The sequence below is a fragment of the Falco cherrug genome, chromosome 2 (genome assembly GCF_023634085.1).
Source record: "Falco cherrug isolate bFalChe1 chromosome 2, bFalChe1.pri, whole genome shotgun sequence".
Lineage (NCBI taxonomy): Eukaryota > Metazoa > Chordata > Aves > Falconiformes > Falconidae > Falco > Falco cherrug.
Window position 1 is genome coordinate 2,888,176 of NC_073698.1, and position 116,025 is coordinate 3,004,200.

The following is a 116,025-nucleotide window of genomic DNA, read 5'->3' on the forward strand; positions in this document are numbered from 1 at the left end:
ACCTCCCCTACTGCCCCTGGGACTCAGGTGCCCTTACAGCCCCTGCAAAGACGTGTGTCCCCTGTCCCACCCACACTTCCCTGGGCAGTCTCTGCAGCAGGACACACGCTGGAGGGATGCTGTGGTGCACAAGCATCCTTATTTTGAGTCCTAACTCCAGCTTCTCTCACTCCCACAGGAGTCAGCCCTAGCAGGAGGGATCCCCCTCTGCTCTGTGCTGACATGACGTGGGGCATCTTTTCCCAGTAGCTAACCCGCTGTTTAGAGATGCCCGCTCGACATCCCATGCACAGGCAGGTTTAGCCAGCTGGCCCCAGCCTCCAGAGTGGGTGCTTTCCTGACCCAGTGTCCAGCCTCAGCCCTGGGCTGCAGAGGGTGCAGAGCTAGAGATACCACCCATGTTGGCTCCCTGGTCCCCTCCACAGCAGTTTCTGGGGGTGCTGATGCTGCACCCCGTATTCCCCAGGGTGACAGAAAAAACCTCCCAAACACCAAAGCTGTTGTGGCTGTGGTGGCTGCAGAGCCACCTGCCTGCCCGGGGAGCCACATGTGCGGGGACCAGTGGGCTGTTTGGGGCAGAAAACGCTCACTGGGCAGCCCAGTGGTGGATGCCTGCCCCAGTACCACTGGGAGGCCAGATGTGTGGTGAGCACTAGGAACACCAGCCAGCCGCAAGCATGCACCTCAGTGGGAACAGTCAGGGCAGTGGGGGGCTGCTGCCAGCAGGACATGAAGCTATAGGCTGCTGCTTGTTTCCATCTGTCCATCCTGGCAGCACTGCAGCATTCCTGCGAGATGGGGCAGGTTGCTTGTCTTCATCCTGCAGAGCAGGGACCAGCAAGACACTGAGGGAGAGGGGAGGGTGGGGGCTGAGGAGGGACATCACCCTCAAACCACAAAGTGCCTTTGTGGGGAACATTGGGACCCTGCCCTGTGTGCAATGGCCACTACACTGCACCAGGGACCACATCCCTGTGCGAGGGGTGATGGCATCAGTCCCTGTGCTGCAAGGGATGGGGGTGTAGAAGGATCCCGACAGTGCAGGACACGCAGTGCAGGTCTGCCAGCAGCGAAGGAGCAGGACCCCTGCCTGGAACGGCTCCATGCTCCCACTGATTGCAGGCTCCAGAGGGGTGCCAATCTGGGACCTCTCCCCAAGACCGAACTGTCCCCTGCATCAGCACTTCTGACCACAGTGACACCTCTGTCACTGAGCAGCATGGTCCAGGTGATTTTCCCATCTCATCCAGTGGATTTGCATCCAGCTTTCCAGCGCCCAAGGAAGCCAGGCAGGCAGGAGGCACATCAAAATCCTGCCAAACTCAGTTGGGGCAAGCTGGAACTTGCAAATGAAGGCTTAAAGGGCCAAAAAGGTAATGAACACCCATCAACACCACTCCCTAGAGCACTCCGATGGTTTGGGTCACCGGTAGGTGCAATGTGGATGCAACCTGTGGTGCAGGGGGTGGTGAGGCCCTGTGCAGTATCCACCAGGACATTACATCAGATACCACCGATACAGCGTATTTCCATTTAAAGACCAGTAGAAGCAGTGGATCCCACGGAAACAGCCGCTGGTGATGAGAAGCCCACTCCAACACAGGGGAGCTGGCACTGCAGCTGAATGCTGGGGACCTGGCCATGCAGGGGGTTGTCAGCGTCCAGGCCAGTCCCCCCCTGCCCCACCAGAAGCACAGGCAGCGGCAGGCGACGCCCTCGACCAGACCCTTTATTACAGAAGGGCTTTTACACAGCACAGACACACGCAGCCCTCCTCATGCACTGCCCCAGCCCCGCTGCACCCTGTCCCCCACAGCCCCACACCCCCAGTAGCACAAGTGTGCCAGCGAGGGCGGCAGGCGTTGCATAAAGAGGGGTCGGGGGGGGGGGGGGGAGGGGGGGGTGACAGCTGACAGCGGCGCTGTTGAGCCCGCTCTGCACCAGAGCGGGGCCCTGCAGCACGTGCAGCCCCTGGGTGAGTGGTGGGAGGCAAAGGGGGGCAGAGCCAGCCCGCCCCGAGCCCCCACTGCCATGCCAGGGGCCACCCAGGGTCCTGCCCTGCCACCCCCCTGAGGGCAGCGGGCCACCGGTCACTCCTGTACATATTGCAGCAAGGTCTCAGCCAAACATTCGTCCCCAATAAATTAAAAAGGTCCGTGTCCTGGGGGTGGTTAAAAAGGCGCCGGCCGGGTTAGGGGGTCACTCCTCAGGGGGCTCAGTCAGGAAGGGGGAGGTGACAGCGTGGGCCTGGGTGATGGCAGCCAGCTCCTTGAGGAACTCACTGAAGATGACGGCGCAGTAGACAGCATTCTTGACGCGCAGCGCTTCACTCTGTCTCTCGGCCGAGCCACGGAAGAGGGATGCCCCAGCCAAGGCCTGCAGCACCTGCCCATCCCGCACGTGCTGGAAGGCGAGCTGTGCTGCCTGGCGTGCCCGTGTCGGGCTGTTGGTGTGCCGCAGGATCAGCTCCCCGATGGATGGCTTCCGGCTCTTCACTGTGGGGATGGGGTCAGTCCTGCACCCACGGCCCAGGGCCCCAGCACCCTGGAGAGGGGCCCCCAGCCCTCTGCAGAGCCCCCAGCCCTCTGTACCATGCAACACACAGACCCCAGCGCCCGCGTAATGCAGGGGACAGCCCCCAGCCCACTGCACAGCCCAACATGCAGCCCCTGGCCCTCCCTGCAACGCAACATGCAACCCCCAAACCTCCGTGCAGCCCCCAGCCCTCTGCACGACACAACATTCAGCTCCCAGCCCTCCATGTAGCCCACAGCCCTCTGTACGATGCAACACACAGCCCCCAGCCCCTGTGAAATGCAACACACAGCCCCCAGCCCCACACACAGCCCACATCCCTGTGTACAAAGCAACGTGCAGCCCCCAGCCCTCCATGCAAGGCAATGCGCAGCCCCCAGCCCTCCCTGCAACACGACATGCAGCCCCCAGCCCTCTATGCAATGCAGTGTACCAGGGTTTGGGGGCTGCAAAATTCAACATGCAGCTGCCCAGCCCGTGCCGTGCCTCGCCGTGGCAATCACTGCCTGCCCTCACCCAGGGTCTCAGCACGGCGCAGGGAGGGCACTGCGCTCGGCGTGTCTGACCAGTCCAGCTTCCCCCGGGCGATCAAGTACTTCTTGGCTTTGAAGAGCAGAGCCGGAAAGTCTTCCTGGCTAGCAGCAAAGCTTTCGATCTTGTTCTTCACCGAGCCAAGAACCTGTGGGGCAAGGGAACATCATGATGGCCTACCCTGGGCGCATGGAGGTCCAGAGGGAGCTCTGCCTGCCTGGCCCAGGACATACCTGCAGCAGGGACTTAACGCTAGGCTGGAAGACCATGTTGGTGTTGAGGAGGAAGGAGCGCAGCAGGGGCTGGGGGTAGCAGGCCAGCTGGGCCACCAGCCCTGTCAGCAGAAAGTTGACGTAGAGCGAGTTGTGCAACATGTTCTCCAGCTTCCCAAACAGCACCGAGACGAAGGGGCCTGTGGGCAAGGGAAAGGGACATGTCAGACAGGGCCACAGGCAGCGGGGACCCCCCACCAGCACCGGCCCCACCTGTGAAGGGCTGGCTGGGGGGCGGCCCCACCGCCCGCGGTGGGCTAGCCACCAGCTGGGCCAGGGGGTCCTGCAGCCGCAGCAGTGCCCGCCCCGTGGTATCCCCCTCGGGCAGGGCGGCGAAGCTGGCAAAGGCCTCCTCCTCCTCACGGGACAGGGGCACCTCGGGGGGGTCCTGAGCAGCGGGCAGGGTCCCGCCACCACTGCCATTCTTCATCTCAGCCTCAATCTCCTGTAGCTCCTCGGTGAAGGCCTCGATGGTGACACCAGCTCCATTGGGCTCAGCCGGCACCCGGGCCAGCAGCTCCTCGATCAGCGAGTCCACCGAGGGCAGCGGCTCCCAGCCCGGGGGCTGCGGCCGGGGAGTCGGAGGGACCGTGGCCCCGTTCTGCGCTGGGACTGGCCGGTGCTCCCGCTCAGGGGGGGCCCCCACGTCATCACCCTCCCCCTGGGGGCTCCGGCGCACCTTCTTCACCACCACGTCCCCCTCGGGCCGGATCGGCTCTGCTGGCCCATGTGCTCCGTTCACGAGGGTCCCCGAGTCCCGGGCCTCAGGGCCAGGCCCCCCCATGCTGGGCTCACCACTGCTGCCAAGGGCACCCCCCTGCCCTTCCCTCGCCCCCTCCTCCGGCAAGCCCCGCTTTTTAGTCCGTGGGGTGGGGGGTCCCAGGGGGCGTGGGGCACCGAGGCAGTCAGGGCCAAGTGGGGGGCCACTGTCGAGCTGGGGGACAGAGCCACCAGCACTGGGCTCCTCGCCATCATAGGGGGCCGACCAGACACGGCAGGCCCAAGCACAGCGGTCAATGCTGCGGCGCGCATCCCGCAGGTACTCCAGGTAGTTCCTGTCCAGCTCAGACACCTCCTCCCACCTGCCAGCCCGGTGGCAGGGGCTGCCGGACGGGGTGCTGGGGGAGCGGGGTGCCGGGCCGGCAGCCTCAGGGGCTGTGCCCTGCTGCCGCATGAAGAAGGAGAGCCGGGAGGGAGTGGAGGGCTTCGGCACCGTCACCACCGAGGAGGTGTCCACGTTGGGGCTGCCATGGCCTGCAGGCAATGGTGCAGAGGAGGCTCAGCACAGAGCCGGGATGGGGATGGGGCAGCAGCCACAGTACAGGTCCAAGGGGACCCCGGTACCGTACCCTTGGACCAGGCAGCATGCTCTTCCTCCCGGTCAGGCAGCAGCAGGCTCTCGGGACGGCAGCACCGCGGGATGAGGGAGAGGAACTTGGCAGCTGTCTTCCCATAGATGTCCAAGTCCCTGACCGCCCGCTTCTGGCTCAGCATGACATGGCTGCAGGGCAGCAGGTACCTGGGGGAGCACGGGTTTGCACGCAGGGGCCGCAGGCAGGGGGAACACACACAGGGGAGCGGGACACAGCCAGGGATGGGGGACCGCGCTGGACCCCAGTGCCTCCAGCTGTGGGGCAGAAGTTGCAGCTGCCCCAAACCCACAGGCACAGCAGGGAGCGATGCCCAAGGCCATGTCCCAGACGTGGCGGCCCCCAGGTGCCGGGCAGCAGCAGGTCAGCCCCTGGCATCAGCGACACAGGGAAGTTACCTGAGCACCAGCTGGAGCATGACGTCCTCGCAGTTGAGGCTGAGCAGCGTCCTGAAGAGGCTCAAGGACACCATGCAGAGCTGGGGACAAGTTGGAGGTGAGGGAGCTGCAGTGGGGCAGGACAACAGCGCCCTGGGTGGGCAGCAGTTCAGGGAGCTGTGGGGGTCCGTGGGGGAAGCCCAGCACCTCTCACCCGGGAGTTGCTGTTGATGCGGCCCACAAGGGTGTCGAGGATGGTGCTGTTATCGTGGCGGTGCAGCAGAACAAAGCGCAGGAAGGTTTTCAGCAGGGCCGTCTCGCTGACGCTGCGCAGGAACAGGTCCAGGTAGGCTGTGCTGGCAATCATCTCCTCGATGGAGGTCTGCAGGTGGCAGAAGCTCAGCACAGGGCTGGGCCACACGTGCACCCCTGGGCCCCCCTCCCGGACACGTACAGGCAGGAAACCCCCTGCCCAGGCTGGCAGGCAGCCCGCTGTGGGGAGGTCCCTCACCTTGTGCAGCGCCGGCCCCATGACAGGGACGAGGAACCCGTTGTGGACATAGTCCACCAGCTGCTTCTGCACGAGGGGGTGGGCGACCTGTGGAGCACGGGATGTCAGGGCCATGGCCAGTCCTACTCAGGGCTGGCAGCCTCCCAGCCTTACCTGGATGACAGCGTTGCAGAACTCCAGCGAGTTCATGAAGAGAACAAGGGAGGAGACGCCAATCCAGTCCTCACGGCGCAGGAAGTGCCAGTCATCCCCGCGCACCTCAATCTTGCGGGGCAGGGAGGAGTACAGGGCACTCAGGCCCGTGGCCAGGACCTGGGAACACAGGCAGTCAGCTCCCCCCAAGCCACCAGCCCCACTGCCAGGAAGCTGTGGCACCAGGCAGCGTGCACAAGGACAGCCACCACAGTGCCCCACTCACGCTGAGCCCACCAGGAAGGTCCCACCCCCACAGCCCAGCACGGCTGCACGTATGGATCCACTTCCAGCCCTCAGCACAGCCAGCACACAGCCAGGACTGGAGCCACAGTTTGCCAGAGCCAGAAGGAGAGAAGCAGCAGGGCAGGCAGGGCAGGCAGCAGGAGGAAGGTGGGTGCAGGTGACTGCAACACTGCCCTGGCATATGCCACGGAGCCCTGCCTGCTCTGCTCCTGCCAGATGCTGGAGGCTCTGGGTCTCCAGCCATCAGACCCAACCACTCTCCTCCAAACACCAATCCCACAGGGAAGCCTGCCCTCCTCCATCCTGGTTCTAAGCAGGGGAGCTTTGCTGGGTCCTACATCTCCTGCTGTCCCCAGGGAACCCTTGTCTCCAGCCCGCTGCCAAGCCCTCCACCTCCAAGCCTTCCCTGCTCAGCAATCCCAGCTCCCCAGCCAGGGCAGGACTTCCCTCCAGGGGTGGCTGTGGTTCCTGCCCCAACAGCCAAATCCAACCCTGCATCAGCAGCGGAGCAATTCGACCTCCCAGCACCACTTTGGGGTAGGGGGGCATCACATCAGGTCCCCAGGGCAGAAGTAGGAGTTGTCATGATGGACTGTGCTGTACCGGGCAGAAGTAGGAGTTGTCGGTGATGGACTTGGCCACAGCATGGTTGCTGGCAGACATCGCCATGATGAGCAGCAGCGCATCCCTGGCCTGCTGCCCTAGGACACCCTCATGGTGGATGAAGGGGATGAGAAGGGAGAATATGATGAGGTTGGCGGGGCCCTGGTCCGTGTGGCTGTGGAAGAAGAGCTCCAGGATGGAGGGCTCCTTGGCCACGGAGACGCAGAGCTGATTGAGCAGCAGGACGAGGCTGTTCTCCAGCAGGGCAGAGCTGGGCTCAGCACAGAGGCTGAGTAGCCGCAGCAATGGTGTGAGCACCGGCTTATGCCGCAGCAGGGGCTGCCGGGCCTGGCTGATGAGCATCTCATAGAGCTTCAGCTGCTCCACCTTGCGCTCCTCGGTGAAGTCACCTTGCAGGTGCCAGCACAGAAGCCGCTCCAGCAGATTCTCTGAGGCCACAAACTCCAGGATGGGCCCCCGCGCCGCCTCTCCCCGTGGCCGGTCCTCTGCCAGCAGGTTCAGCATTTGGTAGGTGTTGTTGCGCACGGCACTGAGGTCATCAGGGGCCGGCTTGCAGCCGCGCCGCTCCAGGATGCGCAGGACCTGGGTGAGGCGAGGGGAAACACAGTGCCAGCACTGAGTGCTGGGTGGAGGGTCAGGGGGTCCCCATTACCAGCCCGGCGCCCCAGCCCCCCATCCCGGCTCACCTGGGACCAGTGGTTCTTGAAAACCATGAGGCAGGTCTCTGGGTCAGCGGTGACAGGGCTCTGCAGGCTGGCGCTGCGGGGGGCACGCTGCCCGGCTGCCCGCGGGTTCAGCTTGCTCAGCCAGCTCATCCTCTCCATCAGCAGTGTGGGGGACGGTCACAGGCAGCGGCAGGGCACCTCGTGGGCCGGACCAAATTGAACTGCTGCCTCGAGGTGCCGTAGGGGCATGAGGGAGCAGGCGGGCCACCAGGTCCCTCTCTCCATGCTGCTGCCACCCCGGGCTGGGCTGCGGGGAGAGTGGTGGCTCAGAGCAGACACAGTCACGGCAGGCACCTGGCACTGCTGGGGTGCTCAACGCCATGACCAAGGAGGAGGGGGCAGGCAGATGGGCCAGGCCTGGCAGCACAACCCATCAAGCAGTTGAGATGCACGGGATCGCCCTGGCTCCTCCTTGACACCCCGCCCCAGCCCAGGGCCCCCCCAAGCTGCCTCTTCCCTCCGCACCAATACGGCTGGCGAATGCAACAGCCCTGTCCAGCCTGCCCCGCAGCTCCCCACCCTGCCTTGTCCGAAGGCAGCTGCCCATTTCCCTGCATCACCTTCCACCACCAAACCTCACCTTGCAAGGGGAACCCAGCACCCAGAGGCTGCTTCTGCCCCGGGGCAGGGCCATGGCAGGCAGCAGTGCTGCCCACAACCCTGTGTTTGTCTTGGCTTGTCCAGCACAGCCACAGTGCTGCCAGCACGGCAGCAGGGGGCACGGATCCTGGCCAAGGGCACTCGGGAGAAGCATCGTCCTGGGGTACCTGGGCAGCTGGAGGTGCAGCCACGCTGTCCCGAGGCCAAAGCTGCCACGCCAACCACAGGATGGGCAGGTAGAGCACAGCGTGGGGGGAGCAGTGTGGGGGCAACTCCTCACAGTGATGGGCAGCAACCACCCTGCCAGGCACCACCAGCTCAGCCGCAGCCACTGGCGCGGCAAGGCAGGTCACCACAGGAGCAACAAGCCAGTGGGGAGGCACCAGGGAAGCCCTTGAGAACCAAGCAGCATCAGGACGGCACGCAGCCAAGTGATGCCGGCCCCAGGCCCCGGAGCCGAGGTTGGTACAGCCACACAGCTGTGGCTGGCACCATCAAGCAGGACAGGCAGCACGGTGGCGAGCCAGGCAGCCAGGCCAGAGGAGGCACAGAAGCACACAGAAGCAAAGTTGGTGCCAATACCGTCCCGCAACCCTGTGCCAGGCACAGCTCCCTGGGCAAGCAGCCATGGGACAGGTCAGGCAGAGCAGCCACATCACCTACCTTGGTGAGCAAGGCCACAGGGCCACAGCTCCCCAGCACTGCACAGGAGCCAGCAGCAACACCGCACCTGGTGGCTTTGCCCCACGAGTCACTGCCAGCCCTGTGTCAGCCCCAAAAGGATGCACGCTGTGGAAGTGGGGTGCTGCTCCACAGCTGACCCCAGGCCTGGCAGAGGAAGGAGTGCTGGAGCACCAGGAGGCGGGCTGGGGAAAAGGAAAGGCAAGTGTGCCAGGGCGGCACAGGCCGGGAGAGCTCTGGCTGCCAGCCCTGCCTCCACGCCCAGCCCTGTACTTTGAACCCAGGAGCCGGCACAGCCCAGGGGTGTGGGAAGCACCCAGCAGCCAGCCGGGACAGCCACCCACCCCCACATCCTGCACCCAGCAGGACCAATGGCCCAGGAGCCACCAGCTTGGGGGGCAACGAACCCCCTGACAACTGCAGCCAGAGCCTGGCCTGACAGCAGCCACCAGCTGCACCACTGCCATGCAAGCAGGCAAGGAGGGGAATGAGGTGCCCCCAGAGCCGCTGCCATGGGAAGCAGAATGCCCACAGGCCCCTTCCATGGCACTGGGCACAGGTCCTGCTCAGCACCTTCCCCTCGACCACGGTGTCTCAGCCCAACCACCAGCCTTGCCACCACAGCAATGGTGACAGGGAGCAGTGGATACCCCTGCTGCCCGCGACTGGTGGTCCCCATCCCTCAGAGATGGGATCCCCTGTTCCCACCCACAGCCACCAACAGTCCTGTGGTGGGACATGGCTTCGTGCACGAGCACCAACACAGGCACCTATCCTGACCCCTCAGCCCAGCCCAGGGTCTGCTCTCCCAGCACCCCAGCTCCACCCCACACCAGTCTCAGCACATGCTCCCTGCCCTGCAAGGGAGCTGGGGAAGGCAGTGAGGCTGGGGCAGCTGGCTGCCATCACAACCAGAGCCCATGGTGGGACATGCAAGCAGGCTGGGGCTGACCCAAGGCAGCGCGCAGGACGGGGCTCCCACCGGCCCCCACCACTGTCACCTCAGGGACGGAGGCACTGGCAGCATCGGCCCTCAGAAAGGTGGGGAAAGCCCAGCCTGGCGGCTGCAGCAGCACCAACGGCGCACCCACAGACGGTGCGGCACGATGCTGCTGCCAGGGAACCAGCAGGGATGGATATTTATAGGGCCCTGCGCCCTGGCACCCCGCCGCTGCTTGGGCCCACCACCGCACAGTGGCCCAGAGCACCGCAATGCCCAGGGAGGCAGCTGCCTGCACCCACCACTGCTGCTGGGGCCCCTGGGGAGCGCGGGGCGGGAGCTGGCCCCAGAGAAGCCACTGTAGCACCACAGCGCCTGTCCCAGAGACCCTGCGCCCATGCAGGGCCCCACCAACCCCCTCAGTGGAGCATGGAAAGAGTGACAGCACAGAGAGCTGGCGTCGGCAGCCCCTGCGCCAGCTGCCCCCCCACCCCGGCAGCTGCCCAGACCTGCCAGAAATAACCTCCCAGGGTGGCCGGGCAGCACACACTGCAGGGACAGCCAGATTAGGGCCAGGTGCCACACGTGCCGAGCACAGCAGGCATGCCAGAGCGTGCCAGGGTAGGGAGGGCAGGCACTGAGTGCTCTCTGAGGATGGCAGCCCAGTGCAGATGTGGCCAGGAGCAGCCAGCACACACAGCCCCTGTACCAGGACACGGCTCTGGGCCTCCACCTCCTGCCACTGGGCCAGGAGCAGCGCCATGGCCTGGCAAGTCACCGCCAGCAGCACACGCACACCAGGGCTCGGCAAGGAGCACCTTGCAGGGAGGCGGGTGGCCCAGGAAGCCTGGAGGGCTGAGCCTGAAGCTGCCCCCTGAGGACACAGCCCCATGGCAGAGGGGACAGAGCAGCAGCACGGGCAGGAGGAAATGAAAACGGCCATTAAAGAGAACCCAAACCACAAGAGGCAGAAAGAGGGAAGCTGATGGTGGCAGGGCTGGAGCAAGAACAGCCAAAAGCCAACACAGGCAGGGCAGGGCCCAGCACCTTCTCAAAACACATTAACGAGCAGGTCAACGGCCCCGGGGAGCTGAGCACAGCAGCGCCAGCAGCGGGAGGCAGGCACACACACCCTGTGGTTCAGGCACAGGCCAGGCATATTTATACCACGGCAGGACCAGCGTCCTGTTCCAGCGCGGGTGAGGTCTGATGCAGTTGCTAAAGTTAGACCTTGCAGAATGCCAGCGTGCTGGGGTGAGCTCTGAAGCAGACCGGTCAGGGGTAGGGGCACCGGCACCACAGCTCACACCCACACCGGGCTGCGGCCAGACTGCCGGGCACGGTGTCACCACATGAGCCCCTCACGGGAGCTGGTGAAGTGGGGTGGGCGACAAGCCAAAGCAAAGTGTTCACTGAAGCAGGGACATGATGGCAAAGAGCAGCAAAACCCAAGGTGCAGCGCACACCATGGGACATCCCCCGCCATGCAGTAGGCACAAAGGCGTGCAGCCCCATGGCCAAGCTGGCATGGGACCCATCCGCCACGTGGCCAGACTCGTGCCAGCGGGATGCTGGCTGCCACCACGCAACAGCCCCAAGAGCTAGGACTCACCAGCTCCATCCCAGCACCGGCTCCCTCCTCACCGCAGCCACAACCTCCTAACCCCAGCAGCTCCCACCACACATGGAGGGGACCCAGCCGCCAGTCAAGAGCCAAAAGGGACAGTATGGTGCTGTCAAGCCTGCCCACACACCGGGAGCATGTGTTTCACCCATCATCACCAGCATCCTGGGTCGGTCTGCAGCAAGGCATCCCAGCTGCCAGGGAGCACCCTCTTGCCAGGAGGCGGCCAGTCTTTCCTGCAGGCAGCAGCTATCCAGTGGCCGATGACACAGGGAGGCAGCCAGGGTGCCACCGCAGCCAGGGCTGGGATGCTGGGGGCACGGCTGCCCGCCCTGACCCTGATCCACACACCAGACACTGAGCGGAGCGCCCTGCCCTTGCCAAGGGCTGCACACTGGGGAGCTGCCCAGCAAAGAGCCCGGTGGCAGTGCCCAGCAGCCCCAGCCCCCACAGGGACAGGGACCAAGCCCCACACAGGCGGAGAGGGATGAGGGGCTGCAGGGGCAGGTGGGCAGCCCCAGGCAGAGGGGTGGCAGCACCTCCCAAGGGGAGGCATTCAGGTCCATCTCTGTACTCGGTGGGTACCAGACCCCCCCCACCTCTGCACCCCAGCGGGCGAGAGCACAGCGCAGGGCTGGCCCTGCTGACTACGGGGCAGCTGCGGGGTTGCCATGGCACCTGGTGAGGCCAAAGGCCACCCTGCAGCAAGCTGCCTGTGCCCACCACCAGCCTGGAGGCGCCAGGCCGCAGCTCAGCCCCATCTCGCTGCCAGCCGGGCCCTTGTGCCGAGGCAGGGGCTGTCAATGGCAGCCACCAGGAGCCGGGGGGCTGAGGTCACGGGCAGGGTGCTGGGTCCCTCCAGCTGCAGCAGGGCCCCCGACACAGAGACGCTCACCGTATCGCCATGTCCCCACTGCTGGGCGGGCATCACACCCTGGCTGCCCGGGGCTGCTGCCAACCGTCCTCCCACCAGGTCCGGGGTCCCCCCGCGCCGTCCGAGGTGCTGCCCACCCAGGGCACCCCCCACCCGGGGAATCACACACACACACACACCCCGGCGCAGGGCAGGGCTGCCTACCTGTGGGGTCAAGGTCGCGGTGGGTCCGGTCCCATCAGCGCCGCACCTGGGCAGGGGGAGAAGAGGCGTCCGACGCGGCGCCTGGACCCCCGCCCCAGCGCCGGCCAGGGCCCCCCCGGGCCGTTGACCCCTCCACACCCGCGGCGGCCCCGTCCGGCCCGGCCCAGGGCCCGGCCCAGCTCACGGCACCCGCGCACCTCCAGGCTCCGCGGCCCGGCCCGCACACGCCGCACCCCGGGGCCGGGCGGCACGGCACGGCCAAGGGCAGGCGGCCACCCGGGCCGCCCCCGTGGCAACCGGCAGAAGGGTTCTCCGCCCAGCCGGGTACAGCCCCGCCGGGCCCCGGGACGGGCAACATTTCCCCCGGCCCCACCGCCCCGCGCTCACCAGCCGCCCCCGCTGCGGGCCCCAAGCGCCCGCCGCCATCTTCCCGCCGCCGCCCGACGCACCAGCCGCGCAGGCCCCGCCCACCCCGCCCCGCCCCGCCCCGCCCTGCCCGCCGCGGGAGGTGGCACCGGCCCGGCGGGGCTCGGGCACCTCACTGGCTGCGCCGCGCAGGGGCGGGGCCCAGGGGCGGGGCCAGGAGTACCGGGCGGCCGGCGGGAGGGGTCGGCGGCGCGGGGTTCGGGTACCGCCGCGCCGGACACCCCCGCACCGGGGGCTCCTGCACCACCCCACAGCGCGTCCCCGCTCCGGTCCGCCACAGCCTTTGGCAGAACCGGGCAACGGCCCCGGCACACCGGCGCGGCTGAGGCGGCGGCTGCCTGCAGCCCCGGCGGGCCGGCGAGCGCCGGGGGAGCCCCGCGTTGCCAGGATGCGCCCAGCGCTGGAGGAGCCACGCGGCTGCGTCCCGCTGAGGGACCGTGCTCGGTGCCGCAGCAGCGCTGCGCACCCACTGGGCGCAGGACCCTCCCCGGCACCCGCGCCCGCCGTGCAGGATGCACAGCCTCGGCTCCCTGCTGTCCCGCCGCTGGGTTTGGCCCCGGCGGCGCAGCAGCACCGAGCTCGCCGCCACGACCGACCCTGGCACCGACACCGGACGCGCCTCGGGGTGAGCAGGGCGCGGCTGCCCGCCATGGGGCCCGGGGCGGGAGCGCGCAGCAGGGACCCCCCTCGGTCCCGTGGGAGCTGCGGGCGCGGAGCACCCTGTGCCAGGGCGAGGGGCCGGCGGAGCCGGGGAGCCACCGGCAGCAGCGGCTGGGTGCCGGCCGAGGGGCACCCGGGCGGGAGCCTGCAGCCAGCTGGGGATGGGGAGGCTCTGAGGTCCCTCTGCCTCCCCCGCACAGTGCTACCCGCTCCCGGACCTGGATCCTAGACCCCTCTGGAGACTGGTACTACTGGTGGATCAGCATCATGGCGCTGCCTGTCCTCTACAACTGGATCTTCCTCATCTGCAGGTACCCAAGCAGGCACTGCTACCGAAGGCCCCTGGTGCCCACAGCGAGGGTGGGGGCCGGCATGAGGGCACGGGGCTTGCTGGCGCCTGTTGGCACCATCTCAGCCCTGGTGACACCGCTCATACTGCCAGGTCCTGCTTCCCTGACCTGCAGGAGCAGCATGCAGTGCTGTGGCTGAGCCTGGACTACCTCTGCGACGCACTCTATCTGCTGGACATTGCTGTGCACTTCCACACCGGTTGGTGCCCGTGCCCCAGCATGCCCCTGCCATGCCCTGGTCCCACACCTGTGCCATGCCTGCCCCAATTGCACACCCAAATGCACGCTCACCTGTGTGCACAGACATGTTGATGCCCACACATGCACACCAGCACATATGTGCACTCCCAACTACATGTGGCAAGCAGCCATGCATCATGCACTCGCATGGGCATGCCTACGTGTACATGCACACACACATACGTGTGTGCATCCATGCACACGTGCTCCCAGCAGGCAGGCATGGCTGTCACCCATCAGCCAGCCCAGCACAGGGTGGGCACTCTGGGGTTCCACCACCCACCACTGAGCCCCTCAGCCCTACAGACAGCACAGAGGACCCCCAGCCCACAGCAGCATTCCACAGGACCCCCTGGGTCCTTTCCAGGAGAACCAGGCCCAGGGACCCCCCTGTGCTGGGCACCCACCTGGTCCTCCATCAGTAGCCTCCTCCTGCACAGGGAAACCCTGGGCACCCTGAGCTTGTCAGACCTCACTTCTCCGCCCCCCTCGCTAGGACACCCCCCAGTGCCAACGTGCCCCCCACCCAGGAACCCTGGCAGCGACTGGGGTCCTGACCCACTGCTCCCAGGCTTCCTGGAGGATGGTATCCTGGTGCAGGACCATGGCCGGATCCAGTGGCGCTACCTGCGCTCCCTATCCTTCCCCCGGGATGTGGCTGCAGTGCTGCCCACCGACCTGCTCTACCTGCGCCTGGGGCTGGGCGTGCCGGTAGTGCGTGCCAACCGCTGCCTGCAGGCACCGCGGCTCTTCGAGGCCTTTGATCGCCAGGAGACACGCACAGCCCACCCCAACGCCTTTCGTGTTGCCAAGCTGATGCTCTATGTCTTCATCACCATACACTGGCATGGCTGCCTCTACTTTGCCCTCTCAGCCTGGCTGGGCCTGGGCACGGATGGCTGGGTCTGCCCCAACGCCAGCCGCCCTGGCTTTGCCCGCCCACTGCGGCAGTATCTCCACAGCTTCTACTTCTCCACCCTCATCCTCACCACTGTGGGTGACACGCCAGAGCCCCAGCGCGAGGAGGAGTTCCTCTTCGTCACCACTGGCTTCCTCCTGGCTGTGCTGGGCTTTGCCACCATCACAGGCAGCATCAGCTCCGTCATCTCCAACATGAATGCGGCCGATGCTGCCTTCTACCCCGACCCTGAGCCGGTGCGGCACTACCTGCAGGCACAGGGTGCAAGCAGGCGGCTGGCACGGCGGGTGGCCCGCTGGCACCAACACCTGCGGGCACAGCAGAAGCTGCCGGCAGAACGGGCGGTGCTCCAGTACCTGCCGTGGGGGCTGCGGGCCGAGGTAGCAGCCAGCGTCCACCTCCCAGCACTGCGCCGTGTCGGACTCTTCCAGAGCTGGGAGCGCAGCGTGCTGCAGCAGCTGGTGCTGCGGCTGCAGCCCCAGGTCTTTGGACCCGGCGAGTTCGTCTGCCGCAGGGGTGATGTGGGGCGTGAGATGTACTTCATCCGCGAGGGGCGGCTGGCTGTGGTGGCAGAGGATGGCATCACACAGCTTGCTGTCTTGGGTGAGGGGCTCTACTTCGGGGAGATCAGCCTCATCAACATCAAAGGTAAGCCCACCCCGCTGCACACTGCCACAGCTCCCCTGCCCCTCCACTCCCAGCCTCACCGCAGCCCCCACCCCCCAGGGAACATCTCAGGGAACAGGCGCACAGCCAACATCATGAGCATTGGCTACTCGGACCTCTTCTGCCTCTCCAAGGAGGACCTGGCAGAGGTGCTGGTTGAGTTCCCCAGTGCCCGGGCCATGATGGAGGCCAAGGGCCGCGAGCTCCTGCTGCGCATGGGCAAGCTGGATGTGCACGCTGAGGCAGTGGCGGCAGCAGCAGAGGAGGAGGCTGAGCGCCAGGTGCAGGCCCTGGAGGTGGCCCTGGAGGGGCTGCAGACCCAGGCAGCCCGGCTGCTGGCCCAGCTGGAGTCCAGTGCCTTCAAGCTGGCACTGCGCGTTGAGCGCCTCGAGTGCCAGCTCCAGCGGTCTGCCGGGGAAGCAGGTCCTGCAGAAAAACCAGCTCCTGCTGCACCGCAGCAGCCTACTGGGGCACAGCGTCCTGCTGGGGGACTGCCCTCCCCCAGGGCACAGGGTCCCCCCAGAGCTCAGGGTCCACCCAGGGTACAGGGTCCCCCCAGGGTGCAGGGTCCCAGTGGGGTCCAGGGTCCCCCCAGGGTGCAGGGTCCTAGTGGGGTGCAGGGTCTCCTCAGAGCTGAGAGTCCCACCAGGGTGCAGGGTCACAGTGGGGCACAGGGGCCCCCCAGGGCACAGGGTCCCCCCAGACTGCAGGGTCACAGTGTGGTGCAGGGTCACAGTGGGGCGCAGGGCCCCTCCAGAGTGCGGGGTCCCCCCAGTGTGCAGGGTCCCAGTGGGGTGCAGGGCCCCCCCAGAGTTCAGGATCTCCCCAGAATGCAGGGTCCCAGTGGGGTGCAGGGTCCCAGGGGTGTGCAGGGTCCCAGCAGGGGCCGGGGTCCCACGCGGGGGACAGGCCCCCGGCGCTGAGGGTTGCCTGAGGTTGGGACAGCAGCGACTACAGCTGCTGGATGACGGTGACAACCGTTGCTAGGTAACACTGACAGCTGTTGCTAAGTAACAATGAGTTGTTCATGATCCAGGACGGCGCTGCGACGGCGGTGGGACAGCTACCGGGATCGGGATTGGGATGGGGACAAGGACCACGACCGGGACTGGGAGGTGGACAGGGATGGGACAGAGACCGCGACCGGAACTGGGATGGGGCAGGGACCGGGATCGGGATTGGGATGGGTATAGGGATGGTGCAGGGACCGGGACCGGGGTGGGGACAGGGATGTGGCAGGGACAGGGACAGGGGTCGGGGCAGGAGCCGGCCAGGGAGAAGGGCCCGAGCAGGGCGAGGGTGGGCAGAGGCGAGACCCGGGCCCGGGGAGGGGGCGAGCCGGGGCCGGGGCCAGCCGGGGTCCCCCAGCCCTGCCGTACCGCCCCAGGGGCACCCGCAGGAAGCAGCCGCGGCCGACGGCACCGCCGCCTGGTGACAGCCAGCACAGTGACAGCCACCACGGTGACGGCCGCCTGGTACTCCGCGAGCGTTCCGTGCAGGAGCCCCCGGCGAGCACCATGCGAGTCCCGCGACCCCCCCGGGGCCCTGGCAGCCCCGTCCCCTGCCTCCCCCCGCTCCCTGCCACCGCCCCCCGGCCCGCCCCGCGCCGGGCACCGCCCCCGCTCACTCCCCCAGCGGCTCTGAGAGGAGCGGAGCGGAGCGGAGCGGAGCCTGCTCCCGGTGCCGCTGCGATGGGCGCGGGGCGGCTCTGACGGCGGCTCCGCCGGCGCCATGGACCCCCGGCGCCTCAATGAGTCGCTGCAGGAGCTGCTCTGCCGCCCCGGGAACGGCTCCGGCTCTGCCACCGGGACCGGCACCGGCTCCGCCGGGAACGGCTCCGCCTGCGACCTCCTCCGCAGGGGCCTCCGCGGGCCCCCGGCGCCCAAAGGTGAGACCGGGAGGGGACGGGAGGGAACCCTCGCTGTCCCTCCGTGCGCCCCCGTGCACCCAACCTGCCCCGGTTCAGACTATCGTGCCTCCCGGTGCACCTCGCCGTGCCTCCCGGTGCAGCCGCCCACCCAATGCACCCCGGTGCTCTCGTCCGCCCGCCCAGTCCCACCCCGGCGCACCCCATCCGGCTGCCCGACGCACCCCGGTTTACCCTGCCATGCGCCCCGGCGCTCCCCGTTTGCATCCCCGGTGCAGCCTGCAGCACCCGTCGTGCCCCCCGTGCGACACCGTCCCGCTGCAGCGGGCCCGACATGCCTAGCCAACCGCTGTCCCCAGTCTCGGTCCCCGGTCCCCATAGGGATGTGCCCCGCGCTGGGGGCTCGGCGGCACGGGCACTGCCCAGCGGTCCCGGTGTCGGCTCCCGGGGCTGCTCGGGGAGGGGACACAGGGAAGGCAGAAGGGGACCCTGGCAGGGACCCCACGGAGTGCAGCCACTGTCTGCTCCACTGCCGGGGTTCGGGACCCCCACCTCACGCCACCGCGCCAGCCGGGGCTCCGCGGGCAGTGAGATGCAGCACCAGCACCAGCTGCCGTTCGGTTCCTGGGGATAAACAGCCCTGGTCACGTCCCAGCGCGGCCGAAGGGAGTGGGGACTTGGGCAGCGGGCTCAGCCCTGGGGACAGCCAGCACCGTGGCTCCAGCCGCGGCACCCACCAGGCTCGGAGTGTCCCAGCACTGGAGCCCAGCCCAGCCAGCGGCACCCCCCTGGAGCCAAGTGAGTGGGGCAGGTGGAGCATCCTGGTCCCATGTCTGCTGCGGCAGCAGCCACACGGAGGGAACCCAGGTGCCTGGCTGCCAGCTCCCCACCAAGTCTACTGGACACAGCTGGAGCCAGCTGGAGCCCAGGTGCCTGGACCATGCTTGGCCACGCTGCCCACCCATGTTGGGGTGCCACCGGGGTGCCCACGTGGCAACCCATGACCCTGCTGCCCACAGACCTGGACCTAACGGTGCGCATCCTGCTGTACACGCTGATCTTTGTGCTGAGTGTCTGCGGGAATGCCTTGGTCGTGGCTGTGCTGCTCCTGAACCGCGGCCTGCGCACCGTCACCAACTCCTTCCTGCTCTCCCTGGCACTCAGCGACCTGATGCTGGCAGTCTGCTGCATGCCCTTCACACTTGTTCCCAACCTCATGGGCACCTTCATCTTCGGAGAGGCCATTTGCAAGCTCATGGCCTACCTCATGGGTAAGAGGGGGTGGGCAGGCAGGGGCCGGGGGAGGGCTGAGCCACGCCATACCATGGGTGCTGACCCTCGCTACCCACAGGCGTCTCCGTCTCGGTCTCCACCTTCAGTCTGGTGGCCATTGCCATCGAACGGTACAGTGCCATCTGCAACCCACTGCAGTCCCGTGTCTGGCAGACACGCTCACATGCCTGCCGGGTCATCGCCAGCACCTGGCTCTTCTCAGCACTGCTCATGCTGCCCTACGCCGTCTACAGCACCACGCATGCCATGCCCACCCGTGGCACGCGCCTGCCCATCAGCCAGTGCACCCACAACTGGCCCAGTGAGCATGTTCGACAGGCTTGGTGAGTCAGCACTAGGACTCCCACCCACCCCCAGGACCCTCGCATGACGAGGGACATGGTCTGCTTGCCAGCCCTGCTGCTGCAACTGGGCTGGCAGGGAGCCACTGAGCAATGGGTACCATGTCTTTCAGGTACGTCCTGCTGCTCCTTATCCTCTTCTTCATCCCAGGTGTGGTGATGATCGTGGCTTATGGGCTTATTTCCCGTGAGCTCTACCGAGGCATCCGCTTCGAGCTGGACATCAAAGGGGAGGCTGCAGGTGAGGGGCTGGGCTGGTGTGGGGTAGGGCTGAGGGCAGCACTTGGCCCTGCCTTTGCCTCCTGCAGCACGGCCCCCATGTGGGCAGAGCTCCCTGCCCTGGGACAAGGGGGAAGTCTGAGCCCCCACCCCAGCTCCCTGCAGCTGGGAGGTTCCCTGGGGACCCCTTCCCTGCGCAGGGGCCTGTGCTGCATGCCATCCTGACACCCTGCTGCATGCCAGCAGAGGATGTGCTCAGGGTAATGTGGGTCCCCATGGTGCCACGGCTGTGACCACATCCCTTTGCCCCACAGCTCAGCGCAATGGCAGTGGGGAGCCAGTGCCCACCTGCGACGAGGGGGACGGCTGCTACCTGCAGCTCTCCCGGCCGGGTGGCGCGCTGGAGCTGCGGGCACTGGGTGCAGCAGGTGCGCAGCAAGACCGAGCGCGCATCAACAGCTCAGAGGCAAAGCTGGTGGCCAAGAGGCGTGTGATCCGCATGCTAGTGGTCATCGTGGCCATGTTCTTCCTCTGCTGGCTGCCCATCTTCACCGCCAACACGTGGCGTGCCTTCGCCCCGCGGGCGGCCCAGCGAGCACTCTCGGGGACACCCATCTCATTCATTCACCTCCTCTCCTACACCTCCGCCTGCGCCAACCCCCTCATCTACTGCTTCATGAACCGCCGCTTCCGCAAAGCCTTCCTAGCCACCTGTGCTGGCTGTCGCCATGCCTGCCCACACCGCCCACTTGAGGAGGAGGTTGCCAATGCCAACGCCTCACTCTCCAAATTCAGTTACACCACTGTCAGCAGCCTTGGACCCCCCTGATCTGGCCCCCCCGGCCCCCCCTGCTCTCCCCCAGGCTCTGTCTGCATCCCCCTGTGCCCCCACCTACCCTGGCGTCCTCCCCATGGGCCCCCCTCCATGCCTGGCACAGCTCAGTGCACCACCAGCCTCTATGCTCCCGCCGAGTACCGCCTCACTCAACTGCCACTGGGCCACGCCAGTCTGTCCCACGAGCCCCTGGACCCCCAGTGCCCCCAGCTCCACACACCGCTGTGCCCGGGTTGGGCTGGGGGCAAGGAGCCAGGGCAGGGGTTCCCGGGCCTGGCAGCTGGGGGCAGGGGGGAGAGTGAGATGCCCCCAGCCAAGCCCAGCGACTCCCTATGCTTCTCCCTGGCTCCGGACGCAATAAACTTGCCCTGTGCCCGCCTGCACCCGCCTGCGCCACTGCTTCCCACTGCTCTCAGCCTGACCCAGCACTGGGAGTCCACAGGCCAGAGACGGGTGGGATGGGGGCTCCACAGCACTCGGGAGGGCCAGGGGCCAGGCCCCTCCACTGTGGGAATCCTGGGGCAGTGGCTGGCGCAACCAACAGCACTGGTGCACCCCATGCCAAAGGGCTGGGGATGGCCTGGTCTGAGGCAGCGTCACCAGGCTCTGTACCAGCACCGGGATGGCACAGCATGGCACTGGCATGACACTGCATGGTACCACACTGGCCCCAGCGTGGCTGGGTGGTTCCTGGGCAGTGGGCCCTGCCAGACCTCCCAACCCACCCTGAGGGATTACTACCCCACGGTGCCCACCGTGACCAGGACTAGACTGGCACACACGCACACACCTGCACACTCACACGTGCACGCACAGACCTGCCCATGCACGAACACATGCGCACACACAGCTGCACATAACCCCAGCCCACACACAGGTGTGCACATGCTCACACACACACAGACGCCTGTACTTACAGGCATGTCCTCACCTGCAGTGGCTGCAGGGACCCACTCATCGGTGTGGGGACCCCAAAGCGACAGGGAAAGGACCCCCAAGAGATACCATCTCCCACTATGCCCAAGTGACTCCATCTCCCACCGTGCCCGAGAGACTCCATCTCCCACCGGACTCCATCTCCCACCGTGCCCCTGGGGCCCGCTCCCAGCGTCCGTCCGTCCCCCACGTGTTCCCGCCCCTTCCTCGGAGCCCCGCCCCGCCGCCCGCCCCGGCCCCGCCCTCCCGCGGCGCAGCGTTGGTTCGGCCATGGCGGCGCGGGGTGAGGGCCCGGGCCCGGCTCCGCCGCTCCCGCTGCCGCTCGCCCTGGCCCTGGCCCTGGCGCTGTCGCTATCGCTGTCGTTGTCGCTGCCGGCGGGGTCGGCCCCGGGCGCGGGGGGGGCGCTCCTCGAAGCGGCGCCGCGCTGGGGCTGGCGAAACGTGTCGTGCCCCGTGTGTCACCTGCTCTTTGGGGTGCTGGACCTGGCGCTGCAGGTGCGGGGAGTGGACGGGACAGGGGGGACGGGGACAGGGACCGGATGGGACAGGGAGGGGATGGGGGGGAACGGGGGAGACAAGGGCGGGGGAGGGTGGGGACAGGACAAGATGGGAGGACGGAGACGGGGAGAACAGGGACAGAGATGGGGTCAGGGGCGGGACGAGGGAGGACGGGGACAGGATGGCACAGGGTGGGGACCGGTAGGAACAGGGACAGGGACGGGGTCAGTAACAGGGTGACGACAGAGGTGTACTGGGACAGGGACGAGAGGGGATGGGAACAGGCAGAGCAGGGCCAGTGGGTCCGGGACAGGAACGGAGTGAAGGGAGGACAGGGAAGGGGTGGGGGTGGGGGGGAACGGGCTAGCAATGGGGACAGGGAAGGGGTCAGGACAGGGCGGGAGACAGGAGCTCGGACAGGGATGGGACGGGACCTCGTGACAGGGCTGGGGACAGGCCAGCGGCTCTGCTCTGAGCGACAGGGACAGGCCGAGGCCCCCCTTCCTTCCTCCAAAGGGGAACTGGACTGGGGCTGGGGTGACGGCAATGGAGGGGACCGAGCCAAGCTGAGCGGGTTGGGGTGGCTGGCAGGCGGTGGGGCCGTCCTGGGGACCCCGCGGCAGCCCAAATGGTCCCTGCCCCACAGCTGGAGCCCAACGTGGCACGCGTGGGGCACTTGGCGGCCCGGCTGTGCCAGGACCTGCGGCTGGCGCGCCCCGAGATCTGCCAGCAGGCCGTGCAGCTCTTCCAGCAGGACATGGTGTCAGCCTGGGCACGCTCGGTGCTGCGGCCTGGTGAGGCCTGCGGGCTGCTGCTGGGCCAGCACTGCGGCCACTGGGACATCTTCGGTGCCTGGAACATCACCCTACCTGCCACCCCCAAGCCGCCAGTGCAACCACCGGTGCCCCCCCCACCCGGCGCTCCCACCGCCCGCCTCCTCTTCCTCACCGACCTGCACTGGGACCGCCACTATGTGCCAGGCAGCGAGGCTGCCTGCCCTGACCCACTCTGCTGCCGCGGAGCTGCCCACCCTGGCCCTGGCGGTGCCGGCTTCTGGGGCGAGTACGGCAAGTGCGACCTGCCACTGCACACCATCGAGGCCCTGCTGGCCCAGCTGCCCAGCGCGGCCACCTTCGCTGCTGCGTACTGGACGGGTGACATCCCAGCGCACGACGTCTGGCAACAGAGCCGGCAGGACCAGCTGCTGGCCCTGCGCACTGTCAGCAGGCTGCTGCAGAAGTATCTGGGTGACCTGCCCGTCTACCCAGCCGTGGGCAACCATGAGGCTACCCCCGTCAACGCCTTCCCCCCACCATATGTGCAGGGCAACCAGTCCTCTGCCTGGCTGTACGATGCCATGGCCCAGGCCTGGCAGGACTGGCTGCCCCCCTCAGCACTGCGGACCCTCCGGTGAGGGCAGCTGCCAACAGGGGCCGGGTGGGCAAGGGAGTCTCCAGGCTAGCAGGGGCTTGGGGTGGGGGGCCTGGGCTAGCAGGATCAGGGGTCTGAGGGATGAGCACAGGGCAGTCTCCATACTGGTTGGGTGAGGGGCCCTGGGCTAGCAGGGGCTCAAGGCTGGGAGGGAAAGGGGGGCCTTTGGCCTTGCAGGACTCAGGCCTGGGGGACTTTGGGCTAGCAGGGATTGGGGGGGCTCCAGGCTGAGGGGCTTCGTGCTAGCAGAGGCTCACGGCTGGGGGTGCACAGAGTGGTTTCCAGACTGGAGGGGGCAAGGGGGATCCCAGGCTGGCAGGGTGCAGGTGTGTCGGGTTAGGAGGGGTCAGGGCAGGTGTCTCCATCCTGGGAGGAGCAGCAGCGTGGGCTCATGGCTGGCAGGGGTGCAGGGCGCTTTGGGTGGGCAGGGGCAAGGGGGGCTCCAGGTGGGGGGTGTGGTATGCTGTGGGCAGACGGGAGGGGGTGCAGGGGCAGGCAGGCAGCCAGCTGGGCCTAGGGCATGTCGCGGGGCTGTGGTGAGGGGTTGCAGTGAGGGGTGGGGGCCAGCAGTGCTCACTCCCTGCCCCAAATCCCTGCAGTGCTGCCGGTTTCTACACAGCACAGGTCTGGCCTGGGCTGCGCCTTGTCTCCCTCAACATGAACTTCTGCTCCCAGGCCAACTTCTGGCTCCTCATCAACTCCACTGACCCTGCGGGGCAGCTGCAGTGGCTGGTGGGGGTCCTGGCTGCTGCCGAACAGGCCGGGGAGAAGGTGAGGGTGGTGGCAGGGGGACTGGCCCTGCATGCAGGGGCGTCCCAGGCACACCCCAGCCCTGTCCTCCCCTGCCTCCTAGGTGCACATCATCGGGCACATCCCTCCGGCCCACTGCCTGCGCAGCTGGAGCTGGAACTACTACCGCATTGTCAGCAGGTCAGCCCTGCGGCCCAGCACCCCCCCTGCATTGCCCAGCCTGCGGTGGCACAGGCGCAGGAGGGGATGGGGCGACGGTGCCGCGCCAGAGTGTCCAGAGTCAGAATCCCAAAGCTGCCTGTGCCAGGCAGGGCCATACCAGAGCCGATGGGCATGGCCTGGACATGGGGTGTCAGTTGAGCCTGGCGCGATGCGGGGGCTGTGGGTCATGGGATCAGCTGCACCACACCAGCTGCCGAGTGGTGCAGCGGGGATGGGATGGGGGTGTGGGCATTGGCAGCACTCACGCCCTGGCCCCGCGCAGGTTTGAGGGCACCATTGCAGCTCAGTTCTTTGGGCACACACATGTGGATGAGTTTGAGATGTTCTACGATGAGGAGACACTGACACGCCCCGTCTCTGTCGCCTTCGTGGCCCCCAGTGTCACCACCTACATCAACCTCAACCCAGGTACGCCTGGACCCCCAGCCCCCTACAGCCCACCACTCTGGTGGTGGTGCCAGTGCTCACCCCTGACCCTGCCTGCCCTGCCCACAGGCTACCGTGTGTACGAGGTGGACGGCGCCTACCCCGGGAGCTCCCACGCCGTGCTGGATCATGAGACCTTCATCCTCAACCTCACGGAGGCGAACGTGCCGGGGGCAGAGCCACGCTGGCAGCGCCTGTACCGCGCCCGTGAGGCCTATGGGCTGCCCAGCGCCTTCCCCGCTGACTGGGACCAGCTCATCCGCCGCTTCCAGGATGATGAGCGCCTTTTCCAGCTCTTCTGGTTCCTCTTTCACAAGGGCCACCCGCCCCGCGAGCCCTGCCTGGCCGCCTGCAAGGCAGCGCTGCTCTGCGCCCTGCGCACCGGCCGCTCAGCCGACCCCAGCCTCTGCCAGGCCCTGCGCCCAGCACTGCCCTTCCCACGCATCCAGGCGCTCTGGCGGCAGCGGCGGCTCTGCTGAGGGCAGATCGGGCACCGGGACACCGGCGGTGCCTGGGCTCGGCAGGGGCTGAGGCAGGGCCCTGCCTGTCCCCAGGCTCCTGCTGGCTGCCACCCCCACCGCGGCACAATAAAGGCGTGATGGACCCAGCGGCTCCTGCCCGAGGCCCCGCGGGACGCGCCAGAGGGTGCCTGCTGCTCCTCCTCATCCTCCCAGAGAGTGCTGCAGGAAGGGGGCAAGGCCGGGCTGGTGGAATGGGTTTATTAATTATTTAGTACGACACAGATCTTCATTACAGCAGGAGTGGCAGCTCCGGAGCCGGTGGCCCCGGGGAGCCCCACGCTGCAGGTTAGACCGCATGCATCGGGGCAGGGTGGGCCCTGCACCCCCGCCGCGCCAGCCCCATCGTCCCCGCGGGGCAGCGGGGGGCTCATCCCGGCGTGTAGAGCAGGACACCCCCCCCAGCCCACCGCCCTGGGGCACGGCCGCGGGGGGCAGAGCCACAGCACGGCACCATGCTCGGCGCGCACCCCCTGTGCAGGTACGTGCCCCACAGCCCCTCGCACATGGCTCGGCGCATGGGGACACTTGCACACACACACGCACACCGCTCGGCACGGGCTCATCCCCCCGCTGGTGCCCCGCACTTCCGAGGCGCTGCCGCCCCCTCCGTCCCATCCCCCTGTCCCATGCCGGGGGTGGCAGATGGGGAAGGGGTCTTGGTTGCTCCCCCCATCCTGGCTCATGGCGTCTGGGCCCCGAGGCGCTTGGGCTTCAGGCTGCCCAGGAGGGTCTGCATGCCCCGGCGGACGGAGGAGCCCACCCGGCGTGCCACCGAGTCAGCCGGCGGCGCGGGCAGGCAGGAGCTGGAGGCCTGGGGCCGGGCATCCAGGCACTTCTGGTAGCGCAGCTGGGGAGAGCGGGGTCAGCAGTGGGGCCAGGACCGTGGGGCCGGGGAAGGGGCTGAGCAGGTGGACACTCACCATGCAGGCGGCCTGCAGTGCCTCACTCAGCCCAGCGGCGTTGGGCTCACACCAGACCATGTGGCAGCGGAAGGCACCCGGGGCGCTGGCCATGATGAAGGCGAAGGAGCGCACATCCCGGCCCACCCCCATGAAGGACAGGAACCGCACGCGGCACTCGCACAGCACCGCCTCCGTCTGCAGGCATGTGGCCAGGGGTCACCACCATCCCCACCATGCCAACAGGATGGGGACGGAGCACCGCAGGGCCAGACCCACCTGCTCGTGGATGATGGTGAGCGTGGCAGGTGCCACATTGACCACAATGGGGGTCCAGTGCTCCTTGCTGCTGGTGGCTAGTGCTGCCTCTAGTGCTGCATTGATGACGTCCATGCCTGGGGATGGGCAGGGGGCTCGGGGACGGCCAATGGGGCCAGGGCACCTACCCCATGGCAGCCCCACAAGGTGCGAGTGCCCCCCCCACTCACCCACAGGCTTGGCAACGGGCACGCAGCCCAGGTAGCACACCGGGAACTTCTGCACCACCTCGCTCTTGGGCGCCGGGAACTCCACTGTAGCACAGGGAAGGGTCAGCCCCCACCAACATCACTGTACCCCAATGCCTGGCCCCCCCAGCTGGCCCCCAACAGCCTGCACTGCCCCCCACCCCAGCACATGTGGCAGTGGGACATACGAGCTCCCTCCCCCAGTCCAACCCCCCATCCCCTCCCAGTGTCCCACATGCCCCCCATCACGTCCCAGTGCCCCCTCTACACACACACCCATCCCCTTCCTGCGTATCCCCCCCGTGCCAACACCCCCTATCCCTTCCCAGTGCCATACACCCACACCCATCCCCTCCCAGTGCCCTCCATCCCCTCCCCGCCCTGCCCCACCATACCCTGGAAGGGGATCTCCACCAGCCTGGAGGGGTCCATGGAGAGGCCATTAGCCAGGGCCCGGGCACTTCGCCGCTCCACCATGATCTGGGGAGAGCATGAGGGGCACCGCCCCCGCCCCCCGCAGGTTGTCATGCCACAGCCCCCAGCCCCTGTCCCCCACAAGGGGCCATGGCACCCCATGGTGAGCCACCAGCCGGCTGTTCCCTGGGGACATGGTGAGGAGGGGCTCACCTGGGAACAGACCTCAGAGCTGGTTGGGGGGTCCATGAGGGGCTTACCTGGGGCTGGGGGGGCTCACCTGGGAGCAGACCTCATGCAGGCTGGTGGCGATGTTCTTGGCAGGGCTCTCACAGCGAAAGACATGGCACTTCAGCATCTGTGTCAGCTGGTCCCGGGCCACGTAGGCGAAGTCCCTGTGGCAAGGGGTTGCACTCAGGACCCCCCCCCAGCTACCCAGCTGCCTGAGCTCCCCGCCCCGGGTGTCTCCACCACCAGCCCAGTGAGGGACAGGACTGGGAGGACTGGTGCAGGGCTGGGCTGCCATACCTCTCCCTGCATCCCCGGCCAGCGCAGCAGAAGAGAGCCAGAGAGCAAAGTTAGTGGGCCCGGGGCACACGCATACCCCTGGTCCCCCCCACGTGGGACCCCCATGCCCACCAGGGTCATGCCCAACCCATGGCACCACAAGACACACACACACACCCAGGATCACTAGGGGGCTTAGCCTTGGGATCCCGCATGCCCGCACACCGTGCAGGATCCCAGGGCCCCACACCCTGTGTGCACCCACATCCCCCCACACCCCATGCACATGGGACCCCACAGCCCCACATGCACGGGACCCCTGCAGCCCCATGCACCCCATGCACCTGGATCCCTGCACCCCACACGCACAGGACCCCCATGGCACTGAGCCCCACGTGCACCCAGATCCCTGCACTCCACATGCACAGGACCCCTACATCCCATGTGCACCCGGATCCCTGTACTCCACACACGGGACCCCCACAGCCCCATGCCCCACATGTACCCAGATCCTCGCACACCCCTGCACCCCAGATGCATGGGAGACCCCAGCCCCACACCCCATGCACACCTCTATCACTGCACTACATGTGCACTGGACCCCCATCAGCCCTGGACCCCATGTGCACCGGGACCCCTGCATGCTCCCGCAGGCACCAGACACCCTCTGCCCCCAGGACCTGCACCCCCCCAGCCCATCGTGCCCCCCGCACCTGCCACTGTCACGCCCCACACCCCAGACGCGGATGCTGGCCACGGGCTGCGCGTGCAGCAGGGATTGATCCTGCGGGTCCACCAGCTTCAGCGTCTGGCTCTCCAGCAGCAGCAGCATCGCCCGGCCCTGGGGGTAGCCGCGTCAGGGTGTGCGGGGGCTGTACCGGGGGCTGCCAGCAGCAGGCGGGGCGGGGGGCACTCACCTCCCCCCAGGAGCCAGGGGGGCCGCGCTGGTGCAGGGAGAGCTGGCGGATGCAGTTGTTGACAGCGATGCTGCTCCGGCCCGGTGCCAGCTCGTCCTCGCTCATCTCCACCCAGCCCAGTGAGCGCACAGCAAAGCGCTGCGGGGGACGGCATGGGGCAGGCATGGCCCCAGCGTGGGGACCCCAGCCACCTACCTGCCCCCCACCCCCCGAGGCAGGGCAAACCCCGCAGTGGAGGCACCGCATGCCCCAGACTCTGCTGAGCCCCCTCCCATGGCGGTGACAGCATCATGGCACCACCGGGCTGCAACCCCAGGGTGGGGGTCCCAAGCCGGTGGGGGGCCTGGGGCACAGGGAGGGGCCGGGCTGGGCCCCCAGCCTACCTTGGAGCCCAGCTTGTCCTCCTCGGCCAGCGCCGCGCTGCAAGAGCGAAGGGGGTATCACTGGCTGATGCCTCCTGGAGACCCTGGTCCCCTGCACAGGGCGCAGCTCTGGCCCCACACCAAACTGGCAGCCCCCCTCCCAAGGGTCCCACTGCCCTGCAGGGCCCAGGCGCAGCCCCACACCCCCCAGGTCCCCCGTGCCTCACACACCCAGTGCCCGGCGAGGCCAGGCCCGGCGACGGCGGCTCCGTGTCCTGCACTCCAGGCTCATCATCTGCCTCGTCCGCCGCAGGGTCCTGGGGAGGGAGCAGGGGGGGCTGGCAGCAGCTGGGCACCGCAGCGTGCTGCCCCCCCGGCTGCCCACTGCCCCCCCCCCCCCCCTCACCTTCCAGAAATCCCCCTCTCCGAAGCGCTCAGCCGGGGCGAAGCCCGTCCAGGCGAGCTGTGGGAAGAGCGGGGCCAGCTCAAGGCAAGTGCTGTGGGGCAGCCCCATGGCGCCCCACGGCTGGCCGGGACTCACCGGTGGCTCCTCGGAGGGGGTGATGCCCGGGGAGCCAGGGGCCGAGCCACGGGCCAGCCCCGAGGGGGGCTCCCACTGCGTGGTGCCGGTGGGGATGTGCCAGTAATAGGTGCCCGAGGTGTCCTGCACCCGCATCCATCCCGCAGGCAGGTCCGAGTCCGTTTCGAAGGAGTTGCGGGTCCAGAAGGAGTCTGGGGGGGCGGGGTGAGGGGCGCGGTCGGGGCCGGGTGCCACGGGGGTGGGCCCCTCCAGGCAGCCCCAGCAGGACACGGCCCCCACACCCAGCCCCAGGGAGCCCCCCCGGATGGGGCACCCACCCAGCAAGGTGGGGACGCCTCAGGACGGGCTCCAGGCTCCCCCATCGCCATGAGGACGGGGCCGTGGACAGGCAGGGCTGAGGACCACTCCCGGTGGCGTAAGATGAGGGTACCCCACACCGCTATGAGGACGGGGGCCCCCAGCCGGGCCCCACGGGAGGACCTAGAGGCGCAGCAGGGCAGCAGCCCCCTCCCCCGCCCCGGGCTGGGCCGAGCCGCAGCCCCCGCGTCCCACTCCCCCCCCGGCCCTACCTGGGCGCGGGTCCAGCAGGACGATGGCCACGAAGAAATCCGCGCTGCACATCGTGCCCCCGCCCCATGCCGGGGGTCGGGCCGGCTGCCGGCCACAGCGCAGCCCGCAGCCCCCGCGGGCCCACCCGTGGGGCCTGCCCTGCCGCAGCCCCCCGCACACACACTGCCCCACCCGCAGCCCCGGCCCCACGCAGCTGTGGGGCAGCCGGGTGGCGGCGGGGGTGCCCGCCCCACGCTCACCTGCGCCGGGGCTGGACCAGGCGTTTCCCCGGCAACCGCTGACGACAGCGCCGGGGCCGGCGGGATGCAGGATGCGCCAGAGGGATCGGGATGCGCGGGGGGGCGGGGACATGGAGGGCGGGGGGGGGGACAGAAGGATGGGGGAGAGGCTGGAGTGCAGGGATGGGGGGGACAGCACGGTACAGTGCAGGCTGTGGGGCACATGAAAGTGACACTGCCTACCGTGGGGACACAGGGGGGGCATTTACTGGCCGGAGGAGGGGGGAAGGGGACAGGCACACAGAGGTAGCGGGGGACACAGCAGGGCCAGAGCCGCAGAGAGGGGTGGTAGGCAACGGCACACCAGAGCCTGCACCATGGGGCACAGAGCTGCCAGCAACAGCACAGGGTCATGGAGGGGGTTGGGGGGACATCAGTGGGGCACACAGTGGAGTGCCACGGAGCTGACAGGGGCTGGGGGGCCAAGAACAGCACCCAGCGGGGATCAGGAACACAGGCAGCAACGGGTAGGCTGGAGGGCAGCGGTGGGCACACAGCCAGGAATAGGCGGAGGAAAATGTAGAGCTGACAGGACCAGGCTGGGCATGACAGGTTGGGGGCAGGCAGGGGCTGCCATGGGGCAGTGGTGGGGGAAATGGAGCAGCCATGGGGCAAGCAGAGGCAGCTATGGGTCAGACAGGGCCCACTGTGGGGCTCGCAGAGACAGATGGGGGGCAGGCAGGGCCGCCATTGTGGGGCAGGCGGGGGCCACCACTGAGCAGATGGGGGCCGCCGTGGGGCAGTCAGGACAAGCCATAGGGAATGAGGGGCAGGCACAGGACAGGCAGGCATAGCTGTGGGGCAGGTGGGGTCCACAGCGGGACAGGCAGAGCCGGCAGGGACAGCCACAGGGGAGCCAGGACCAGCCGTGGGACAGACACAGGCGGCTACTGTGGGGCAGCCGTGGGGCCACCTGGTGCCCGCGGGTGCCCACCTGCATCGTCGGGGGAGCTGCCGGTGGGGCTGCCCTGGCTGAGCGTGGCCCAGCTGGAGTCCTCATCGCTGGCAGTGCCGCTGCGCACCCCGAAGAGCAGGCTGGCGCTGCGGCCATGCTCGCGGGGCGCCCGCTCCCCACTCTGCTCCGACTCGGCCGTCATGGGGTCACTCTGCACCGGCGTGGAGTCCCCGTCGCCTTCCTCCTCCTCTTCGTCCTCCTCCTCCTCCTCCTCGGCACCTCGCAGGTCGATGAGCAGGGGCAGGGCCCCCCCACCGGCGTTGTTGCCGGCGTTGCGGGCGTTGCGGGCCGAGACTTCCAGCTCCTCGGGGGGGGGGGGCCAGCTCGTTGCGGTTCTGGTCCCGCTCAGCTGCCCGGCGCAGCTGGTTCTGCCCGTCCTTCACCCACTTGGCGTTGGCCGGCTCCTCGCCGGCCGGGCCTGGCGGCCCCCCCCCCGCCCTGCAGCTCGGTGCTGCCATACAGGCGGGGGCCCTGGGGGGAGCCGGGGGGGGCCTTGGGGCGCAGGGGCTCGGGGGCGCCTGGCAGCCCCAGGCTCAGCCCCAGGCAGCTGTTGTCGTTGGCCAGGTCGCTTCGCTTGCTCAAGGCCCCCGACATCGTCGGGGCCTGGGGGGGGGGGGGGGGGGGGGGCACGGACGGGGACAGGTGGCACCGCCGGCACCGGGGGACACGGCGGGTGCCCCCCCGGACCAGCCCCCGCCCGACCCTCACCTGCGGCTGGCGGGAGGCTCCTACAGCCCCCGGGGCGCCGGCACCTCCGCGTCCATGGGGCCTGCGGGCAGCGGGCGGTGGGCAGCTGCGGCACCGGGCCCCCCGCGCCCGGCCCCCCGGCCCCGCGGGCCCCGCCACAGCCCCGGGACCCCCCGCCGCGCCCCGGCACCCCCACCCCGGGCCTGCGGGATCCCCGCAGGCTCCGATCCCCCCCCCGGCCCGAACCCCGGCCCGGCCGGTACCTGCGGCGGCTCCGCTAGGGGGGCGGGGGTCCGCTTCCGCTTCCGCTTCCGCGGGCGGCGCAGCCCCTCCCCTCCCGACTGGCACCGGCGCCGGCACGGGGCTGGCACACAGCGGCACGGCACTGGTGCCGGCGCTGTCCCCGTACTGACAGTGCCACCGGCAGGGCACAGTACCGCTCCTCTGCCACCGGCACCGGCTGGCACAGCGCGGCGCGGCATGATCGTGCCACTGGTACTGTCACCGGCACGGACCGGCACCGGCACCGGCACCGGCACCGGCACCGGCACCGGCACCGGCAGGGGTGGGTCCGCAGGGCGCAGCACAGGGTGGCCTGGGCAGGGCCGGGGCAGAGCGGCACGGCACGGCACGGCACGGCTCGGCACGGCACGGCTCGGCACGGCACGGCTCGGCACGGCGGGAGCGCGGTGGAGCGGCCCGGCCCGGCCCGGCCCAGCACGGCGCTGCACGGGACACAAGGCCTGGAGCAGCAGCGGCGAGGGGCGCAGCCGGGACCGGCAGAGCACGGCACGAGGGCACACGGGGTGCTGGCACGGCACGGCAGGCGCAGGGTGGGCTGGCAGGGACCAGCGGCATCGGCCACAGCGCGGTGATGCTGGCAGCGTGCCAGGGCTCCTCTGGTCCAGCCCCTCTCCCCCGGCGACGCGTCCAGCCCCCGGGCACAGCGACTGCAGCACCGCCCTGGGCAGCCTGGCCCGTGTCACCGCCTCGGTGACGAGGCTTTGGGGCTGCTCGGCGGGGCCCCCGTGCCATGACTCTGGCACTGCCGGGGAGAGCCCGGCTCCCCCTGCCCCCCGCGGGTGCTGATGCCCACGGATGGGACCCCCCGGCTGGCACCTCTCCAGCCCCGCAGCGCAGGGCAGGATGGCACGGCATGGCACGGCATGGCACAGGGCTGTGGTGTGGCACAGCACAGCAAGGCATGCACAGTACGGCACAGTGTGGTACGGTACAGTATGGTATGGTACAGTACAGTATGACATGGTATGATGCGGTATGACATAGTGCCATGGGGCATGGCACAGCACGGTGCGCTGTGGCACATTACAGGGCAACACATTTCAGTCGGCACAGTATGGTGTGGCTCAGCATCAAACGATGCTTTGTGGTATGGCACAGTGTGGTAAAGCCCAGCACAGCCGTGGACACCCCCCCCGCCCCTGTACCACATCCCCCAGGAGTCATCTACCAGGCTCCTGGTCCTGATCTACCATCACAAGGCTCCTGCACCCAGCAGGTCCTGCCCCACTGCCCCTGCCACACCCAGCCCAGTGGCACAGGGACAGTGCTACGCCACCCCACAGCTGCCACAACACAGATGCACCATCCCCTCCACCCCCCGGCACCCCTAGACAAAGCGGGGAGGGTCTCAGGGTCTCCCTGGCTTTTATTGTGTCCCAGGCACAGGCTGGCTGGGGCCCGCAAAGTCCCGGTGCCAGCAGTGCTGCAGGGGCCTGGGCGGTGGCACCGGCCCCAGTCACTGTGGGCAGCGGAAGAAGTCGGTGGTGATGCTCCGGAGGGGGGCAGGCTGTTGTGCCCCTAGCAGCTGGGCCACGCTGGGGTACCAGTAGTAGCCAGTGCCATCGAAGAGGAAGACACCATCGTTGGTGCACATGGCACCATCCACGTGGTCGTGGGGCAGTGGTGTCGGTTCGCCCACGTGCCGTGGTGTCTGCGTCAGGTCCACCAGCCGAATGTGGTCCCCTGCCAACACAGCACCCATCAGCCCCGCACCCCGGCAGAGACCCCAGCAGCCGGGGGTCCTGGTGTGCCTGCTGCCCACCTGTGATGAGGTAGAGGTGCGCAGAGCCGGGGCAGGTGAAGGCAGCGTCGGCACTGGGGACCCCCAGCTCCTCCTGCAGCGCCCGTGGGTACCCCAGCACCCGCCGGTGGCCCTGCTCCGAAAGGAAGATGGAGACCTGGGAGCCCTGGGGAGAGCAGGCAGTGTGGGCCGTGGGCAGTAGTGGGGACACAGCGTCAGAGAGTCCCCAGGCTGCCCCTGGGGCAGGGACACACACACACAACATCCCCGAGGTCCCCTGGTCACGGGAGGGATGTCTCCCAGCAGTCCCTGAGCTGCCCCACCTCAAGCACCGGCCCAGGAGTGTTGGCAGTGGGGCAGCAAGCTGGGACGGGGGGCAGGACCCACAGGGCAGAGGATGGGGAGGGGGCAGCCAGCAGGGTCAGACCTGTATCAGGTAGGTGCGTCCGTCCCAGGCGAAGGCAGCATCCACCTCCCCCTCCAGCCCTGGCCACGTCTGTCCCAGGGGCCAGGCATGGTGCCCATCCTGCCACGAGTCCAGGCGGAATGACAGACCCCCTGCGGACTGTGTCAGTCATACTGCCCCACAGACCTGCCCCATGATCATGCCCCACGCGACCCCACCCCACAGCCAGCTCTATGGTCTGTGGCCCCACAGAATGGCTGGGACTACAGTTCTGTACCCCACAGCCCCCAGCATGGTCATGCCCCTCCCCCAATTCCCCCAGCACAGCCATCCCACAGCCCCACGCTACCCCTCACCGCGGAAGGCATAGATGCGGCCGGTGTCATCGGAGAGGAGGGCCTGGAAGGGCATCTTGCTGCAGCCATGGCCGGCGTCCCCCCACGAGGCATTCCCGTGCCCTGCCAGCAGCGTCAGCACTGACAGTGGGGCCAGACCCCAGGGCAGGCACTGGGGTGGGGGTCTGGGACCCCTCTGCCACTGTGGGGCTGGGCGTCCAGGCAACTGGAGCTCAGGACCCCGTGGGGGGGGGTTGTCCCCAGGATGCACGTGGTTCCATGGGGGTGGCCAGGTGCTCACCTCGCCCTGGGCAGGGTATGAAGTAGTCGCGGAGGTCGCGGGGGTATCCTGGGGGCACTTCGCCTGTGCGGGGGTCGAAGCGCTGGAAGCGGGTCCCGCGCAGGCAGTAGTACCGCTCCAGCCAGCGCAGGGCAGCAGTGCAGGGGCCCAGCCCCGGCCATGTGCGTGGCTTCGTCACCCGCAGCTCCAGGTCAAAGGCGTACACCGTGTCCCCTGCATGCAGCAATGGCACAGCTCGGCATGGCTTGGCACGGTGCAGCTTCTAGCACCTGAGCCCCACATGCCCAGCAGCGCCCACGCACCCCACAGCAGCCCCCCGGACCCCACTCACCCTTGAAGAAGAGGATGCTCTCGCCCCCGCACTCCTCAGGGTGGCACTCGACGGCGGCGTCCAGCCCCCCAGGGACCCCCGGGAATTCATCTGCCACACGCCGGGGGAAGCCAGGACGCAGCTGCCCCCCAGCGTAGGCCCAGACCTGCTCGCCCTGCAAGTGCCCCACAGGGTGAGCCCCACGGGCACCACCCCCAGGACCCCCGTGGGGCCAGACCTGGGGGGAGACCCCCAGGACAGAAGCTCCCCCAGCCAGGACAAGGCAGCCCCGCCCCCCCCCCCCCCCCCCCCCGGCCAAAGATCTGACCCACAGGCTGGGACCCCCAGCTCCATCCCTCCCCCAGCCCCATGGACCCACAGGGGGGGCTGGGCAGAGAGGCAATATCTCCTACCCCCAAGCAGCCTGCCTGAGCCCCCATGCAGCCCGGGCCCTGCCCCTGCCGCCCCCCACCCGTGGCCGTGCCTGGAAGAGGTAGAGGTTCTGGTGCTCCTGGGGGTGCTGCCGGCGGTGCAGGCGCAGCGCCGCGTCCACGGGGCCCCCCAGCTCAGGCCAGGATGCAGCCAGGGGTCGGATGTGGGGTCGGTGCGCCCCCCGAGAGATCTCCCAGACTCCCTCGCCTGGGCAGGGGCAGCGGCTAGCCCCACACTGCCCCACACCATCCCACACCCCACTCCCCCAGCCCCCAGCCCCGGGGCACCCCACAGCACCCCCCACCCCTTATTGTCCCCCAGGGCACCATCTCCACCCCCTTCCACATTTATTCAGGCCCCTTCCCCAGACCCCCATTGCAATCTATCCCCACAGACCCCCTCCCACCCCCATCCCTCCCCCATCTCCCCCAGACCCTCCCATGCCATCCCCCCTCCCAACCTCCCAGTGCCAGCTCACCGTACCCCATTTCTCATGGACTCACCAGGACCCATGTGTCACTGTCCCCCCTCCAAGTTCCCCCAGACCCACAAACTCCATTCCCCTCCCCTGTATATCCAATTCCCCCCCACATTCAAACCCCATCCTCTTCAGAACCTTTCCTCCAGTGCCCCCTGCCCCCCCACCCCCATGGCCCCCATCCTGTGCCCCTAGCCCCATGTTCCCCAGCGCCATGTCTCCCAGTCCTGTGCCCCCCAGCCCCACGCCCCCCAGCCCCACGCACAACCCCCCTGCCCCCCCAGCCCCACCTCTGAAGAAGAGCATGGTGCCATTCTCATTGAGTGTGGCGGCGTCGAAGCTGCCCTCATCCACGCAGAGCTGGGCCAGGTCTTGGCGGGGGGCAAGTCAGGATGGTGTGGACCCCCCAGACAGACCTCCCCCAATGTCCCACCCCCAGCACCTGCTGTGCCCCCCCACCCCCACCCCCCGTGCCCCACATGCAATTCTGCCCTCCTCCCCCCATCCCTGGGGTCTCACCAGTGTCATTGTTGGGGGGCTCAGCCTCATGGGGGTGCCCTCCTCCAGCTGCCTCTGATTTGCCGTGGGGCCTGGGGACGGGCAGCACCATGGGCTTATGATGCAGCCCCTCCAAACAGCCGCATACGCACCCCACATCATCACGCAGCCCCCCACCCCACACAGCCCCCCACAGCCCCCTGCCCCAATACTCCTCCTGCACCACACAGATCCCTGCCCCACATAGCCACGGCAACCCCCTGCCCCACAGCCCCCTGCCCCACGCAGCCACCGCAGCCCCCCACAGCACCCCGCAGCCCCCTGCCCCACACCCATCCCCAGCACCCCACACACAAAGGGTGGGCGCATGCCAGGGCCAGGGCCCAGGCCAGGCAGAGGGCGGCAGTGGAGACCCTCATGGTGTGCCTGGGGCTGCTGCGGTCCCTGGACCTATATAGAGCAGGAGAGGCCGTTGCACAACCTGCCCTGCCCCATTGCTTAACCTGGCCTGCCCCACGCAACCTTCATCCGCACGGGGGGGCTGGGGGGGGGACATGGCTGAGGGACAGGGCAGTGCATGGAGGGGGCGGGACAGGGACCCCCATCATTGCCCTCCAGCCTGGCTGGGGCAGCACAGGGGGGATGGGGGTCAGACCCCAGTGTGGTGGGGCTAGAGACAGACCTCACTGTGGTGGGGCAGGGGACAGGGGCGAGGGTCCAACTCCAGTGGGGCTCAGCCCCTGACATGGGGGTTCAGCCTGCGGCGGGGGGAGCTCAGCCACTGATGTGGCAGGGACAGGGTGAGGGTCCCACTCCAAGAGGGCCTGGACCGACAGGGCTCAGCCCTGGGGAGGGGGCTCAGCTTTGATGTGGCAAGGAAGGGAAGGGGGCCCAGACCCCGGTGGGGCTCAGCCTCCTATGCAGTGGGGCTGGGGAGGGGGCTCAGACCCCGTTGGGGTTCAGCCCCCCATGTGGCAGGGTGGGGCCAGGGGCCAGCCTTCCATGTGGTGGGGTGGGGAAGACGCTATCCCCCAGCAGCCTGCCCAGGGCTGGGGGTGCAGCAGGGGGGTCTGGCACCATCCCAGCCTCTTCCCAGCAGCCAGTGCTGGGAAGGGCCTTGGCCCCACAGCGCCTGTTTGCTCTGGCCACGAGCCATGGGCACGGACAGGCCCGGACAGGCAGCCAGGAGCGGGCAGCTGGCAGCGGTGCTGGGGGTCAGGGGGCTGCCAACGGCCGGGCACACCCTTATGTGGGGTGCACATCCTGCAGCTATGTGCCCCATAGCCGGGGGGGCAGCCCCTGTGTGTGAGTGAGCCTCCCGTGGGAAAGGCCCCCCCTTCACCCCCCTCCCCGTGGGGAGGGTGAGCACAGACCCAGTATGGGCCAGTCCAACCCCATTCCCGCTCCCAGTATGGACCACTCCAACCCCGTCCTTGTGCCACGGGTCAGGGTCACAGCTGACAGAAGGCTGTGCCAGGCAGGTGCTCAGTGTTGCCAGGGAGCTCCAGGCACTGTGCCCATCCCTGCCCGGCCTGGCACTGCCAGTATCTGCCACAGCCCGGGGGTCCCACCATGGCACAGGGGTCCCGCTGTGGCATCAGGGTCCCACTACAGCACTGGGGTCCCACCATGGCCTCCGGATCCCACTGTGTCACTACAGCACTGGGGTCCCAGTATGGCACAGGGGTCCCGCTGCAGCATCAAGGTCCCACCACAGCCTGGGGGTCTTGCCATGGCATGGGGGTCCTGCCACAGCCTGGGGATCCCCAAGAGTGCTTCAGCAGCACCCAGCCTGGCTCAGGTCCCACCTCCCCTGGTCCCGGACCCCTGCCCATGCCCCCCAGCCCCCAGGACAGGGGCACCCACCACTGCACCTGGTGAGGACCCCTGGAGAACATGGTGCCATGGCCACAAAGTCGGTCTGTGGGGTGTGAGCTGCCGTTGTTCCCACCACCTGTTCCCCCTGCTGTGGGGCTGGCAGCACTGGGGGACAGAGTACTTCCAGAATACTTTATTTTGTACATACAATTTGTCAGCGTACGGCGGCAGCCCCACACAGCCCCGCTGTGGGGCAGGCAGGCACGCGTGGTCATCCCACAGCTGGGGCTTGAGCTGGGGGAGCGGGGCCACAGTGCCAGGGGAGCAGGGCTGGGGGGGACAGCCCCTGTAGGGCACAGGAGCTCCGGGACTGGCTGCCCCGCAGCTGCCCCACAGCCCCGAGCAGTGCGCACAGCCCCCAGCTCTGCCTGGTGGCTCCTCCTGCCCCACACGCCCCCAGGACCCCTGGCAGCAGGGGCAGTGGGGCTGCTGGGCCTGCTGTGGGGCCAGAGGCAGGGCTCGGCCACAGTCCCCAGGCAGCCCCCACCCCAGCTGGACCCGTCCTTGCCCCCATTCTGGGCCTGGCTGCCCCCCAGGATAAAGTGCACATGAAGGTTGGGGCAGCGCTTGGGGGGCAGCGAGAGCCATGGGGCAGTGAGGGCTGTGGGGCAGCCACTGCTTAGGGCATCCCGCTGTGGGTACTCTCCCAGGGTCCCGCAGGCCCTGTCATGGCGTGGGCAGCACTGGCAGCGTCCGCATCCCCATCCCTGTCCCCGTGGCGGCTACTGCAGGTAGCGGTAGGCCTTGAAGCAATGGTTGCCGGAGTCAGCCACCACCACGTGTCCGTCAGAGGTGAGGGCCAGGCCCTGCGGCCCGTACAGGGGGTCAGCAGCCGTGTTGATGTAGGAGAGGAAGGAGCCCGAGCTGTCAAAGACCTGTGGGGTGGGTAGAGATGTGCTGCACCCACCGTCCCCCATGGCCCCGCTGCCCTGGGACTCCCTGCCCCAATGGAGGTTGTCCCCCTGCCCTGCGCACGCTTCAGCGCTTGGGACACAAACGTCATCCCCACTGGCAGCCCCGGGAGCAGCAGCACCAGTGCCAGTACCTGGATGCGGCTGTTGCCCCAGTCAGCGACAATGATGTTGCCGTTGGCGTCGACAGCCACACCAGTGGGAGCATTGAACTGGCCATTGCCCTCACCATGGGACCCGAACTTGAACAGGAACTCACCATCCGCATTGTACACCTGGGGAGAGCGGGGGTCACCGTGGGCTCCCCCGGCACGCAGCACCGGGGATGGCACGGAGCCAGGGACACCAGCGGCCACGGCAGCACTCACCTTCACTGAGTGGTTGTGGAAGTCGGTCACCACAATCTCATTCTTGTTGTTGACCGCCACGAAGTGGGGTCCTGGGGAGAGGAGGGGGCTCAGCCCCAGCCAGGGATGGGGGGGCCTGGTCCAGTGCCAGCGCCGCGGAGAGCGAGGGATGCCCCTCAGTCCCACAGCAGGTGGCCGGTTAGTGTGGTTAGTGCCGCGCGAGCAGCCGGTGAGGCCAGCACAAGGGGGTTAGCGCAGGCAGTGCTCGGCCCCCCATGGCTTGGGGGGGCACCCAGCTCCACAGTGGTATCGGCGCTGGGGATGGGCCAAGACCCCAAAGCCTCGACCCGCAGGGACAAAGCCTGCTGCCACAACCACAGCCCCAAACCTAGAGCCCCAGTCTCGCTCCAGAGGCCCAGCCCAGAGCCCTGAACCCAAACCTGAGCCTGAAAGAAGAGCCAGAGCCCAGGACCTGAACCCAGGGCCTTCAGCCCAGCCCCAGGTGTCCTAGTGTTGGTGGGGCACCAGCCGCTGTCAGCGAGGTGTGCTGTACTCACCGTCCCAGCCCGGCTCCGGCACAGCGGGAAGCCAAAGGCATGCAGTAAGGAAGAGGGGACTTGCCAGTCGGTGTATTACCATCAAGTGTACCTGCAAACTGCCGCTCGGCCGTGCCACGGCTCCCAAACTTGGTGACGAGCTTGCCATTGGACTGGAAGATGAAGACGCAGCAGGCCTTGTTGTCCACCACGATGATGTGGCCATTGCGGTCCACAGCGACGCCCTTGGGGCCCATCAGCCGCCCAGCCCCAATCTTGGTCTGCAGCCAGGGAGGGTCGTCAGGGCCTGGTATGGAGCTGCAGCCCCCCTGCCCGGCAGCTCCCCCCTCACCTTGAATTTGCCCTCGGGGGAGAAGATGCTGACCCAGCGGTTGTCATAGTCGGCAATGATGATGTCCCCATTCATGTCCACGGTGACACCAGTCGGGCGCTGGAGCTGGCCTGGGGAGCGGCCCCGCACCCCGAAACGCAGCCGGAACTGCCCCTCGTTGGAAAACACCTGGGAGGGGGCAGCAGGGGGGGTGTCAGTCAGGTGGGAGGGTGCGCCGGGGCCGGGGCCGGGGCCAGGGCCCTACCTGCACGCACTGGTTATTGCTGTCAGCCACCACGATGCGGCCGCTGCTGGAGGTGGAGATGCCCTGGAGGTTGGTGAACTCCCCCTTCTCCCGGCCACGGCTTCCTGCGGTGAAACTGGGGGTCACGGGGGGGCCCACTCACACCGGGGAGCCCCCACCACCCCCGGGGAGGCCCTGCCGCTCACCCACACGGAAGATGAGCTCATCCTCGATGGGGTTCTCCTTCTTCTTGCCGCTGCTGTACATGCTGGAGGGGCGCCGGACGGCCTTCTGCCGAATGTGCCCGCTGCTGGGGGACTTGACGCGGCGCTTGACGTCGTCAGGAGAGGGGGGCACGTCCGAGGCCTTGATGGCGCGGACGCGGAAGGGGCTGCCATGGATGGGCTGCCCATACAGCAGGATAGAGAGGAGGAAGTCGCCCTCAGCACGGGGTGTGTAGAGCAGCTCGTAGGTGCCATTCTTGTTGTCCTGCACCTCCGCCTCGGCCGCGCCACCGTCCGGCGCTGTCACCTGGAAGTGCAGGCTGGCACTGCCACTGCGCACCAGCTCCCCATCCTTGTCCTTGGTGGTGACACTGAGTGAGGAGGGCTGCCCCACCACGGCATGCCGCAGCCCCTCACCAGTGGCCACCGTCTTGTGGGCTGTGGCACTGGTGGTGATCAGCACGCCCAGGTTGAGGATGGACTTGCGGACACCCTCAGTCTCCACCACATAGTCGAGCTGGGCGTTCTCATGGGGATGCTCGGGGAACTCCTGGCTGGCCAGCTCACTCAGCCGCTCGCTCATCTGCTTCTTCACCAGCAGCACCTCGGTGGCAGTGCCGTGGTGCAGTGCCTGCTCAGTGAAGGCGCAGCTGCTGAGGATGCTCTCCTGACCCTGGCGCAAGGTGTCCAGCTGCGCCTGCAGCACCTGCCGGGATGGGGCAGGTCACCCTCACCGCTGGGCTGGGACCCGAGCTGGCACCCCGACCCTGGCCACAGCTTCAGCTGGTCCCATGGCCCTGCGCCCAGAGCCCAGCTGCTGGCACTGGCAGGGCTGGGGCGGCAGGCAGGCGCAGGGGAGGGATGCCGGCACAGGAGCATGGTGGTGCAGAGAACAGTGGCGCAGGGCACAGCGGCGCAGGCACTTTACCTTCTGCTTTGCCCCGCAGGTGGCCTCTAGGTCCCGCACCAGCAGCCCCTTGCGCTGCCGCAGCGCTGTCTCCAGCTCCTCGAAAGTGCTGCCAATCTCCAGCACCGCCTCGTTCTTGCGCTCCACCAGCTGCTGGCTGATCTCTGACACCAGCCCGATGGCCGCTGCCAGCTGTGGGAGCCTGCAGGGCAGCCGGGCACAGGGTGGGCACTGCTGGAGGGGACCCCCAGCAGCGCCCTGGCCCCAGCAGCGCCCCCAGCCCTGTACCTGCTTCTGACGGCATCAAGCTGCTGCTGCAGGGCCGCCTTGTGCTGCTCCACCACATCGCGCAGCGGCACGGTGATGTGCTCCCGGTGCTCCCCCTCGGTGCACTCACGGCACATGGCGGTCTCGCACGGCTCGCAGTAAAACTCCATCACCTGTGCACGGGCACTCAGGGCAGCCTGCAACGGCCCCCCCAGATACCCGCACCTCCTCCACGGCCCAGCAGCCCCCCCAAGACCCCACAGTGCTCCCAGATCCCTGCACCCCCTCCCCAGCCCCTGCAGTCCCCCCAGATACCCACGGCCCCCCGAGCCCCTCCCAAGTCCCCCCACCTGCAGGGGCGACCCACCTTGCCCTCATGGTTGGGGCAGCAGAGAGGCTGTCCGGTGACAGCGCTGACGGGGTCCAGGCCGCGGCCAGGGTGGGGGCCGCAGCTCTCAGGGTCCCGCTGCAGCACCTCCATCAGGTTGGTGATGAAGAAGTTGTTCTGGAGGGCGGCGACGCCGCGCTCGGGCAGGATGGAGGTCTGGCGGCAGACGGGGCAGGACAGGGTCAGGCTCTGGGGCGGGATATAGTTCTGGAGACACCTGGGGTGAACGGGGACAACCAGAGGGTCAGGACCCACGCAGTGGGGAGGGAGCTGGGACAGAAGGATTGACGGATGGACAGACGGGGCCAGGGGTGTGCAGGGCAGGAGCAGAGGGCCAGGGGAGCAGCCAGCCAGCGGGATGGACAGACAGAGGGATCAGGGTGCGCAGGACAACAGCAGAGGGACCAGGCTGGAGGGGCGGACAGTGAGACGAACAGACAGACAGGAGGGATCGGGGTGCATGGGGCAGGAGCACAGCCATAGGGCCAGGGAGGCAGCCAGCTGGTGGGACGAACGGATGGACAGGAGGGCTATGCTGCGTGCGGCACACCGGGCTGCAGGAACAAGGGTGGGGGATGGAGGGGCAGACAGACGGCAGGACAGATGGACAGGAGGGCTGCACCATGGTGCCATGAGGAGCCACTGCCAGCACCTGGAGGGGTGGACGGACAGACAGACAGAAGAGGCCAGGCTGGGGGTGAGGGGGTGGTGGTGGGTCTCTGGGGAGGCACAGAGAGAGCAGACATCAGTAGAGAGTCCACCACCGCCCACCGCAGCCACAGCCCCCAGCCCCCTGGCACTGGTGGGCACCAGCATTCGATCAGCCCCGGCTGCTACAGGCCATGGGGGCAAGACGGGTGGGGGGCTCAGGGACAGGCTGTGCAGCCCTTACAGGGAACTGGGGGGTGTGAGGTCAGTGGGGATCCCAGCCCCCCACGAGCAAGTGTTGGGGGGAATGTGACTGCGGAGTGCCAGGGTCCCAGCTCCCCACCCCTGGGGCACAGCAGGGCTCAGCCCCATCTCTCACTGGGGAGGGCTGGGGGCCGTGAGTGTGCCGATGGGCCCTGGCTCACCACTAGCCGTGGGGGGGCCTGGGGGCAGAGGGGGCTTTGGCTGCCCCACGGTGGGTGACGGGAGACACGTGGGGAGGGCAGCTCTGCTCTCGCTGTGGGTTTGGGGAATGCTTGGGGCATGCAGTGGGGTACAGCTGGAAGGCAGCGTGGGTGCAACAAGGTGCAGGAGGGGTGCCGTGGGGCACAGCGGCCCCAGCCCGTCCCCTGCTGGAGGTGCAGGCAGGGAGTGCTGGGGATACATGGTGGGGTGCAGCATGGATGTCAGGGGTGCGGGGACTCCAGCCACCCTGCTGCAGGGGCTGCACGAGGGGGGTGCCGGGAGGGGCACAACGGGGCCCAGGGCGCAGCAGAGGGGTGCAAGCTGGGGGACGCAGTAGGCTGCAGCAAGGCACAGCGGGGCTGGGGAGACAGTGGGGTGCAGAGGGCACAGAACAGGATGCAGTGGGGATGCACTAGGGTGCAGTCAGGATGCAGTGGGGCCCCAGGGCACAGCAGGGATGCTGGGGGGATGCAGTGGGGCGCAGTGACAATGCAGTGGGGCTGCAGTGGGGTGCAACAAGGATGCAGTGGGGCACAGTGGGGATGCAGCGGGGATGCAGCAGGGCACACAGTGGGGTGTGTGGGGCTGGGTTCTCACCTCTCGCAGAAGGTGTGCAGGCAGGGCAGCACCTTGGGGTTGCGGTAGCGGTCAAGGCAGATGCTGCACACCAGGAACTGTTTGTCAATCTGCCGCACCACCGGGCTGGCGCTGGCCTCCCGTTTGGCCATGGCGGCGTCCCCGCGGCCCCACGGTGCTCAGCCTGGGGGCAGGGAGGGTCAGCGAGGCCGAGGCAGCTCCACTGCACCCCAAAGCCCCCAGCCCTGCCAGATCACGCCCCACACCTGCCCCATGCTGGACACACAGCAGCATGCTTGCCCCACAGCCCTTGGCCCTACATGCTCTAGGATGCACGGTGGGGGGGCCCTGCCCCCCACCTTGCCCATGGTCCCTGGGTGCCCCAAGCCAGCCCCAGAGCTGCCTGGCCCAGCCCCACACACATCCGCGACCCACAGTTCTGCCCTGCATCCCAGTGTCGGGGTGCACAACATCCCTGCCCCGTAGCACTGGACCACATACATGCAAAGCCCCTGCCTGCCCCGTGGCACCCACCCCCTCCCCCAAAGCACCCACTGCCTGCCCCATAGCATCCACCTCCCTGCCCTGCGGCACCCGGCCCGTGCCCCACAGCACCCGCTGCCTGCCCCATAGCATCCACCTCCCTGCCCTATGGCATCTGCTCCCTGACCCACAGCACCCACTCCCTGCCTCCGCTGTGGCACCCACCCCATGCCCCACGGCCCCCAGCCCCTACCCTACAGCATCTGCTACTTGCCCCACGGCCCCCAGCCCCTGCCCCACGCCTCCCCGCGCCCCACGGCCCTGCTCACGGCGATGCGGCGGCTCCGCGCTCCAGGCCCCGGCCCCGCCCCGGCCGCCATTGTGCGGCACCGCCCCCCCCCACCGGCACCGCCACGGGGCGGGGGAGAGGGGCAGCGCCCGCGGGCCCCACCGTGAGGATGCTGCGGGCCCATCCCCGCGCCCCCCCGCCTTCCTTCTCCCCCTTGACGCCTTGTCCCCCCGCCCCCCAACCCCGTGTCCTTGTCCCCAGGCGCCCCCACCCGTGTGTGTCCCCCCTCCAGGCCCCACTCACCCCCCCCGCAGCCCCCTCCTCGCCCCAGCCCCCGCCGAGGGCCGGCAGCGCGCATCCTCGGCCCGGCACGGCTCGGCGCGGCGCGGCGGGGACTGCGCCAGGGTTGGGCAGGGGAGGCAGCTGCCGGAGCGGACCGTACCATGCCGCCGGCGGGGGTGCACACGCTTGTTACACCACCCCCAGGACCGCATGCGACCCCCCGCGCGGGTCGCCCACTCGGGAACGGCGCCGCGGCGCCGCGCACCGCGGCTCCGTTCCCGAGTGGGCGACCCGCGCGGGGGGTCCCGTGGGAAACCGGGGAAAGAGAGCAGCACCCCCCCTCACCGCGAATGGTCGGGTCCGGGCTGTGGCTCTGCAGTAGGGGGGGCTCCGGGCGCGCCCCCCTGCATCCCCGGGGTACCCGGCTGTCACCACGGCAACCGCATCCCACCCGTCGTGTCCCCCCACCGAGCCCTCAAAGTGTGGGGGCTCGTGGCTGGCAGACCCCTAAGTGTGGGGGCCGGGGCTGTCCCGAGGACACGGACACGGGTGGGGTAGAGCCCACGCGTAGCTTGAATGGGGGTTGCAGCCGGGGCACGTGCATGCCCCCCCCACCCCCCACCCCGCCCTGCCGTGCAATGGTGTAAGTGTGCAGGCAGTGCCCGTGTGCACGCCCACCCACCTGTGCGTGGGGTGGGGGGTGGGGGTGTGCGCACACGCTGTGCAGTGTGTGTGCACTCCTGCCCTCCCAGGGCTGCGCACACTGCGCCTGTGTGCTCACGCCCCACGTGTGCAGGTATGCACTCTCACCCGTGTTCGGGGCGCTCCCGTGCCCATTTGCACACCCATGCACACCCGTGCCCTGCCTGTGTGTGCCCTCCTGCTCTCTGCCGCTCCTTTGGCACAAGGGCGGTGACCCGGCGACCCTCGGGGTGAATCTGCGGTGCCACTGTCCCCCACCTACACGCCACATGCCTGGCACACACCACCTCACCTGCCCCCGGGAGCCATCCTGGATGGAGGGTCTGGTGGGATCTCCGCCGTGTCGCCGGGGCTGGCTGGGCACCGTGCTGCTGCTGTGTGCCGTGCGCCGGAGCGCCACTGGCAGGCGGGTGGGCTCCAGGTATGCAGCAGGCCCTGGGGTGTGCACACACCCACGTGCAAGCGTGCAAGCAGCCGCAGCGCAGGGCCGTCGGTGCAGGTGGGGTGCTCAGGTCCCTGAGCTGGCACTGCCCCTGGGTGCGGCAGCCCTGCGGGACGGCCTGGCCCCAACCACACAGAGCAACCGGCTGGGTGACATTCCCACCTCACACTATTGCCATCCAGCATGGCACCACCGCCACAGCCACGTGGGGCCTTGGGAGGTGACCCGGGTGAAGCCACCCCCAACCGCCTTGTCTGCCCCCCGTGGCACAGCGACAGTGGCCACAGGTGACAGCAGCCATGACTCTTGGCACCTTCTCCCACAATCGTCTCACCCGAGGCAGGGTGTTACGGTCTGGGGGGCTGGACAGGGGGTGGGTCACAGCCAGGCTGGAGGGTCGGGCTCAGAGGGCTGTGGCTCGGGAGCTGTGCTCTGCCTGGAGGCTGGTGACAAGCGGAGCACCAGCACCGCAGGGGCCAGCCCGGGCACCTCTCCTGCTTAGCAGCCTCAGCAACGGCCCGTGCAGGACCAGAGTGCACGCTCCTCATGGTCACACGCTCCTCATGGTCACAAGTAACACCAGCCGGGGGTGTGGGGGGGATGAGCAGCTGACACGCTCGAGGGCAGGACTGCACCCCAAGGGCAGCCGCAGGGAACCCCGTGAAATGCAGCGAGGACAAACGCCAGGGCCGGGAAGCAGAGCACCCCCGCGACAGCACGGGTCGGGGAAGCAGCTCCAGGGAAAATGTCCTGGGGGTCTGGGTGGGCAGTGAGCCGGGCACGAGCCACAGGGCACCCCGGCAGCCAGGAGAGCCCGGCAGAACCCCGGCCGGTGCCAACGGGGGCACTGCCGGGAGGCCGGGGCCGGGGCTTCTCCTCCCCTCTCCTCAGCCCTTGCTAAACCGCATCCAGACACCATGTCCAGCTCTGGAAAGACCTTGACAAACTGCAGCGAGTTCGGGGCCGGCCGCTGAGTTGGAGCACCTGCCCTGTGAGGAGCTGCCGAGGAACCGGGGCTCGCTCAGCCTTCAGGGGAGAAGGCTGCAGACCTCGCAGTGAGCTGCCAGCGCCGACAGTGAGCTTACCAAGGACACGGAGCCAGGCTCTTCACAGGGGTGCACAGCAGGAGAACAAGACACCACAGGCACCGTCTGAAATGAGAACTTTGGGCGGGCACGGTGGGAAGCCTGTGCCCTGTGAGGACCGTCCGGTACTGCAGCAGGTTGCCGAGAGAGGCTGTGCAGCCTCCATCCTTGGGGCTTTCCAAGGCGTTACTGGATGAGGCTGTGAGCAGCCCGGTCTGACCCCACAGCTGCCCCTGCTTCGGGCAGGAGGTTGCACCAGAGACCCCCGGGGTCCCTGGCTCCACTCCCCTCCCCGGTCACGCTCCAGGCTGCATTGGGCCCCCCACAACAGCCCCCCAGGACCCGCTGCCAGGATGGAGGGAACCAGCCATGGCGACGGAGGGTGTGTGCAGCCGTGCCTGGCACGGCCAGCACCAGCCCCACAACAAAGGGCATAGTGATGGGGCTGGCGGATGGCTTGCTCAGTGGGGACACTGTCCAGTGCAGGGCCGGGGACACAGCTGCTGCAGCTGCAGTGCCAGGCACTGTGGCACAGCCGTGGCATGGGGGCAGCAGGCAGGGAGCTGCAGCCATGGGCAGCAGGGCCAGCACCACGCTGTGCTGTGCTGGATGGAGGCAGCCAGGCACCGGCGTGGCCTTGTGTGACAGCCAGGCAGGGCAGCGCAGCAGCCAGGTCCTGAGCAGGCAGCCAGGGAGATCCTCAGCGTTTATTACCACAAGAAACCAGAGGGGAGCAGGGAAATGGGGAAGGACAAAAGCAGAATGTGGCAGCCCTGCAGCACCTCAGCTAGGGGAGGCCCAGCACCCCCTCCTACCAGCCAAGCGCCAGAGGAAGCCACACAGGGCAGAGCCCTCAGTGGGGGTGGCTGGGGATGGCGGGGGGCACTCAAGACCCCTCCGGGCCCCTCTCTGCCTGAAGAGGCTGGCCAGGCTGAAGGGGGCCGAGGCTGCCACTGGGGCAGGGGGGTCCGGCAGCCCGAGCTCAGGACTGGGCTCGAAAAGCCCCCTCTGCCTGCTGGCCGGGGTGCCCAGGGAGGGCTGGTCACAGCCCCCCACCATGGGCAGGGGTGGCAGTGCCGGCTCCATGTGCCACCGGAGGAGGGCCAGGGGGGTTCCAGGTGACCAGGTGGGACTCTGCAGAGCCAGGGGCAGGCGGGGGCTCCAGCAGCCTGGGGGACCAGGCCGGTTGTCCTGGGGGGTCAAGCTCAGGCAGGGCTGGGAAGTAGGGTGCAGGGAGTGTATGTCATGCTGTGGTGTGAGCGGGAAGGGGCTGCCAGGCTCTGCGTGCTGGGGGGCCGTGTCCCACGTGGAGCACATGGCTACGGAGCGGCGCTTCAGCCTGTCCCGCTCCAGCTGCTGCCACCAGCGCTGAGCCTGCTCCTGCACCCAGTTCTCCTGTGGGGCAGAGGAGCGTCAGGGCCAGCCAGGCGCAGGGTGGCAGAGCCGGGGCTGGTCCCACACACGATGGGGCTGCAGGGGCTGGTACCTTCGCGGCAGTGTGGAGCTGGCCTGCGAAGCTGTGCAGGATAGCACACAGCTCCTGCAAGCCGTGGGGCACCGCATCCTCGCAGAAATCAAGGGTGGTATTTGCAGCGTGGTGCATCTGCTCCAGTGTATCCCAGGTGTTGCATAGCTCCTCCTCTCCTCAGCCGTGCGCAGGAAGGGCTGCAGCTGCAGCCCCAGCCCCTCCGTGCCCAGGCTCTGTGCTCCCACCAGCTGCCCCGCCAGCTGCCGCAGCTCCCCCTCCCCCTCTGCCACCTAAATCCTGCCAACATACCCGGGTCACCCATCCCCCACTGTGCCACGATGCTCTGCCCCGCCCCCCCCCCCCTCCATGCGAACTGCAGCCAGGACCCCCTCCTACCCCTCCACTCCCACCCTCGGTGGGTGCCAGCCCCCAGGGCAGGGTCCCAGCTCAGTGCTGGGATGCCCTTACCGTGAGGCTGGGCCCACATGCTGCAGCTTATTGGGGAAGTCCAGCAGGCTCTTGTCCACCCTGGCTGCCTCCTGCGGGGAGAGGGGCAGCGATCAGCCCCCACATGGCCGAGGGGCATCCCACAGGGCCCTGGCAGAGCTGGATCTTGGTGGAATGGGTGGAGGTGACTCCCCATCTGTGCAGCAGGGCTGGGGGCCAGCTTCGGGCATGCATCCCCAGCTAGATGTGCTGCCAGGTCACTGCGGGACTGATCTGAACCAGCACCCATAACCGAACGGCCAGGAAGGGCCAAAACATCCCTGAAGGCACGGGGGGCTTCAGGGGGCGCTATGGCAGTGGCAACAGGGTGGTACCCAGCCAAGGAGGAACAAGCCCAAACCAAGAGCAGGAAGGTGAGGAGGTGGCAGCAGGGGCAAGCATGGGAAAAACCACACGGGAGCTTGCCTGACAGGGAAAACAGCCACCCCTGCATGCGAGCCGGGCACATCGCTGTCAGGGCAGTGACCTTGCACAGGGCAGAGGAGGGAGCAGTGTCTCCCCAGGGACACACAGTGCCCACAGCCATGGGGTTGCTCTGATGAACCCCACTCCGGTGGCACCTTGTGGCTCCCAAGCATGGGGAGGCAGCTGAGGATGGGCCAGTGATGGCATGCTGGTAGCCAGTGGGCAGAGGAGCTGCTGCAGAGCCCAGTCCCTGCAGAGGCTGGTGGCTGCAGCCCGGGAGGGAGCCTGGCACCCCGACAAGGACCACAAGACTGTGGGTGCTGCCACAGGGACAGTGGGCAGGGGACTGGGATGAGACTGTGGAGGGGAGCTGCGGCGGTGCACAGGGATCACCTTCCATTTAGGACCACCACCAGGGAAAAGACCACTCCAAGCACGGACCAGAAGCTCTGCCATAAATGGCTGCCCTCCCAGAAAATTCAGCCCCACCACGCTCATCATAGCCACGAAGTGCAGCAGGTCCATGCCTGGCTCGCTGGCCTTGATGTCGGGCAGCTTCAGTAGTGAGGCAAGGCAGAACCCGGTGGCACCGCCAGCATAGCTGCCCTGGGAGCAGAGCAGGGGAGTTGCCGTGGCCCTGCTGTGCCAGGGGGGAGCGGGGGCAGGCAGCAGGGCCCCTGTGCCACGGGCTCACCGAGTTCAGGTGGTTGCCAACACTCAGGATGAGGTGGAGGATGGTGTGCAGCTCTTCACACTCCAGCAGCACTGGGGAGTGGCCGGGGAGATGAGCAGGGGCAGGGATAGTGCCCCCCCCCCCCCCCATGGTTCCCAGCGCACCCCCGTGATATTGCTCACAGACAGCAGCGTCCGCCAGGGTCTGGATGGAGCTGTGCAGGGTGCTGATCTGGGGGAAGAAGTCCTCCTTCAGCACCAGCAGCTCCAGGCGCCGGGTGTAGCTGGGGGCAAGTGCAGGGTGAGCAGGTGGGGTCGTGAGAACCCCCAGTGCACGGGACCCCTCTGGTGCACGGGACCTGCCTCCCCCTGGCTCCCACCTGGGCACCTCTGTCAGCAGCAGCATGAAGAGCTCGGGGTCAGCAAGCTGGTGGGGGCTGCCAGGGAAGAAGTGCAGCTGGGACACCTGTGGGCAGAGGTGGGGGGTCAGGGGGGGTCACCAGGGACCCCCCTCTGATCCCAGCCCTCACCTCTGCAGAACTGAGCAGCATTCTGGACAGCTCCAGCAGCTTCTCTGCCCCTCAGGGACCCCGACACCCTCCTGGATGTCCTGCACAATCTGGTGGATGGGCCTGGGGGGGCACATCAGACACTGGTGATCCCCCTGGCCCAGAAACATGGGCAGTGCTCTGCACCCCCCGCAGTGGGGTAACAACCCCTGGCGGCCAACAGACCCCTTCAATCCCTCCCAGGGGGGCAGGGACACCCTGACCACCTGCAGTGGGCACGGTGGGAGCACGCACCCGTCCGCGTCCATGCCTGGTGCCCAGAGCAGCAAGAGCCCCTATTCCCACCCCTGCGACGGGACCCCCCCCGTGAGGACAGCTCTCGTTCTGCCCCCACCATGGGCTGGACCCGGGAGGGGGGATGTATCACATGGGTGTCTCCCCACCACCCCTGTACGGGCCCTGGGGCGGGGGTACTGGTTGCCAGGGCTGGGGTGTCTCCCGGGCGGGTGGGGCAGTGTTCCGGCGGGGGTCGGCGGGGTCTCCGGGGGGCGTCCCCGGGGAGGCAGCAGCTCTCACCGCTTGATCTGCTGGAGGAAGATGCCGACGGCAAGGCTCCGCTTGGGCTCCAGCAGCGCGGCCTGGGGGAGGGTGGGCACGGGGCGGTCAGGGCGGCGGGGAGTCCCCGGTCGGCCCCGCGGGGCTCTCGGAAGAGCAGCCGGAGGCGCGGCAGGTCGATCGGCGGCAGGGGGATCCGCTGGGTCCAGACCGAGCGGCGGTCCCGCGCCCGCGCCGCGGGCACCATCTCCCAGTGCAGCGTCCGCAGCCGCTCGCCGCCGGCAGGGAGGGCAGCGGCGGTGCGGTGCGGCGCGAGGAGCCCATGGCCGGGGCGGGCCGGGATGGGACCGCGGGGGGGATGGGGCAGGACGGGACCGGGATGACCAGGACAGGACCGGGTTGGGATGGGATGGCGGGGCGGGATGGGGCGGGATGGCCGGGGCGGGACCGGGGCGGGACCGGAATGGCCGGGATGGGACCGAGGCGGGATGGGACAGGGGCCAATGGCCGCCCCGTGGCTCTTGCGGCTCGGCCCACCCCGCCCCGCCCCGCCCCGGGCCCGTCCCACCCCGGGCTGGCGGCCGAGGGCAGCGCCGGGGCCGCGGATGCCCAGCCCGCTGCCCTCCTGGGGGGGTGCAGCACCCGGCTGGACCCCGGGCACCCCGGCCCCGCTGCAGGCGTCCACCCCGTGGGACCCTCCGAGCCCCCGCTGCGGCCGGCGGGACTGCGGTGACAGGCAGCGCCGGCCGCCCCCGGGAGCAGCAGACCCCCCGTCCGTCCCCGGGAAACGAGCCCCGCCGAGCCCCTTCCCTGAGGCCACGCATTTGGCTGCCAGGCGGGAGCGGCGCTGTCCCGGCAGCCGGGTCCCGGTGCCTGCCGGTGCTGCGGGGGGAACGGCTGCGGGCATCAGGGCCAGGCCGGTCGCCCCAGGGCTCGGCGAACAGCAGCACGTCTCGGGGTCACAGCCCGGCCGGGGCTGCAGCAGCTCCCCCAGCGCAGGCTGCCCAGGGCCGCCTCCAGGCGGGTTTGAACGTCTCCAGAGAGAGACCCCACCGCCCATCTGGGCAGCCTGTCCCAGCGCTCCGCCACCCTCTGTAACGTTCTTCCTCACGGCCAGGGAGCGAGGAGGAGGATGGAGCCCTCTCCCGCCCCTCCGAGCCAGACGCAGCACTCCCCAGCACTCCCTCCTGCTCACTCGCCCAGCCCCCCCAGGTGCCGCACGGCGGCCCCGGGCCCTCCCAGCGCCAGCTCCTGGCCCAGCCCCCGGCTGTTTTAGGGGCGGTTTGGGGACTTGCCTGTGGTCGGCCCCCGGCAGCCCCGTTCCTACCACAGGGCAGGATGGGGCTGGAAGAGCCCCGAGCTCCCCAGAGACATGTCCCCGGGACTGCCAACCTGGCCGAGGCTGCACGCAAGCAGGATCAAGCAGTGCCTCTGGCCCTGGGCACAGAGTGGGCAGGGGGCCGAGGACCAACGGCCCCTCGCTCCAGTGCTGGCAGTGGGGAGGAGGATGGAGGGGCACAGCCCCTGCTGCCCCCCCAGACCCCCACCCGCAGAGGGCAGCTGCAGGAGGACCCCAGCCCACAGCCATGGGAAGGGCCAGCCTCACCTCGCCGCCCCCCAGGCCCACAGCCAGCCACCAGCCCTGCAGCTCCACACGCAGAGTGATCCGTACCGTTTTATTCTGGAGTCTTACACAAGTAGGGAGGGAAGACCTTCACCGGGAAAGGCGGGGGGAGGGGTTGTCAGATCCAGACTAATATTAAATTATCAGGGATTAAATTAGCAAGAAAAACATAACTGTTTTGTCTCAGGAGAAAGTGCCCAAGTGCTGCATGTGGCCAGGGCTGGAAGCAACACTCAGCTGGAGCGGGACAGAGCTCTCTCATTGGGACGCCGGCCAAGGCCCTGGCACTGCTGCGCGTGGCACACATGCCCTCGGCACACGTGCCCTCGGCACACGCACGCAGGCATGCACATGCACCTTCCTGGGACGCGGCCAGCGTTTGGTCCTTGGTTTGAGTCCCCACTTTGGAGCCATCTGGCCTCCAAGCGTCAGGGCGGTGAGAGGACCCGTGCCTGGCCAGCACCTGCCCACCCACCCCTGGCTAGCAGCAGTGCGCAGGGCCCCCCACCAAAGACCGGGTAAGCACAGCCCAGGCTGGGGGATGCGGAGGGGAGGACAGGCATGCTGTAGGCCCAAAGACAGCCGGCACAGCCCACCCTGCGCATGAGGGAGTGTAGTGTGAGGCTGGGGGGGTGGCCCCTGGGTCAGCTTGGCGGGGGAGTGCAAGAGCAGCTGCCTGGGAAACACCAGGGATCAGCCAGGAGGGAGCTGCAGCAACCCCAAAGCTGGGAGAGAAGGCAGGACCCAGCCCCCAGGCTGCCAGCTGCAGCGGGTGGGAACCCGCAGCCCCTCCATAGCTTCGTCTTCATCTGGAAATGAAGGCGGCAGGGCAGGGCTATTCCTGGTGGGCAGGGAGGAGGCCCGGGGCAGGGGGCTGCACTCCTGTTCTGCCCCTGGGGGCTGGCAGAGGGAGAACTGTGGGGCGTCCTGTCCCACCCCAGGGTGTGCAGTGGGGTCTGGGGCATGCGGGCCCAGCGCAGGAGGTGTCTGCTGGCCCGCAGGGGTGCCGGGAGGCAGGGGGGGCTCCCAGCCATCGTGCAGTGCCAGGGGTCTGTGCGGAGAGAGTGCAAACGAGCCAGGCAGGGCTGGACTCTGCCCTGAAGGGGAGACGTGGGATGGGGAGCGCCCCAGCCTCCCCAGGCTCCTCTCCCCAGGCAGGACCAGGGCCCTGCTTGCAGCCTCCCACTCCCTGCCAAACCAGACCCCCTCCCGTGCTCAGCAGGCAGCCCCTGGCTGCAGCAGGGCCCAGGCTGCATCCCCCGCTCACCCCCGAGCACGTGGCCCAGCCCCACGCCAGCGGCCAGAGGTCACAATTCAGGTCCATGGTGCCCGTGGCCAGAGCACACAGGGGGGCGGTGGGGGCGGCTCACTGCTCCTCCAGCCAGGAGGGCTTCTCAGCACCAGGGGTCTTCAGCTTGATGTTGAACTGCTTGAGGGTCTGCTCCAACTGCTGCTGGTTCCCAGCAAAGTAGGCAGAGATGGCATTGTGGAAGAGCAGTAGCTGCTTGTGCATCACCTTGATCTGGGAAGAGCAGGAGGGGTCAGCCCGCCGTGAGCCCGCACCAGGAGAAGGGGCAGGCAGCAGGGACATGGCCCCCACCTAGTGCAGGAGCGGGAGGTCAGTGCTGCTGCTGACAGCCCCCAAAAGCTGAAAGCTGGGAGAAGGCCGTGCGGCAGAAGCCACAATGAGAGGTGGGCAGAGACGGGTGCTCCCTTGCCCTTCCCCGCTGGTGCTGCCCACCCAAAGACAGGTCTTGGGCAGGCGGCTGCAAGGCAGCACAGCCAAGGGACACAACCGGTGCATGGCAGACCCCCACTCTGCGCCCCGCGGCCCCTTCCCAGCCCCACCTTGTTCTCCTCCAAGAACTTGAGCTTGATGGCCACATCAGCACGCAGCTTTTCGTACTTGTCCTTGTGACTCTGGAACTGGCTCTGGGCCGCGTCCAGCCGGCACAGGGTGCTGGCGTCCCGAGGGCCCATGCTCAGCTCCTCTAGGTCCGTGCGGTACGCATCGTACTCCAGCCTGCGTAGGGACAGCCGGTGTCAGAGCTCCGCTGCAGCCCTGCAATCCCCCGCCCCGGGAATGCCATGCACCTGTCACGAACCCAGCCCCAGCCCACACCGCCATTCTACCTGGCTGTCTCATACTGCTTGACTGTCATGAGTGTGTCCTCCATGGTCTTGTTCACCAGTGTATTGATGCTGGAGACAAAGAAGTTGACAGCACCCAGTAGTGTTTCTCCATTCTTGCAGAGCAGTTTCTGCGTTTCCGCATTGTAACCAAACTCCTCCTGGGAGAGGAGGATGAGTCAGGGTCCATACCAGCAAGGCCCCCTCTCTCCTCCCACACACCCAGAATCAGCCTGGCCCCAGGTGTTGCTAGGAGGTGCTGTGACAGGGCCTTTCACGCTCTCCCTGGCCCCACAGCCTTCGCCGAGGACAGTTATCCCCAACCTGCTCCTCCTCACGCACCTGAGGTGCTGTGGAGCAGAGCGCCGCCCCCAGCTGTGCTGCAGAGCCCAAGGTTGATTTGGGTGTCTAGCTCTCCTTCCCAGGCACGAGGGGCTGCAGCACAGGCAGAGGTGAGGCATGCGCCATCTCCCCAGCGGGCATACCTGCAGCTCAGGAGACTTCTGGCTGAGGTCCGCAAAGGCATCCCCCAGGGCGTGCTGTGTCTGCACCAGGCTGTAAAAGTGGTTGGTGAGAGCCCGTGCGAGCTGCAGCACACACTCGTACTTGCGCTTTGTCTCCCGGAGCAGCTCAATCTGCGTCTCCAGCTCCAGGTCCACGGTGCGGGAGCCCCGGCCAAACCGCTCTGAGATCAGCTGCTTGGTGCACTACAGGGCAAGGGAAAGAGGCATCAGGAGCTCCCGGGTGCCCGGTTGACAGGGACAAAGCATGCCTTGCTGCTATGGGCAGCAGAAAGCTGCAGAGCTGTCTCTGCAAATTCTGCAGGGAGACCCCTGGGGGCATCCTCCACCTCCTGCTACTCCTTCACCCCTAGTGCAGGGACTGGCCCAGCTCTGAGCTTCCTGCATTGCCCCTGGCAGCCAGCTGGGCTATCCTGACGGTCCGGAGAAGCAGCTCACCTTGTATGTGTTGATACCCCATTTCTTGACGATATCAAACTTCTCCACGGCGATGCCACGGACGACTTCCTCTCCTCCAGTGGCTGGGCTGGGGTGGGGCTGGTGCAGCCCAGAGCCTGGAACAGAGCGAGCCCTGTGTGGCATCGGTTCAGCAAGGCAGCAGCGTGTGCAAGGGCACAAGCCAGGCTGCTCACCCAAAAGCAATGGTGTCCTCCCAGGGCACCGTGGTTCTGCCTGGAGCACTAAGGGCAGTGCAAGAAGCACAGGGTTTCACAGGGCTGCAGTGGGGCTTGACAGAGCCCACGTACAACAGACTCACGGTCCAAGCAGCACCCACTCCTGTCCAGGAAGCTGCTGCTGCGCCTGCTGCAGCACCGTGCCAGGCACCTTGCCCTGCTCAGGCCCTGGGCTGGAGCAGCTCTCCCTTGCTGGCGTTAACAGGCTCCAGCCAGCCTTGCACTGCTGCACACCAGTTAACCGTCTTGCTGCCATCATGACCTGATGCCTCGTGCGTGCTTTCAGGGAACCGGCTGCTACAAGCCCTTCCAGAGTGTTCCAGGCAGGGTCCCAGTAGTGCTGGCAGCCAACCCGGCAAGGAAGGCAGCAACCTCAGCCTGCCTGCAGGAACCAGCCCTGGGGCTGACTTGCCACCAGCCCAGCCACGTCTGCTCTCACAGACGGGCCCCGGTGCCTCCCAACTCGTTCCTTGCAGCCCTGAGCAGCATCCTGCCCAACTCCCCTCCTCACTGAGCAGCCCAGGGCAGAGATGGCGACTGGCAGCACCTTGGGGAGGCACACACATGGGCTCCTCGCTGCAGGAACCACCTCCCACAATCAGGCACCACCTGGGTCTCACCTTTGAGCCACCGAGGGCCCTGGCAGCGCCACCCTCTACCCCAGAGCACTGGGACAAACACCCTGCTACAGCTGCCATGGGAGGTGAGCATTGGGAAGCTCTTCCTCCTGCAGCAGCGGGCTCGCCTGCCTGCACGCTGGCAGCAACATGGGGCTGCAGCCGTCTCTGTGAAGGTGCCCCGAGGGACCTAGCACTAACCAGGTGCCCTAAACCCAGGGTGAGGAGCCCAAGCTCAGGCTGGGGGGCTGTGGAGCACCAGCCAGGGGCCAGATGGCCACAGTACCTGCTGAAGCACCACCCTGGTTGGCCATCCTGCTGGCGGCAGATGCACTGGGGGAGACGGATGGTCCTCGGGGTGGGTGAGGTTGGACAAGACAGCCTGGAAATGGAGGGGCTGGCAGGTGTCGAGCAGAGAGGGGTGAGAGGAGATGGGGTGGTGTGACGGGCATGGGGGCAGGAATGGGCAGGACAAAGGATGAGTGTGCGGGTAGGATGGCAGCAGGGGAGAGCAATGGGAGCAGATGAGTGTGAAGTGAAATCAGAAGGCACAGCTGGCTGCCAGACGGCCACCTCCCATACCAATCGTTCCCTCCCCACTCCTTCCATCCCATCCGCTGACACCATTGTGTCCTGTGAGCTGAGAGCTGGACAGGCCTGGCATGACAGAGACATGGGGACAGAAACCACTACACATGCCCCTGTGGCAACGTATTTGGAAGAAAAGGGACATGTGGCCTATCAAAACGCACTCTTGCCTTAGCAGCTTGATACGATTAAAAGCTTTGCCTGCTCAGCAAGGCCGCAAGGTTGTGAGAAAGACACTGAGAACAAAGAAAACGGGATCTTTGGCAGTTAAGCAGGCAGAAAAACAGGAGCTGAGCTGGGAGCTGATAACTGCAGGAATGTCAACAATTTTAAAGATGGGACTAACTGCTCGTGTGCTTTTAACCAATTAGTTAATTTTAACCAATTAGTATAGCAGTGTCTGAACAGGGTATGTAACCAACAGAATTAAGGTGTGATGTGTGTACGAATATGAAAATTGTGTATAAGCTTGCAGAAACTTAAGTAAAGCGTCTTCAACTAGGATCATATTGATATGTCATTGAGTCCATTATTTCACTCCTGCATGCCCCCTCCTGGCACCCACCCATGCTGCTCTGGCACAGCAGGCCGGGAGCAAATGCATACATTCCCTCTACCTGTGCAAATCCACTCGCTTAGGCCCAGCATGGCACAGAGTGCCCAGGGTTGAGCAACAGCCTGCTGTGGAACAGCCGCTTGGAGCAAGAGTCAGGGGACAAAAACTTGTGTGAAACAGGACCAGGAGGGATATGGCTGTGCCAGAGCTGCCCCAGCAGTGCTGGCTTGACCCAGCCCATCACCACTGATGATCATCACAGACCCACTGGACCTGGACAGTGATCCCAGGGGGGTGCAGGCACCAGCAGGGCCCCGGGGCTGTGGAATGCCTGTCCATGCCACCGCCTGGCAGGCAGGATGCTCACAGCCGTGCCTTGCTGTCAAGAGCATCTGCAACTCCAGGACCGGCCTGAGCAACAAGAAGAGAAAGTAAGCAGAGACAGGGGGCTCAGAGCCACCCTGTCTCATCCTGCCACGAGCAAGCTATTCCCGTCCTTGTCGCACAACTGCTGGCACCAGCACCCCCAGAGCTTCCTGTTCACTGGAGGAAGGACTCGAGACCCACCCCACCTCAGCATGGCACAAAACCCAGGTGCCACAAGCCACAGCCCTTGGCCCCGGGAGCATTATGCAAAGGACCCTCCCCAGTGGGAGACCCCATGCCTGCAAGACAGGGAAGTGCCTGTGGCTCAGCCCTCCTGTGGTACCTCCCTGTTAGTTCCTGTGCATGGAGAGCACGAGAGGAGCACAATTAGCAAAGTGGCAGCCCCTCGCTCCAAGGCTGCCAGGCTCTGCCAGGGGCACATGTGTGCCAGCCTGTCAGCAGAGCCCAAGCCCAGCAGGAAAGAAAGGGAATGAGCTGCCTTGTGCTGGCAGGAGCTGCCTTCCCAGGAAGGAAGGAGGCATTGTGCCAAGCGGCCAGGCTGAGGCAGAACTGCATATCAGGACCAGAGAAGGGACACACTCCAGGGCCCAGGCGACGGTCCAGCTTGGAGACAGAGCTACTGCCCATGCACCCACACAAGACCCACACAAGACCTGCCCGGCAGCACTGCAGACCATGGCCTGGCAGAGGGGGCAGGCTCCTGGGCCCTGCAGCTTGAGAAGCATAACTCCTTCCCTTCCCTGCAGGCTTCCACGGCCCAGTGAGGAAATGAGCCGTGCCGTCCTTCCCGTGATGAAGCCTCTCCCTCCCACCTCTGCCACTGCACAAGGAGCAGCAGTGCCCTTGCCAGGCAGCCCCAGCTTTCCTCCACTGCCCCAGCCTCGTCCACGCAAGCCAGCACTGTGGTCCAGCCTACCTTTGATGGTGCTGGTGGGGATGATGCCTTCTGCTGTGCCCCCGTAGCCACCAGATACGATGCTGGTTTCGTTGAGGTTGGGCCCCGACACCATCACTTGCTGCAGGTCCTGGAACAGAGGGAGCAGCGCAGGCAGCTGAGGCGCAGAGCCAGAGCGTGTGGCAGAGAGAATAGCACAGCCCTGATGCATACAGCCTGGGGCACAGCAGCGTGGCACAGCCCTGCCTGCCCCATGCAGCCCAGAAAGCAACATCCGCGGGTCCAACACATCCCCACCTGGCCCCAGCCACAAACCTGCTCCAAGCTGTCATCCTCCGGCAGGCTGCCCGTGTCCCCATTGCTGCTGATGGGAATCTCCATGGTGGCAGCCTTGCTCATGATCCCATCCGACATCCTCAGGGCCTGCAAGGACACAAACACTGCACTGGAGCCTGGGGACCACGGAAACATAGAGACCGCCCCCCCGAGGCCAGGGTCCCTGGGCTTTCCAAGCGAGGACTCCACAGGACCAAGGCCTGGGCTGAGCTCCCGACGGCCAGCTAGCAGGCAGAGGACAGCAGGCAGCTGGTGCTGCACTGGCAGCTTTGTGCACTGAGCAGCCTCTGCCATCTGCCTAGGGGCCTCCTGCAGTCGCTGCCCACTGCAACACTGCACAGCGATCCCTTGGGATGTGCCACCCTGGCTCCCAGAAAGCTCCCAGCAGAGCTGCACGTCCCAGAGGAGCCAGCCCCAGCCCCACTCCCCACAAGCCTGGAGTATAGCAGCTGCCAGCCATCCTGCGCTGTTCTTCCCATCCCTTTGACCCACTGCTTGCATGCCTTTGAACAAGATGGCACTCCCCCACCCCTCACGAATCGCTGGGTACAGCAGCAGTCTGTCTGTCCGGACTGGGTGGCAGACCCTGCCCCAGGAAAACCGAGGCTTTGCAGCACAGCAGCTCCTGGCCCTAAGCCCAGGAGAACAGAGCCAAGAGCCACGTCCGCAGCCAGGCCAAACACCAGAGGGGGGAGTGGCAAGGGCCCCACTGCACCCAGACCGGTCAGAGCACATTCCAGGGCAGGATGCCAGGCACCTGAGCACCGGCCGGATCCAACAGCCCCACGCTCCGTTACCTGCCTACCTAGATGGGGACACTGCCCCAACGGCTGGACCCCCGGGAGAGGGCCCTGGCTGAAGGGGAACCGCGATGGCCCAGCTGGGGAGATGACAGTGCGGGAAGAGCTACAGCTGGCAGGGCCGGGACTCTGGGTCCCAGCGCCCTGAGGTGCCCGGCGCCCCTGGCTGTGAGGCCACACAGCTGCCGGTGGGCAGAGCCGGCTGCCCCGGGGCAACGGCCGGCACCGGCGGCCGCTTTTGGCAGGAGGTCTGTAGAGCCGGTTCCGCACAAAGCCGGCGAGACGCAGCACCCAGCGCGGCGGGACAGGCCCGGGCAGGCGGCCAGAGGCAGAGGCTGCGACGGCGGCCCCGCTTCCCAGCCTCTCTCAGCCAAACCTCCCCGGTCCCCGGCGCCGAGGGATCGCCTTGAGCTGGCTCCCTCTCGAACTGGGGCGGCTGCAGCCGGGGAGGGGCCGCAGGGCCCGGCGGGGGGCTCCGCGGGCGAGGGGGCCGGGACCCCCCCAGACCCCGTCCTGGGCGGGACGCGAGGTCAGACACGTCCCCAGCCCTCCCGCTGCTCTGCCCTCGGCACGGCCGCCCCGGGAACCGGCCGTCCCGGACGGGTCCCCGCCGCGGCCCCGGGCTGCGAGCCCCGCCGCGGAGCGCCCGGCCCCGGCCGTCGCTGTCCCGTAGGCTGGGCTCACCCTGCCCGGGCTCCCGGCGGCCCCTCCGGGCCCCCGGTTCCACCGCCAGCCCCGGCCCGTCCCCCGCCCACCTGCGCCGCCCCGGCCGCGGCCGGGCCCCCCCGCCCGGAGCTCGACAGCCCCGCTCCGTCTCGGTCCCGGGCACGCCGGAAGCCGCGTCACGCCACGAGCGAGGGCCGCCGGGAGACGGGCCGGAAGTGGCGTCACCGGCGGCGCCGGGCGGAAGCGGACCCTCCCGGCGGAAGCGCCGCTGCAGGGGCCGGGCTGCCCGCGGTGGTGGGGCCCCTCCGAGAGCGGCGGGGCCTGGCAGGCCTCTGCGGCATGGAGCCGGCGGCCGAGCACCAGCAGCAGCTCCGCAGCGTGAGTGCGGGGGCCTGGGGCTGGCGGGAGCCTCGGCCCTTGGGTCGGGGGGGCTAGTGGCGCCTGGGGCTGGTGGGGGCCAGGGGTCGGTGGGGCCCGGGGCCGGTGGGGCCGGTGGGGATGCAGGGGCTCCGCTGGGGTCCGGAGTCGGGCCGGCTGAGCTGGTGGAGCCCCGGGTTGGTGGGGGTCCCAGAGGTGCTCCTGCCTTGGCTGGGACAGGCACCGGCGTGAGCGAGCATGTGCCGGTGTCACCTCTCTTCCAGCTGCGGGACTTCCTGCTGGTCTACAACCGGATGACCGAGCTCTGCTTCCGGCACTGCGTCTCCAACCTCAACTACCGCCTGCTCACTGGGCGTGAGGTGAGGCCCCGGGGTGGCCAGAGCCCCTGGGTCTGGCAGGGCTGGCCCCTGCGAGCTCCCTTGCTGCACTGATCCTCCCCGTCTTGCAGGAGATGTGCCTCGACAGCTGCGCAGGAAAACTGGTCCACTCCAACCACCGCCTGATGCGTGCCTACGTGGCACTGATGCCCTCCATCATGCAGCGCCGTGTCGCTGACTATGAGGCCAGTGCAGCCCCAGCATCCCAGAGCTCAGCCCAGGAGAAACATGCGCCAGTAACTGCCCTGCCTGGGGCTGGGGGCCCCAACCCCTCTCCTGGCCCACCAGCAGCTCCAGACCCTGGTGAGCCCTTGCAGGGGGCTCCAGGCACTGGCACATAGCATGGCTCTTGATCTGGATTGTGCCTTCTGGCAGCAGCGGTGGGCTGGGTGGCTGCAGGATGGATCCAGGCCCTGCATCACCAGTGGGAGAAGTAACGTCTCAGCACTGCAGCGCAGTCTGGACCTCTGCATGCTGCCAGTGGTCTGGAACAGCAGATCTGCCCTGCACTAAGACCCAGCCTTGTAGATCTGTGTCCTCTGTGCGTCGGCATCAAGAACCTCGTGGCAGTGGCCAAGTCTGTTCTGTGCCTGGTGGGGCCAACAGTGTGCATGGGGGGCACCAAGAAAGAAATCACAGTGCCTGGCTCTCCGGTTGGGTGGGATCCCACCTAAACTCTGCCCCAATGGCTCCCCTGCTGGGCTTTCCTGCTCTAGACTGGGGTGCCTGTATTTCTAGGAAACGGTTTCCTAGGGCTAATAAAATGGTTTTTTGTTAATGTCTTGCTACTAACGCATCATGAGGGTGAGTAGAGCCCTGGCTCCTCTGGTCTTACTGGGTGGTGCACCCTGCAGGGGCATGGGCCATTCTCCCTGGTGCCAAGGGTCAGTGTTGCTCGTTCTGGGAGCCTTTTTGTCCCCACTTTGGCTGTTGGCATCAGAACTGGCTGCAGGTCGTGGCTCTGCAGGTGCGAGTCCTTCCTCGAGGAGGTAGCAGAAGCATCCTCGTGGAGTGCAGCCAACTCTGGCCCTGGGCAGAGCAAGGAGGTGCTGGATGTGGCCGAACCCGGTGGGGATTCAGAGAGGGGTCAGTTTCTCCTGGTGATGTGATGGGTGCACGGCTGCAGTGGTTCTGGGCTTGCCAGGCCCAGCCGCTGAGGCTTGTAGGCTACTCAGGCTGGAAGGCAGCCAGGACTGCCAGCCCCACAAGGGACAGCCACCCGTGCTGGGTGGTTGGGAAAGGGCTTGGGGGGACTGTTCACCTGGACATACTTGAATTTAAAGGTCCTTGAAGCTGTACAGCCTGCCAGCTTCCTGCAGCTCCTGTCCCTGACTGTGGGGAGCAGATCCACAGCACAGCTTGCTTGCAGCTGATCTCAGCGATTGCCACAATGGGCAGTGCAGGGCTGCAGTTCTGCCAGCAGAAGGGTCACCCCGGACCCCAGAGAAGGGGGTTTCCATCCTGCACCCCTCCTCTGAGCGCCTGCGGCAGGGCTGTAGCCTGCCTTGGAAGCACACTGTTGTTTAGGGTGCCAAAGACCTTTAAGGTCATTGAGCCCAATTGTTAACCCAGGACCGCCAAGCCCACCACTAAACCACGTCCCTGAGCACCACATCGACATGGTTTTTAAACACCCGTGGGGATGGCGACTCCACCACCTGCCTGGGCAGCCTGTGCCAGTGCTTGACCACCTCTTCAGCAAAGACGTCTTTTGCAACATCCAATCTAAACCTCCCGTGGCACAGCTTGGGGCTGTTTCCTCTTGCCTTACAGACCCGTTGGCATCCAGGGAGGGACACAGCCCTCCTGGGCTCAGCCAAGCCTTGTCCCTGGTGTAAGGGTCCAGAACGCTTGGGTGTTCCCTCCCTGCCAAGGTCCCTGCCTGCCCTCATCCTGTCTGGGAGGCAGGGAGTGCAGAGCCCCAGCCACCCCTTCTCGCAGCCTCTCCAGTCCAGGTGCACGCTCTCCACCTCCAGAGACTTTTTCCAGGCCCCTGGTGTTCCCAGCCCCTTCCCCAAGCCCCTGCCTCGGTGGCACCTGGGTTAGCAGCAGTGCTGTGCACAGTGCCAGCACTGCAGGGGCTGCACCCGCAGCAGCAAACTGGCACAGGCAGCCCTTTCCCGAGCCCCGCAACACCGTGGTCTCTGCGCCCACTGCCAGCAGAGCTGACAGGTGCTGCTCACGGGGACGTCTGCCCTCAGGGATGTCTGCCCGTGGGGGATGTCTGTCTCCGCTGCCCTCTTCAGCATCGGCGCTGGGAGGTGGCCCCTGTCGCCCTGCTGGTGGTGCTCGGATACGCCACTGTCCCTTCTGCGCGGCAGCACCGTCTGCTCCCCGGGGCCGCGGGGTCTGCATCAGCCCTGGCCAGGCAGAGGCCGGGGTTGTGATACATTAATCACGATTTCACTGGTGTATCAGCAAACATTGAGCCTGGCAGCACGCAGCTATTTCTAGAGTTGTTGTGTGGCTCCAGGCTTCCCAGATCATAGTTCTTCTCTTTTCACAGTTCAAAGATAATTTTCTAGAGACAGGTGTAAATGCACTCTGACCCATGAAGCTGTCTGGCTTTGGGCTGTGAGGACTGGGCAGGGACTGGCAAAAGCTACTTTGATGCTTTTCCCTAAGCATCTCTTGCTTGTAGCTCTCAGAACATTACTGTAAGCAAGCCCTTCGTCTGACCTGGCAGAGCCCGTCTTCAGAACAGCCTGGGTCTCTTCCTACATGAATTGCCTCTGCTCTGTCTTTCTCTCCCAACAGTTCGGTTACTCCCTGGCAGTGGGATGGTGGCTGCGTGGCAAAGGGAACTGTTGCTCACAGCAGAGTCTCTGGCAGCTGATCACCCCATCCCACAGAGCTGCATGGGTGTAACAGCCAGCTTCCAGAGGCCCGTGCCTCTTCTCCATGGGGCTGAGCACCCCACTGCTAAAAAGCAGCAGCTGGAAGGAGATCTTCATGGGTGAGCTGCAGTCTGAACGGTGCCCGAGATGGAAGGCAGATGCCCAAGCGAGGAGACAGCATGCCATGGAGTCCACCTCTGTGGCACGTGGCTCTCGCGCTGGGGCTGCTCGGTGCAGGACAACCCCTGATGGAGCAGGAGGACTTACAGCAGCACTCCCAGCCTGCTGGGAGGTCGTGTCCTGGTGGAGGGGCAGCTGAATCTGCCAGTTTCAGTGCAGCACTTGCAGCATGGGGAGGAGGCTGTGCTGGGGATCTCATCAGCATGTATGAACAGCCGATGAAAGAGGGGAGAGATGATAGGGCCACACTCTTCACGGTGGTTCCCAGTAACAGAACAGAATCACAGAACAGTCGGGGTTGGCAGAGACCTTTGGGGGTCACTGTCTCCAACCCCTGCTCAAGCAGGGCCACCCAGGGCTGGCTGCCCAGCACCGTACCCAGATGGCTTTTGACTGTCTCCAAGGATGCAGACTCCACCAGCTCTCTGGGCACCCTGTGCCAGGGTTTGACCACCCTCATATGAAAAAGTTTCCTGGTGTTCAAATTCCATGTGTGTTAATTTCTGTCCTTTGCCTTGTCTGGCATTTCTCCATGCTGAACTTCATGAGGTTCCTCTCTGCTCATTTCTCCAGCCTCCCGAGGCCCCTCTGGATGGCAGCACAGCCCTGTGGCCTATCAGCCATTCCTCCTTGCAGACTTGTAGAGGGTGGTCATTAATGACCATCATCCAGGTCATTAATAAACAACATCATCCAGCATTAAGCAGCACTGGCCCCAGTGCTGAGCCTGGGAGACTCTGCTGGTGTCTGGTCTCCAGATGGACTCTGCGCCACTGATCACAACCCTCTGCGTCCAGCCAGTTGCCAACCCACCTCGCCGGCCACTAACCCATGCTTCATTGGCTTGTCTATGAGGAGGAAAGGGTGTCCCAAGGGTGAGAATCCATGGGCATGAACTGAAATTCGACTTAAACATAAGAAAAACTTTTCCACTGTGAGGCTGGTCTAGCAGTGGCGCAGGTTGCCTGGTGCAGGAGTGAAATAACGGACTCAATGACATATCAATATGATCCTAGTTGAAGACGCTTTACTTAAGTTTCTGCAAGCTTATATACAATTTTCATATTCGTACACACATCACACCTTAATTCTGTTGGTTACATACCCTGTTCAGACACTGCTATACTAATTGGTTAAAATTAACTAATTGGTTAAAAGCACACGAGCAGTTAGTCCCATCTTTAAAATTGTTGACATTCCTGCAGTTATCAGCTCCCAGCTCAGCTCCTGGTTTTCTGCCTGCTTAACTGCCAAAGATCCCGTTTTCTTTGTTCTCAGTGTCTTTCTCACAACCTTGCGGTCTTGCTGAGCAGGCAAAGCTTTTAATCGTATCAAGCTGCTAAGGCAAGAGTGCGTTTTGATAGGCCACATGTCCCTTTTCTTCCAAATACGTTGGCACAGCCTGTGGGGTCTCCATCCTTGGTCAGCACCAACTGGATGTGGTCCTGTGCAACTGGCGCTGGCTGATGCTGCTTGAGCAGGGAGTTGGACCAGGTGACCTCCAGAGCCCCTCCCCCTAACCGCAGCCATTCTGTGGGTCTATGAAAAATGCTTCACCAGCTGGGTAAAAGCTGGGTTACTGACAGGTCTGAAAATGTAATTATGAGAGTGAAGCATCATGTAGAGATTTTAGCTCCTGGCAGAGACATGGCTGCTGTTGGGCAGATCGTGCTTTTCAGTGTGTTTGTCATCTGCCTGTGGAGATTAGTGGATGTTTGCCACCTTTTTCCTCTGCCCAGCGCCTGGTGCACAATCTGCTTCTGGAGTTGTTTTACCATCTTACAAGAGATGACCTGTGTTTGCAGAGCTATCTGCACAAGAGCGTACCCTCAGCTACAAAGAATGCAAGTCAAGGTTGTGATCGGGCAGGTGGTGTCCTGATGAACAGCTCTGCTGAAGAGGGTTGTGGGGGGTGACTGTGGGAACTGCCAGGAAGCCAAGTTCTGGGCTAAACAGCATCATAGCTACCAGCACTGAAGGGGTGAATGCTGCAGTGCTCCGCACCAGTGACACTGCGGCTGTCCAAGTTCACAGACCAGAGGAGTACCGAAATGATTTGGGGTCTGGTGAAACGCAGTGTTTGGGAACTGAGGGCAGACATGTCAAACAGAAATGTAGCAGATATTTTCAGCAGGAAAGAGGATGAACTGTGCAAACAACTTATGCAGGACAGTGGTGGATCGCTTGTCACCAGGAGACCTGGATGTTTCAGGGCTGTGTATGCAGGGAGGGATTGCTAGTGCTCCACCTCAATTCAAGGCAGGTCTAGGTAGAGCAGGTTGCCCAAGGCAGTGTCCAGACGGATGTTAAATATCTCAAAGGATGTAGATTCCCCTTACTCTGACCCTGCTATAATGTGTGATCACCTTTATGGTGAAAAGTTTTTTTCGGGGGTCCCCACTCTTCGTCACAGCCTGGCTGAACTTGGTGGTCAGCCTGGCACACTTGGCTTTCTGTTCCTGCTTGGGCACTGCTGTTGGGCAAGCAAGGAGAAAGCCACAGAAGCCAGAGCTGAATTGAAGGTCCCTGGGGACTGCCCAGGGCCCCAGCACTCCCTGTGCTGCGAGAGGTGCGACAGCTTCAAGTGTGTGGCCTCTCGAGCTGAGCAGGGAGATGCTCCACCTGGGAGCATCTGCTGTGCTCCTTGTCTCTTTGGGCAGAAGAGGCTGATGCCATGTGGTCAGGTCACCCTTGGGCTGAACCAGTATCGCCACCAGTCTCTGGGCAAGCAGCTCACTCTGCAGCTCCCCGGCTTTGCAAGCTGCTGCCCACAGGTCGTTCCTCAAAGTGTTTGTGTCAGGACTCCGGCCGCTCTCCAGCTGCGCAGACCCTGATGGACACTACAGCAGCTAGGCCTTGGAGCAGCTCCCTCTTGCAGAGTCACTCGGTCCCTGAAAGCAGGGGGGGCTGCGCAGGTCAGGAGTTCCTGAATACCCCAAACATGGGCTCCATCTACACTACCTGTGGGCTGCGCTGGGCTCCCATCCATGGACCCTCAGCACCTGATGTCCCCCCATCTCCTGCCTGACCCTGCCACTGTGCCACCCCAGGGTTCACACCATGCCCTGGGCTGATGGCGGTGAGGGATTTCCACCCTGCAGCCTTGGGACAGCAGGATGAGATCCACAGGATGTCAAGGAGACAGTGCTGCCATTGGGGGTTGGGATGTGCTTGGGTTAAAGCCACTGGCATTCGTGACCAGTGCCACCACCCAGCACTGGGCCAGGGTCACCATGGCAGGGCCACAGGACTCCCACGTGCACCAGGACATGGTGAGGGGTTCCTTGAATATCCTTGTTAACAATTACTGGTGGTAAAGCAAGTGCATGCTTGCAGTCATTCACTCACGGGTGTCCAGACGGGTGGTTCTGAGGTGCTGCTGGGCCAGCGGCCCTCACCAAACCACCCCAGGAGCTGGCTGGCTGGTGGGTACGCTGTCATCATGGGTGAGCCGGGACCAGAGTCAGCACCGTTCCTGGCAGTGGGAATGGTGTCCTCTTGGCCGACCCGGCACTGCTGAGACACCTTTGCATTCCTGTCCCCAGGACCAGGATCTCTCCTGGGGCTAGCAGCCCAGCCGGGGAGGCTGATGACCCTGCTCACCACGTGCCAGGACCACCTGCCACAGCCTCACAGACCAGGGACCGCAGCCCGGCGCGCAGCCCAGACATGGCCTCACCAGCACTCCTGCCAGGTGCAGGAGCAGGGCCAGCATGGAGCAGCCGTCGCTGCTGGGTTGCAGTGCTGTCGCAGGGTCCCCACCACCGGGCAGCCTCTCTGGGCACTGCTGGGCAGCACAGGGCATGGCACAGCACGGCACGGCACGGCATGGCTCAAAGCGGTTGTGGGCAAGAGATGAGCTCACCTGAAAGCAGCACGCTTGCTTCTGGTGCAGCAAGGGTTCAGGTTTTGTATTGCAGAGACTGGAAACATTTATACAACATAAAAATAAAAGAGCATAAACTTAAGAGGCACGTGATATCAGTCTCTAGTTCTGGCCACAATTAAGTAAACTTTGGTGAATTTTCTGAATTCTCGGTGACCCAGCGTTGGTTTATCTTATTTCTCAGCATGCTGACAAAACCCATGCTGGTGCCTGTTTCCTGCTGATCCTGTGTGCTGACAGCTGCTCCTGCCAGCCCCTGCACCCCGTGCCGGCTGCTGCACCCCACGCTGGCTGCTGCACTCCATGCTGGCCACTGCAGCTGCTGCACCCCATGTCAGCCCCTGCACCCTGTGCCGGCACAGCCCACAGCTGCTTCATGCTGTAGCACTGCTCTGAGTCAGTCAGGGTTGGGAGAAGCCGCGGGGATGACTTTGTGTGAGAATAGATGGCTTTGAGAAATAAAGAGGGAACTCAGGCCATTTGTCTCATTTTGTTTATTGTCCCTTTCCAATACTACAAGTCCAGTCACCAGATGCTGTTCTTGGCATGGTGCATCATCTGCCCTTCCCTTCTTGAGGGGAGGTGGGGAGAGGGGAAGGGGAAGGGGAAGGGGAAGGGGAAGGGGAAGGGGGAGGGGAAGGGAAGGGAAGGGAAGGGAAGGGAAGGGAAGGGAAGGGAAGGGAAAGGGAAAGGGACTGCTGCAGCGCAGTTCTGCTTTGGCATGTAGTTACTGTGGATCTCTGATCTGCCACGCTTAAGGGACTAAGCCATCGCAGATGCTGAAAGCTGAAGCCCATTGAAGCCTCGTCACACAGCAGCAGCCCCTCTGATATTTTTCCAGGGCCTTTCTTGCCATACGTCCTGCTGCCACCTCACAGCCCAGACTAACATCTGGCACTGCAGCTGGACTCATGCCCTACCCCTCAGACCCTTCCTCCGGGCATTGCCTCTCTCCCTGGCAGGACCCTGCCCCATCTGCCCCAGTGCCGGCCAAGCCTCGTCTCCCAGACCGCACCTCTGGCTACTGCTCTCCATCCAGGGCCAGGCCATGCTGTGACCTGCTCCACAGACTTTTCTCCATATCAGATGTAAATCCCTGGGCATGCCTTCATATCTTCCCATTGTTTTCACCGTCCCCCAGTAGCCAGGGTGATGCTTTGCTTAGGATGGCAGCTCTGTTTGCCTCCTGGTCTGCACCCCCTCAGCACCCTGTCAGCCCACTGTGTCCCCCCCCTCACCCACTGCTGCCCATCTCCCTGCATCCAGCAGCCCCCATCCTGTACCTGTGGGTGGGAGGCTCAGAGCACTCGCCAGCAGATGGAGTGTGGAGCTGGGGAGGGATAGGGAGGACAAGGAGACCTCCATAGTGGAGCAGGGGTCTAGCCAGACAGGGGGTGCTCAGATAGGGCTCATGGCAACCCCACTGCCCACCCCTCAGTAGACCCCACAGGTGGCTCCCCGGGAAGACATTGTTTTCCCATCTGTGTGTCCTGTTCCCCCTCCCTTCTCTCCCTCTGGCCTTTCTGCTTGGCTGGTGCGAGGTCTCCTGCATTGGGTGGGGAGAGCGGTCTCCTGATGGGTGCCACCATGGGCATGAGAAGGGACAGCTGCCTCCTGACTGCCTCTTGTCTCTTAGCAGCTCCTGGAGCAGAGATTTAGTACAGTTCAGGGAGATGAGGCTGCCTTCTCCTGCCCGGAGCCTTCCCCCAGTGTGGCACCAAGAGCTGCTGGAGAGATGGCAGGACTGTGTGCTGGCTGCCACGGTCTCCTGGAGCCCAGGGACATGCAACAGCAGCTCAGAATGGTGCTGTTGTGCCCTGGTTAAGCTCCTGAAATCCAGTTTTGCTGCTTGCATGACACAGCTCTGATCTCCTGCCTGTGCCTGGGAGCCCACAGGAGCCACAGGGCACTGGTTGGCACCAAACAGCCCCTGCTCCATGCACATGCATGTCATTGCTTTTCTGTCTGGCCTTGGTTCCTTGACCCAGCAGCCCCTTACCTGGCTCCCAGAGGGCAGGCAGCAGGCAGGGCGATGTGTCTGGCGAGGCAGGTAGGGACGGGGCTGCACAAGGAGCCTAGTGCCCCAAAGGGAGGGTGAGGAGAGCCCAGCCTGCTGCGGACCACAGGGATGATGTCCCCAAACAGAGTCCTGGCAGTCTCCCGTGATCATATTGTCTTCCAAACGCTGCAGTTTGGACTGTGGTGTTTCCTTGAAAAGCTCCTTTACCGCACAGGGCTCTGGGAAAGGTAAATATGAACAGATGACATTCTTCTTTCTGCTTCTCCCTGGAGTTTTCAGAAGCCCTAAGGAAGAGGGCTCTGGGTAGAGACAGTCTCCTTTTTCCCTCCATCAGCCCAGACCTTCTCCTCAGTGATCAGGACCCAACAAGTCACACGGTGGCACCTGAAATAAAGTTTCAGGTGCCACCCAGGTACAGACCCCAGCCTGGAGCAGAAGCTCCTGCCTGCTGCTGGCAGTGGACAGGGCAGGAACACAAACGCTGTCCAAAATCCATCCGACACTTGCTCCCTCTCCGGACTCAGAGGCAGGCTCCCCTGGCATGCAGCTCGAGCAGGCAGGTGGCGATGCCGTTTGCAGGCTGCCCCGTGCATACACCGGTGCTCAGACATTAAAAAGCTGCTGCAGAGTGCGGGGTCTGTGCAGGGGTGACTGCCACAGCTGCTCTCTGCTTGCAGAAATGCCTGGGCCAGGCTGCCTGGTGTGGCTGGTCCCAGCAGGCAGGAGGTCTGCCATCCAAGGGCAAAGCTGGCTGTCATGTGCCCAGGGGGAATTGCACAGGCTCCCCAGGTTGACCTTTTTTGGTGCGTGGGACACCTGGCAAGGCCACCCTGAGATGGCAAATCCAGCTGTGCTGTGGCAGTGGCCAGCTGTGAGCAGTGCAATCGGTGAGGGTCACTCTTGCTGCTGGTGCAGAGGCTGGGAGAGGTCCCAGCAGCAGCTGCGCAGCAGATGTATGGCACGCTCAGCACACTGTCTGCCCGCCCTTGGCAAGGTCCCTCCGCAAAGGCTGCCGAGGAGCCACAGGTGCCCTGAAGAGGCGAGCAGGTCCTCTGCTAGGAAGTGACCAAGCAAAGAACAGGGGCAGGGGAGAAGGGTCGCTGATCCCTGTGGAAGGAGTTCACTGGGGAGTCCCACAGAGACCCCCCACGGTGGCTGCCGCTGCTCAGTTTGTGCATGAATGATCTGGCATGGTGGCAGAGCGAGGTGAGAAAGTCTGTTCACGGCAGTGGGTTAAATAATGCAGCTAATTAGGCTCTGAGAAGCTGCGGTAGAACATTGCAGTGCTGTGTGATATAAGGGCAGGATCAACTCAGTGTAAATAAATGGAAAGGGACACCCATTTCATGTTTTGCAGGTAAAACAATGAGTTCTGAGCTTACCACCGCCCCTCAGGAGTTAGGTCTCCAGGGGATGATAGCTATTTCTATGTAAACGGCCATTCAGGGCATAGAGGTGGTCAAAAAGGAAAGAGGAGCTAGGTGCTAGGAAGTGGAACAAAGGCAATCGTGGAGGACAGAACAGAACATCCTTACGGTCTCCTTCTCAAAGTGGAAAAGGTCCAGAGAGTGGCAGCAAGGGAGGTCAAAGGGCTGGAGCAAGCGAGCAGGCTGTGCATCTTTGGTGGGGAAAGATGCTCGCTCCATTCCTGCACCGGATCCTGGTTGGACCAAGACCAGCTGCCAAGTGGGGCAGCAGTTGCTCCTTCAGTCTGTCTCAGAATATGGCTTTAGCAAAAACTGCTTTGCGCAGTGCAAGTAATTTAGGGCTGTTGATTTCAAAGGAGCGTTATGTTCTAGCAAATACTTAACATCCTTCTAGATTTCTTGTCCTTCCTTGCTTGCCAAGAACCAACAGCTTCACAGCTGAAGAAATTGAAAAAAATCTCACAAGTTTCTTCAGTCTGAAAAGACTCCTCCTGATTAAGTTTAATGTTGGCGTTCCTCGTTGTGGGAATTGAACCTCTTTGCAGTATCAGTTACAGCTGCTGCTGGCTACGACTGTCCTCTGCTCACTGGTGTAGGATGCAGAGGAGCACAGGCGTTGACAGCCGCCCAGCAGTCAGGTCGTCTTCTCAGAGATGTATTTGCAGCACCTCTCATGCTAAAAAATATGGATTAAAATGTTTCAGGTACTGCAGTGATGATTTGTTCTGGACTAGCTAGTGGCTTCAGCATCTGTGTCCCAAACCAAGTCCTCCCATTGAGAGACAGCTTTTCTCCCACGTGCTGCAAGCTGACGCGTGCAGCAAACACCCGGTTCTCTCTCTGGGAGCCTGCGGTCCCAAGACACCTCTGACAGAAGTGCAGAGCCGAGCTGTTGGCTGTAAAAGAAATGCTGGCATCTTTAATAGCAGTTATGTCATTTTCCTCACACCCATGGACTTATTTCAATCCATGTTACTGCTCCTGATCAGATTATAGACAGAAAGCCTCGGCAGGCCTGCCTGTGTGCGTAAGCAGGTGAACGTGAAGCTGTGCACTGTGAAACGTTGCTGTAATCTGGCAGCTCAAAGGTTGGCAGCAACAGAGGACGAGACCCTTGGCGTACCTGTCATCTTCACAGGTTCCAGGGTTGCATGGAGCAGCTCCAGGCACCAGAAATTCCTCTTCCAGAGGGCTGCTCACTTGCATCCCCAGGCTAGCCATCATGCAGCAGAACTGCTGTCAGTCCTGCTTTGGGGTTACTTCTCTCCTGGTTGCTTTTCTCCTTGGCAGCCCCAGTGCCCACAGCCTGAGCCTCCCCAGACCGCAGTGGTTCCCATCAAAGCCAAGCTGCAACCCCCCCGCTGTCCCCACCTGCAGCACAGCCCATGTCACGGATGCTGCCCATGGCCCGGCATTGTGCGGGGCAGCTTTGGGCCCCACTGCCAGGACACAGCTATGAGGATCTCGGTGGTGTGGGATCTGGTTCTCAGTGCGGAATCAGCTGACACGTGATGACGCAGTCAGAGACCTGCAAAGCTGTCAGCACAGGTCTTCTTGTCCCTGCTTGTTGCTCTGCCTGGTGCTACAGATCTCATGCCACTTTTGCCTGAGAGTAAAAACTTTTAGAGCCTCATTTATTGGTTGTTGTGTTACTGAAGACTTTGTCAGGATAGATGTGTGTAGGCCAGGACTCTTATGCAAAGAGTGTACCTCACCGGTTTTATGGATCATTCGTTATGTGGATAACCAGGTGGTCTTCCAGGGGGTGCTGAAGAGGGATCCTAATTGCTTCCATATATACCAAAATAAGTGATCTGGAAGATGGGATCAAGTGTACCATGATGAAGTTTTCCAATGATACCAAACTGAGCAGGCAAGTGGACACTTCAGAAAGGAGAGCCACCCTGCAGAAAGACCTGGATGGCTGGAAGAGTGGGCTGACAAGAATCTTATGAAATGGAACAAAGGAAAGTGTAAGATCCTGCACCTGGAAAAACATGATCCCTGAGTGCAGCACAGGCTGGGATCTACCTGACTGGGGAGCACCTCTGTGGAAAAGGGCCTGGGGGTCCTGTGGGACCACAGGCTCAGTATGAGTGACCAGTGTGCTGCTGCTGCAGCAAGGAAGGCCAACAGGATGCTGGCCTGTGTCAGCAAGGGCATCACCTGCAGAGATAAAGAAGTCATTGTCCACTCTACTCAGCATTTGTCAGGCCAGACCTGGAATATTGTGTTCAGTTTTGGTCCCTGCTGTACAAAAAAAGATACAGGCATGCTGGAGAGGGTCCAGGGAAGGGCCACAAAGATGATCAAAGGACTGGGAAGCCTGCTGTGTGAGGAAAGGCTGAGATAACTGGGTCTGTTCAGCCTTGAGAAAAGAAGGCTTATGGGGATACCTTATCACCACGTTCCAGTATTTTTTACAAGGAGTCACATGGAAAAGATGAGGGGTAATGGGTGCAAGTTACTCCTGGGGAGATGTCATGGTTTAACCCCAGCCAGCAGCTCAGAACTACGCAGCTGCTCGCTCGCTACCCCCCTGGTGGGATGGGGGGGAGGATCAGAAGGGTAGCAGTGAGAAAACTTGTGGGTTGAGATAAAGACAATAAAGACAGTTTAATAAGTAAAGCAGCTGCATCCCAGCCAAAACCAGCACAGGAGATTCCGACTGGACACAGGAGGAAAATTTTTCGCCATGAGAACAATCGGCCATTGGAATAAACTCTCCAGGGAAGTGGCAGACCCCCCAACACTGGACCATTTTAAGATTCGGCTGGACAGGGTGATGGGCCGTCTTGTCTAGACTGTGCTTTTTCCCTGAAAGGTTGGACCAGATGACCCTTGAGGTCCCTTCTGACCTGGTGTTCTAGGATTCTGTGATTCTGTTATCCTATGGAAAAGAGGAGTCGGAGCCATCACAGAGGTCTCTGACAGACTCCACTGGGAGGAGCCGTCTCCACTGTGAAAGAGGCATTTCACCCATAAACAGTGTTGCAGAAAATTCAACCAAGAACAAATGGCATCTGCCCAGTCTTTCAGTCTTCCGAAAAGATAGCATGTGGGTGGGATGAGAGGGAAGATTCTTTTCTTGAACTCTATTCCTTCATCACTGACGTTTTGCAGCTGTCTTTGAAAAGGCAGAATGATCCAGAACAGTTTAAAATAGGGGCCCTGGGGATTTATATTATTTTGGGGAAATAATTTATCCTAAAGGCAAGTGGGCAGATTTGTTTGGCCAGCCGCTGCCAAATTGCTTACTGTCACGAGCAGGGCGAGGGCAGTGTACAGCAGCTGGTGACACACAGTTGTGCACTGCAGCTTGCACAACTGCTTGAGGTTTTGTGCAGCTGGTTAGTGCAACAGGAGCTCACAAGCATGAGTGGACCCTTGCAGCACAGCTGGTGACAGCTTATTACGGCAATTCTGAACTTGTCACCTACCCAGCAATGCCGGATCTCATCCTGCTGCACAGATCGGTGAGTTTCCCAGTGAGGCTTTCTGCTCTGTTTCTTTGCTGCCTTCCAGATCACAGCATGTCTCATCTCCCCAGGTTTCTGGCTCAGCATATCTTACAAAAGCTAGTCACCCCTTTTGCACTGGATTTCACCTGGAGGCTACTTCCCGCACACAGACCAGACTGCAAAGCCCCCGTCGTACAGCGTGCGCAGCTTATCCCACTCCCAAACCTGGGAGAAAGCGAGCGTGCCTCACTTGGCGAGATGCTATCCACCACCCCAGCAGTGCAGTTTGCTTGTCTGAGAGCAAACTGCCATATTGCATACATGTGTGAACCTGAGAAAGGCAAAGCCAAGTCAAAGCCTGCCTGCTGAAGCGCCTGGCTCACTCCAGCCCTCCTTTGCCACAGCCCTACCTGTGGCACCGCTCGTGTCTGAGACTGCACGCCTGTGGTGTGGGCTGCGGTGCTGCCATCACCCGCTTGGCATCGGCTAGAGGGTATGGACCTTCTCTGGGTGGAGTTTTAACTGTGTACGTGCATCTTCACTGCATGTCTGCAGACAAGTGCCACTGACAGCAGTGTTTTACTGTACCACTGCCCAGCACGTCATGCTCTAAACTCTGTTCCCTTTGCATTTATATTGTCTGTAAACAAGTGGAACATACTCTTTCCACCAAAGCACTTGTTCCTGTACTAAATGCTTTTTATAGCCACCTTCTCTCACCCCCCATGCCTCATGAAAGGCCTCTTTTTATATTGTTGAGGCCTGTACATAATGCGCACAGACACGGACACATACATTTACAGGCTTCTCTGTGTTTTTACAGACAGCTCTGCACTCCTGAGAGACACTCATCACCTTTATTGTCCAGTCTGCTCAACAACTTGCCAGCTCACTGCTGTACCATAAGCACAGAACCCCAGAATGGCTGCAGTAGGGGGGAACTCTCGTGGTCACCTGGTCCAAGCCCCTGCTTGGGCAGGTTCAGCAAGACCTGGTTGTCCAGGACCATGTCCAGTCGGGTTTTGAAAATCTCCATGGAGGGGGGCTTCACAACCCCCCTGTGAAACCTGTGCCAGTGCTTGACCACCCTCACTTGACCATAAAAAAATATATGTGTGTGCGTGTATGCACCCTTTGCCTGTTGTGCTTTCACTGATTCTCTCTACACTTTCCCTTCAGGTATTTGTACAAATAGATGTGAACACAGTGAGCCTTCTTTTCTCCAGGCTGAACAGTCCCAGCTCTCAGCCATTCCTCATAGGAGAGATGCTCCAGTCCCTTCATCGTCTTCATGGCCCTTCACCGGACTCTCTCCAGTATGTCCTTCTCTCTCCTGCAGTGGGGTAGCAGCACTGGACCCAGCACTCCAGCTGTGGCCTCACCAGTGCTAAGTAGAGGGGAAAGATCATCTCCCTCGACCTGGTGGCATCACTCCTCCGGATGCATCCCGGGATACCGTTCGCTGCCTTGGCAGCAAGGGCACGTTGTTGGCTCATCTTCAACTTGGTGGCCACCAGGGCCCGCAGGTCCTTTTCTGCCAAGCTGCTTTCCAGCTGGGTGGCCTCCAGCACATAGTCTTGCACGGGGTTGTTCCTCCCCAGGGGCAGGACTTTGCACTCCCCCTTGCTGAACTTCATGAAGTTCCTGTCAGTCCATGTCACCAGCCTGTCGAGGTCCCTCTGGATGGCAGCGTGACCCTCTGGTGTATGAGCTGCTCCTTCCCATTTTATGTCACCTGCAAAAAATCAGAGATTCTGGCAGCAGAGTTTCTTTAGTCTCTTCTGCAATGTCAGCATCCCCCGCAGGATGGACTACTTCCAGGAAAATGAGATGCAGCCTTTTTGCAGCTCTGGTCTTGGTGATTCCTGTGGAGAGCTGGAAGCTGGAACCTGGAAGGCACAAGTTAGCTCCTGCAATGTCCCCAGGGGCTCTGTGAGCCTGTGGAAGTGTGCACACATAGGTTTACATGTGTCTGTGTGCACGTGCCCACATGTGCTCCCTTTTACTGCCAGCACCGTGATACAGGCAAAGCCCTGGCCATACCCCACATCGCTGCATTTCCAGATGTGTCAACAAGCTGTTTTACTGGTCCCCTGCCCCAAGTACCCCTCACCCTCTTGTGCCCATGGTGTGCCATTCCACTCCTGCTTTCTTTGAGTCAGTTTGCTGGTTTACACTAGCCGAGAGCGGGCCCTGGGGCTTTCTGCATTGCACAGGCATGGGGCTGGGGTTTGTATGAAATGATGAAATGCTTTTGGGCATGCTGGCAAGGTAAAACTTTTCTCCTGTCTCCATCTTTGGCCCTTTGGCCCAGGGATTGTAGGCTGGAAGGAACCGAGGAGAAAGGGCAAAGTGGCTTTTTCTGGTTGGTGCACAGTGTGTATGTGACATAGTCTGATGGGTGAATGTTCTGGGCAGCAGTGCTTTGCAGATGGGTATGGATGAGTGGCTTAACAGACACAGCTGGAACAGCAGCAGGTCCAGGTAGGCTTGCTTGCCACAGCAGACGGTCAGACGTGGCTCAGTCCATTCTTCAGCAGCAGCTGCTGTGACAGATTCTTGGAGAGCTGGCGGGTGAAGCAAGCCTACCATCATGGTCTGCAGCGAGGTTGACCCAGCACATGCTCCCGCAGGCTACCCCTCAGAGCACTCAGGGGGTGGTCTCACAGGATGGTCTAGGTGATACCAGGACTGCTGGGGCCTGAGGGATTCACCTGTCTCAAGGTGGGGAAGTATTTTGCTCATGACTTGGAAGAGCTTCAAACTAGGTTCAAAGCAGGGGAATGGATAAAATCAGGCTTACTGGTGATAAGCTGTGGGGTGGTGTGGCAATGTCTGAGGGATGGCACACTAGCAAGGGCTTTCACTCTGCGCCATGATGTGTCGCGTGCGCTACTGCACTGCAGCAGGTGCGAGTGTGTGTCTGTCACGGGCCTCTGGTGGTACAGCCACCCGGGGCCATGGCACAACCCAGCCCTGCACACTGCCCCTGCCTGCCAGAGAGGGCAGGACCAACAGCCTGCATGCTGCAGTGCCCACGCACCATCCCCACCTTCTGCGAGACACCCCGGCCTCGCTGCCCCTCCTGTCCCACACCCGCAGGCAGGCGCTGAGCCAGCATGTGCAGCACGGCACAGCACTCCTGCTGCCACATGTCGGGCTGCCCCGTGCTGCCAGCGCAGTGGCGCTGCTCCCCTGGCCCCAGCCCACGCTGGCTGCCCCCACGAAATCACACGGCTGCTCTCCCAGCCTCGCCATCATGCAGCAGCACACAGCACAAACTGTGCCTTCAGGGGCGGGGGAGACTGGGCCCAGCATGTTACACACCAGTTGGGCTGATGACAGTCCCTTCTTTCTGGGTCAATTCTTTATGGAGGCCGTATTCTGGATGGAGACACAGCAGCTGCGCAGAGCCCGACTCAGCAGTGCCTGGACACTACAGCCCAGCTCCCCTCTGAATCCCAGAGCCTCCTTGCTCCTCTCCGAGGATGCCTCAACACAGGTAGGAACGAGCACTGACCTAGGGAAGCTGGGCCGTGCATGCATCTGGGGCAAGAGATGGCTGGGAAAGCACACGGTCCCCTAGTGCCAACGGCCCCTCACGGCAGAGTGAGGGTGAGCCATCCTCTGCAGGCTGGAGGGCAGACACAGGGCCACAGGCCTGCACTGCCTGCCGCCACGTCTGCCCGAGGATGAGGTGACTTCAGAGAACCAGATGCACATCCAGCAGCTCAGCAGCCCAGCAGAGCCACCCCCCTCCAGGGCAGTCCAGGGCTTGCAGGAGGAGCTGCTGGCAGCCGAGCTGCACCCTGCTCTCCCACCTCCTCTGCTCCCAGCACGCCTGGCAGCTCCCGCTCAGCCAGCGAGCAGCCCCAAGGCTTCTAGCAGAACAGGCCCTTGCACTGGCATCAGGGCTGCCGCAGGACCTAGAGATGCAAGGACAGGAGGCAGAAGCCATCTTCCACGTGGACAACATTGGCTGAAGCCCTGACCCCACAGGAGGCATGGAAGATTCCCCGCTCCACTGCACCAAGTGGGCAAGGTCCTCAGCTGCCTGCAGGACAGCTTGAAGAGAGGAGGGGGGCTGCCAGTCACCCTGCTGCTCTGCCGTCCCGTGAGCACTGCAGCAAGGAGCAAGGATGCCTGCCACGGTGGTGGCTGCGCCGCACCCTGTAGGGCCAGGGGTCCCAGGGAAGCAGCCGCAATCGCTACAGCTGCTGCCAGCTGGTACACGTCTGCCTGGGTGCAATGGCAGGGCTGCCTGTGCTGCCTTCCAGTACCCATGCCACCTCCTGCTGGCCCTGCTCCGAGGGCTGCCCCAGCAGGCCACAAGAGCTGGGACAACACTAAAGGTAGCGCTGCCCTCCCCTCCATGCACACACCCCTAGCTACAGCAGAGCTCAGGCCCCATCTCGTCTCCCTGTGGTCCACGTCCAGGTGCTGCCCGGTCAGTTGCTGCCTGCTGCACCATCTATCAATCCACTCAGCCCTGTCCGCCTCCCTCTGGCTGGATCAGAGCTATGCAGAAGCAAAAAAACCGTGTTTGCTCACGGCGCTGCTCCCTTCCCAGGTGCAGTATCGGGGCTTCATCTTCTCAGGACAGCTTCATGAGCCTCCCTGCCTGGCTGGCCATCAGGCTGTGCTACCTGTGGTGCTGCTCTGCAAGATCCCCCCAGCACTGTGTGCTCAGCGCTTCATGCCCACTGCCAGCCCACTGCCATGCCCAAAATACAGAACCTGGAATCCACAAACTATGGGACTCCAGGCAGAGGGCACTCCACCAGACAACGTCATCTGTGTGCTCGAAGAGACAGCTGGTCTCCGAGGTCAGTAACTACGGAAAGTCTGTACCCTTCCTGCTTCTGGCTGGAATCAAATGGGATGGGCTGCAGCCACCAACTGCTCCCCCAGAAGAGACAAGCTCCAGGAAGGAAGGGCTCAGGGAATGGCAGGGGTGGAGAAGAAGGCCCCAGGTACAGAAATAAATCGATATATTAGTGTGTACAAAACATGCTGCTTCCTCTGTACAGTGCCCTAGCCGGGCGCAGGCTCCCCACAGGGAGTTCACACATATATAAATAAGGCCCAGACAGCTGCAAACAGTATTTACAGCCCGCGGGGGGCTAGTGCCTGCTCTGGGGCCAGCCCCACCAAGACCAGCTGCTATGCCCAACCCGCGGGATCCTCCATCCCACCCTGGACTGGCCAGGTTCATTTCAGGTCCACATCAAAGTCCAGCACCAGCAGCTTGGTCTCCTCCGTGCCATTGCGGCTGCCCACCGCACACACGAGCTTGGTGTTGGAGGCGCGGATGCGCCACACTACGCCCCCACTGCCCCCACTCTCCAGTGCAACCAGGTTGCGCACAAACTCGCCCGTCTTGAGGTCCCAGAGCTTGACGGTACCATCATCGGAGCTGGTTACCACAAACTTGGAGCTGAACTGCAGACAGGTCACGGCACTCTGGTGCTTGCTGGGGCCTGGAAGCAGAGGGTACTTGTTAGTTCTCCTGGGCTCCCACCTCCAACCCCAGGCTCTTCAGGAGCACCCGTTGCTGGGCATCATCTGCCCTGCTCCTGCCACATCTGGCAGCTAGGAGCAACATGACCCCTCTCCAACAGCCCTACCAAGGGGAGCTGCTCCATCCTCCTTTACCCACCCTGCAGTGTTTGCAGGCACTGGCCCGTCTTGATGTCCCAGATCTTGACTGTTGAGTCAGCGTTGCCAGATACAAGGATATTGTCACGTAACTCCATGCCACTCGTGAGCGACTGGTGCCCCATGAGGGTGTGCAGGCAGTTTCCACTCTCTACGTCCCACACTCGAATCGATGTGTCCAGAGAGCCACTCACGATGTGCGTCCCATCAAACTGCCCAGAGAGACACAGATCAGCACGGCCTGCCCAGAGAGGGGAGGAGTGTTCTTCGCAGTCTGATGCCAGAGACTCGGTGCTAAGTGATGTGCTCACATCCCCTTTGGCTAATCAGGATGCACATGTGTTTGGCAGCATCTTCCTTCCAGGAAAGGGACAGTGTGTGTGTTCTGTTCCCACAGTGCGTGCATGAGTGTGGGTCAGGGTGAGTGTGCCTCACCTGCAGGGAACAGACATGGCCTGTGCATCCCTGCAGCATGTGTATGGGGTGGGGAGACAGCCTCTCACTTGCCAGAACAGGCATGGCTCATGTCCCTGCAGCATGCGCGCGGGAGGGAAGGGGAAGCCAGGGTATTACCTGCAAGGAGTAGACGCGGTTCGTGTGTCCCTGCAGTGTGTGAGTGCAGCTTTCGCTCTCGGGGTCCCACACTTTCACTGTGTAGTCGTACGCACCGCTCACCACCTTGTGCCCATCATACTGCACACAGCGTACAGCAGCCACGTGCCCCATCAACACATGCAGACATTGCCCAGTCTCGATGTCCCAGAGGCGCAGAGTGGCGTCCCGTGAGCCACTCACAACCCTGTGGGCAAGGGTGGACTTGGAGCCTGGTTGTGTTGACTCTGGACCTCACCCAGCTGAGTCAACCCTGGATACCCGAGCTTCCCCAAGCAGCAGGTCCAGCTTCTCCTCCCTAGGGATACCTCTTCCCACACAGCATCTGCCAGCTACAGATCAGACCAAGCCCTGACCACCTCTGCACTCTCACTTGCCCCAGTGCTTCCACACTTCCACCTGCCCCATTCCAGAGACCAGACCAGGCCTTCAACACCGTCACGCCCTTACCTGTTCCCGTGCAAGTGCATGCAGCGCACGGTGGATGTGTGCCCATACAGTGTGTGCACACATTCACCTGTGTCTGCATTCCACACCTTCAGTGTCCGGTCCGTGGAGCCACTGATGACAATGCTGTCCCTCATCTGAGAAGACCACACACCGCCTGTGTGGCCAACCAGTGTCTGCACACACTGCAAAGAACAAGATGCGAGACACTGGTTGGGGAAAGGCTGAACACCACAGCAAAAAGGAAAAGCAAAGTGTAGGACTTCCTCCAGGCAAGGGATCAATCAGGCTCTTCAGGCCAGCGATCCACCTCCCTGCAGACACACTCAGGTTCCCAGCCTCTCCGTGACAATGATCAGCTGCTATTCCAAACCCAGTCAAGTTTCTTGCCCTTCCTGGATCTCCAGAAGGGTGGTCCACACTTGCTGACTGCCAGTTAAAACATGCGTGTGGCCAACTCTTGCTCATTCCATCCGAGTAGGAGGAAAAACCTCTTTACTGTGAGGGTGGCAGAGCGCTGGGACAGGCTGCCCAGAGAGGCTGTGCGGTCTCCTGCTCTGGAGACAGCCTGGAGGTGGCTCTGCGCAATCTGCCCCAGGTGAACCTGCCTTAGCAGGGGGTTGGGCTAGATAGCCTCCAGAGGCCCCTTCCAACCCTGACCATGCTGTGATTCGTTACTGTACCAACAAACCTGCGCTTAAGGCAGCTCTTCCCACTGCTTCTGCAGCCACAGGATCTATCAAATCCTCTCCCCAGCTGCACTTTGCCAGAGACAAGATAAACCCACCGAAAAGGCCACTATGCCTCTCACATCTCCACCCTTTCCTGCAGCAGTGCTGAGGATCAGCATGCCTCCCAGCGTGCCAGTGGAGCAGCTCTGTGGTGTGACTGTGCACAGCAGCTCACCTCCCCAGTGACAGCTGACCACACTTTGAGCGTATTGTCATCTGAGCCACTGACTATCCGGTTGCCACAGAACTGCAGGCAGGTAATGACATGGTCATCATGTCCCTTCAGCACCTGCATGGAGAATAACACGAGTCAGGAAGGAGGCGAGGGCAGCTCAGAGCCCTGGACCCTGCAGAACCTCGGGCCTCAAAAGCAGCCTTTGGGCATGGTGGGTAAGCAGAAAGCGCTGAGGGTAGGAAGAACAGGAGAGTCCTTCTAACACCAGCCACTTCCCTATTGCTTCTCTACAAAGCAGCAGCTACAGTAAGAGTCAGGGGAGGGGGGTGGCATTTGGTGGCTACTGCTGTGGGACAGTGGGCTATCTGGGGACTCCAAACCATGGATGGACCTTTGTGGGTATTAAGGCTGCACAAGCTGCCCCGCTCAGAGCTGCATTCTGTCCTAGACCAAAACCTGGCAGCCGTTACCCACAGTACATTTAGGACCACCAGCTCCACTGGCCACACAGCAGAAGGCAGGCAGCACACAAACAGCTGCGCACCAGCTGCCACCTCCCCAACACAGTGACGTGCGAAAAGGGCAGCAAAGGCAGGTAATGATCGAGTAACATCTGCAGGTCGGCAGGGACCAGGCAGGTTAGGCAGGACCCCAGGGGACGAGTTGGCACATCAGACCTGGCCGAGCCATGGGGAAGGGCAGCACAAAGGTGAGCAGCAGTTCAGTGTGAAAACAAGACCAGAGCTGCCCTTTGCAGGGAACATATTGAACTTGCCCTCAGCCAGAGGAAGGTACAGGGCAGACATCCCTGAGGGCAGACGTCCCCGTGAGCAGCACCTGTCAGCTCTGCTGGCAGTGGGCGCAGAGACCACGGTGTTGCGGGGCTCGGGAAAGGGCTGCCTGTGCCAGTTTGCTGCTGCGGGTGCAGCCCCTGCAGTGCTGGCACTGTGCACAGCACTGCTGCTAACCCAGGTGCCACCGAGGCAGGGGCTTGGGGAAGGGGCTGGGAACACCAGGGGCCTGGAAAAAGTCTCTGGAGGTGGAGAGCGTGCACCTGGACTGGAGAGGCTGCGAGAAGGGGTGGCTGGGGCTCTGCACTCCCTGCCTCCCAGACAGGATGAGGGCAGGCAGGGACCTTGGCAGGGAGGGAACACCCAAGCGTTCTGGACCCTTACACCAGGGACAAGGCTTGGCTGAGCCCAGGAGGGCTGTGTCCCTCCCTGGATGCCAACGGGTCTGTAAGGCAAGAGGAAACAGCCCCAAGCTGTGCCACGGGAGGTTTAGATTGGATGTTGCAAAAGACGTCTTTGCTGAAGAGGTGGTCAAGCACTGGCACAGGCTGCCCAGGCAGGTGGTGGAGTCGCCATCCCCACGGGTGTTTAAAAACCATGTCGATGTGGTGCTCAGGGACGTGGTTTAGTGGTGGGCTTGGCGGTCCTGGGTTAACAATTGGGCTCAATGACCTTAAAGGTCTTTGGCACCCTAAACAACAGTGTGCTTCCAAGGCAGGCTACAGCCCTGCCGCAGGCGCTCAGAGGAGGGGTGCAGGATGGAAACCCCCTTCTCTGGGGTCCGGGGTGACCCTTCTGCTGGCAGAACTGCAGCCCTGCACTGCCCATTGTGGCAATCGCTGAGATCAGCTGCAAGCAAGCTGTGCTGTGGATCTGCTCCCCACAGTCAGGGACAGGAGCTGCAGGAAGCTGGCAGGCTGTACAGCTTCAAGGACCTTTAAATTCAAGTATGTCCAGGTGAATGCCTCTGGCCTGTGCCTCCTGAAGATAGGCAACTTGTGATCTTTGCCCAAGGCACTTTTAAAATTCTCAGTGTTGTTTGCATCCTGTTGCTCATGGATATTTCACTGCTACTTCCTTCCTCTACCAGTTTGCTACACATCAAAGCTCTAGAGCCTGGTTCTCAGCAAGGACTCCTGAAGGCACCTACCTTGGGGGCTTTAAGCTCCCCGCTGCGCCAATTCATGTCGATTTTGTGCTGCCTCATGAAGGCAAATTTCCAGGGGCTGTACATGAATCCAGGGCTCAGCAGGCGCCGCTTCCGCAGGTTCAAGGGCTCCTCAATTCCTGCAGGGGGAAAATACAGTAGCGTGCCTCATGGCACACAGGCAGCACATGCCCTCACCCTCCTGGGGAGCTAAGATGATGCACATCTGTGGGAGCTGTGGGCTGCTCCACTGCAGATCCCAGCCACTATGTGCCATGTGGAGTAGTTTTCCTTACCTTCTTCACGGCATTTCTCTCTCCAAAGCAGGTTATCTTCAGCCAAGACCCTCCAGTAGCGACAGGTCTGGGCAGCACGGAGCAGGTCCCGAGGCTCCAGGAATGAGAGGACATAGAGTGCCAGCTGCAGGAGAGGAAGCCAAGTCACAAGGGTACAGAGGGATCCCACGGCCGGTAACGGGTGGCGAGCACTGAGGCCAGCCTGTCCCTGCCTCAACTCACCTCCTTGGGCAGCAGGGAAATGAAGTCTCTCTGGAACTGGGGTTCAATGACCTGCATCATGTACTTGATTTGGGAGGGCTCACAGCGATCGATGAGCTCATCCAGAGCAAGCAGCTTCTCTGGGCCGCTCCACCGCTGAGGAGAGGGACATCAGTCTCAATGCCTGTGCAGACAACAGGCCCTCACAGGCTCCCCTGTGGCTCTCTGCAATGCCTATGCCCAAAGCCCAACCCCAGCAGGGACACCAACCAGCACAGACAAGACAGGCTAGCCAGCCCTCTGCAGCAGGCCAGGGCTCTGCTACACAGATGAAGGAACCACAGAGACGGGGCTGGGAGCTCAGTGCATCACACAAGACAGAACACAGGTGCTGTATGATGGCAGTGAAGGCAACACAACTCTAGGACAAAGGGGAGCAAGATGGGGGCTAATGCCACTTCTGTGCTCCTTTACTCGAGGCAAAAACTCACTGGAAAAGCACTGTGAGACCCAAGCCCCTGACTGTGGCAGGTTTCACGCAGACAGACAGACTCCCGAGGGCTTGGCTCCCCTCCTGCCTGCCTGTCAAACCCACAGCTTCTCAGGGCCCTCCAAGGCGAGCTCTTTGGCCAGGCTCCTAAGCCTACCTGGAAGGTGCGGAGCCAGTCCTGCAGCTCGGGAGGGGGGGCAACCGAGGGGATGCGGCGCCGCCGTGCCTGGCCTGCCTTGGCATTGCGCAGGTCCCCGAAGGTGGTGGTAGGACTGGGCATGCAGGGACCCAGCGTCCTGGACCATGGGGAGAGACCAAAGCAACAGTGAGACACGTCAGTGCTATGCTGGGCCACGCTCTGCAGTCCTCAGAACAGTCTCCATAAACCACCAGCTGTGAACCTCCTGCCAAGATAACCAACCCCTGTCCCCATCACTTCCACTGGGACCACAGCTATACATGCAGTCCCCTTAGCCTGGCCCGCCCTACAGGACGACAAAATCACAGGCTGGGGCTGGAGGCAACTCCAGAGGTCCTCTGGTCCAATGCCCTGCTCAAGCAGGACAACCCAGATGGCTTTTGGTCTCCCCAAGGATGGAGACTCCACAACTCAGCAGGACACCTAGACGCCTGAGGGAGGAGACTGGTAGAAGGAGATCTTCCCACCTCCCAGGTACACTTGCTGCTCAGCAGACAGAGCACTCACCTGCTGTACTCAGAGCCCTTGCACAGCTTTTTACCAGGGGAAAGGGCTCTGCCATCCAGGCCGTTCTCTGACTTCCGCTTCATCTGCAAGGAGAAGGCAAGTTCAAGGCTGGAGCAGAGCCTTCTGCACACATTCTGGGTCACTCATTTTTCAGCCCAAAGTGACAGAGTAGGAGGCCCAGCCTAGCAAGTCTTCTGAGCCCACACTCATGCTGGGGACCTGCAGAGGGAAGCTGATGGCCACCTGAGCTATACAGCTGGCAGAAGAGTTAATTTCTGTGGGAGGGATAGAACTTGGTCCTTCTGAAGGGCATATCAAACCTGATGGGGAAAAAATCAGCAAAACAGCTGCACAGGGACAAAAGCAGTGGCTGAGAACACCTGTCAGTATGTCCACTTGGCCCCTCTCTAGGTGCAGTTCAACACGGAGCAGGCAGACCTGCAGCCTGAGCAGGGACCTCGGCAGACCGAAGCCTCCCAGCAAACCAGTCCTACAGCCAGGCCCCAATGCTGTTCAGCATGCCCTGCTACACTGGGCAGCTACTGGGAGGGCTATGCTGGGACCTGTGGCAGACCATACCCCAACGTGGCCACATCAAAAGGAATCTACATCCTTCTAGCTCCATACAAGAGGAACTGGGTTAACAGGAAACATGAGGAGAGCAGGGTGGCTACTGGACAGTGCTGGCAGCCACCAGAAGGTGAGCAGGGAGCTCCCCCAACCCAGGTAGGAAGTTGGGGGCTCTTCCCCTCCAGTAACTGACCTGGGCACCAGCTGCGGGGCCCTGTGTTCAGGGCTGGCTGGGGCTTCTCAACACAACCCCTTCATCCTGCAGAAACCTCCCCGAGGCCTTTGTCTGCTCCCCAGCAGATTCCTGCTGCCCCAATCCAGGCTCTGCACTATGACATAGGCGCCCCAGCGCAGAGCAGGGTGGCCCTGCTGGGAACGGGCATGGCTGGGGACTGCCAGCAGGGCTTGGACAGACTGGGACTGTCCCTCCTTCCCTCAGCCCTAACAGCCAGGCACAACCTGCACCACAGGCCTTCCAGCCTAGCCAGCACCCAGCAGGCAGCCCGAGCTCCCTGGCTGCTGCATCCTGGGGGTCTGCAGCAGAAATGCCAGCCAGGCATACGCCCCACGCAGCAGGAGCTTGAAGCGTTACGGCAGTCCATGGCCCACTCTGGCACCACCACTCCGGCAAGCAACGGCTCCGAGGCCACCAGCCACCAGGACGGGACCATTGTCAGCGTGCCACTGTCAGCTCCTGCCTGAGAGCTACCTGCCGCACAGGCAGCCCTGCCCTTTGCAGAGCCCTCGTCTGGGGCTGCCCTCCCAGCAGCATTACCTTGGGCCGCACGTGACGGAGGCCACCATCCTCTGTCCGCTGCAGGTAGTCTATCCAGCGCTCTCCAATGGTGTAATAGAAGTAGATGTTGCTGCCATCCTCCCCTTCCTCACTGTAGCAGCTCCCCTCTTCCTCTTCTTCCTCCTCCTCCTCCTCCTCCTGCTCCCCGCAGACATTGGAGCTGACAGGCTCCTGCGCCCCTCGCCCACTGGAGCCATCAGCCTCTGGTCCTGACCCTGGGCTCCCTTTCCCAGAGCGTTCTGGCTCCCAGGGGCCCGAAACATCCTCCTCCTCAGCCACCACCTACAACACAGGGAGAGGCAGGGTCAAGGTCTGTCTGCTGCAGCTCTGTGCAGCATGCCCCGGGGCCCAGGGAGCTGAGGGGGCTGCCAGTCAGAGCAGCAGCCCAGGGAACACCGAGGCTTCCCTCGGCAGCGTGGAAAAGGGAGTGATGAGCTAAGCAGAGGCAAAGATGGGAAGAGGGGAGCAGACTACTGATCTAAGGTACTCTCTAGGGTCACAGGGCAGCTACAGCCAAGCAGTCTGGGGGCAGGTCACTTCCCAGCCCCACAGGGAAGCACAGCCACAACATGACCGTGTTACGTGGCAGCCAGCAACTCTGCAACTGAGCAGAAAACACAAACCCTGCAGGAGCATCAGTGGTGCTGAACAATACCAAACTTGCCAGCTCCACCTCTGCAGCGAGCCATCTCCCTGCCTGCAGCTGGGAACAGCCCTCTACCCTTCGCTGATCAAAGCAAGGAGCAGAGCTGCCATGCCCAGACAGGATCCCAGCACCAGCAAGGTGCATGCTGGGTGTTTCAGCCCTCAGCACCGTGCAGAGGCCCCTTCGCCCTCCAGTCAACCTGACCAGGATTACTTGAAAGGTTGCAAATAGCATGTGCCCATCTAACGCTGCCTGCACCCTTCCTCCCCAAAGAAACCAGCGCTGCTGTAACATCACAGGGAAAAAAAAAAAAAAAAGCAAAAAAAAAAAAAAAGCAGAAAAAGCAGAAGTATCCAGCAATTACTTGGAGGAAGCAGAGCAATGCTCCTGTATCATGTGGGAATGAGGAACTGTTTTCCAGTACACCAAGAAAATTACTTAATCAGCAGCCCAGGATAATTTGCACATAAGAGTCCTAGGGAGTAGTACAGGAGATTACTGGCCCACAGCAATTATTTTTTGTTAAATCTTGGAATACAGGAGAAAATGCAAAGACAGGAAAGTGTTGTGCCAGAAGTGAGGAAGGCGGGAGGAAAACGAGTCTTCACATAGCCTGACATCTGACAATAAAACAGCCGGTGCAGCATTCAACGAGTAAAAGATCAATGACAGGGACATGCGTTGCACCAGCTGATGAGTCTTTACGAAAACACATCTTTTCAAATACAGTTGAGTTTATTCCTTGCAGTGTTACATTTGGTCAAAAAAACCAATTACATAAATCACATCGATGAGACACACTCATACACTTCTAAGCATTTGAGCAAGGCACAGGCCTCTGACAGAGACACTGGCACACCATATCCTCTGAAGGGTTGCTGGATGAGATGGCTTGGATCAAGAAAGAGCTAGTGAGCAGCTCTCAAAATGTACCTGTTAATGGGAAACTGTGCATTTTCTGCTGATGGGCCTAGCACAGACCTGTAGGAGTGGGTTGTGTGTGTGGAAAACCACAGCAGTTATAATTTGTTTTATTCACAATATGGAAGTAGATAAAATCTTTTCTGATTACATTTTAAGATTGACACTTGGGTAGGTAGCAAGGACAGAGCAGTTACATGGTGTGAGCTGCATCACTTTGTAAGCTGGGCTCACCCAAATTAAATGCATTTCAATACATCCAGAAGCAATGTTCTCCATTTAAAGACAGGGAGAGCACGGCCAGCTGGGCACCAGGCACTGTGCGCCCTGTAAAGCAGTAACTGAAAAGGATTGAGGGGTTGCACTCGGCACAAGCTTCAGGCTCAAAAACGTGAACAGGGAAGCACGAGCAGGAAAGCAGTACTATCCCCTGTGCTGCCCTACACAGATGAGTCATGCAAGGCCCAGCCCACTTTTAAACACAATGCTTAAACCTCAAAGCTATTGCTTGATCTCCTCCCCTAAATGATTCAAAATCTGGAGAAAATAAGAAAAGAAATGGAGAGGCAATATAGCTGGGGAAGGAGAAATCCTCCTACCAGGCACTGCAACGCTGACCACAGTTAGGGCCAGGTTTATTCACATGTGAAAATTAGGCTTTAGTGCTCATGTGCCTAGCCCTGGACAGACACGCCAGATCAGAGGCAGACTGGTCATCTCTTCACACTGCCCAGTTAGACTGGACCCTGTCTGGCAGGTGGGTTTGGAACAGGGCTGGACTCTCAAGCAGGGGCAGTGGCCAGATGAGAAGGCACAGCACAACAGCCCATCTGGACACACCTTTTTGAGAGGGAGCACTGAACCCAGGCTTCTCAAGCACATCCTCTGGCATCTAGAATCGAGGGTCGCACCTAGGTGTCGGATGATAACAAACTCCAGGACAATGCTCCTGGGGCAGAACAGTCACTGACACCTCCCAGGCAGTAAAACACCTTCTAACAGTCATCCTCTCCCGGCCGCACAGTGTGCTCCAGAGCTTGACAGGGCAGGGTTGCTCTTAGGTGAGTGAATTTCCTCTGCCCCACAGCACTGCGGGAAGATAACACTCCTGAAGAAGTCCCCAGAGCTCAGTTGGGTGTGTGCCAGCCCAAGTGGACAGCATGCTGGCTGCTGCTCTCCGCAGATGAGGCAGACGACAGGCTAGAAGGCTTGGCAAGAGACACAGACTCTGGCCTCCTCAGCTGTTGGTCCAGAGGAAGAATCTCTCTCCACACCCAATTCTGGCCTCCAGCGATGAACAACAGTGGAACTTAACAACTATCTGCAGGAGATCTATGGATGGCTAGCTGCTCTGGGGCTGTGGAGGCTGCAGGAAGCCATGAGTGCCCTCTGGGGTCAGAGCAGTTTCTATCAGGGATGATGGGGTGGGCGCATCACAGTGGCCAGAGCAGCTCCCAGCCAGGCTCTGTGCTCAGGGGTTGCTGCAGCCTCTGGCAAGATACCACAAAGCCAGCTAGGCCTGGAATATCTCAGCCTTCCCACCAGGATGCTCCCCAAACCAAGCTGCCACCTTACAGGAAAACTGCAGACAGATCACTTGGCTGTTTGAAAGGGCGCAGCATTCGTTTGGCCTCCTCGTTCCAGCGTCTCCTCCCTTGTAAACCTCCTCTGACCCTCTCCCAGCTACCAGCTCTCCCAGCATAAGACACCCTCCTTAACTCCTACACCACGAGGACCACCTCCCTGCCAGGTAGGTGGGGGAACCCTAGCTTTCTTTTCCTACCTGAGGCACAGGAGCTTTACTCTCCCCCTGCAGACCAGGGCTCACCCTCGCAGCTTCTTCACTGCTTGGCCTCCTCCTGCAAGTCATCCGCTGACTGTTCAGCTCCAAGATGCGGGTGGTGATGCCTTTGACATGGAGAAGATCATCAAGTGAGTTGAAACCCTTCAGCTCCTGTGAGAAGACAAGTAAGATTCGATATGGAGTGGAGAAACCCCAGCATCAAAGCTGGACCAAGTGTACTCACACCCTCCTCAGACAGGCTCTCTCCTGGCTGGTTCAGACCTACCAGCCTGCATCTTGCTTACAATTGCTATCTCCCTTTAGGCCTTCAGGGAACGCAGGTCGGGTGCCACAGCAGGGTGGTACCTTTGTACTGCAAGTCCTTGCTGCTGCTCCCACTCACTGTACAGGATGCCTTCTGCCCAGAACAGCCACTCCCATACAACCCCTAGGGTTTCCACAAACCTTCCCTGCCTGAGCGACAACCACAATGCCTGTAAGATCAGGCAACAGCACCAGAGCTGCTACCAACAAGGGGAGCAGTGGCCCAAAAGCAAAGGCTAAAAGCTCAGAAAGGAGAATTGTGCCTTCCTGCTGGCTAGTACCAAGCCTGGGAGCATTCCCCAGTCCACACAGTCAATCTCCCTTACCAGCAGCCCGAGGGAATGGCAACAGCCCCTGCCTCCTGCGTGGCACCCACCACCCTGCAAAAGGGCAGGTCAAGTACTGCCCGGCCCTGCGCTCAGAACCACGCATTGCCACCAACCACACCTACAGCCCTGGACTCCAAGCAGCTTCTGCCATGAGCCTGAAGGGCCCACACGCAGCAGGGATGGCCTGCCTGTTACCAGGAGGGCAGGATCCCAGCGTGGAAAGCATCCACCCTGTCCAGCTAACACAGACATCAGGGCCAAGACACGGTTCTGATCCTCATTTCAAATCCACCATGCGTCATTTTAAGGCGCTTGTGCTGCTTCTCCCCTATAAATGGTTTTACCCAAAAGCTCAGCTCTAGCAATAAACCCCATTTCTGTCAATCTGTCCTCACGTGCTCTCATACCAGAAGTCCTCTTGTTTAAATGCCTCTTGCTCTTCTGCCTCCAGTGTTTACATTCCTGTTGTATTTATAGCTAGTGGCTCTGCCCCTCTCTCAGCCTCCTCTTTTCCAGGCCAAAAAAAGTCAAGCTCTTCTAGTCCTGCCTTGTCAAGCCAGCCTCCCCTTCCCCCGATTCCTCCTGCCTCACTCCTCTGACTGCTTCAACACGGATGCCGTATTCCAGCCATGATCCTACCAGTTCTTCATGGCATTAGTGGCAAAAAGATGGCATTAGTCTCCTTGTCTCTGCTAAAAGCGTCACGGCCGATGGAGCCTAAGATCACGCTTACCTTTTTGGTGGCTGTGTCACGCTGGCAGCCCAGTCATCCTATGAGTGACTACCACACACAGGCTTTTCTCCTACTCTGTCATTTGACAGAGCTCAACAGTCAATCAAGGGGGAGCGGCAGGACTTGCAGCCCATCCTCACCACACCAGCCGCGCTTCTACCCCTTCCTGCTCCTGCCCGTTCCACCCAGGAACTCGTTTTTTTTCCGCTCTTAGCAAGCAACGTCACCTGCCACCAGCCCCCGGGGCTCTGCCCCGAACCCCAGCAACAAGGAAACTGTGGAGCGGGGCCGGCGCGCCCGCCCCAGGGAGGCCCTGCCGCCGCGGGAGCCCGCCCCGGCCTGCGCCGGGAGGCACCGGGAAGAGGACGCCGGCCGCCACGGCCCCGCCGCCGCACGCGAACCGAAAGCCCCTCGGCCCGCTCCCCTCGCCCGGAGCGGCGCCAGCAAGCCCCCCGGGGGCGCCGCGGTCCCCGCCGCCTGCCACACGGCCCGGGGCCGCTCGCACCCAGCCCGGCCTCCCGAGGCCGGCAGGCCGGAGGCGGCGGTCGGTTGCCCCAAGGCAGGGCCGCGCAGCCCAGGCCCTCCCCGGGCTCCGCCTGCCACCGGGCACCGGCACGTCCCGCCGCCCCCTGCCCGCGGCTGCCCGCCACCGCCGCCCGGGCCCAGCAGCCGCCCCTCGCCCGCACCTCTCTCTTCCTCACGATGCCGCGGGCGCGGCGGCGGCCGATGCCGCTGAGCGCTCCCTCTAGCTCGGCCACGCCGGCACGGTTGATGTCCAGCTTCCCCCCGCCGCCGGGGCCCGGCCCGCCCGGCCCCGACATCCCCGGCAGGAAACACCGCTGCTGCCGCCGCCGCCGCGCAGGCCCCGCACGCCCCGCGCAGGCGCCGCGCCGCCCCGCCCCGGACACCGGCGCCGTGCGGGTACAGCCGCTTTATTGGGAACTGCGCCTGCGCCACTCAGCGGCGCTTGTACAGGCAGGGCCGCAGGCGCAGGCCGGGCACCGGGCGCCGGCGGGGGGGGCCCGTCTTGGCGAACTCCAGGAGGTGGAAAAAGGCGCTGGAGAGGTCCTGGGGAAGCGCCGCCTCAGCGCAGGCCCCCGGACCCCATCACTGTCTCGTCCCCAGTGTGCCCGGGGTCCCCGCTACCCCATCCTGAGCCCTGCACCTCATCCCCTTCGGGCCCCAGGTCACCCAAACCTCCTCACAGACACACCCCCCCCCCCCCGCCATGCCCCGGGCCCTCCTACCCCCAGACCTTGGCTTGGACTCCAGCACCACGTCCCCGGGGTGCCCCAAGTCCCCCAGATCCTGGCCCAGACCCCAGCACCACGTCCCCAGGGTGCCCCAAGTCCCCCAGATCCTGGCCCAGACCCCAGCACCACGTCCCCGGGGTGCCCCAAGTCCCCCAGATCCTGGCCCAGACCCCAGCACCACGTCCCCGGGGTGCCCCAAGTCCCCCAGATCCTGGCCCAGACCCCAGCACCACGTCCCCGGGGTGCCCCAAGTCCCCCAGATCCTGGCCCAGACCCCAGCACCACGTCCCCGGGGTGCCCCAAGTCCCCCAGATCCTGGCCCAGACCCCAGCACCACGTCCCCGGGGTGCCCCAAGTCCCCCAGATCCTGGCCCAGACCCCAGCACCACGTCCCCGGGGTGCCCCAAGTCCCCCAGATCCTGGCCCAGACCCCAGCACCACGTCCCCGGGGTGCCCCAAGTCCCCCAGATCCTGGCCCAGACCCCAGCACCACGTCCCCGGGGTGCCCCAAGTCCCCCAGATCCTGGCCCAGACCCCAGCACCACGTCCCCGGGGTGCCCCAAGTCCCCCAGATCCTGGCCCAGACCCCAGCACCACGTCCCCGGGGTGCCCCAAGTCCCCCAGATCCTGGCCCAGACCCCAGCACCACGTCCCCGGGGTGCCCCAAGTCCCCCAGATCCTGGCCCAGACCCCAGCACCACGTCCCCAGGGTGCCCCAAGTCCCCCAGATCCTGGCCCAGACCCCAGCACCACGTCCCCAGGGTGCCCCAAGTCCCCCAGATCCTGGCCCAGACCCCAGCACCACGTCCCCAGGGTGCCCCAAGTCCCCCAGATCCTGGCCCAGACCCCAGCACCACGTCCCCAGGGTGCCCCAAGTCCCCCAGATCCTGGCCCAGACCCCAGCACCACGTCCCCAGGGTGCCCCAAGTCCCCCAGATCCTGGCCCAGACCCCAGCACCATGTCCCCAGGGTGCCCCAAGTCCCCCAGATCCTGGCCCAGACCCCAGCACCACATCCCCAGGGTGCCCCAAGTCCCCCCTATCCCACGCCAGATCCCAGCACCATGACCCCAGCATGCCCCAGGCCTGCATACCTCCATTCAAGACCCACACCGCAATGCCCACAGGACCCAGGTCCCTCAAACCTCCTCCCAGACCTCAGCACCATAGCCCCTATGTGTTCTGTGTCCTGTCCCCATCCCCCCACCACATGCTGCTGTCACCACCCCCAGGTCCACTCCCTACCAGCACCAGGCCAAGCTGTGCTGCCCTGCCCTGCTGCTAGAGCAGGAAGGGTGGTCTCTGGCTGCCAGGGGCACAGTGCACCCTGCACCCAGCAGCACAGGGCACACATGAGGACACACCTTAGAAATGCTTTTGAAGCCCAGCTGAGCCATGGCGTTCACGAAGGCTCGGATGTCCTCAAAGCGGCTGGCCACCTCGGCCACCATCAAGGTACCCCTGTGGAACACCCAGGCCTGAGCGGCAGTGGTGGCAAAGGTGTCTTCCAGGGCACAGCCCAATGCCTCCCAGCTCACCCTGATGCCCCTGTGCCCCACCACCCAGCACCAGGGCAGCACCCGTGTCTCTGCCTACCCCTGCTTCAGCACGCGGTTGGCCTCTTCCAGGATCTCCTGCAGGTTGGTGCCCATCAGCGCCAGGCAGAACACTGCAATGTCCACGGACTCAGCTGCCAAAGGCACCTACCAGACACCAAGCAGGACACCCACCGCAGGAGGAGGATGGTGACGGGGCCCGGGCAGCCCTTCCATGCTTTGCTACTCCCTGAGTTCTTGGCTTCAACTGAGCATCTTGTCTGGAGAGCCCACAGACAGAAGCACCCCAGTTTTCTGAACTGATACATGCTCTCTGTCATGCCCCTGCAGCACACAGCCTGGCCTACCCCCACCCACACCCTGGTGGGTGCAATGCATGCACTGCCACCGTGCCACAGTCCTCACCCCGCTGAGCTGCCATCCCTCACCATCCCCTCCACGTGCTGCCCAGCCCCCCTACCTTGGCCATGTCACAGACAGTGACCAGCGGGCTGAGAGGTACCAGGTCAAAGGAGTGAACCTTGTTCTTGACACTGCTCGCAATCTTGCAGTCACCGCACCCAAAATCTGCCACCACCAGCGAGGCTGGCCTGGGGGATGGTGAGCAAGAACTCAGAACATCCCTTCCCCCTTGTCCCAGCGCTTCGGGTCGCTGCAGCTCAGAGAGGGCCCTGGCCCCAACTCCCCAGTTCTGCCCACTCACCGCTGCCGCAGGTAGCGCACGATGCGATGCACGGGGTTCTCTGGCCAGCGCCCCACTTGCTGGGTGAAGCCGCGGTGGTAGATCTCGAATGCTTCGGGGTCGCTCTGGAAGAGCTGCGCCGCTTCCCGGCTGGTGGACGTGTAGAGCTGCTGGTTGATGTACCGGAACCGGGCGGCGAGGAGCCGCTCCTCCATCCGTGCGCGCAGTGCCGCCGACCGTCCCGAGGGAACTGCTCCCCGGCCGGACGCCTCCGGGGCTCCCGGTGTCGCCCGACTGCCCGCGCCCTGCTCCCGCCCCGTCCCCGCCCGTTCCTGCTGCTGGCGCCGTTTGCTCTGCTTGTGCCTCCGCTGCCGCCTGCTCAGCCTCCGCGCTGGCTCCCCAGCCGCAGCCCCCGGCCCCCGCGCCCCGGGCTCCGCGCCCGGCCGGGGCCGCCCCCCCGACAGCTCAGCCGACGCGCCTGCGGGGACCAGGAGCGAAGTCAGGGCGGCGACGGGGTGTGGGGGGGCTCCCAGCCCGGCTCCCTACCGGGGCCCCCCCAGCGCCTCGGGAGCTGCCCTCGGCGGGCGGCGGTACCTCTGTCCGGGCGTTGCCCGCCCTGTCGCGGCTCCCGCTCCGTCTGGGGCTCCCCGGAGCCGTCCCGGCGCCCCTCGGCCGCAGCCCGCTGCCCGCTGGCTTTCCTCCGCGGCCCGGGCCGCTTCCGCGCTGGCTCGCCGTCCCGGCCGGGTTCGGCCACGCTGTCCCTCGGCCGGCGCCGCTTCCCCGCAGCTGCCCCGGGACTCTGAGGAGGCCGGGGGACTGGTCACCTCCCGGGGGACTGGTCACCTCCCGCGCGCCCAGGAACCGGCCCGCCGCGGCGCCGTGCACGCACCCCTTACCGGCCGGCCAGGGACACCCGCCCCATCCTTCCTGTCCCCCTCCGCGAGCATGGCCCGGTGGCGCGGCGCCCGCCTGCGCCGGGAAGGGCGGCGCTGGCGCGGGCGGCTCCGCTGTGAACCCCCAGGCCGGCCCGGCCCCGCCGCCGTTACCCACGTGCCATCCGCGCCGCGCGGCCAGAGCGGCCCCGGCAGCACGCGCGGAAGCCCCGCCCCCCCGCGGCCAGGAGGCCAAGCGGCCCGGCTGTGCGGGGCAATGCCGCGGGCGCCCCGCCCCGCCCCGGTTAGTCCCGCCCTGCCCCGGTTAGCACCGCCCCATCCCGGTGCTCCTGGGCCGACGCCCCGCGCCCCCTGCCCAGGCCGCGCCCCCGACCTCGCCGCGCCCGGTGCCGCCCTCGTTTCGCTGCGCCGCCGCCCTCGCTGCGCTCCGCCGCTGCCCGGTGCCCCGGCGAGTGCAGCCCGTGCGGGGGGCGGCCGGCAGGGGGCGCTGGCGGCGGGCGGTCCGGGGCGGAGCCCACGCGCTGCCCCGCGCTCGCCGAGCCGCCGCCCTGCGCCGCCGCTGGAGCCGGTAAGGGCGGCCGGGCCGGGAGGGAGCAGGCCTGGGGCCGGGGCGGGAAACGGACAAAACGGGGTTGGGGGACCTGGCGGCAGCCGTGGCCGCGGTGGGTCGAGTAGGGCCGGGCGGAGACACGCAGCGCTGCCCCGGGCCCCGCGGCCCGGCCAGGGACCGGTGCCGTCGGACGGGACGGATGCCGCGGCCGGGCCGAGCCCTGGGGTTGCGGGGGGCTGCGGGGAGGGGCAGGGGGGCGGCCTGCGGCTCCGCATCACGGGGCCACGGCCCGAGCGGCGGGGAGAGGGGCGGCGGAGGCTCGGCGGGGCCGCTCGTTTCGGTCAGGGGGGCCCGGCAGCCGGGGTGGTGGCAGCCGGGAGCGCGGCAGCCCTGGGCGGAGCCGGGGGCCGGCCGGTGCCCGGGAGGCGCTGGCGATAGCGGGTGCGAGCGCCGCAGGGCTGGCCGGGGACGGGGTGTCGCTGGGGTGCCCTTTCCCTGGTGCCGTCCCGGGTGGGTGGGTGAAGGCAGCGCGGGGCTCCGGGGGCGGCAGGACCCGCAGGCCGTCAGGGCACGGCGCTGGCCCCGAGCGGAGCTGCGCTGTCTGTCCTCCGCAGCCGCTGATCGGGCAGCGGGGCCGGTACTGCCCGGGAGGCGCCCGGTTCACCAGAGTTTGCCCCTTTGAGGGGTCTGCTGCATCCCTGGCCCCACGGGCAGGGCGGCCACCCTCGGGGGGCAAGCTGCCAAGCGCAGAGAGCGTGCTGGGGCCCGTCCTGCCTGCGCAGGATGGGTGGGGGGTCCTGCTGCAGCGGGGGCAGCGCCAGGCCCACTGCCAGTGTACACTGAGGGCACCGTGCCGGGTCTGTCCTGGCCGCCTGCACTGTGCGACTTGCCGAGGGCAGCCCCGCACCCCCACTGGGTGCTGCAGAGCCTCCAGCAGGAAAGTACCTGCCGGGCACGGATGGCACATCCCTGCGCTGCTGGGAGCCTGGGGCAGCGTGGCCCTGGGTCTCAGTGAGGCTGCTGTTGTTGAGGGGGTCAAAAATGGAACCAGGACGCGCTCTCTGCCTGGCTGTGGCCTGGGGTGTCGGTTGATTAGAGTGGAGAAAGGGGAAGCTTGTGGACCTTTGGGGTCTCAGTTTCTTGAGCGTGATGCTGTGACAAGTTCAGCCGAGCCTGGGTCGGAGCTGGGGACCATGGCCTTTCTGCGAGATGCGGACACCCAGGTCTGGCTGGTCCTGGCGATAAGCCTGTGGATGCCCAATCTGCTTCCTGCGAGCTGCTGCAGGCGCTCGTGATGCTGAAGTCAGCTGTGAACTTCCCGTTCAGCTGTGAGTCCAGCTCTGTCCCCAGCCTTCCAGCAGTCCTCACGGTTTTCTGCAGGGTTGCCAAGGAGGGGGAACATGAGGCTCCTGTCCTTGCTCCCCAGGGAGACACCCCAGCTGAGGGGGCTGCCAGGAGCAGAGGGGCTGTGGGAAGCGATGTCCAGGTCCCCGGGCTGCCTGTGGGAAAGGGGGACAGGGAGCCCAGCCCCACAGCTGGGCCCCGTGTCTTTACGCACCCCTCCCCACAGCGAGAGCCGCGATGGACGACATCTTCACGCAGTGCCGAGAGGGCAACGCGGTGGCTGTGCGCCTCTGGCTGGACAACACCGAGAACGACCTCAACCAGGGGTGAGCAGGAGAGGACCTGGCCTGGGCTGGACCTGCCAGGGTGCTGTCGCCCACTCAGCTGCGCCACTGGCTGAGGATGCTGGACCAGGGCTGGGGCTTGTTTCCGCTCCGCTCCGTGTCCTGGGGAGGGAGTGGGATTCGGCTCCTCCCCGCCGGGAGGAAGTTACCGCATCGCTGAGGCATGAGGGCTGCACATCCTCCAGCCGCTTCCTCGCTGCGCGGTCGTGGGATGGAACGCGTCTCATCCAGCGGTCAGGCTGGGGGTGCTGGGGAGAATCGCCCTGTCCCCAGGGTGGTTGGCATGTCTGGGTGACCGCTTCTCGTGTCCCCTCTCTTGGGAGCACTGCAGCTGACATGTGGAAGCACGGTCGGGGTCTAGCAGGAGGGCTGGGAATGACCCCAGGGCCAGTTGCTGCGCAGGGTACTCATCCCCGGCCAACCTGCCCCAGATCTCTGCTCCTCACAGCACATACCCTGCTCCAGGAGCTCCTGCCGGGACCATGCGGTCCAACATGCTGCCTGCCTGCCTTTCAGGAGTGGCGTTCAGGCCAGCCACAAAGTTTAGAGCAGACATCTCCATTGCCTGTGGGCAGGTGCAGCCTTCTGCCCGCACACTGAAGATCCTTTGTTGGACCATGGCAGCATCATTCCTGAACTTGTTCTGGATGAGGGGCCTTCCCTTGGGCGCGTCTGTCAGTCCCTCCTGGGCGTCCCGGTCCCATGGGTCCTGCCTGAAGGATTGGAGGCCAGCTAGCACTTGCTGGGGCATTTTGGTCCCAGGTGCCTGTGCTGGGGTACCCCGTGACTGTGGGGGTGGTGTCAGGGGAGTAGATGGGATCTGCCATGCCGGGGAGCTGGGGGGCAGCTGGGGCTGCAGCCGCTCCCCCCTGCCAGGCCCTAAGCTCCTTTTAAGGCCTGGCTGGTCTCCTCCTCCCTTACTTGGCCAGGCACTGCCAGAGCGAGGGGGGGCCGGGGAGGGGATCCAGCTCCTGCCAGCATCTCTGTGATCCAGCCCTGGAGAAGATGAGATTTGGCCAGGGCCTCTGGGGCCCTCATGGGGATGGGAGAGACGGGGAGAATCGCTCAGCCTGTCCCCTTCACCTCCGTGGCCTGTGTGTGGGCACGCAGGGCAATACCTGCCTGGCTGTGGTGCCACAGCAGCACCCTGGCGGTGCTCGGCCCTTCTCTTGGGCCAGGGGAGGACGCAGTGGGCAGGCTGCAGCCACTCAGCAGAGCTGTCCTCGCCGCCTCCGCAGGGATGACCATGGTTTCAGCCCCTTGCACTGGGCCTGCCGCGAGGGCCGCTCCAACGTGGTCGACATGCTTATCATGCGGGGAGCACGAATCAATGTCATGAACCGCGGTGACGACACCCCGCTGCACCTGGCTGCCAGCCACGGCCACCGTGACATCGTGCAGAAGGTACCTGCCTCCCACACCCTGCCCCTTCCCCACCACCTTCCAGGCACCCACCTCATGCCTTGTGCGGCCTTGAGCAAGGACTCTGCAGCCCTCTGCCCTTTCCACCCAGGACACACTCCCCGCTGTCACCTGCCAGCTTCCTTGCCACAAGCTTACTGCATCCCCACCTCGGCACCTTGGAGCACCTGCACCCTCCCCACAAAAGCCCAGCCTCCAGTCTCAGCCCCCTCCCAACAGCAGACCTTGCCAGCACCAAGGCAGCAAAGGTGTTGCTGTTGGTGCTTCTGCCCATTCCCAGGGCAAGGTGCTGGGTGGAAGGGAACGTATTTATGAGTTTGTCCTTCTGCCCCCAGCTGATCCAGTTCAAAGCAGACATCAATGCGGTGAACGAGCACGGGAACACACCTCTACACTATGCCTGCTTCTGGGGACATGACCAAGTGGCAGAGGTGAATGGAAGCACCTGGGACACAAGCAGGAGCCCAGGGCAAGGGAGGTGGCTGAGGGAGGCACGGGGAGGGCAAGGAAGGATGAGGCAGGAGGCTGGGTGCAGTTGAAGAGGCTGAGGATACAAACTCTGCAGATGCTTACTTTCTTCTCCCTCAGGACCTGGTGGGCAACGGGGCCTTGGTCAGCATTGCAAACAAATACGGTGAGACACCCATTGACAAAGCCAAGATGCCACTGCGAGAGGTCTTGAAAGGTAGTAGGTTCTCATCCTGACCCCAGAACCTGCCTGCAGCTCCCGCACTCGGCATCACTGAGCTCTCTGCTTGGGCTACCAAACTCCTTGTCCCTCTCCAGAGCGTGCTGAGAAGCTGGGCCAGAGCCTTACCAAGATCCCCTACAAGGATACCTTCTGGAAGGGCACAACCCGCACGCGTCCCAGTAAGGGCAGAGCCTTCCTTAATGGGGCACACTGTTGAGGGGAGAGCAGAGCTCTCCTGCGCGGTAGGGTGGGCACCCCACTGGTACTGCCACCCTCTGCAGTCCCAGGTGGACATCAAGAGGAAGGTCCGTGCAGCCACAGGCTGCATCTCATCTTTTTCTTGCAGGAAACGGAACTCTTAACAAACTTGCTGGAATAGACTTCAAACAGCTGAGCTTGAGCCAAAAACTCAACGAGAACCAGTCAGGAGAGGTACACAGGGCTGTTGTCCCCTGGGACAGGGTAGCTGCACCCATGCAGACCACTGCTCTCCCCCCAGCCTCTGGCTGGCTGCAGAGCACAGAGTGGGGGCATGACAGCTTGGTGGGTTTCCACCTCCAAGTGTGAGGCTGGCCCACGCAGAGGAAAGGCACCAGCCTGGGATTGAAAGGGCAGGGTTCGCTGTCGTGCTTTGTCGTGGTTGCTCCACGTCGCTGTGGACCCATCAGTTCTGTGGGCTCTGTAGGCCCCACAGCCCTGCGCAAGGGGCCAGGAGGGGCTCAGGGACTGTGTGGCCCTCCCACAGCAACTGTCTCCATCTGCAGTTGTGGAAAGGGCGCTGGCAAGGCAACGACATTGTCATCAAAATGCTGAAAATCCGGGACTGGACAACTCGGAAGAGCCGAGACTTCAATGAGGAATACCCAAAGCTGCGGTGAGTGCTGACATCCTTCCCCAAGGTGTCTGTGGCTCTCAAGGGCAGGCATGCTCTTCTCTCCAGAGGGATACAAAATAGGTCAGGGGCAACCAGGTCTGCAGGGTCGGGTGGGAGCACTCCAGAGTGGTGCCCAGCAGCTGTGAGGAAGCCCTGGGAGGACGGCAAAGGGCAGGGGGGCAATGGGGGGGGGTGTGGGCATCACCCACTGTTCTCAGGGCTGTTGCTTCTCTTGCAGGATCTTTTCTCACCCCAATGTGCTGCCGGTGCTGGGCGCCTGCCAGTCCCCCCCAGCACCACACCCCATTGTCATCAGTCACTGGATGCCCTATGGCTCCCTCTACAACGTGTTACATGAGGGGACAAGTGAGTGCTGATGGGGTGACAGAGACAGGGTGGAGGCTAGTCTCTTCATCCTGGAGAAGTTGCCTCTCCGTGTGTTCGGGGGAGTAGCAGGGACCCCTCCAGCTGCAACACGGGGTGGGGGGGGGCCCTGAGGCGAGCTCTATCTCCAGTCTGCATGCCTTCCACACACCCCGTGTGCTGTGTGCCTGCCAACACCACCCCCTTCCCACACACACTGCAAGTGGCATGGCACCCTGCCTCGCTTGCTTACCCTCATGCCACCTGACTCCCTGCAGACTTTGTGGTGGACCAGATGCAGGCGGTGAAATTCGCCTTTGACATTGCACGGGGCATGGCCTTTCTGCACACGTTGGAGCCCCTCATTCCACGCCACCACCTCAACAGCCGCAGCATCATGGTGAGTGCCAGTGTTGCATTGCCCAGCCCCTTGTCCCACAGACTGGGGCAGGGCAGGCTCCCCTCTGACCATCCCCCTCTCCCCAGATCGATGAGGACATGACAGCACGACTCAGCATGGCCGACGTGAAGTTCTCCTTCCAGTGCCCAGGGAGGATGTACGCGCCAGCCTGGGTGGCACCAGAAGGTGAGTGCCCGGTAGCCAGCTGCCTCCTGCTGCTTGGCCCCTTCCGACCCCTTGGGCCCATTCAGCCCCCCATGCTGGCTTCCCTACAGCCTTGCAGAAGAAGCCAGAGGAAATTAACAGGCGCTCGGCTGACATGTGGAGCTTCGCAGTGCTGCTGTGGGAGCTGGTGACCCGTGAGGTGCCATTCGCAGACTTGTCCAACATGGAGATAGGCATGAAGGTGAGGAGAGGGCTGGGCAGAATGCCCCGATCCAGACAGCCAGGGCACAACAGGGCCCAAGCAGGCAGCAGGGGCAAGGCCCACTACCTGAGGAGAACCTACCCGCACTCCTGGAGGTATGGGCTCTGCCTGTCAAATGCAGGGCTGGGCCCAGATTGCTGATGTGGCCCTGCTCTCCCATGCTCCCAGGTGGCACTGGAGGGGCTACGTCCAACCATCCCACCTGGCATATCCCCACACATCTGCAAGCTGATGAAGATCTGCATGAATGAGGACCCAGCCAAGCGCCCCAAGTTTGACATGATCGTGCCCATCTTGGAGAAGATGCAGGAGAAGTAGAGAGGGAGGTGCCTCCCAGCCACCTGACGCTGCCATGCTTCCCCTCCCCACCACCCCCAAGTGCCTTCTTTAACCCCAGAGCCAAGGGGGAGCAGGGAATGCCCCCTTACCCTGAGCCAGCCATGGACACACGGTACAGACAATGCTGCCTTCTCTGGAGCTGCTCTGCAGGCTTCAGTCACTGGCACCAAATCTATGGCAGCACCTCCATCCTCCCTGGCAGCTATGGGCAGAGACTGAGCAGGAGGCCTGGCCCACCACACTGAGCATGGCTGGGCTCTGCTTCCTGCAAGGCTGGGATAGGGCTGCCGAGCCACCCTGTCCTCCTCATCCCCAGGCCCAGAGCAGCTCGCCCACTTAGCCGTCTCACAGTAGGCAACGGCCAGTCCTGGTGCCCTTCCCTGCTCAGGACGGTGGGGTGAAGCTCGCCTGTTGCGCCCAGCACCACCCCAGCTTTGCGCTTCACTCTTTATCGTTTCCATCCAGGCCACGTGGAAAAGCCGCCAGCATCTGAAATAAACATTTGTTACTAAAACTGGCTGCTATTGGAGGGGTGCGTATGTGCACAGGACATTGCCTTGCAGAAAGGGGGCAACACTGACATGGGCACTGCCCAACAGTCTGTGGAGTCCTAGGCTCAGGATCTGAGCTGCTACCACATTTTCTCTGGCGACTGCAGCAAAGAAAGCAGGTGGGCTAACAGCACCCTCCTCTCTCAAGAGAAGGGCCTGGGTTCTGTCTGCAGCACTGTTGGTGCAGGCCCCTGAGTGTTCCTCTCGAGAGACAACAGGTGTGTTTGGGAAGAAAAAAAAAAATGAAGAGCACTGGGCAGTCCTGTTAGCACTACACCCACTTCCCCCTTCAGCTTCTTGGGGCAGGGCCAAGCCCTCCTGGGAACAGTGGAAGGTGCAATTAGAACCCCACCAGTTGCGAGCCCTACAGCCAACCCCTCTCAGCACTGGCCTTTCAAAGTCACATCACCAGCTTCTGGTGCACTGAGAACAGAAGCCCTGGCAGGCCACTTGTGTGCTGTTTCACCTGTGGGCAGGGTGTTAATGTATGAGCAGGAGACAAGCTGCCTTTCCACAAAAAAACTACCCAGCTGTTTAATGGCACAGAAGCGACCCTTAAAAATTCCCAGTGACAATCCCTCAGTCTTTATGTGAAGTAATGTGGCTTTTTCACATTGATGCCATATTCCGCAAGTGCTGGTGTCAGGTCTTCCATGGTCAGCGTGTACTTCTTATCCTGAAGGGACAAGGAGGAGTGTCAGTCACAGTGTGAACAACCTCTGTTGCCAGGTATCCTTCAAAACCTTGTGGGTTTACAGTCTTCCCCCTACAAGCTGTGGTGACCTGTACAGGCAGTTTCCAGAAGCAGCTGCAAGCTGGTGTTTGGGGCACTAGCCAGATGCTAAATATCATGTGTTTAGTTTGCTGTGTGCCCTCGGCGGACAGAAAGACGCTGAGCATTACTCAAGGCCATAAATTACATCACCCTCATGAGGCCCCTGAACCACAAACAGATGACTGGGAGAATTCCCAGAAACTATCACTACACGCTTGCTACCCATTTATGTTCTTCCCCAAGCATCAGTTTTAGCTGCTGTCAGAGGGATGATGCAGGGCTAGATGGCCCTTGGTCTGATGAGGTGCAGTTACTCACACATTCCTGTGAAGCCACCAAAGTGTACACCGCAAATTCCACCGCCCTCCTCCTTTTCTTACCAGTGTTCCTTTTCCACCAGCAGAACCCCAGCTTATGAGCAAACACGTTGACCCTTCAGGAGCACAATGGATTTAAGACTTTCTACAATCCCCCTCCCCGCATTCAGTGGTGGCAAGATTAGCTTGCTACAGCTCCAGGAGAGGATGTTTCCCCTCAGCTCAGCAGCCATTCTGTCCTTCTCTCACCTTGCTTTTATTGCGGGAGCTGCCCGAGGCTGTTCCCTTCATCTTGCAGTGCTGCAGCGCATCGTTGGCAATGTCAGAAATAAACTTCTGCGCGGCCAGAGAGATCAAACGAATGCTACCCAGCAGGGAAAGAGAAGGGGGTAGTTTCAGGCAGATAGCACAGAGCACCACTAGGATTAAGGAATTCCTACAGGGGCCCCCAGCTACAGGACCCTGTGCAGGATCCCGGAGGCCACGCTCTACCACTTACATGCGCGGATCGGAAGCCTCGAAGCCTGCTCTGTTGAGGTAATAGCCCGTGACGGCATCTGGGATCTGTGAAAGAGAGAAGCTGGAGGAGCTCTGCCCCGCCGCGGCTGCCCGCGCCCCGGCACCCCCATACCGTAGGCGTGTAGTCCTCCAGCTGCATGAGGAAGTCGACCAGCGGCGTCGTGGAGACCACCGGCTTCACGTCCCCGTTGGCCGCGCTGGGTGGCACGTAGACCCCATTGGACATGGCCCCTTCGGGGGGGGCCGCAGCCACAGCTGCCGAGACGGGCACTGCGGGCACAGGGCGCTCGGTAGGCCGCAGCCACCGGGAGCAGCGCCGGCCCCCCACCCGCCACGGGCACCCGCGGGCCGGCCCCCCCGCGGCCTACGCGGCCAGTGCCAGGGTGCCAGGGCAGGCTCTCGGGCCGCTCACCCCGGGCCCCGTCCTCTGCGCTCCCTCCCCCCGGGAGCCCAGGCGCAGCTCGACCCCCTGCACCCCGCACACCCCACCCCCCCGGCTCCGCCCGCCCGCGCTCACCGGGTCCCCTCCCGCCAGCCGCGCCGCCTTCCGCTCCCCGCGCCGCACCGCCCACCGCGCCCGGGGCCGCCCCGGGAACACCGCTGCCGACGGCGGCCGGGCTGGGTTTGTTGTCGGCGGCGGGGGCGGGCGGCGCGGGGGCGGCCGGGGCCGCGGGCGCGGGGTCGGCCTCAGCGTTGCCGCTCATCGCCCGCCGCCGCGCGACACCGGTCGCCGCCTCCCCCGGCGCCTGCGCGCTCCGCCCCGCCCCATTGGCCCTGCCGCCCGCTCCGCCCCGCCCCATTGGCCCTGCCGCCCGCCTCGCCCCTTTGGCCGCGCCCCGCACGCCCCCCAGCGGCGTGGCGCGGCAGAGCACAGACGGAGGCGGGAGGGCTGCGACCCCGTGGCTTTATTGTCCGGGGCCGGGCGGATCACGGTGTCGGCAGCAGCGCCCGCAGCAGGCGGGGGAAGTTGGGGGTGCCCCAGCCAGTGACCGGGTCCCAGCCGGGGCCGGCGCAGAAGCCCTGTCCCTGCACGGTGCCGTCCAGGCAGGAGAGGTGGCAGCCCTGTGTGACCTGCGGGGGGGATGAGACCTCTGTGCGGCCGGCAGGGACCCACCGCAGGGGAGGGACACCACCGCCGAAGCCCACAGCGGGACTGGAACCCCTGGGACACACCCGTGGGTGGGCACGGGAACACCCGGGACAGCCCACGGGGCAGCGGACACCCCTGTGCAGCACTGGTACCCTCCAAACACCCCAGCAGCTCAAGAAGCCACCCCTCCCCTGCCCCTGCCCCGACACCCCTCCAACAGGAACGTGCCGCTGCCCCAAGCCTCGGGAGCGGGATGTCCGGGCCTCCCCCCAGCGCCACACAGGATAGCCACCCCAGCCCCCCCGCAGGCCCCTGCCCAGCTCACGTCGTAGAGCGCAGCGCCATGGCCCTGCTCCTGCAGCTGGTAGAGCGCGGGGTTGAGGAAGCCCAGGGGCGCAAGCCCCCGCTGCAGGCGCCGGTCGTTGATCAGTGCCACCATGCCGGCCACCACGGGCGTCGATGCCTGCCAGAGATGAGGGCGGCTCAGCACACAGCAGCCCAGCCACCACACGCCCGCATGGGGCTGTACTCCTTACCGATGTCCCCGACACCCAGGGCAGCGGGATGCGGTTGGTCACCACCCAGTAGTTGTCAGAGAGGGCAGACAGGTCAGGGTAGGCACGGCCGCTGCTGTTGTAGTAGGAACTGGGAGGCAGCTTTGAGGCCGAGTGCAAGAAGTGCCCGACTGCCGCAGCCTGTGGACAGCACAAGGAGCAGGAGGCCAGGCAGTGAGACCCTGCCTGTGTTCACCTCCCCCCCTCCTTCCCCTGCCCTGCAGCCCACCACCTCCGACCACAGCCCGTTGTCACCCCTGCCAAGCACCACACAGCACCCCCCGGCCCCAGCCACTGCCCTGGGTCTGGCAGAGCCGGCACCTCCTCACCTGGTAATCTGGCATGGGGAAGATGTTGCTGAAGCCCCCTCCACTAATGTAGTCCGTCACCTCTGCGGTCACCAGGAAAGGGTTCTTGAAGGATGTTCCTCCCACAGTGGTGACGTAGGGACTGGGGGGACAGGTGGGCATTGCAGATGGGCACGCAGTGGCACTCCACATGCCAGCCCCCTCCCAAGGAGCCGCAGAGATGCCCCCACCTCCGAGGTCTGTGAGTGTCCCCAGGCACAGCGGTGGGGCTGACCCTCAGGAATCCCCCAAAGTGGCTCAAAACCAGCTTGAGGCCACAGCTGGCCACAGGCTGGGGCTTGACGTGCCAGCAGCAGCTTTCAGCTGGCCCTGGCTGCGGGTGAGCTGCAGCAGCCAGCTCTGCACAGAGCCTCATGTCTCTGCAGAACCCCAGTTAACCTCTCCACATCTACCTTGAGGCTGGGAAGCTGGGCCGGAAAGTGTGGTTCCCACTGCGCACCCTTCTGCACCCAGCACCGTCGTCACCTGCCAAAAGAAATGGACAGGGATAACATGGCAGCATCCCAGCCACCCAGTGCTCCCCGGGGTGACCCAGAGGAAGGTCTCCCTCCACTTTCCAGGCTGGTTTCCCAGGCAGGGGACCCTCGCTGCCTAGAGGCAGAGCATCCTCATTTGGTGACCAGCACAGAGGTTCTCCGCCATGCTGGGACCCCCAGACACACCTGCACCATGCCAGCAATGGCACGAACCTGAGGCAAACAGGATGGTCAAGCCCCGGGCAGCTGCCTTCATGAACTCCACATTTATACGCTCCATGTAGGCTTGGGACAGGCTGTCCTCGTCATCCCCGTAGCTGACAGAGTGCACCCAAGGCAGCGATGACATGTTGCTGAGCAGCAGCAGCCAGGCCAGGAAGGGCTCCTGGCTCTCGTGTCTCCCTGCAGAGACAGAGTGTGTGGGGGGTTCAGCTCCTCCTAGCACACCAAGCTTGAGGAAAAAAGGGGGACAGCATAGGGGGGACCATGCCTCAACGGCACCACTAGCACCGGGCGCTGAAGGTCCTCCAGCTCCTGCCCTGCCTGCAGAGAACAGACGCACAGTACAGCCGGTTTGGAGCTCTTCTGTGAGCTCTTGCTGGCAGCACAGCTGATCTTGGGGATTGTCACAGCGGAAGGCACCAGGCTCCAGCTCTGCCAGCAGGTCTGGTGAAAGGGTCACCTTGAACCCGAGCAGGGGGTCTACACTCATCCACTCCCTCTCTCAGCATCTGTCACAGGGCTGTAGCCACCCTCAGCATCCAGGCAGCCCTCCTAAGACCCAGCCAGGCCTTGGCCCCTCTACCCGCAACAGCGGGTCCCAGACCTGTTTGCTGTACATTCCACTTCCACCTGCCAAGGTCCCTTCCTGCCCCTCACCCCTCTCCATGAGGCAGGGAGAGCCAAGCCCCAGCCACCCCTTCTCTCTCTCAGCTGCTTGAGTAACTGCCTGTCTCTGCGCCCTCCCCAAGTCACCAGCTGTGCGGGGGAGGTGCAAGTCAGTGCAGAGCTGTGCCTGCCTTCCCCATCAGGAAGGCAGAGCTGGTAGTCCTAAGGGCACTCTGCCTCCTGCTCAGCCAGTTTCTAATCTGGGACAGATGACACTGTCCTACAACACCATAGCCATATTTGTGCAGGCTATTTTGCAACCTTGTTTTCTCAAATCACATTGCTCTCCTTTATCCACTCTACCGGTTGATTCATGGGCAAGAGATCAGCTTCAACCCCAAAGAAGCAGGAAAAACTCCAGTAAAATACAGCTGCTGTGCCCTCCCTCCATGGAAAGGCAGCTGAGTGCTTTTCATTGTGTAGTCAAGCATGGAAGGCCGGGTTACGGGATACTCTAGGTGCTGAAAGTTCACACGGGCTCAAAAGCAACTGCGCACAAATCAATGGAAGATGATCACCTTTGGAGCTATCAGCAACCAGCATCAGCTCCAGCTCTGGAAGCCCACATGGTATGCTCCTGTGGTAGCTGAGAAAGCATCCCGGGGATGTACCACAGCCAGGGTGCCATTCCTGTATGCCCTCCAGGTGTCCCCCCTTAACAGACACCAGATAGACTCAGTATGGCCATTTTTCTGCAGACGGCAAGCCTTTCCCTAAACTACAAGCAGGTGTGTTGGTGCTACAGCAAGTGGGATGCACGGAAGCAGGCGACGCCGGAGGGGGATCAGTACCTGCATTGCTGAAGACCCAGGTGGAGATGTTGGCACCTGTGCTCATGATGTATTCCACATCCAGACTGGCCTCCAGCCCAGCCTTGCCCTTGCCCTGGTGTCCAACCACTTGGTCAACCTGAGAGCGGTGGCCAAAGCTGCTGCCAAAGAGCTGCATAAACTCAGCCAGGTCAGCTTGGTGGAAATACTGTTCCAAGAACTGTGGGGACAAGGAACAGACAATTTTCTTCTCCCGACTTAGAAAACTGGCTCAGCACGCGTCTGTGAAATGCTAGCCCACCAGGTGCTCCCACCGGCCACTGAGGAATCCCCACAGCTGTCATGGGACCACCAGAGCAGCCAAGTGCTGGAGAAGCACCGATGTGTGGAATTCCCACAGCCTGTGGGCCTCTGACCTGGACCGGCCCTACCAGTTACCTGGGCACAAGCCTGGCTGTTGTTTGGCAGTAGCCCAATGTCTCCTCCTGTCATGTTGTATCTCTTACGAATGATGGAAGGCGTCACACCCAGGTGGAAAGCCGCTCTCCCTTCATAGTGCTGCCTTGACTCCATTCCCTTCTTGGCCCAGGCTCTGCTTACCGCCTTTCTCTCTGCAGGGAACCGGTGCAGGCCACCCACTGGTGCACAAGCAAGCAGGAAAAGAAGCAGCTGTTAGGGCCCAGAGCTCCAGGAGGACAGTATTCCAGTCTCTTGGCTCCCTCTCCACCACCCTCAGGATTTGTGTCCAAGAGGGCTGGCCAGCAGCAGGGCTCAGGGGAGCCCATCCCCTGCAGCACCTGCCCCAAGCACTGCACAGGAGGTGGGGAAGTGCTCCCTCAGCTTCCTCACCAGTCCTCACAAGTATTCCCAGGCTGCATAGCTCAGTCTCCCCACCACCAGGCCACTACTGCAGCTTGGCACCCCTCTGCTCTCCTCATGGAACAGGTGGGGATGCCCACACAAAAGGGACTCACGGGAGCTTTTTCCACCTTGGAAGCAGCTGCATGGTCTGCAGAGACAGGCTGCACCAGAACTCTCTGCACTGAGAATCCAGGCCTGAGAGCACCAGCAAGAAACACAAGGAAAACTTTGGATGCTGCCTGTCAACATCACAGCACAGTTTGGGTCAAAGTGACCTTTAAAGGCCATTCAGCCCACACCCCCTGCAGCCAGCAGGGACATCTTCAACTAGACTAGCTTGCTCAGAGCCCCATCCAGCCGAATCCTTGAGTGCTTCCAGAGATGGAGCACCTACATCCTACCCGCAAAGCTCCTCACGGGGACCTAGGGGCAGCTGGGACCATGGCCAGAGGGCCTGCCACGCTGTCCTCTGGGACATGGAGATGGCCAGCCTGGCTGCTCAATGCTTAACCTCCCACCAGCATGTGCATGCCAGGCAGCAAGAGCTCTGCGCAGCCTCAGCTCCCCTGTGTGGGACGTACCGAAGTCAATGTGTTCAGCCAGCTCCTCGGGAACAGTGTAGGGCAGCGGGGAACGCACGATGCTGCGTTGGCCCTTCACATAGCGGTGGAACTCGGCCCCTGGCAGGAGATGCTCAGCCGTGCTGCAACACAGGGACGGCCATCGTGTGAGGAGTCATGCCGCCATCAGCATGCTTGTCCAGCAGCATGCCCATCCTCTGCCCTGCCTCCCGCACCCTTGCCACCCCTCCTGCTACTGGGAAGTCAGGTATGAGCTCTGCTTTCCACCAGCAATGCTGGCCTTGTAAGGCAAATAGCACCTTCTATGCCCAACCAATTTCCATCACCAAACCAGACCTCCGATGCTTGCAGGGTCCCCTGCAACTCTACCCCCAGCCCTTCAGTGGGGACTCTGTGGCCCCACAGAAGGCAAGAGGAGGCGTGGGGCTCGACCAAGCACCTAATGGGTACATGTGTCTTGTTTCGAGTACTCTAGATCTGTGACTCCCTCCAGCACTGGGACCCAGCACACAGGCAGCCAGCTCTTGGCTGTGGAACCCTCGAGCCCAGGCACAAATGCAGCTCAGCCCTCCATCGCCCGCACTGCCCAGCAGAGCCCTGGGGAAGGGGAAGTCGCAGCAGGCAGGGTCAGTGTCTGGCTTCTTCTGTCTTTAAGGGAGCAGCACAGCCACCACAGCAGGGCCCAGCCCCATGCAGGGCTCACCTTGCTGACATGCGGCACTCCAGGAAATCGAGGGTGGTCACACTCCTGCAGTTCTCAACACCACTGCCTTGCAGCCACTTCAGCACTGCCATGAGTGTGGCTGGGGATGGCTGGACAAGGTCCCGTACCTGCTCCAGGGACAGGTACTGGCCTGTGAAGCACAGAGAGAGTCAGAGCACCCTGTTTGCAGGCCTGATGGGGCCGGGCAGGGTTCAGGTGCGCAGTCATTACCATATCGTGGTGAGTGAGGGTCTGAGACGGCATTGACGAGCTGAGCAAGGCGCTCCATCCCTCGCTGCCGGACAGCAAAGGTCAGCTGCACTTCATGGCCAGGGTTCACACGGCCTGTATGGGTCCAGCCGGGGGGCATGCTGCGGGCACGCTGTGAGCGGCTGGTGGGCACCAGCGCCCAGTCCCATCCCACCGACCCCGGCACCTACCGGAACGGCTGGTCCCGCTCCAGGGCCAGGCCCACAGCACAGCTCCAGGCAGCGGCACACAGCGCCAGCACGGCGGGGACCCCCCAGCACCTGCAACAGGCTGTCAGCGGAGACAGGGCACCGGCGGCACCTGCCGCACCAGGGGAAACCGGGGACTGCCAGGTACCTGCCCGAGCCCCCGACGGCCCCGGGCCGGGGAGCCCCGCCTGACCCCCGAGCCCCGCCACCCCCAGGCGAGGGCGCCCCGCCCGCCCCCCGGGCCGAGCAGCCCCCTTACCCCCGCGCCATCCCGCCGCAGCGCCTCGGTCACGTGTGCGGGCGCATGAGGGGCGATCACGTGAGGAGGCCGCGGGTCACGTGGCGGGCCCGCCCCGCCCCCTCGGTGCCGGGGCTCCGCGCCGGAGGCCCGGGCGGCTGCGGCGCCGGGCGCGGCCCCGCTCGCCTCCCGCTGCGGCCCGCACTGCCGCGGCCCGGTCAGCCCCGTCCTTCTCCCGGCCGCCCGCCGGCGTTCTGGGTCCGCTCCCGCGGCAGCCCGGTGGGGCGGCCCGGACGGGAGGTGCAGCCTCGGCTGCTGCCCCGGGCCGAGCGTCCGTATAGGGCTGGTGGCCCCGCGGGGGTGCTGAGTTGGGGGCAGTGGTCCCACGTGGACGGGGCTGAGGAGCCGTGGCTGGGGGCCAGCTGGGAGGGGCAGGGGTCCTGCCCAGCGCTCCCACTAGGGATGGGGTGTTTGTTGTGGGAAGCGGGCCCCGGCAGGGGAGGGATGCTCAGGAGCAGCAGGGCCCGCACAGAGAGGGTCGGGCTGGAGCTCCCCGTTCCTGCACTGCCCCAGGGGCTATTCCCGGCACTCTGCCCCAGGGGCTAGCTGCAGGGGAGCGACTGCCAGCTCTGGGGCTAGCTGCAGGGGAGCGACTGCCAGCTCTGAGCTCCTCTGGGGGCAGTCCCTCTGTGGCTACCCCATGGCTTGGGGCAGCAAGCCCACACGAGCAGGCCGCAGTCCAGGGCGAGTGCCCTGGATGTCTTCTGTGCGCAGAGGCTGGGCGTCATCAGTGAGTCCCAGCAAGAGCCGGGAGGCGTGGAGCCAGTGGCAGCGCAGGTCTGTGTACCCTGCTGCCCAGGGCTGCTGCTTCCTGGCCCTGCCGGCCTTCACTCCCCAGCCACCTGGGACTGCGTGCAGGGACATAGGGAAGCTGTGGGCACGGGGTGTCTCGGTCAGTCAGGAGCATGGGGTTGTGGTGGAGGCTCAGGAGACTATGAGCGTGGGACTCCGCTTGGTTGTGGGAGTGGGTTGTGAGGTGGGGATGGGTCGCGCAGCAGAAGCCACATGGTGCTGCTGAGCGGCCAGTGCAGCATGCTGTCCAGCTGGCACCAGCACAGGCAGCCACTTGGCTCCCACAGTGCTGAGCTGCAGCTCTCAGCTTCCTGTGCTTGTTCTTTCAGATACTTGTTCCCACACTAGGAGCTCACCTAATTAGGATCACAAAAGTGGTATTATGATACTTGCAGATCTTGGGGTTGTGGAAGGTTCAAGCCATTTTTGCAAGGGAGCTCTGGAAACGGTGCCTGAGACACCATGGAGGCTGTCCCCCTGCCTGCAAGATGAAGGGCAGTGCTGGAGTGGGTGTTTTGGAGGTGGCTGGTAAGGCAGAGGGTGCTGTGACCCTATCTGCCCCAGGCCAGTTTGGCTCAGCTAGCCTAGTCTTTGTCCCAGTCCTGGTCACATGCACAGACATGCTGCATGGCTCCAGCATTTCCGAGATGCTTTCCTGCTTCTGAAGAGCAGAGTCCAAGCCAGGAAGAGACAATGGGAAAACCACCTGCCTGGCCCAGGCTGCCATGTCTCCCACGCCAGAGCTACGCTCTGGCCCTCCAGAGCAGCAGCTGCCAGGGGGAAGAGAGGCCCGGAGTCTCTCTTGCCTCAGTAGCAGCATAAGGCATCAACAAAGAAGTGGACTGATGCTTAAAATTGTTGCAGGGTAGGTGAAGGTCCTTTCCTAGGAAAGGCCAGGGCTGTAGTAGTCCCACTGTTCCTTCCTGCTTTTAGCCCTGCTGTGTGGGTGGTGCTTTTCCAGTTGCACCATGTGTGTGGCTGAGAGCTGGAGATGCCGTGTGCCCAGGCGGGCAGTGCCTGCTGCAGACCTTTGGCCCTGCTCCTTTTGGGTGAAGGGAGGCAGCCAGGTGACCCAGCATCTTTCCTGTTCACAGACACCACCCAGCATCTCGTTGACACTGGGGTCTCAGCCCGCATTCCTCAGGCTCACCCAAGCCCTTGCCTGGCCTCCAAGGTACTTCCATGGCCACCTTGAGGCTAGTTTTTGTGTCTTCTAGGAACCCAGTGCTCCATCCCTGTTCCTTACAGGATGTCCCGGCACTCCTCTGTGGGTGCTGCCCATAGCATTAGTGTCTGTCCAAAGCCCTAGGGCACTTCTGGTTCCTGCAATCGGAAGCATATGTAGCGTTTCCACGCATGCAACACTGTGTGGTTTGCAGGAGCTGGTTGCCCGCCTGAAGCTGTCAAGTTGCATGGTGCAGGGCTGTAGGGGTGAGCAGCGGGGCTCTGTGTGGGAAGACAGTGGCCGGGGAACACAGGGGAAAGGGCTAGGCATGGGTGGGTGCAGGGCTGGCATTGGGGGTTATGGGATGTGGGGCCCAGTGCAGCAGAGAAGGTTTAGAGGGAACAGCCCAGCAATCCCTCACACCCAGCCAAGCCCTGTCCCCCCAGCCTCATCAGTGGGAAGAGCTTTCTGCTGTGCCACAGGAAGGCTCCTGAACCACGCAGAGGTAGCTGCCTGCCAGGGCTGGGAGTCACCCATCC

At 64.0% G+C, this 116,025-nt stretch overlaps 15 protein-coding genes across 28 annotated transcripts; 5 read left to right on the plus strand and 10 right to left on the minus strand.

Annotated features, from left to right (window-relative positions):
* Positions 1-1,873: 1,873 nt before the first annotated feature.
* FHIP1B (FHF complex subunit HOOK interacting protein 1B) lies at positions 1,874-12,824 on the minus strand. Of its 2 annotated transcripts, XM_055702672.1 has the most exons (14): positions 12,694-12,824; positions 12,307-12,352; positions 8,647-8,849; positions 7,345-7,630; positions 6,638-7,240; positions 5,750-5,908; positions 5,597-5,683; positions 5,300-5,467; positions 5,107-5,186; positions 4,688-4,857; positions 3,552-4,592; positions 3,300-3,478; positions 3,052-3,214; positions 1,874-2,495 (listed from the first exon to the last, which is right to left on the minus strand). In XM_055702672.1, the coding sequence occupies exons 4-14, from the start codon at positions 7,480-7,482 to the stop codon at positions 2,200-2,202; spliced, it is 3,084 nt and encodes a 1,027-aa protein (XP_055558647.1). In that variant the 5' UTR covers positions 7,483-7,630; positions 8,647-8,849; positions 12,307-12,352; positions 12,694-12,824; the 3' UTR covers positions 1,874-2,199. The 2 variants fall into 2 exon arrangements, with proteins under 2 accessions (XP_055558647.1, XP_055558646.1); XM_055702671.1 differs by lacking the exon at positions 8,647-8,849.
* A 99-nt stretch (positions 12,825-12,923) lies between these two features.
* Positions 12,924-16,535, plus strand: CNGA4 (cyclic nucleotide gated channel subunit alpha 4). Its single transcript, XM_055702423.1, has 4 exons — positions 12,924-13,357; positions 13,593-13,703; positions 13,835-15,549; positions 15,628-16,535. Exons 3-4 carry the CDS (start codon positions 14,064-14,066, stop codon positions 16,488-16,490), a joined length of 2,349 nt encoding a protein of 782 aa, XP_055558398.1. The 5' UTR covers positions 12,924-13,357; positions 13,593-13,703; positions 13,835-14,063; the 3' UTR covers positions 16,491-16,535.
* Positions 16,536-16,817: 282 nt separating this feature from the next.
* CCKBR (cholecystokinin B receptor) lies at positions 16,818-20,591 on the plus strand. Its single transcript, XM_055702471.1, has 5 exons — positions 16,818-17,455; positions 18,454-18,705; positions 18,786-19,050; positions 19,182-19,309; positions 19,602-20,591. The coding sequence occupies exons 1-5, from the start codon at positions 17,299-17,301 to the stop codon at positions 20,114-20,116; spliced, it is 1,317 nt and encodes a 438-aa protein (XP_055558446.1). The 5' UTR covers positions 16,818-17,298; the 3' UTR covers positions 20,117-20,591.
* A 706-nt stretch (positions 20,592-21,297) lies between these two features.
* On the plus strand, positions 21,298-24,995 carry SMPD1 (sphingomyelin phosphodiesterase 1). The gene is made up of 6 exons (XM_055702861.1): positions 21,298-21,553; positions 22,203-22,966; positions 23,587-23,758; positions 23,841-23,917; positions 24,222-24,367; positions 24,455-24,995. Exons 1-6 carry the CDS (start codon positions 21,329-21,331, stop codon positions 24,862-24,864), a joined length of 1,794 nt encoding a protein of 597 aa, XP_055558836.1. The 5' UTR covers positions 21,298-21,328; the 3' UTR covers positions 24,865-24,995.
* A 95-nt stretch (positions 24,996-25,090) lies between these two features.
* On the minus strand, positions 25,091-31,661 carry APBB1 (amyloid beta precursor protein binding family B member 1). The gene is given in 14 exon segments (XM_055702860.1): positions 25,091-25,753; positions 25,827-26,003; positions 26,085-26,200; positions 26,294-26,377; positions 26,707-26,791; positions 27,006-27,120; positions 27,946-28,073; positions 28,150-28,287; positions 28,533-28,569; positions 28,743-28,828; positions 28,918-28,974; positions 29,053-29,243; positions 30,835-31,171; positions 31,173-31,661. Coding segments are annotated over 14 exon segments (1,860 nt in total). The 5' UTR covers positions 31,314-31,661; the 3' UTR covers positions 25,091-25,585.
* A 1,532-nt stretch (positions 31,662-33,193) lies between these two features.
* Positions 33,194-36,809, minus strand: HPX (hemopexin). The gene is made up of 10 exons (XM_055703292.1): positions 36,701-36,809; positions 36,368-36,438; positions 36,139-36,219; positions 35,423-35,577; positions 34,960-35,113; positions 34,629-34,841; positions 34,349-34,450; positions 34,014-34,144; positions 33,608-33,752; positions 33,194-33,528 (listed from the first exon to the last, which is right to left on the minus strand). Exons 1-10 carry the CDS (start codon positions 36,763-36,765, stop codon positions 33,302-33,304), a joined length of 1,344 nt encoding a protein of 447 aa, XP_055559267.1. The 5' UTR covers positions 36,766-36,809; the 3' UTR covers positions 33,194-33,301.
* A 1,533-nt stretch (positions 36,810-38,342) lies between these two features.
* Positions 38,343-44,298, minus strand: TRIM3 (tripartite motif containing 3). 3 transcript variants are annotated; one of them, XM_027813453.2, is made up of 11 exons: positions 44,090-44,298; positions 42,359-42,596; positions 42,013-42,164; positions 41,746-41,926; positions 40,800-41,523; positions 40,615-40,718; positions 40,371-40,538; positions 40,119-40,299; positions 39,504-39,574; positions 39,270-39,410; positions 38,343-39,099 (listed from the first exon to the last, which is right to left on the minus strand). In XM_027813453.2, the coding sequence occupies exons 1-11, from the start codon at positions 44,218-44,220 to the stop codon at positions 38,947-38,949; spliced, it is 2,244 nt and encodes a 747-aa protein (XP_027669254.2). In that variant the 5' UTR covers positions 44,221-44,298; the 3' UTR covers positions 38,343-38,946. The 3 variants fall into 3 exon arrangements, with proteins under 3 accessions (XP_027669254.2, XP_005444867.2, XP_027669255.2); XM_005444810.4 differs by having other exon boundaries at positions 40,131-40,299; positions 44,090-44,295; XM_027813454.2 differs by having other exon boundaries at positions 42,359-42,535; positions 44,090-44,247.
* Positions 44,299-48,056: 3,758 nt separating this feature from the next.
* Positions 48,057-49,055, minus strand: LOC114017439 (uncharacterized). Its single transcript, XM_027813459.2, has 2 exons — positions 48,838-49,055; positions 48,057-48,746 (listed from the first exon to the last, which is right to left on the minus strand). Exons 1-2 carry the CDS (start codon positions 48,952-48,954, stop codon positions 48,135-48,137), a joined length of 729 nt encoding a protein of 242 aa, XP_027669260.1. The 5' UTR covers positions 48,955-49,055; the 3' UTR covers positions 48,057-48,134.
* A 205-nt stretch (positions 49,056-49,260) lies between these two features.
* Positions 49,261-50,809, minus strand: LOC129735335 (uncharacterized). Its single transcript, XM_055701627.1, has 2 exons — positions 50,426-50,809; positions 49,261-50,337 (listed from the first exon to the last, which is right to left on the minus strand). The coding sequence occupies exons 1-2, from the start codon at positions 50,807-50,809 to the stop codon at positions 49,780-49,782; spliced, it is 942 nt and encodes a 313-aa protein (XP_055557602.1). The 3' UTR covers positions 49,261-49,779.
* Positions 50,810-53,129: 2,320 nt separating this feature from the next.
* Positions 53,130-61,488, minus strand: ARFIP2 (ADP ribosylation factor interacting protein 2). 6 transcript variants are annotated; one of them, XM_055702650.1, is made up of 9 exons: positions 61,351-61,488; positions 59,775-59,882; positions 59,481-59,589; positions 56,375-56,422; positions 56,181-56,296; positions 55,707-55,928; positions 55,225-55,382; positions 54,940-55,114; positions 53,130-54,613 (listed from the first exon to the last, which is right to left on the minus strand). In XM_055702650.1, exons 2-9 carry the CDS (start codon positions 59,871-59,873, stop codon positions 54,458-54,460), a joined length of 1,083 nt encoding a protein of 360 aa, XP_055558625.1. In that variant the 5' UTR covers positions 59,874-59,882; positions 61,351-61,488; the 3' UTR covers positions 53,130-54,457. The 6 variants fall into 6 exon arrangements, 5 of the variants coding, with proteins under 5 accessions (XP_055558625.1, XP_055558624.1, XP_055558626.1 ...); XM_055702649.1 differs by lacking the exon at positions 56,375-56,422 and adding an exon at positions 57,320-57,430; XM_055702651.1 differs by lacking the exon at positions 56,375-56,422 and having other exon boundaries at positions 61,351-61,487.
* A 16-nt stretch (positions 61,489-61,504) lies between these two features.
* On the plus strand, positions 61,505-62,794 carry TIMM10B (translocase of inner mitochondrial membrane 10B). Its single transcript, XM_055702653.1, has 3 exons — positions 61,505-61,639; positions 61,903-61,998; positions 62,088-62,794. The coding sequence occupies exons 1-3, from the start codon at positions 61,601-61,603 to the stop codon at positions 62,355-62,357; spliced, it is 405 nt and encodes a 134-aa protein (XP_055558628.1). The 5' UTR covers positions 61,505-61,600; the 3' UTR covers positions 62,358-62,794.
* An 18,007-nt stretch (positions 62,795-80,801) lies between these two features.
* Positions 80,802-97,789, minus strand: RRP8 (ribosomal RNA processing 8). 3 transcript variants are annotated; one of them, XM_055701651.1, is made up of 18 exons: positions 97,570-97,789; positions 97,268-97,472; positions 96,695-97,151; positions 96,452-96,581; positions 96,032-96,138; positions 95,800-95,896; positions 91,843-91,968; positions 88,427-88,729; positions 87,082-87,164; positions 86,533-86,671; positions 85,907-86,041; positions 85,685-85,808; positions 85,392-85,528; positions 83,451-83,564; positions 82,548-82,729; positions 82,059-82,284; positions 81,487-81,697; positions 80,802-81,307 (listed from the first exon to the last, which is right to left on the minus strand). In XM_055701651.1, exons 1-18 carry the CDS (start codon positions 97,618-97,620, stop codon positions 81,039-81,041), a joined length of 3,096 nt encoding a protein of 1,031 aa, XP_055557626.1. In that variant the 5' UTR covers positions 97,621-97,789; the 3' UTR covers positions 80,802-81,038. The 3 variants fall into 3 exon arrangements, with proteins under 3 accessions (XP_055557626.1, XP_055557625.1, XP_055557627.1); XM_055701650.1 differs by having other exon boundaries at positions 91,798-91,968; positions 97,570-97,788; XM_055701652.1 differs by lacking the exons at positions 95,800-95,896; positions 96,032-96,138; positions 96,452-96,581; ... (1 more) ...; positions 97,268-97,472; positions 97,570-97,789 and adding an exon at positions 93,870-94,119 and having other exon boundaries at positions 91,798-91,968.
* An 86-nt stretch (positions 97,790-97,875) lies between these two features.
* Positions 97,876-104,837, plus strand: ILK (integrin linked kinase). Of its 4 annotated transcripts, none has more exons than XM_055701657.1 (13): positions 97,910-98,134; positions 99,687-99,786; positions 101,043-101,208; positions 101,562-101,657; positions 101,815-101,911; positions 102,013-102,096; positions 102,264-102,349; positions 102,682-102,791; positions 103,030-103,157; positions 103,433-103,554; positions 103,641-103,740; positions 103,830-103,960; positions 104,150-104,837. In XM_055701657.1, exons 2-13 carry the CDS (start codon positions 99,698-99,700, stop codon positions 104,297-104,299), a joined length of 1,359 nt encoding a protein of 452 aa, XP_055557632.1. In that variant the 5' UTR covers positions 97,910-98,134; positions 99,687-99,697; the 3' UTR covers positions 104,300-104,837. The 4 variants fall into 4 exon arrangements, with proteins under 4 accessions (XP_055557634.1, XP_055557632.1, XP_005444863.3 ...); XM_005444806.4 differs by lacking the exon at positions 97,910-98,134 and adding an exon at positions 99,002-99,444; XM_055701659.1 differs by lacking the exon at positions 99,687-99,786 and having other exon boundaries at positions 97,876-98,134.
* Positions 104,838-105,375: 538 nt separating this feature from the next.
* TAF10 (TATA-box binding protein associated factor 10) lies at positions 105,376-107,297 on the minus strand. The gene is made up of 5 exons (XM_055701660.1): positions 107,000-107,297; positions 106,595-106,752; positions 106,463-106,527; positions 106,213-106,327; positions 105,376-105,547 (listed from the first exon to the last, which is right to left on the minus strand). The coding sequence occupies exons 1-5, from the start codon at positions 107,280-107,282 to the stop codon at positions 105,458-105,460; spliced, it is 711 nt and encodes a 236-aa protein (XP_055557635.1). The 5' UTR covers positions 107,283-107,297; the 3' UTR covers positions 105,376-105,457.
* A 72-nt stretch (positions 107,298-107,369) lies between these two features.
* Positions 107,370-113,609, minus strand: TPP1 (tripeptidyl peptidase 1). The gene is made up of 13 exons (XM_055701656.1): positions 113,491-113,609; positions 113,214-113,303; positions 113,005-113,144; positions 112,774-112,924; positions 112,071-112,192; positions 111,067-111,266; positions 110,650-110,848; positions 109,184-109,372; positions 108,887-108,959; positions 108,456-108,576; positions 108,109-108,267; positions 107,898-108,035; positions 107,370-107,553 (listed from the first exon to the last, which is right to left on the minus strand). Exons 1-13 carry the CDS (start codon positions 113,499-113,501, stop codon positions 107,410-107,412), a joined length of 1,737 nt encoding a protein of 578 aa, XP_055557631.1. The 5' UTR covers positions 113,502-113,609; the 3' UTR covers positions 107,370-107,409.
* Positions 113,610-116,025: the final 2,416 nt, after the last annotated feature.

Coding starts and splice junctions, on each gene's coding strand:
- LOC129735335 (XM_055701627.1), bottom strand. CDS start 50,809: ATGCTGCTGCTGACAGAGGTGCCCAGGTGGGAGCCAGGGGGAGGCAGG. Junction 50,338..50,425: donor TTGGCAACCACCTGAACTCG/GTGAGCCCGTGG, acceptor CTCTGCTCCCAG/GGCAGCTATGCTGGCGGTGC.
- TAF10 (XM_055701660.1), bottom strand. CDS start 107,282: ATGGGGCGGGGCGGAGCGGGCGGCAGGGCCAATGGGGCGGGGCGGAGC. Junction 106,753..106,999: donor GGCTGGCGGGAGGGGACCCG/GTGAGCGCGGGC, acceptor CTGTGCCCGCAG/TGCCCGTCTCGGCAGCTGTG. Junction 106,528..106,594: donor TGGAGGACTACACGCCTACG/GTATGGGGGTGC, acceptor TCTCTTTCACAG/ATCCCAGATGCCGTCACGGG.
- TIMM10B (XM_055702653.1), top strand. CDS start 61,601: ATGGAGCCGGCGGCCGAGCACCAGCAGCAGCTCCGCAGC. Junction 61,640..61,902: donor ACCAGCAGCAGCTCCGCAGC/GTGAGTGCGGGG, acceptor CCTCTCTTCCAG/CTGCGGGACTTCCTGCTGGT. Junction 61,999..62,087: donor GCCTGCTCACTGGGCGTGAG/GTGAGGCCCCGG, acceptor CCCGTCTTGCAG/GAGATGTGCCTCGACAGCTG.
- HPX (XM_055703292.1), bottom strand. CDS start 36,765: ATGAGGGTCTCCACTGCCGCCCTCTGCCTGGCCTGGGCCCTGGCCCTG. Junction 35,578..36,138: donor CACCATGCTCTTCTTCAGAG/GTGGGGCTGGGG, acceptor GCCCCTGCCCAG/GCGAGGGAGTCTGGGAGATC. Junction 33,529..33,607: donor GCACCTCTACCTCATCACAG/GTGGGCAGCAGG, acceptor CTGTGTTGGCAG/GGGACCACATTCGGCTGGTG.
- FHIP1B (XM_055702671.1), bottom strand. CDS start 7,482: ATGGAGAGGATGAGCTGGCTGAGCAAGCTGAACCCGCGGGCAGCCGGG. Junction 5,909..6,637: donor ACAACTCCTACTTCTGCCCG/GTACAGCACAGT, acceptor CTGTGTTCCCAG/GTCCTGGCCACGGGCCTGAG. Junction 3,215..3,299: donor GCGTTAAGTCCCTGCTGCAG/GTATGTCCTGGG, acceptor CTTGCCCCACAG/GTTCTTGGCTCGGTGAAGAA.
- LOC114017439 (XM_027813459.2), bottom strand. CDS start 48,954: ATGCACCACGCTGCAAATACCACCCTTGATTTCTGCGAGGATGCGGTG. Junction 48,747..48,837: donor AGCTCCACACTGCCGCGAAG/GTACCAGCCCCT, acceptor TCTGCCCCACAG/GAGAACTGGGTGCAGGAGCA.
- CNGA4 (XM_055702423.1), top strand. CDS start 14,064: ATGCACACCAGCACATATGTGCACTCCCAACTACATGTGGCAAGCAGC. Junction 15,550..15,627: donor CAGCCTCATCAACATCAAAG/GTAAGCCCACCC, acceptor CCCACCCCCCAG/GGAACATCTCAGGGAACAGG.
- SMPD1 (XM_055702861.1), top strand. CDS start 21,329: ATGGCGGCGCGGGGTGAGGGCCCGGGCCCGGCTCCGCCGCTCCCGCTG. Junction 23,759..23,840: donor CCGAACAGGCCGGGGAGAAG/GTGAGGGTGGTG, acceptor CCTGCCTCCTAG/GTGCACATCATCGGGCACAT. Junction 23,918..24,221: donor TACTACCGCATTGTCAGCAG/GTCAGCCCTGCG, acceptor GGCCCCGCGCAG/GTTTGAGGGCACCATTGCAG.
- TPP1 (XM_055701656.1), bottom strand. Junction 112,925..113,004: donor CCCTCACTCACCACGATATG/GTAATGACTGCG, acceptor TGTGCTTCACAG/GCCAGTACCTGTCCCTGGAG. Junction 109,373..110,649: donor CTGGGTCTTCAGCAATGCAG/GTACTGATCCCC, acceptor CTGTCTCTGCAG/GGAGACACGAGAGCCAGGAG.
- TRIM3 (XM_027813453.2), bottom strand. CDS start 44,220: ATGGCCAAACGGGAGGCCAGCGCCAGCCCGGTGGTGCGGCAGATTGAC. Junction 42,165..42,358: donor GCCCCAACCATGAGGGCAAG/GTGGGTCGCCCC, acceptor GCCCGTGCACAG/GTGATGGAGTTTTACTGCGA. Junction 40,719..40,799: donor TGAGCTCATCTTCCGTGTGG/GTGAGCGGCAGG, acceptor GTTTCACCGCAG/GAAGCCGTGGCCGGGAGAAG.
- ARFIP2 (XM_055702648.1), bottom strand. CDS start 57,647: ATGGGATGGAAGGAGTGGGGAGGGAACGATTGGTATGGGAGGTGGCCG. Junction 55,383..55,706: donor AGAAGTCTCCTGAGCTGCAG/GTATGCCCGCTG, acceptor CTCCTCTCCCAG/GAGGAGTTTGGTTACAATGC. Junction 54,614..54,939: donor AGTTCTTGGAGGAGAACAAG/GTGGGGCTGGGA, acceptor TGCTCTTCCCAG/ATCAAGGTGATGCACAAGCA.
- ILK (XM_005444806.4), top strand. CDS start 99,411: ATGCTGAAGTCAGCTGTGAACTTCCCGTTCAGCT. Junction 103,741..103,829: donor AGCCTGGGTGGCACCAGAAG/GTGAGTGCCCGG, acceptor GCTTCCCTACAG/CCTTGCAGAAGAAGCCAGAG. Junction 103,961..104,149: donor ACATGGAGATAGGCATGAAG/GTGAGGAGAGGG, acceptor CCATGCTCCCAG/GTGGCACTGGAGGGGCTACG.
- CCKBR (XM_055702471.1), top strand. CDS start 17,299: ATGGACCCCCGGCGCCTCAATGAGTCGCTGCAGGAGCTGCTCTGCCGC. Junction 18,706..18,785: donor GCTCATGGCCTACCTCATGG/GTAAGAGGGGGT, acceptor CGCTACCCACAG/GCGTCTCCGTCTCGGTCTCC. Junction 19,310..19,601: donor CATCAAAGGGGAGGCTGCAG/GTGAGGGGCTGG, acceptor TTTGCCCCACAG/CTCAGCGCAATGGCAGTGGG.
- RRP8 (XM_055701650.1), bottom strand. CDS start 97,620: ATGCTCGCGGAGGGGGACAGGAAGGATGGGGCGGGTGTCCCTGGCCGG. Junction 85,809..85,906: donor TTTCCCTGCTGCCCAAGGAG/GTGAGTTGAGGC, acceptor CCTCTCCTGCAG/CTGGCACTCTATGTCCTCTC. Junction 81,308..81,486: donor GTGCCTGCAAACACTGCAGG/GTGGGTAAAGGA, acceptor CTCTGCTTCCAG/GCCCCAGCAAGCACCAGAGT.